The sequence below is a fragment of the Podarcis raffonei genome, chromosome 5 (genome assembly GCF_027172205.1).
Source record: "Podarcis raffonei isolate rPodRaf1 chromosome 5, rPodRaf1.pri, whole genome shotgun sequence".
In the NCBI taxonomy this organism is placed as follows: Eukaryota; Metazoa; Chordata; class Lepidosauria; order Squamata; family Lacertidae; genus Podarcis; species Podarcis raffonei.
Genome location: NC_070606.1, coordinates 74291517 through 74406624, shown reverse-complemented (window position 1 = coordinate 74406624; position 115108 = coordinate 74291517). Strand labels below are relative to the sequence as shown.

The following is a 115108-nucleotide window of genomic DNA, read 5'->3' as shown; positions in this document are numbered from 1 at the left end:
ATTTTCACTTTTTGAAATAGGACAACCCTAGCTCCGTACACACAACACACGCTTATCACCGCAGGTTTCGGCAACGCAAGGGCGGCGGCTGCCGGCCCGCAGTTTCCGCGGCTTCCAGCAGGGTGCGCCATTGCGGGGGGCGGGCCTCTCCCCGCCTGTTTTGTTGACCCTCTGACGCAGTGCCGGTCCGCTCTAGGAACAGCTGCTCCGTGAGCAAACTCCGGCCCTCGCCCGGAAGAGAGAGGTGGTTTGTTTTGGGCCTGTGGCGGCGGCGGCGGCGGCGGTCAGTTGCTTGTTGTGTCGGGCAGGGCTGGCGTTAAGAGCGGGCATCTGAGGGCGAAGAGGAGCAGCAGCACTAGCCGCCATGGGAGTGCCGAAATTTTACCGTTGGATCTCGGAGCGGTACCCTTGCCTCAGCCAGGTGGTGAAGGAGCATCAGGTGAGAGGCGGCTGCCGGTGTTGCTCTTTCCTCTCTCCCGCTCTTGCATGGAGGGAAGGGGCTCTTCTTCTTTCCAGGGAGGCTGTGCTCGGGAAAGATGTCCCGGCAGCTCCGAAGGGCTCCCTGGAAACCCCCCGCTTCGACCCTTTGCCCAGTCGCCGCCTTTGCCCAGGGAAGCCTCCTCTTGGCGACCCGACCTAGAGAAGTTCTCCTTGCATTTTAGGGTTTCTGCCTCTATCCCATCAGCTGGGCTTGTCTTACCTATGTGTTACTGATTATTATTATTATTATTATTACTACTATTATTTTAAACCCCTTATATCTGTTGAGCTCCTTGAAAAAGGGGGACTATACATGTAGTCGTGCTCATCATTATCTTCAAATAACGACGACAATGACATTTATATTTTCTGTACCCTGCCCATCTGACTGGGTTTCCCCAGCCACTCTGGGCAGCTTCCAGCATATCTAGCAAAACAACAGCAACAGCAATAATACTATCATCATCTCCACAGGGAGCCACAGCTTGGAGAGGAGTGCCCTGTAGGGAAAGGGTGTGTGTTGTGTTGTTAAGTTTGTATACCACCCTTCAACCGAAGATCACAGGGGTTCACAACATAAAAAGACAAAATGAGAACACAAAATACATAACAACCCTCCCACCCCACATACAAGCCAATAGCCGCCTTCCCACAAACACATTTAAAAGGCCGTAGAGTGTCCTTTTCTCTTTGCAGCCTTCCGTCGTTCCTGGCTGCAGCCATCTGAGACTGCTTTTCATTTAGAGAAGAGGAGCAGGATGAGGGAACTGTTACAAACAACTCAGGGACACTTTGTACTTTGGTCCTTTACTGTGAAACGCTTCAGCTTTGGGAGCGACGCCCTGAACACACTTGTATAGAAATACCTGCATTTGCCAGCTAACAACAGGCAGCTTTATTCTGCCTGAATTCTGAGGAGCAGGGGAAAACTGTGTGCTTCCACATTAGAAATTGGTCCAATAAAATACATGGTTGAATGTGAGTGAGATTTTACCCAGCAGGAAAGAGAATGAAAGTGATGGAGAATGAGCCAGACTGCTGAATCGGAAGGGCCCTCTGACCTGGAGTGGAGTTGCCAAAATTCTGAATTCACTTTTGCTGCAAAGGTTTATGATGAAGTGATGGATAAGTCTTTCTAAGTAAACAAACTATAAATAAATAGTTCCATTGAACTCTGGAACTTTAAACACACAGCATTGCATTGCCAACCACTGTTGCCTATTGGATAACCTTTGACTACAATTTATCCTGGTGATCTACCAATTACAGCTTTTTTTTGTTAAGGAACTGCTGCTTTGAATCAATGTAAAATAGTGGCTTCTGATTTGAAGGTGGTGTCACCTGAGAGCGCCATTGGTGTCATTGTTAAAGTGTTGGACATGGTGGTGGTAACTTCCAAGTCCCCACTCAGCCCTGAGGATCACTAGATGATGTTACACTCTCAGCCTAACCAACTTTACAAAGTTTGTTGTGAGGATGAAATTGAGGAGTGGAGAAAAGGCAGAATAGGAAAATAGTAAAATTAATTTAAAAAAAAAATGTTTTAGAAAGCTGTAAAACCAGACACTGTAGCTATAGTTACTGTTAAATACAGGGGTGGCTAACCTTTTTTTGGCCAAGCCATCTGAGGTCCATTTGCCAGCAGGTGGATTTAGCCACCTCACAATCTTATTACAGAGTCCTCTTCTCAGCTGCTCTCTACAGATCATCTGAGGAGGGGGCTAGCATCCCCCTTCACCCATCAAATGAGGAGTCTGACAACCAGGGAGGGGGCTGTTTGAATCTCCCATCAGCTAAACAGAGAGGTTTATACAACTTCTCCTATCCCAGTGTTGTCTAGTTCAAATTTATCTCTTTTTGCTATCTCCAAAGTTGTGGGGTGGTTAGGGGGAGAGAAAAGATTGATGGGGTGCCAGATAAGACTCCAAAGCTTGGATTTAGTCACCCTTGATCTAATGCATGGTCAGGAATCTTACACTTTACTTTCAATCTTGTGTATATATACTTGGGAGTAAATCCTATATTTACTCTTACCTAAATAAATATGCCTTGAGATGCATGATAATATACAGACTGTAGCCTTCCATTCAGGGAGCAATATTTGCTTGTAGTTTATGTTAATTTATAGCACCAGTATTAATATACTTGAGGACTTGCTAGGAAAAAATGTATTGACACATGGCCTGATCATGTTCCTAGGTAAGTTGCAGTTTTCATTTCTCTCTGGAAATACTTAGATCGGTTTCACTTTTGTTTCTGTTAATGTGTTCTGTTGTTTCCTATTCTCGCACAGAAGTGCTGCTTGCAGTGGTGTAACGTTTTAGCTGGAGCCATATTTTCTATTTCTTCCAGCAATAATTAAAAATGTCTTTTTACCTCCAGAATTTATATGCTGCCTTTCAAGACAAATGGGGAAGGTTGCTCACATAAACCAAATGTAGAATACAATTTAAAACATTTCTATTACAATTACAGAAACTGAAAAAGACCATCTAAAAAAATATGCAATAAAGTACAATAGCATCACTGTCATGTGATAGTATCATTTTGGTTAGCTGTTTTTAGTAGTACTTTAATCTTGATAAAGGATCTTGACTTTGGAGTGACCTTGACTCGGCAGTTGTAGTTTCAAAGGAAGTACCCAATGCTAAAGTCGGTGTTTTGTGGAATTGTTTTTAATTTACTGGCAAGGTACTGCTGGCTATATGCCTGACAATGTGCCCCTTGACCCCGGTCCTTCCTGGCTTGTTAAATCTAGGGCATTTGACTAGTTGGTTACAGAGCGTGGTTAATACTTCATTGTGTGACAGGGTGGAACAAGACAAACCATGAACTTGAGTTTGGAAATAATTTTAAGTCAAACCATAGATTGGCTGCAGATATGACAGCAGGACTATGAGACAGGCAAAGCAGCTATGCTTTTTACTGTGAGTGCTTGCAAGGCTTGCACATTCATGCTTAGTTTGGCTTAACATTACAATGGCACTGGTAACTGCTGTGTAAGGGAGAATAATATAGCAACTATTGGCTTCCTTGCTGCTAGAAGCAGAACATATTTCTTGATTAAAGGTAAAGGGACCCCTGACTGTTAAGTCCAGTTGCGGACGACTCTGGGGTTGCGGTGCTCATCTCGCTTTACTGGCCGAGGGAGCTGGTGTTTGTCCGCAGACAGCTTCCAGGTCATGTAGCCAGCATGACTAAGCTGCTTCTGGTGAACCAGAGCAGCGCATGGAAACGCCGTTTACTTTCCCGCCGGAGCAGTACCTATTTATCTACTTGTACTTTGATGTGCTTTCAAATTGCTAGGTTGGCAGGATATGTAAACAATCAGACTGCATTGTTTCTTATCAAACCCAAAAATCTATAAACAGCAATTCCAAAATGCACAGTTAAAAATTATGAGCCCTCCTCCAGAGGTGGAAGTAACACATGAAATAAGTATTTCATATACAGGTATGGAATCATATCTACAGAAAGGAGGAAGGTGGAGCATAACATTTTTTGCTGGGTGGATGAATAACTGCTACTTGTATTAATTAATGGCTCTAATATGTTTCCTAGATTCCAGAGTTTGACAACTTGTACCTGGACATGAATGGTATCATTCATCAGTGTTCACACCCTAATGATGATGATGTTCACTTCAGAATCTCTGAAGACAAGATCTTTGCTGATATATTTCACTATTTGGAAGTATTGTTTCGCATTATTAAACCAAGAAAGGTTTTCTTCATGGCAGTAGATGGAGTTGCTCCAAGAGCAAAAATGAACCAGCAGCGTGGCAGACGTTTTAGGTGTGTGAGTTCTTTCTTGTTTGTTTGTTGTTATTGGTTCCCTCATACCTCTTCTGAATGCATGTTATTCTCAAGCAGTGGCAGTTAATACTGTATCTGTTGCTAAAATGTTTTTTCAAGAAATGCTGTGTTCCTTCCAGGTTTTTTGGATGCCTTGCTGGATAAGCAAAAATGAAAGAAAATAAATAGTTGCCAGCATCCCCAACCTGTTAGCCCACCTGCATTAATTTTTTCCCAAGGAAAAGGCCTGCATGCATTGTTGGGTGACATCCTACGTCATTTTTCTATGCACCTTTGGGAAGTGCTATAAAATGCTCTCAGAAGCCAAAGAGGCACTTCATCTACCAGATGGAGGAGAAAGGATGCACTTTTGGGTGCCTCTTCCCAGAGATGTATGGAACACCTCTTGGCAGTGTCATCCAATGCACCTGCCTGATCTTTCCCAAGGGAAAGTCTGGGAGGAGTCTGCACTGTTGAGCATTGCTTCCCAAGGATGCAGCGGGGAGTATGTTGTGTTGTCCACTGCTGCAATAAAGCAGGAACCTTCAGGCAGCAGTGTCCTCTACTTTCCACCAGCTTTCCTTCTCCGAAGCAGGAAAGGTTGACAACCTTTGCCTGTTTGGCCCTTTCTAGCTAAGGTTTTTCAGGCTTCTTTGCCATGCAGCTGCCGAACAGTCCCTGGTCTTCCTCCCACCTTTGGAGCTGTGAAGTGGCAGGAATTGCAATGCAAATGCTTGGACAATCCTACCCAGCTCTACAGCTTCAAAGTAAGGATTAAGAGTGGCTGCTTTTTATGCTTGGCAGTTGACAGCACCGCACTAGTCATGGAGAGCATATTTGTTGAAGTCTGGGTGCTGTGCTGCTTACTTTAAAAATATGTCTGCCCCGCCCCACTTTGGCCTTTATATTTGTATATCTCAATACTGATATGTTTTCTGTGTTACTGTGTTTTGGAAGCTTCTATATGTATGGGAGCTGACATTGTAGCTGAGGGAGAAACCAATACTTGCTTTGTGCTCATGGTAATGCACTTGGGTGTCTTAAGAAGAGGGTCTCTAAAATTATTAGAAAGTTTAGCTCAGCTAAGTTTCATTTCAGCAGGATTTAAAAGAAAGCTTGGGTTCCTTTGCATTATGTTCCACTAAACACAATAATACAAATCTAATTAATGTGGGTTAGCTAAATTAATGATTGTCTTGGTTAAAAAAATCTTTTGGGACTGGGATTGGAGTAGAAGGGCTTAGAATTTTAGTGCATGAGTGTGAACTATAAAGCAGAAAGTCTCTGTTTAAATCTCACATCCTCCTCTAATTCACTGAGTAGCCTTAAGCAAGTCACTGACTCTCAGCTTATTCCCCTCCTGTCTAATAAAAACCCACCCCTTACACACTTTTTGTGCTATTATTGAGATTATGTATATGAAATGATGTGCATACTTTACGGCACTAAAATGCTAAATATTGTTACAGGTCAGCAAAGGAGGCAGAGGACAAAATAAAGAAGGCATTAGAGAAAGGAGAGACTCTTCCGACAGAAGCTAGATTTGATTCCAATTGCATTACGCCAGGTAAAGGAGTCTGCTTAATTTTTAATGTTCTTACATTCGGGTGCTAAGCTACCATCTGGAATTGCATCCTTCTTTCTGCCCCTTACAGCTCATTTGAAATTAAAGGATTTGGTTTTCAAAAGTGCTGTAAGCCAAAGGTTTCTAGCAATTAACTCAGGTGAATGCTTTTTGGAAATTAATGACTTGAAAATGGTGGCAAATTGATAATCAGGCTTATTGTTATGAGACTGCTCTTGTGCATTGCACTATAGAAAAAACTAGCAGTGGTTTGTTTTGAGTTATGGTTACAGTGGCAAATGTTTGTCTTTATCCCAGGGTAACTTTGGAAACCAGAAAATATGTAATGCATAGAAATTACTTGTGGTTATAGTCAACTAAAATTTCCTATCAGATTCTTTTTATGCCCAAGAGCATTTAGCCATCCAAACATAGATTTTTGAGCGGTCTTTGGTTTGATGATCTAAGGCAGTCTCTGTTTTTGAAATTCTGAGATAAGAAGTGTTAAATGAAGCAAATAAAGTTAAAAAAAAGGAAGTAGCAATAAACAAAGCATGGAAAATGAGTGTAACATTGAACACACTAGCTATACTATATTGCATTTTTCTATTTCATTAGTCAACTAGGACATTTTACGTTATGATACAAAAGTAGAAAAAAGATTTCCATGTACAAATGCAAAGAATCCCGCTTCTCCAGCTCATGTTGATTCCAAAGAAAGCTGTGTGACTTTTGAGCAATTTTGGCCCATAAAAGCTGTCAGCAAGACTTTCAAAATGGAAATTAAATTCATTTTTATCTCCATGGGGGTAAAGAGTCACTTAAGCGAAATCCTCTTTTCTCTTATCCCTGTTGCTATTCTTTATCTAGCTACTATAAACTGGAAGTCACAAATTTTCTGGTTCAGGCACAACTCTTGAGACTGGAGAACCAGGTAATGTCTTCCCTCAAAAGTCTAGATCAGCATGGGAATCTCTGACGCTGTCTTTACCAGAAACAGGAAAACATAGTTGAAGCAAAATAAAAATTCTGAAATTCCAAAACACATTTTAGAATTCTGAACAGTTTATACTGTCATAGTGCCATCTTTAATTGTAGTATACCGTCTATTTTTGTGTGAAACATTGTTTTCTAAAAATGTGTCACTCTTTGTAAAGGGTAAAATGATTGTTTGTTTCCCACTTCTGTTGATTGTTAATCTTTTCCAGTGAAACAGGTTTTAATTCTTTTCTGAGATTTCAGTCTGTGAAGATTTAACTTTCATATTTATGTTACTAGGGACTGAATTCATGGCCAGGTTGCATGAACATCTGAAGTATTTTGTAAATATGAAGATTTCAACAGACAAATCCTGGCAAGGCGTAACTGTCTACTTATCAGGCCATGAGGTTACTTTTTACATTAGTAATTTCTTACAACATTAATATTAAACAAAGCAGCATTTATTAATTTTATTTTGTTCTTTTTTTGTTCAGACACCTGGAGAAGGGGAACATAAAATTATGGAATTTATAAGGTCAGAGAAAGCAAAGCCTGACCACGATCCAAACACAAGGCACTGTCTGTACGGTTTGGATGCTGACTTGGTACGTTCAGATTGAAAGTGTATGCGTGGGAATGTGTAGATTTGGGAATAAATTAAATTCTGGATATAAATGTATGTGGCTATTAACCACAGTGTCTCTTCAGACTGCAATAAATGCTTTTACCTGTGCCCAGAGATTTCTCACCTCCCTCTCGCATCATAACCTGATCTTGAATTCCGGCAAGACTGAGCCACTGTGAGTGACTCGTTCCTGTGACAGAAAAATTGGTCAACTGCCTGCCCTGGACAGGATTGCAGTCTAGCTGAAGGCGCAGTTAACGCTGTCTGTGGCTGCTTCTGGAACCAGCTTTGTCTCTGGAGGCCCAGGTAGCCTCAGTAACTAGAAGCATTTTTCACCAGCTATGCCTGGTACAACAGCAACAGCCAGCAGTTCCAGGACCAGGAGAGTTTGACCACAGTAGCGACCACTGGTGATTTCACGATTAAATTACTACACTGCAGTCTGTGTGTGAGTTCTCTTGGGCTTGATCTGGAAACTGCAGCTCATGCACAATGAGTGAGACAGGCAGGAGTGAGATGCTCTGTCCAAAAATTGGGCCAAGTTCAGGGTGTTAATATTAGTATATAAAGCAGCTTGGCACCAGTTGATTTGCAGGATCTCCTTAGCCCATGTATGCTCGCTTGACAGCTTTGATCTGCAGCACTGTTACAGATGCCACACAGTACAGTGGTACCTCGGGTTACATACGCTTCAGGTTACAGACGCTTCAGGTTACAGACTCTGCTAACCCAGAAATATTACCTCGGGTTAAGAACTTTGCTTCAGGATGAGAACAGAAATTGTGCTCCGGTGGCGTGGCGGCAGCAGCAGGAGGCCACATTAGCTAAAGTGGTGCTTCAGGTTAAGAACAGTTTCAGGTTTATTTATTTATTTATTTATTTACGGCTATTAGCCCATAAAATATGTACAAACATAAAAACACAGAGACATAAAAACCGATATATCCGACAACAGAAGGTGAACACCACGATGCAAGGGTGGGTCATTGAGCAGAGCCAAATGACAGCTTGGGGCCAGGAGAGCTCCAAGGGACGGATCACAGAAAAAGGAAAACTGAAGACGAAATCCGACATGCACTCTCATCATAACAGTCCGATTAGTTTTGATGTTGTTGTTGTTTACAGTTTCAGGTTAAGAACGGACCTCCGGAACGAATTAAGTACTTAACCCGAGGTACCACTGTATTGATTTTGCACATGAAAGAAATAGTTTTTTTAGTGTAGCTGAGCCTGCACTTTGGAACTCCCTGCCCATTGACATAAGGCAGGCATCTTCGCTGTGCAGTAGGCCCTTAAGTTGTGCACTTTAAATTTTTTTACACACATGGCAAAAAAGGGAGGACATAGAGTTCTGACTGGCAATACCACCTGCCATTGAACCCAATGAGTTTTTATTTTAGGCACAATTCCTGGAACATAATCTCTATGTAAGTTGCAGGCCTAGTGTGTTCTTTTCACAATATTTTAGTGCTTAAAGCATCTTACGTTGATGATTGTTTGGGGGGGGGAATTAATTCCTTGTTTTTAACTGTTTTTAATTGATAGTCTTAATATTTATCAGAAACTGCTTAGAGCTTTTGTTACAATCAAGTGATATATAAATTTTGTGAAAAAGTTAAGAAAAATAAAACTCTTGACTACAACCTTTTTAATTTGTGTAGGTTTGAAAAGTAGTTTAAGTAGTGTGGTAACTACTAGAAGAATGCTATTGGAAGAAGGGGGCACTCGCCATACATGAGTCTCATTGAGATCAATTTAGACCTGGACCTACTTGCTTTCCCATAAAAGAACTAATAATTCAGAGTTGCAGCAAAATATTTTAAATATACTTACCTCAAAAACAAAGTGTCTTGTGGAATCTTAAATACTGACAAATGTATTATGGCATAAGCCTTTGTCGACTCAAAGCTACTTTGTTAAAGTGACTGGTTTTAGGGGTAAAAACATTTAAAATGCTTCTTTCAACAGATTATGCTTGGACTGACAAGTCATGAGCCACATTTTTCCCTTTTAAGAGAAGAGGTCCGGTTTGGTGGCAAAAAGTCACAAAGGTAACTCCTCTAAAAATATGAATTGCATAAAAAAGGAAAATTGAACAAAACCACTAGATAGCTAAATCGTTTTTTTAAAATGAATATTTGATATTGAATTATTTATAGAATTTCCATCAGCTTACTTAGTTGTGGTCAATAATTTTACAGAGCGTGTGCCCCGGAAGAAACCACTTTTCATTTACTGCACTTGTCATTAATGAGAGAATATATTGACTATGAATTCTCACCAGTTAAAGTAAGTATGGATGGACCACAGGGCAAAAATTGTTTAAAGGTTTGCATAAGGCATTGGTCATGAATTGTTTCTGTCAACCTTTGTTTATCAGGACAAGATATCGTTTACATATGAAGTTGACAGAATAATAGATGACTGGATCTTAATGGGCTTTCTTGTTGGAAATGATTTTATCCCTCATCTACCTCACTTTCATATTAACCATGATGCACTGCCACTGCTGTATAGAACATACATGGATATTTTGCCTAAACTTGGAGGTAAGAGTCTCACAAAGCTAATGCAATATGATCAGTTTCAAGATTGCTTCTTGTTGCAATTGTGACAGTATTACAGAGGAGATTGCAGAATGGAAAAGACAGCAGGGAATCCAGTCTTAATTTTCTGTGTTATATTGCTCATGTTCCTCCTCTTTGATACAGTGTGCCTGCAGGAAAAGCAGCTCATGATTATAAGCATGAATCAGATTTTTCTTCTCTAATAGGTTACATTAATGAAAGTGGGCACCTCAACTTACCTCGCTTTGAGAAATACCTTACAAAATTGTCAGATGTAAGTATATTTTTTCTTCTGAGCAAAACTAAAGTCTTAACTTATGGCCCCATCTATACCTTCAATGTGCAGGTTTGCTCTCTAAATCTGAGAACCTGAGCTTTTCATTAAAAAGAAAAAGAAAAGAATTCTAGCTTTCATCAAGGTGGGAGAGATGCTTGAAAATTTTGAAGGTAGCATGATTGAAAATATTGGGCAGCTTCACCATTTTGGAATTAGCGGACATGCTGCATGTATATGATTCTGGCTTCCCAGCATGCATGTCCAGTAAAGAAAAAAAGCAACTTTCCACCACACAATCTGCTTTTCTTATGCTGGAATTACCTTTCTTTTTATCTCAGTCAAGCCACTAAATCTGTACCTCTCAAATATATTCTGCTTCTGTAAATCAGCATAGCTTCACTTTTTGTGTAGTAGCAATTCCCCCCCCCCCCCCAGTATATGATAAACATCCACTAGTGCTAAACAGGTAAACTGTTCCGACCTGCCAGACCTGCAGTTGAAAATGGTAGTAAGAAAATATGCTGCTTCTTTTTTTGAAAACAGTTTAATTTGGTTTTTGCAATACACGTTTATAGAAAAAAATCAATTGCATATCCATATAAAGAGATTCCTCAGAATCTCAGGACTCCCCCACCCCTTCCCTGGAGTCCCATTTTAATCAGTTAAAAACTGCATCTTCTTCAAACACTAATTATTATATCAATCCATATTTTCCATGATAATTGTTACACTACAAGCGATTCAAAATCCTGCCAATGTTTCCATCTGCTTACAGTGGTCTCTTTTATAACTTATAATTTTCCCCCATTCTTTTATAAAGTTTTTGTCCTCTTGATTCCTGAGTTTTCCAGTCAGCTTTGCCATTTCAGCATAGTCCGTCAGCTTGGTTTGCCATTCTTCTCTGGTTGGGACTGTGTCTTCCTTCCATCTCTGGTCTAGTAGCATTTGGGCGGCTGTTGTTCCATACATCAAAAGTCTTTTCTGGTCTTTTGGAATATCTGTATCAGTAATTCCTAAGAAATTACTGGTTTTTTAGCAAATGTCAACTTTTTTTCCATTTCATTATATATCATCTCCCAGAAAGCTTTTACCACCTTTCAAGTCCACCACATATGATAAAAAGTACCTTCTTTTTCTTTACATTTCCAGTAGGTATTTGTACTTGTTCTATACATTTTTGCCAACTTAGTAGGAGTCAAATACCCAACGGTACATCATTTTCATATAATTCTCTTTCAGGGAACAACAGGCCGTAAATTTCAGGTCTGTTTTCCATAACCTTTCCCAGTCTGCCATCTGAATGTTATGACCCAGAAAATAGGCTTTTGGAGTTCAAATATCTCCTTGAGAAATTTGCCTTGAAATAGATTAGATGTATAATGATAATGCTTTTCTTTCTCCCATTTATTTTAACAGTTTGACCGTGAGCATTTCAGTGAAATCTTTTTAGATCTGAAGTGGTTTGAAAGCAAAGTGGGCAATAAATATCTGAATGAGGCAGCTGGTATTGCTGCAGAAGAATCAAGAATGCAAAAGAAGCGCAAGGTTAGTAGTCTGGTGTCATCTGCAAATTTGATGAGCTTACCTTCAATTCCTTCATCCAAGTCATTTATAAAGACGATGCATTCTTATAGCATTGAAATTTCACTCTTTACCATCACAGCTTCTGTGAATTGATGCTATATGCATATCACTCTGTGTTATTTAAAGTATCAATCACAATTTTAACAGGCTCAGGAAAATGCTATGTGCTTGGCTGCTTTGGAGAAAACTGACAATGGAACTGTAGCATCTTTAAAAAGTGAGTCCAATTGTTGTGTGGTGCCTGTGCTGGCTAAACTTGTGTACATAAATTATCTGTGAGCCCACGGTTCTTGGCATTTTACTTTTTAAGTGAAAGTGAGTAAAAGACAATTTTTTAAAAAACAAAGCTGTTTTTACTTGCCATTTTCATACTATTTGCACACTTCAAAGGTTTTCAGCTAGGTTCATTTTAATTTCAAGCAAGCATATTTGCTGTACTCCTTTCGGTGCCTGATAAAAACAATCTTGTTTAGACAAGCCTACCTGCTTATAAACCTGAGGAAATTTTAATCCATTTTAGTATTTTAACCTTTGTATGTTTCTAAGCATGGTTGTAATGTTTTCTTGATTTTATTGTTTCACACTTTGAGGATTTTTACAATGAAGTGGTGCATACAGCTTATTAAAAAAAAAATAGCAGATGTTAATTGTGGTATACAACAAGTTAATTGCTCAATTTTATTTTTCATTTTAGCTTCGTTAGAAGATGAGCCAGAAGATGATGATTTGTTTGAGACAGAGTTTAGGCAATACAAAAGAACATACTATATGACCAAGATGGGTGTAGAAGTAGTTTCAGAGTAAGTATTAACAACAAAATGGCTTCTTGCATGAGCACTGGAACTCCTCCAAGTGGGTTACAGTTTCTAAAATAAAAAAGGAGAACCTGTGCTCCAGTTAAAGTACCTGTGCTTCATTTATAGTAACTGAAGCGATCACATAATTTCTGTTAGTGAATTTAAAATGTTTTAACGTTTTATCTCAACCCATGCCTCTGAAATAGCTGGAGGTAATAGCTAAAACAGCTTCAGTCTCAATCTTATTTGTAAGTGAAAGGAGAAAATATATGCCAATTTTTGGTATTTTTGTTTTAGTGCCTTTCTAGCTGACCAGGCAGAATGTTACGTCCAGGCAATACAGTGGATATTGCACTACTACTACCATGGGGTTCAGTCATGGAGCTGGTAAGATGAAATTTACAAGTGGAATGCTTATATCAGCTTTGCAATCAAGTGTGTTTTAGACCAGAGCTTTTCAACATTTTTGAGTCCACGACTCCCTTGGCTAACTACATTCTTTCTGTGGCAACCCTGTGGGGCTCAGGAGCCCAGTTATGACACCCCTTGCCTGCAGAGCTGTCAGCCTCTCACCCTTTTCCAAACACCATCCCTTATGGAGTGTTCCCTCAGCCTCTTCTCCTCTCCCCCCACTCCTTGGGAGTCCTCTGGTCTCTGAGCTGCCCCCATGCCCCTAAGAGAGGTGCCTCTTCACACTGCCCCACAGGGGCCTGAGAAGAAGATGCCCCCAGCCTTTGTGGCCCAACGGAGACTGGACAAAGGTGAACTTGAGGCTAGCATCTTAACCTTGGGAGGCAGCAGCAGGTGCTGCCAGGCTTGCATGGCGGAAAGGCTCCCTTTCAGCACTGGGCACTCAACTCCTAGGCATGTCTTGCACACAGCAAGCACAAGAAAGGCCAGCACAGCACCTGCCTGCCCAGCCTCCCACTTATCTGCCCATTCCCAACAGCAAGGGCTGGCTGGCTGGGCTCCCTTGCCCGCTTGCTTGCTTACTTCGAGGCTGCCTGGCAGCTAGCACCCCCTGGCCATCCCCAGAGGCACTATTCACCTGCAAAACTTGTAGCCAGGGCTGTTGCAACAGACAGCTGTTCAGTCATTTGGGAGGCAGAGACACCAGAGGGCATCAGAGCAGAGAGGGAAGGAAAGAGGGACAGATGTCAGGCCAGTGTTGCCCTGACCATCATTCAAGGCACCCTGGTTGAAAACCACTGTTTTAGACTATACATATAGCTGCCACTTGACACCCAGTTCCTTAAACCACTCCTCCTCACCCCATACAATTTAGAGCAGTGCTGTCTGAGTTACATACCTTGTCTAATTATTGGTGATTTTGTTCTTCCTCCAGACCATTAAAATAAATAAGATTACAATATATGTGTTTATGCTTTTCGTACAGCTGCAACCTTTGTTGAACTAAAATAGCATCTTTCCTCCTTGTAGGTTCTACCCCTACCATTATGCACCTTACCTCTCAGATATCTGCAACATCAGTGAACTGAAAATCCACTTGGATTTAGGAAAACCATTCATGCCATTTGAACAGCTTCTTGCAGTACTTCCAGCAGCCAGCAAGGATTTGCTGCCAAAATGCTATCAGGTAGTTAAAAATCTCTAGAGGGATTCATCATTCATCATTATGGCTACTATCCTTCTATTGTACAAATATAATTTCAACCCTACTCTTGTGCGTTATATATATACATTCTCCATACAGGGATTTGCTTAATTAAGTACCACTGGAAAAGGAACATTGTCCAAATTCTAAATTCTTTGACCAAAAGGCTATAGAAATAATTTACTTTCCATCAGTAAGGGCTAATGTTAGTTAGGTCTTATCATAGTCTTCTTTTAAAATGTAGTTTAGTTTGAATTCCCATTGCTTAACTTTGATTACTTACTTCCAAATCTTTAGCATTTGATGACTGGTGAAGAGTCTCCCATTATTGAATATTATCCAACTGAATTTAAAACTGATCTAAATGGAAAGCAACAAGAATGGGAAGCAGTGGTTTTAATACCATTTATTGATGAGGTAAGAACTCTACCATTCTTTGATCATAAAGTGACTAGTAAACTGTTTAAACCAAGGCCTGGTTTGCATGGTTTAGTTTTATTTTTCTTCCAAATTTGAGACCAGATAAGTTGAATCAGCAGTAGCTATCTGTGTGCTCCACAGGTTAGTTTACAAAGACCTTGGGAGGTAGTTCTTTACCTTTCTACCTCTGTCCCCAAGACTATGCCCAAGAAGAGTTAGTAAATGGGCTCCAGGCATTCCAGGCTTCAGCCATTCTATTCCTCTAGTTCCTATAAGTGTAACCATAGGGAGAAATGAATGACCAAACCAAGAAATTATAAACCCAGAGAGTGCTTAATCTTTGGGAACATCATTAGTTCAAATAATTATGAATCACCCTTTCAGAAAAAAAATGCTACAGTACAGTATTCTCCCCTGGAGAAGAGCAGGGGTGGCTCACTTCTAAGTGTTCCTATGGACAACCTTAGGCAAAACAGGGGGAATAATGTTCAAACCATCCTTTGGACATGAATAATTAGAGCTACACTCTTAGCCATATTTAGTCCAGATGCAATGCTACTCATTCTGGGACCTCCCAGTTAAAGGGCAGGTAAGAAATTAATAATAATAATCATAATACTAATTATTTAATCATGGATAAGGGAAATAGTTGCTCCCTTCACATATGCCCTCATTTCTTGCTTAATTATTTACCCCTCTTCCTGCTTTTTCCTTAACAACCTTAATTATAGTCAATATTCACTGGGATTGAACTTGTCCTATTGATTTCATTAGGCACTAAGTTTAACAAATTTAGATTGGATCCAACCTCCTCCCAGTCTCTGCATTTCAATATGCCTAATGCTTACTAAGTGTTATATTCTATTTAGAAACGATTGTTAGAAGCAATGGAATCCTGCAACAAGTTCTTGACAATAGAAGAAAAGCAAAGAAATAGGCACAGTGAATGCCTGATGTACTTCTATGATAAAGACACAGAGTTCCAGTACCTGTCTCCATGGCCGGAGAAGTTCCCTTCCATAGAAAGATGCCATGCAAAGTAAGACTGCAGGTGTAATTCCTTAATTCAAAGTGTGCAATCTACTGAGCGCCGCTGCTGCAGTGCCCCTTTGTGTTAGCTTTGTTTGGAAGTTAGTTTCAAAATCGCGTTTGTTTCAGAAACACTTGTTTGAGTAAGTAGGTTCTTGGCTATAGCCCATAGATAATACTAAGAAGTCATTTGACAGAAATGCATAATGAAATGCTCTTAAGCTGTCCTTGTCCCCTCATACAATCAGAGAAGTTGTCAATTAGTAAAGTTAAATGGCCAAAGATGGATTCTTCTGCATATATTTGATAGTCTTCCTTTAATTCTGGCTGACTGTTGTAAGCATAACAACATTCTTGTTTTCAGCCTTTGTTTACTGTGAAAGGCAGTGTTTCAAAATATACATTTGTAAAAAAAAAAAAGCTTATGTTCTGTGTGCAGAGACAGTTTTTCAGAGTACCGTATTTTTCACCCTATAGGACGCACTTTTTCCCCTCCAAAAATGAAGGGGAAATCTGGGTGCGTCCTATGGGGCGAATGCAGGCTTTCGCTGAAGCTTGGAGAGCGAGAGGGGTCGGTGCGCACCGACCCCTCTCTCACTCCAGGCTTCAGGAAGACATCCGCAGCCTAGGCAGCCCTGCGGGAGTTCCCGCAGGGCTGCCTAGGCTGCGGATAGTAGCCTGCTTCCCGGAGCGCCGGGCGCGCTGAAAGCAGAGCGCCCGGCGCTTCGGGAACACATCCGCAGCCTAGGCAGCCCTGCAGGAGGTCCCGCAGGGATGTCTAGGCTGCGGATAGCAGCCTGCTTCCCGGAGCGTTTGGCGCCCTGAAAGCAGAGCGCCCGGCGCTTCGGGAACACATCCGCAGTGTGGGGAGCCCTGCAGGAGTTCCCTGCAGGGCTCCCCATGCTGCGGATAGCAGCCTGCCACCCAGCGGGCGGGGCGCCCCGAAGCAGAGCGCCCCGCACGCCGGACAGACATCCGCAGCGTGGGGAGCCCTGCAGGAGCGCCCCTCGCGCTGGGCAGACATTGGCCAGCCCCACAAGCTCGGGGGACAGCAGGGAGGCGCAGCGCCGCCATCCCGCTGTTCCTCGACCTGGTTCGGTTTCTCCGACCTGCTTTTTTGGGGGGAAATAAAGGGGGGGAAATTTCCTTTATTTCCCCCCCAAAAAACTAGGTGCGTCCTATGGGACGGAGCGTCCTGTGGGACGAAAAATACGGTAACTGTATGTTGAAAGTTGTGCTCTTGTTTCTTAGGCATAAAGCTATGTCTCTGGACGTCTGGCGTGTAGATATAGCCCAAAATAAAATAACGAAATTGGATATGGAGAGGCTGTATTTCTGTGGCTTTCCTACTCTGAAGCACATTAATCATAAGGTAAATGGTGCTTGATTGATTTAAGAATGGCATGTTTTTGTGAAGTACTTATTCAGTGGAAGGCTTTCATTGTACATCTTGACTTTCTTTCCCTATTCTAGTTCTATCTGAAAAAAAGTGGGGTACAAGTTTTTCAACAGAGCAGCCATGGAGAAAACATGCTACTGGAAATAATGGTTTCCAATGATTCAGAGGAACTAGTGAGTGTCTGGCTTTTTCAACTTTGTTTTTGACAGTCTCTTATTTTAGAGAAGTAATGCTAGGTGCTCTCCAAGTTTTGTTGTCAATAGCTGTGCTTGGATATCACAATAAACAATAGTGAGATATGTGAGTTTAGCCTCCCCCTGGACTTGTGTATCTCTTTACATCCAGGACCCTGCATTGACCCTGTCCTGTAGAGATTTAGTACAAGGTGAGGCACAAGACTATTTGAGAAAGTGACAGGAGCATGGTGACCAAAAGTGCATTTTTGACATCAAGGCCGAAGCAAAAATATGTGTTCCTATGGTCCTTGGTGCTATCTAGGATTTAAAAACATGGAACTGTAGATCCCAGGACACAGCAAGGCTACTGGCTTTGTTATGTGTGGTTCTTACAGATTTGCTATGAAATTGTTTACAGTAGGTTAACCAACTGCTTTTCTTCCTCAGAATGCTGAAAATGTAGCCAGTTTGGTGCTTGGGAAATCAATATTTGTTAACTGGCCTCACTTGGAAGAAGCCAGAGCTGTTGCTGTATCAGATGGTGAAACTAAGTAAGGAAGACCAATGTGCTTTGCAAAGTTTGTCACTTACTTGCATCTTCAGATGTCCATCTTCATAAACAAGTTTTCATATGGCAAGGTCTCGAAGCAATGGCTGTTTTGTTTTTTGAAATAGCTATGTAAACCATACATAGACCAGCCTGGAAAAAAATGTCCCTTTTCTCGCAGGATTTTTGAATTTAGTTTAAGGTATTTTTTACGTGACAGATGCAGAATACTTGTATTAATTTCAGTTTTGTTTCTGTTTGGATGTATTGAGTTGTTTTTATGAATTATGTTTGTTACGATTTCTTATGGTGAAGGGCAGAATATAAACATCCAGAATAAATGGACTATGATAAACTGAACAGTTTTTGGGGAAGAGCAAAACATTTATCGTCCACATTTTTTGCTCTTTGCTGATGGGAAAAGAGCCAAACTGGATGAGACAGGGCTAGTGGTCATCAATACTGGAAGCAAAGCAAGCGTACTTTTCATTTCTTTAATGAAACGTATTTATTGGTACCAAGTGAATTTGCTGTCCTAAGTTCATTTGCTAGTCCTAAATAAATATGCTTAGGACCGAGATTTCCTTTTATTTATATGAAATGTAAATTTATTTTAAGGTTTCAGTTGGAGGAACCTCCTGGAACACAGAAGCTCTATATGGGGAATGCTGCCCCACCAACCAAAGCAACATTTGTTCGAGATAAAGAACAGAATATCTGGATGAAAGAAATCCAAGGAATTTCAGAACAGTAAGAAACGGCCTCCCGCGTTTGTAGTTTGACAGCATATTTTGACACAATGGTTCATTTTAAGGGTGAACAGCTTGCTTCTCGTGGACTGCCACTTTAGAAATGTACAGTGAGTCCGATGGCCACACCTATTTTTCAGTTTTTAGGTATCTCTTGGTAGACTGGTGGTTGCCACACTCATGTCAATGGATGTAATTATCTCATTCAGAAGTTACCTTCAAAAATGAAAAGCTTAAGACAGCCCTTGAGGAATCATGATAGATAGAAAAGTGAATGAACTTTGTTTTCACTTCTGTTTGACTCACTGTTTCCAGTCTTTTCATTCAGGCTACACCTTTCACTGCCTCTGCTTCACATCATTCTGGGGTGCTTTTGCCTTGCTGCGTTGGGTTCATGAGATGTGATAATGCCTCTGGATGGAGGGGTTTGTGTAGATAGAGTTGTGACTTTTGCTTGACTTCAATGTAAACTACTGTACAAATGTAAGAGTCAGATCTCTTGTTCAGCACATTTTTTACTCTGGTCCTGCCCACCATTAGCATGCAGCCGCTTGAAGATTGCCCAAAAGGAAATGCAGCCCTTGGGCTGAGAAGTGTTTCTCACTCTTCACAGATTTGTAGAGTTGGAAGGGTCCATGGGGGTCATCTAGTCCAACCCCCTGCAATGCAGAAAATCTTTCACCCAACGTGGAACTCGAACCCATGACAAGAGTCTCATGCTGTACCGACTAAGCTGTATGCATCCTTAAATTCATTCTCCCATATCCCCTTTCTTCCAGTTACCAGAGAAGAAAAGGAGTAATCATAAATGAAACATCTGCAGTTGTTTATGCTCAATTGCTAACTGGGCGTAGATACCAGTTAAATCAAAGTGGTGAAGTGAATTTGGAGAAGCAGTGGTCCAAGCAAGTTCTGCCTTTTGCATACCAAACAATTGTCAGGGTAAGTTCCTCAGTTGAGTTTTTCATCAGTGAATTGAGATAAGAGGCCACAATGTTTACAGTAAAATTCAAAATACTAAGCTTATAAGTTTACTTCTGATAGGATGCACATGTGCACTTAGATCTACAGGCCTGTTGCCTCATTCTTGCCATAGCCTACAATCCTAATACAGTATAGTTGAGAGATGTGGCTAAAGGCTGCCGTACAAATTTCTCCAACATCGTTTCATTTTTCTTGTTATCTGTGTCTTCGGTAATGACGTAGTGCACAGTTAGGATACAATAATATCTTAGTAATAATAGGATATCTGCTTAGAACTTGGGATTGGGAAGTGGTTCACATGAAGTATAGACATTTTCAAAATGTTTATGGGATTAGTATCTTTCTTGAGGAGTAAGCAAACCAGAGTAGGCTGTTCTGTATTGCCACACATAGTTCATGTAGGTTGCAGTCTTATGCTCACTTACTTGAAAGTAAGCTCCATTGATCTCAGACTTACTTCTGAGTAGACATGTCTGTGATTTTAATGGTAAGTATTTAATTAGAGCATGATTTCCCCCCTCATTTTTCATGCAGGATATAAAAGCCTTTGATTCCCGCTTCTCCAGTCTCAAAACTTTGGATGACCTGTTCCCTCTGGGATGTACAGTCTTCATGCTGGGATCACCTTATTATGGCTGCACAGGAGAAGTTAGTTTTATCTGAAAATGTTTTTCCAAAAGACTTTTCTTAAAAATCAAGTTGGACTCCTTCTGCATTATTTTATTACATAATTTAAAATACTGAGCTCTACATTGGAATAATGGTGTTTTAGGAGCTATTGTACCACTTCCATTTCTTCACCTTCCTGAACCTTTCCGCTCTTTGTAAAGGAACTTTTCTTCTTCTTTGTTTAAATTATTTGGCTCTAGCCCTTCAATGCAAGATCTCAGAGCACAGAACAGTAAGACTTGATTTGAAACAACAAATCCATTAAATAGCATGAGTGTAGATAATTTTATTTTGCTGTTGCTTTCATTTAAGATACTCATCAGATTCTTAGGAGGGAGAAAGACACTGGTTGCTGTTTGTGAAATGAACTTAAATTTAAGAGAGTTTCTTTAATATCTCTTCAAGGTTCAGGATTCATGTGATGTTATCTTGGAAGGCAGAATTCGTGTTGTTTTCAACATTCCATGTGAACCTCAGCTGGATGCCTTAATACAGAATCAGCATGTAAGTGTTATTTCTCTTAGCAGTGGATATGTCTCTGTAGATTTCATCTTAACTATTATAAGTACTATTTGAACAATATGCATATGTATGTATTTGCACAAGCCCAGTGAATTTTTAGAAAAGCACAAACTAGTTTTGAAGCTTCCCTTTTTAGGTGACATGGGAAGCTACTGTTTGAGGGGGAACTAACCTTACTGAGCAAATTTAGTCTTTCCTTGTTTCTTGGCCATAGTTTTTCAGTGCAGGTTTCGTAACACAGGAACAATTAAATATGTATCTCATTCAAGAGTTACATGAAAAATCTGGTTCAGAACCAGAATTTGGACTCTTGCGAATGTAAGCTTTGACTTTATAATGTGTGACACATGTAGCATTGGCAAAAGCCGTGTAAACTATGTGAGTGTGCTCGGCCTCTTTATTACTTCAGTTTTGTGTTAGCAGTAGCATTCAGATGTCGCAAGCAGGGTTGAGACCATGTTCTGATAGGTACTTTACAGACACACACAAACTTGCCTTGAAGACTCATGTAGGGAAAACAGTGTAGCTCAGCAGAGCAATGCAGATGTGTGTTGGGGAAAATAACACCAGTCCTGAAAGATCTACATTGGCTCCCAGTACGTTTCCAACCACAATTAAGTGCTGGTGCTGTCCTTTAAAGCCCTCAGTGGACTCCACCCCCACCTTCAACCCGGACACTGAGGTCCAGCTCCGAGGGCCTTCTGGCGGTTCCTTCACTATGAAAAGGGAGGTTACAGGGAAGCAGGCAGAGGGCCTTCTCGGTAGTAGTGCCTGCTCTGTGGAATGCCCTCCCATCAGATGTCAAGGAAATAAACAACTATCTGACTTTTAGAAGACATTTGAATGCAGCTCTTTTTAGGGAAGTTTTTAATGTTTGATGTTTTATTGTGTTTTTAATATGCTGTTGGGAGCCGCCCAGAGTGACTGAGGAAACCCAGCCAGATGGGCGGGGAATGAATGAATGAATGAATGAATGAATGAATGAATAAATAAATAAATAAATAAATAAATAAATAAATAAATAATTTTATTCCTATTACTATGGATAATACTCTCACAGGTGAAGGAGTGATGCTAACTCATATAAATTTGTGCCAGATTTTTATTTAGCCTCCCTGGCCTTCCAGTTTAGTGCAGATAAATAGAAGTGCAGGAAAGTCCCTGAGCAGGTGAAAACCTTATGAAGATGTCTCCATTCATTTTTCCTACAATACATGGAGGAGTGAGAAGTCATGTTAAAAGAACATATTAGCATGGCAGAAGCTGACTTGCCATTTGTATTTCATTCCTTCCCCTGCCTTCCTCTTAAAAGCTTCAGCGAGACCAACAGAAAAGTTTCCGATTCTAAGGCCAGCAAGCAGTCGTACGCATATTGAAAACTAAGATTTATTATGAGTTGAGTTTTCATGGACTAGAATCCATTTCATTGGATGTATGAAGCAGACTCTAGTCCACGAAAGGTTATGCAATGAGACTGCAAGACTGCTTACTTCTGCTGCTCCTCTGGAAGATTGTAAAGAGAATGATCTTTCTTGTCACTATACAACTGATATTGTTGCAGAAATATTCTGTGAAGTACAATCCTGGATATGTATTGGCCAGTCGTCTTGGAGTGAGTGGCTATCTTGTTTCGAGATTTACAGGAAGCATTTTTATCGGAAGAGGATCCCGGAGAAAGTAAGCTCCGAGTATAAACTTCTTTTGATTGTTTGATTGTTAGTTTGTAGCAAAGGCCACAAAAACCTGTTACCTGGTGAAGTTACTTTGTTTGTATTCCATATACAGTGGTACCTCGGGTTAAGAACTTAATTCGTTCTGGAGGTCTGTTCTTAACCTGAAACTGTTCTTAACCTGAAGCACCAATTTAGCTAATGGGGCCTCCTGCTGCCGCTGCACGATTTCTGTTCTCATCCTGAAGCAAAGTTCTTAACCCGAGGTAATATTTCTGGGTTAGCGGAGTCTGTAACCTGAAGCGCATGTAACCTGAAGCGTATGTAACCCAAGGTACCACTGTACAGTGGAACCTCAGGTTACGTACCGTCCTCCTTACGAACGCTTCGGGTAACGAGCTCTGCTAACCCGGAAGAAGGTCTCCTGGTAGCGAACTTTGCCCCGGGATGCGAGCAGAAGTCACACACCGGCGGCAGCGGGAGGCACCATTAGCGAAAGCGCGCCTCATGTTAAGAACGGTTTCGGGTTAAAAATGGACCTCCGGGACAAATTAAGTTCGTAACCAGAGGTACCACTGTATCCTGAAAAAGTATATATGCAAGAAGAGTTTTCATGTGGGGAAGAAGAAAAATGTGAAGACAGGACTTAATGCAAATCATTGTTCTGCCTGACTGGCCTTCTTGTCTGGCACAGTTGTGCACATTGCATTTCCCCTTCCTATCCCAGATATTAGTTAGATTCAGACATTCATTAATTTCTTGGGGTTCTTATTATTCCAACAGAGAAATAAGGAACTTGAAAAGAGACTGAATTCCTGTTCAATCACAAAATCTTCTCAGAAGGAAATTCACTTTTGAAACAAGTTTATACTTTTACCAGATCCATGTGTGAACTGTAATCACTTGTTTAAATATATTGTAGACGTCTTCTAAAGCTAGGTCATATGCTTGTTATTTTACATTGTAAAATTTTGCTAGGATTCAGTGAGTTAAAACTCCTGTTCTACATTCAGTGGTTAATTAGTAGTATTTTTGTAAGGAATATATTACCCCAGTAATATATTGGTATTTCTTCACAAAATTTAGCTAGCATTCCAACTTTTGATTTTGCAGTCCACATGGAGAGCATAAAGCAAATGTGGGGTTGAACTTAAAATTCAATAAAAAGAATGAGGAGGTCCCTGGCTATACCAAGAAAGTTGGAAACGAGTGGATGTATTCCTCAGCTGTAGAGCAACTCCTTGCTGAATATCAGGAAAGGTAAGCATTAAACTACACTTTAGACTGCATATGCCTTGCATGTAACAGTTCAAATACAGCCGTACCTCGGAAGTCGAACGGAATCCGATCCAGAAGTCCGTTAGACTTCCAAAACATTCAGAAACCAAGGCGTGGCTTCTGATTGGCTGCAGGAAACTCCTGCAGCCAATCGGAAACTGCAGGAGCTGCGCTGGACTTTCGGGTTCCAAAGAACATTTGCAAACTGGAACACTTACTTCCGGGTTTGCGGCGTTCGGGAGCCAAAACATACAAGTGCCAAGGCGTTCAGCTTACAAGGTACGACTATACAACTGACGTGGGCAGCAGTAATTCAGACAATGGGAACAGGGTCGTTTTTGCAGCATTTGCCACAAAGTTCTGGCTTTGCATAGGTATGCCACTCATATTTTCCTTCACTTCCTCACGTTTGAGATGTCTTGCACATGGGCGAAATGCATAAGTGTCTGTTGCCTGGTTTGGATGTAACAGGAAGCATGACTTAATTTAACAAAGGCATCTCAGGAATGAGCCATTCTCAACCAAGAGAAGGAAAGCAGTTCAAAATTCAGGCTTCCTTTTCTTGGCTGGGAGGGGAGGCATAGGTGAGTGAGGTTGATAAAGTGGATAAATCCCCACCACCAGTGGTGACGATGGGGAGCACAAGAAGGCCTGTCTAGTGCCCCCGCTGCTCACTCCCTCGCTCTGCCAGCCTGCTTGCTTGTTCAGCACTTTTCAGGCTCCCCTCACCATGTGTTAACTTGAGTGTGTGCATGCACTTTTGTCTCCAGTGGCACAACAGACAAGTGCAGATATAGTAGAGAGATAAATTATCGCTGCATGCTCAACCAGCAAGGTACTGTTTTGTGGAATTTATATAGAGATGTATACAAAATCTGCTCAGAATGATATCTTTGCATTTTCTTAGGACCCCAGAACTTTTTAGTTACCTAGCCAAAAATGGTCAAGAGGACATATTCTACGAAGATGACATTTGGCCGGGTGAAGAAGAGAATGGGTAAGCAGCTCATACCTTTAAAGCATTATTAGGGTAGTTATAGGGTTGTAAAAATGAGTCTTGTCAAGTTCAGTTCTGCACCTCGAATCAATTCTTCACACTTAGTTGTTGAATTTGTGATAGCTGGTATCAAAGCATGATTCCTAGTGCTCTTCCAACAATTAGCTTTAACCATTTGGACAAGCTCATCCTCTAATAATATAACCAACTAATACTACAGCCAACCAACTTTATAATATACACTGAGTGGCTACATCCTGAAATAGACCTGCTTACTTATGTTTTATTTATTTGTAAGGAGTAATAGCAGTAGTAACAAATGAATATCTCTAGCAAATAAGAGTTATTGTTTAGTTTTTCACAGTTTTTTGTGATTCTGCTGGAAACATACACTAGACCTGACGTTTTTTCATTAAAGTACATACCTTTGTGAAGTAAACTCTTAAATCCCTTACAGCAAAATTCTAACCACATCTACTTAGAAATATGTCCTATTGAATTCAGGATCTTCAAGACCTGTCTTTTATTTGTATAGATATGTTTGTTAAGTTGTTTTGTTTGTTGCAATTGGTTTTTAGTCTTTATATGGGGTTTTTACCGTATTTTTCGCCCCCATAGGACGCACCGGCCCATAGGACGCACCTAGTTTTGGGGGGGGGGATTAAAAAAAATTTTCCCCCCCGCAGGCACGGGGCTGGGGAAGCCCGAGCTTCCCCCGACCCCAGCGCCCAGAACAGGCAGCTCTCCACAAGCCTTGGGAGACCGGCACGACTTCCCGCTGGGCTCCCATGGCTTGCGGAGTTCTGCCTGAAGCCCAAACCAGGTCCGGGAACAGCGGGATGGCAGCGCTCCACCTCCCCGCTGTTCCCTGAGCTTGTGGGGCTGGTGGCGGGGAGAAGCACGCTTCTCCCCGCCACCAGCCTTCAAACCAGGTCGGGGGACCGAAGCCCGGGGCGCGCTGTGCAGCACGCCCCAGGCTTACAGATGCAGGCTGCTATCCGCAAGCCTAGGGAGCCCGACGGGAACTCCCGCGGGCTCCCAAGGCTTGCTGAGAGCTTCCTGGAACCTGGAGAGCGAGAGGTGTCGGTGTGCACCAACGCCTCTTGCTCTCCAGGCTTCAGCGAAAGCCTGTATTCGCCCCATAGGACGCACACACATTTCCCCTTCATTTTTGGAGGGGAAAAAGTGCGTCCTATAGGGCGAAAAATGAGTGGGTGGTTTGCTGAACTTTTATAGCTGATTTAACGTTTGAGTGAAATTATTGGCAGTGTCCCCTCTGCCATACTTGAGGCAGATTCCAACTGAGAAATGACTCTGCCCCTGTGGAGATTGCAATCTGGAAACAGTGGCTCATGTTCTCCTGTCCTGTCCCCTTTATAAAGATCTGAGGAATGAGATCATTACCCCACTCTTACTTACCATTCCTGGCCGCCCATCTGAGGCCACATTGTTCTTTCTTTTATCAGATCAAAATGATCAGACAACAGCAAAGGTGCTAGGTTTATTGAGGTTGCAATGAGATTAAGGATTATCTGAACAATAATCTTGGTCATTTGATTGCCCTTTTTGCCCATTGCTGTCTTTTTTATTTGTATATATTTTATTTGTATATATTGCTTGTTTTATGTTGCTATGGCCGTTGGCTAATGCGAATAAAGTTTATCTATCTACTGGCAATGTTTTTTGATATGGAATAATTTTTTAATGTAGTGCCGAGAAGGTTCAAGAAATCATTGCATGGCTAAAGGCTCATCCTGTCAGTGCACTCTCTCGTTCCTCTTGTGATTTGCAAATTTTGGATATGGCTATTGTCGAAAAGATTGAAGAAGAAGTAGAAAAATGCAAGGTACTGTTTTTATTTTAAGTCTGAGGAACTTAACATATGTCTTGTAATCACAATATATAGGAATGAGATTATAAATTTGGATTAGAACTGATTGACTTCCTATTAGAAAAATTGTATTTAACTGGCATGATAGTTTGAGCTTAACTTTGGATTGCAACCTGCTTTATGAGGTATGGCAACTAATAAGAAAACATTAGCAATTTATCTGCTTACTCTATCACATATTACTAATCATTTGTATGCCACTTAGTTATCCAGCAAAATTTTGTATAAAGATTTCAGTCTAGAAAGTTCAGGTGATACCCAGTGCTAGTCATACTCTGGCTAGACCCATTGAAATCAGTTGAGTTAAGCACACTGATTTCAGTGGGACCTCCTCCGAGTACGACTTGCTTGGATATCTATTACTCAGCTAGTGTGGTTTTGAAGACTTCTGAAACAGCAGTTCTGATTTGCCCCATTACATTATATTCCTTCAAATTCACTTATGTATAAAATCATTATTTGTCAAGCACTGTAAAAAAACCCACACACTCTCCCAAGTTCAGTGTCCCTGATTATGCTGATATAACGTAAGTACATATCGGCATAATAGACTGTTTTGGTAGAGAGCATTGTTCACTAGGCACGAGTAGTTGAAAGAAAGGTGTTACGTAGAAAGAGAGCGATGATCCAGCTGCTTTGAGCAAAAGAAAAATGTTGAAAAGCAAGCATAATCCAAACTTTGTTCTGTGTATTTAGTTTCTTGTTTTCCCCCTTTAGCAAAGGAAAAGCAATAAGAAAGTGCGTGTGACGGTGAAACCTCACTTGTTATTCAGGGTAAGTTTGAGTTATTTTGTGAATGGAAGGTGTAAAGGGAATTGGGGTTGCTTGTGCGTAAAGGGTGCTGCAGCTCTAGACAGCGTTGCCTGGATAAACCTTTCCCTGGCTGGACAGCCCTTTCTCCATGACTGTCTCAGTCACTGGCAGAATCCGTTAGTGGGTGTTTTCTGAACTTCTTCCAACATAAAAATTCCTTCACTCCAAGTCTCCGCCTAGCCTCTCTGCGCGGAAGTCTCCTGCGCAGAGTGGGCGTGCCCAACGGAGGTCCTGGGCTCTCCCTGCTGCTCTCTGTGGAAGAATCTCGGAGCCCTCCCTCCGCAGTCCCCCCTTGCTTCCTGGTGTCACTCCTATTTCCTTCCTCAAAGGAAGTGTTCTCTCTCTCCCTGCTGGTTCCTTCTCCTGCATCGTCAGGGAGCCTTACCTCCACCCTAGGCTCCGATGGCAGTTCCCTGACAGAAGGATACTGTTCTTATAAGGTAGTCTTAACAGAAATTCTTTCTTGTTCATAGGGGAATATGGTGCCCTCCCTGAATTATTTAATTAAAATTTCAACAATGACTTCACCACCAACAGTGTTTTGTGTTCTATCTATGCTAATTTGATATTCATTTAGACATACAGTACATAAACTGCTTTGAGGAGGTTTGTTTTTTTACAGTTAAACAGTGTAAATAAATAAATATGAAAGAAAGAAAGAAAACTTTGCACTAGCTTGCATTATCTTGCTCAGATATTCCTTCACACCAAGTAATAGTCCGGATTCAGGTAGTGCTGACTTTTTAATCTTGCACTGTTACCCATTTATAAACACAACAATATTATACACATAATGCTTCTTATTTCTCCATTTGACATGAACTCATTATCAATGGGTTAACTCCTCCTCCCACCAGGAAAGGTAAGGAATCGTGTGAACAGCATTTGATGTCTATCTCAGTCCTGCTGGTTTTTCCTGTTTCATTCCTTATGTTTGCTCAGGCAGAGCTATTCATTGTTCTTGTCACCTGATTTTCCCCTCCTCTTTCAACCTCTGTTTTGTCTCCTGCAATAGCTTAGCCTTCTCCTCTAAACTTCTTTGCTTCTCCTTTTTCTTATTCAAAATAAAAGCCTTTTTCTTGTGTCTCTATTTACTCCCTTCTCTGGCTCCTTTCCATTTCTGCCCAGCATATACAGGTGAACTTCCTCAGCAGGCATGTAGTGGACTTGGGAGTGTGGAACCTCCTCCAGATCACCATTCATGAAAGCTTTAGCGCCCTTTTCCTCAGAGCTATTCATATCCCAAACAAACCATAAGTCACCTCTGTTCTTAGCCAGTTCTTTTCTCAGGTTTCGTTCCTACTGGGTAGAGGGCATGAATATACTCAACCTTCTATGATCCAACAGCCTGCTCTGTGCCTCCCCCTTCACTTTCTTGATCTCCAGAGTCCTCAATAAAATCCAAAGAGAGGGGACACTTGTTCTGGGAGTCCCTCATTGGTGCAGCATACCATAGTTATCCGATATTCTTTATCTCGCAAGGGAAGTCCCATTGTTTCTTTCTCCTAGCCCACAAAACCCAAAACTTGCCTACTCCACCCAAAACACTCCACCAGGACATCAGCCACTTTCAGCAGCTCTTTTGAGTAATGCTAGCATTTCTGATATGTGCCATGCAGGGTCTACATTCACCGGGCAATATAAGGAGGATCTCCATTGAAGTTTTCACTGGCCTTCAATGTTCTCCATAACATCCTACAGCTGACCTAGACAACCTTTTATATTTTTAGGCGTTTGTCTGGCTCTCTTTCCAATAAGTTATATGCCTGTACATCTACTCCTCAGCTGTCAGTCTCTTGTCCACAGTACAGAACTGGAGGTGTTACCAGATCCAAGCTGGAACACAAAAGTTGCTCATATTTTCTCTTCCTTTCTTTTTCTGGGTGCTAAGAGGAGCTAATCCATCAGTAATTGAGGCCTTGTTCACCTCAGAACAGAGAGGGGATTCACAATAAGTGCCCAACATAAATATATAAACAGAACATTTTAAAAAGGGGTTGCCTTGGACATTTCTGATTCTCCACCGCATTTAAAAAATGCTGTTTCCAATTGTTCCTTGTAGACTAGTCTTCGTGATTGCATGTTCTACAGGCCATGAAGATGGCAACCAAAAATACGTTACACAATTATTTGACTATTTTATCTCTTAATGAAATGTATAAATAACTAATGTTTTTTTGGGGGGGCTAGTGATTTTGTTCTACAGTGTTAACTATTCATATTTGGATTCTTTTATCTTCGATTCATACTAGCCTTTAGAACAACAGCATGGAATTATACCAGATCGAGATGCAGACTATCGACTGTTTGACCGTGTTGTTAATGTGAGAGAGTGTTTTTCCGTTCCCCTTGGACTTCGTGGCACTGTGATAGGAATTAAAGGAGGTAACACAATGCCTTTTTGTGAACAGTCTCTTTTGCTTTTAAAATAATGTGAAGATCATTCATTGAACGCAAAATGAGTTAGTTTCTCAGATAACGCTAAACTACAGCTAACGTTAACCGTAGCGAAAGCTGAGGCATCTATCACAGAATAGTTCAAAGCACCAACGAGAACAACCGGAAGCAGCTAGAATTTTAGGCGTGTTCCATTGCCTTAAGTGACTTTTCCCTCATGCACCTAGAAATCTGAACCATTGTAATAATTTTTTAAAATATCAGATGTGGCAAGTGTTGTTAGTTTATTTATACAGTGTCCTCAGTATGCATAGTATTTTATGGAGTAACTTAAGCACGTGAGGCACATCTGTGCCCTAAAGGCAAAGGAGGGGGTGAAAGTAAGAAGCCTTTTGATCTCACTTTCGCATAGGAGTTAATTTAAGAATGTGAGCACGCTTGCATGCATCACGCCAATCTAGGATGTTGAGCAGAGGCAGTGTGACTGGTTCTGCTGCATTGGGCACTGAGCCAAGGGAGCCAAGGGGCCACTGCAGGGCGTTGCAACTGTGACTTGGTGAATTGAGCAGAGCGGAAGGTCAAAAGTGGGTGGGGTGCTGAATGCTGGAAATGCACAGGAAGTTGCTGACATCTGAAAGACGAAAGTCCACCCCTTAGGAGGAGAGAAGGAATTTTTTTTATTCTTTCTGTCATGACAACAAAGAGTCTTGTAGTTTCTGTTGTCAGAGTTCATTTATAACAAAGCTTGAAGGGCTCATTTAACTGTGTAGGTATTATACCTAATGTGAGGCGCAAAGGTTGAGAGATCTGTACTTAGAATCATAGCACTGTAGAGTTGGAAGGGAGGGGACCACAAGGAGCATCTAGTCCAGTCCTCTGCAATTCAGGAATCCTTGGCTCCAACCCACAACCCTGAGATTTAAGAGTCTTGTGCTCTACCAACTGAGCTAATCTTCCTGTAACTGCACTTGTTTGAGGGCTGTTGAGTTATGTGACACATCTATGGCTACCTTATGTGTTGATTAACCTTTTGGCCTTAATTTGTAAATCACCTGGGTTTTTGCCCCCTTCCTATACCTGGGGGATGCAGATCCTGACCTTTAAGTGCCACAGGACCTTGTTGCAATAGGTTAACATAAATCGGTTAACGTAAATTCTGATCAAGGATTGAAGAGCTTTGTAATATGAGAAAAAAATGTAGTTTCTTTAACTATTCCAGACTGATTTAGGAAAGCTTCAAATAAAAAACAAGTTATGTAGTTGGGTGACTTTGTCTTTAAAACAGTTCCAGCTTTCTAGTACATGTAAGCTAATGCCATAATTTGTTAAGGTTGTCTCCAGCTAAGTCGTACTCAGATTAGACTCTAATAAACATAGCATATTTGGGTCCATTAATTTTAGTGGGTCTACTTGTGAGCATGATTTAATTTGATACAACCCATAGTCTTCAAGATGTCATGAGATTATTTGTTGCACCAGACTCATATGATTACACCTTTGGAAAATGTTAAGTTTTGAAGTCTCTTCACATTTAGTCAGTGATGCTTGCTCATAGTGCATATTTTCTTCAGCCAGCAGAGAATCTGATGTTCTGTATGAAGTACTGTTTGATGAAGAGTTTCATGGAGGCTTAACAATAAGGTTTGTTTCTTTGCATCTTTTTAGGGTGTTGCACAGATCCTAGAGAAACATGTAACAATTGCACAGAAAAGTGCTAATGGATATTTAGTCAAATCACCCTTTGAACCAACATTAGGTTGGATCCAAATGTAGCATTTTGCAACTATTAGTTCTCCTGTTTGTGAATGAGACTTCAGTCCAGCAGAGGCACTCCTGATGGAAGGGGAGAACCAACAGTGTGGTGTAGTGGTTAAGAGCGGTGGACTCGTAATCTGGTGAACCGGGTTCAATTCCCTGCTCCTCCACATGCAGCTGCTGGGTGAATCTTGGGCTAGTCACACTTCTCGGAAGTCTCTCAGCCCCACTCACCTCACAGAGTGTTGTGGGGGAGGAAGGGAAAGGAGAATGTTAGCGGCTTTGAGACTCCTTCGGGTATAGTGATAAAGCGGGATATCAAATCCAAACTCCTCTTCTTCATCATCTGCAGCTCCCAGTGCCTCCATTTGTAGAATTGCTAAGCTTTGAGGTTGTGGTCTACTTTCCCCTACCCATATATTTGGGTGGCAGATTTCTATTAATCATGCACCACTGGCATAACTAAAGCACTCTCTTCATTAGCCTTCCTCTCTTTCCTCTAGGAGCTCGCCTGGCAGAGGGTACCGCATTCCAGCCAGTGCCTTAATCAACCTTTCTTATGGTAATCGGTCTGAAACAGGAAATCAGAAGCTAACTGCCATAGTTAAACCTCAGCCAGCTGTTAGTCCCTACAACTCATATTCACCCGAATCATTTGCTGTATCTACACAAAAAGCACATCAAGGAGGTCTCAACCATTCTCCTCGCTCCCTCTTTGTTCCAACTCGAGTAAGTCCACATTTAGTTCCTACAGTTATGTCCCAGAAAATAAAGTCATTGTTAACGGTAGATCTCCATGGATGCTAACTAAACATTTTTTTTATAGCAGAGTTTAGACAGGCTTTAATGATTACTGTAATCATGGTTAGCTAGCTTAGACTCATCCAGGTTTGCATAAGAAAACACCTGGAAATCTCTTAATCCTCATGATACACTTTGAGGGTAGAGAAAGGAAGTGTGTTTGATAAGGAATGTGTTTCTATTTGGGATAGATTCTGTCAGTATAAGGAGGCTAAGTAGGTAAGGAAATTTCCCAAAACAAATTAATGTTGATGGAAGGGTTTAAGTTGTACAGGTGTTCTTCTTTTACCACATTCACTGGAGATAATCTATTTCCCTTCCCCTCGGGTGGGTGGATGGGAGGAATCATAGCAATAACGAGTATTTTAAAGAGGAAGAAAGAAATTGAATAGCTATTCCATTAAATTTTCTTAATCTTTTATTTAGCAAGTGAATGGAAGACAGCATAACAATCTCAAGGTTGAAACCCAAGGCAATTCCAATTCCCTCCAGAAAGGAGCATATTTAAGCAGCAATCAGAAATACAAAGTAAGTAGCATTATTTTCTTAGTACATGCTAGTAGATGTAGACTGAGTTTGGGAAGGAAGTAGTTTGGGCATGTGTGTGTGTTTGTGTGTGCACGTGTGTGTGTGAAAGCAAATATTAAAAGTGGGAAAAATTCATCCCACACAGTAGAAAGAACATAGCTCCTTAAAAGTGGAAACCCTTCTACCTTTTCAACAAAGGAGTCATTTTCCTTCCTGGAAGCTGGGGCTCTCCTAAGAAGTAAGTAGCAGCAGGAAGAAAGGGTTCAGGGAAAACGGGAGAAGGAAATGCTGTGGAATCGTAAGGAGAGTGTGGTGTGGGTGTGTATGGGTAGTAGCGGGGGGGGGCAGTAACAAAAGAGAATGGATACCACATGGGGGGGTGAGAGGGTTTTGTATGAAGTGGGGAGAGGTTATGGGATATCTTGTGAGACTGGGACATGGGTCAGCCTGCTATCCGAATAAACCTTTTTTAAAAATTATTTTAAACCTCTTTGGAAGCATGAGCTCATTCTGAGCTTTAGACCACCTGATATTTTCCCTGCAACGGTTAGCTACACGTGTATACTCCTCTTTTGTGATTTTCCCCTTCTTCCATTTCTTGTACGTGTCCTTTCCAAATCTCTGCTCATCTGTGAGCCCATTATAGAGTAACACCCATTATGCAGCCACACCCATTATGCAGCTAGCTTCTTTAGATGCCTCCCGCTTTTTATTTCTTGTCTACATTTGGGCCTTCAACATTTCACCTTGAAGAAACTCCCATCCGCCCCTGTTTAAAAAGCAGAGATAAAATTGAGGAAGGTCCCGTAGCGTAGGGTCTAGGTATAGGTGCAAGAAAATATGTGGCAGTGTGACACTGTGAGGCAAAATGCCATGATACTATAAGAACTGCATTGGTAAACAGGCATGCTGATGCAGTAGGTGGCTCCCCCTTTTACCTCTCCACAATGTCGGGAGACCAGAATATGTTTTGCCCATTCACTACTGCTTTGACTTTATGAGTCTAGGCTAAGTGACTTCACTTACTACCTCTCTTCCTCATTTTGCTTCTTAAACTGTTAAGCTATTGAATCTACAGCCATAGCTCTCTTGGGTGTAAGGATTTTATTAGAGCAGATCTTGCATAAATGGGTTGGTTTTATTTTTCCTTCCCACCAGGCTCAAGATAAGCAAGATGATGAATTTTGCAGCATATGGCAATCATTGCAGAGCTCTGGAAAGTCTCAGTCTGCCCAACATGATAGGCATGAGAAGGTTAGTTTCTGTAGTGGAGTGGATGTGATGTGTGTGAGATTTTCTGAACAGGATTTTGCAACTGAACAATGTCATTTTCTAGGGTGGAATTTTACCTCAATACATAAAGCTAAATACGGGTGGCCAGTTCTGCAAACCAGGCTTCAATGAGAGTAGCTTCAAAGGCCAGCAAAGAAAACAGGAATCTTTCAGGAAGTGTAAGTACTTTTCTTTGAATTTTGTATATTCCTTCATCAAGTTAGGGATTCAGTTTTGGAAAGCATTTAGTTTATTCTAGTCCTGTAGAAAGTGATGCTTATGACAGACGGAGTGTTGCCATTATAATCCCAACCCCTGGTATTTTCTCTGAAGAAATGCATGTCATTACCTCCCCCCTCACCAAAAAAGGGTGAAAGTGGATTTAGGGTTGCTAATACTTGGAGATCCACTGAAATCAATAACCTTGAGCTTGATTATTATGAGTATGACATAGTTTGCTGTCACACTTTGAATTTTTGTTTTGTGAAGTATTATTTTTTAACTTAATCTGATTGATGTTCTTGTGGAAAGAAGTTTGGCACCCATCTCTATTTGAAACAGTTCCTGAGAGGGGCAACATTAGCTAGCCCTAGCGCAATACCATTTTTCAACTTGGAATTTCCTATTTGCAACTGCAGAAACCACCATTTGAACGACTGAAGTCTGTTTTTCTATGACTGATGTCACTTAAAGTGCTTTTTCTAGTGGCCATAGCATCAGCAAGAAGGATTTCAGAGCTGGGAGCTTTGTCCGTTGGAAAACATCATTGTGTGCTTAACAAAGACAGAATTGTACTGCAGACTGTTTTTCACTACCAGCAGGAGCTGGTGTTACTTACTTTCTGTCTTTTGCCATGTCATCCTAAAGAACATGCATAGCACTCTGGATGTCCACAGGGCAGATTAGATAGATCGATTGATCAATAGATATGGCAAAGCCATTTGGATAAACACGTTTATTATTGCCTCTCATCCAACATACTTAGGGAGAAAGGTTTCAACATCCACCGTAGCTAGGTGGATTAAAGCTTGTATTTCTTTGGCATATAATTCTCTTCCATTTGATTCACTTAGTGAGAGCATCTGCAGCATTTTCTACAAGTGGTTTGTAGGGCAGGAACTTGGGCTACTTTGAATACATTTACAAGACACTATAAAATACACATTTATGCTTCCGCAGAAACAGCTTTTCAGAGGCGTCAACAGGTCCTTTAGCTGCAGAACAGGAGTGTGGAACACTTGGTCCTCCAGATATTGCTTGAACTAAAACTTCCATCAGCCCTAGCAAGTGTGGGCAATGGCCAGGGATGATGGCAGTTGTAGTTCAGCAACATCTGGAGGTCCAAAGCTTCTCCACAGCTGCTACAAAAAAATCCCATTTGGGTGAGTCTTAGTGCCATTAGATAAGGGTCCATGGGATTCACCTAAGGGAGTACTGGGAGGCCAAGGCCCACCCAAAGCTGCATGACATAATTAAGCGGTGGGTTAAGAGCAGAGTGTCTAGAGAGTGGTCATGCCTTTCTGCTTGTTGACATTTTGGTTGTTAAATATGTGTTGTTTTTAATTGTTGGATGTTTAACTTACAAGCTTATCTAGATGGTGAACTGTTTTTCTAAGGGAGGGGTCACTCAGAAATTCTATTGGAGTCATGACATTTTCCTGCTTCAAGTAACGTAAGGAACTCATTGACTCATCTGGCGGTGTCCTAGTGGCCCTTGAGAAACACCTTTCAGCTAGTCCAGTATACCCATTTCTTTCATCCTGTTCAGGAGTTACATTGTGCTGTTTGAGTTCTCTGTTGCAGCCATCCACCCAGATTTTATCCCTTTTGTTACAGCTTCTGAACAGAGATAGTAAAAAGAAAGTGGGGGGAAATATACTAGATTGACGAAGGGGACTCTCCCTAGCAGTGCTTCTGTACCTATTTACCTGGGAGTAAGCTCCATCAAACTAAGTGGGACTTCCTTCTTAGTAGACACATGTAGGATTGCACACACACTCGTTTTATATATAAACAGTTTTTGAAAAAAAACACGTGTTACTTGTTTAGCTAATATTATAAACTTTTGTATTTGTAGCTAAAGACGACTCTAAAGGTCCAAGAACTGACAGTCAAACACATAAAGGATCAAATAAACCGGTAATTTTCTGATGCTGTTTTATGGTGAACTGTTCAAAGGAAACAAAGGGCAGAAATAGCAACGGTTTGTGCGCAGATGCTTGGGTATGCCTAACACATATTTTTGGACATGGATTAAATTGGCAGCTGCCCATCCGCATTCCTGCCACAGAGTGTAACTATATGTGTGATATATCTGCTTGAGGGAGATGGCCCTTTTATGATCGCATAGGTCTTGACTAGTGAAGTTGAGAGATTTCCAAAATTACTTGTGCAGCTAATCACTGGTTAGGTAGCACGAGTGATGTAAGAAAGTATACCTGCAGGAAAAAGAGTTTGTTAAAAAAAACATTTCCACCTTATTAATTTGCTTTTACATTTGACCTGGTCTGTCTCAGAATTTCGCAGGTGCTAATAAGTATAGTGTGAAGCTATTGAAGAGGAATGAAGCCCCCAGTGAGCCAGTAGAACCAAAGCCTGCAGTTGACAGTTCCAGTATAACTGAGAAGGTAGGAAAATGGCAATCTAAATATTTGCATATACCCGAGTACATTCTGAAGAAGAAGAAAAAGTGACAAGTAGATTTTATTAGATATTAATTTCAATGCACCAGAATTGTCGAATGCTTTATTTTCTTCATGGTCTTTTTCCATATGGGATTGCACCTGTACTAGCCAGACCTTTTAGCAAGCTCTAAGCCATAAGATGATATTGTCCCCCCTCTCCCTCTCAAGCATAAGCCAGAGGAACACTAGATTATCCATGTCAGATCCCTGCCTCTCTGCTCAGTGGCCTGCTGCAGATAATATGTTTCTCAAAATTGTCGGAAGAAATGGGATAAAATAAAGATTTAAAATCCTCTCTATATAAATTATATCTCATGTATGTGTTGTGAATTATCGTTTGTGGCCATCTAGCTAAATCATAGTGGTATTATATATACAGAACAACCAAAAAGACTGAGAGCTGAGCCACTTCTTAGCGAGTTCCTGAAGAATTATGAATCCCTTTTACTTTTTTGCTTTGTTTGAAATACATTTAACATGGCCCACATGTGCTCCTGAGCTTTAGAGCCTTTGTCCTTTGCTGCAGTATTGAAGAGAACTCTAGGCACACAGTGGAGACACGGGCAAAATTCTTCCAGACTTTGTGGTGAATGGGAAGTAATATGTACCTTAAAGGTAAAGGGACCCCTGACCATTAGGTTGACTCTGGGGTTGCGGCGTTCATCTCGCTTTACTGGCCGAGGGAGCTGGCGTACAGCTTCCAGGTCGTGTGGCCAGCATGACTAAGCCGCTTCTGGCGAACCAGAGCAGCGCACGGAAACACCGTTTACATTCCCGCCCGAGCAGTACCTATTTATCTACTTGCACTACATGCTTTCAAACTGGTAGGTTGGTAGGAGCAGGGACCGAGCAACGGGAGCTCACCCCATCGTGGGGATTACCGACCTTCTGATCAGCAAGTCCTAGGCTCTGTGGTTTAACCCACAGAGCCACCTGTGTCCCAATATGTACCTTAAGTTCCTTCTAAATGAATAAATTTTCATATTGATTTCAGTGTAATTTGCACAGAGAAAATACCTTTCTCTGAATTTTGCTCTTCTAATTCTTTCATATATGTACATATCTATATATTCCTTAGAACGGATCTGAACTTGAAGACATTTTGGCGTCTTTGAAAATTTTCAAAGAAAAAGAGGTGCCACGGTCATATCCCAAGGAACCAACTAATGAAGAACACTTGTCTCCACAGTCTTTTGCTATGGTTTGTATGCTGCTGTTGGAATTGACTTCATTGGTTTAACTTTGGATGCATTTAATGTACAGAGTTCTATGATAAAATTCTCAATTTATACAATATATAAATGCTGTTTGCTTTTTTTTTTTAAAGAAAGGAACACAGATGCTCAAAGAAATTTTGAAGATAGATGGTTCTGACACAGCAGAAGCAAAGTCAGTGGCAAATGAAGTGTCTGCTCCAACTTGCAGGCAGGATTCTTGTGCGCCTGCCTCACAACATACCAATGCCAAAAAAATGGGTATGTATAAAAGCTTTGTTCTATAATTGAATAAATGGTTTGTGCTATGCAGATTTAAGTTTAATGTTTATTGATTATATAATACCTTTTGAACATCTAACATTCAATCAAATTAAACAAAGTACTGTACTCTGGTTCATTTATTCAAACATGGTACAGATTACATGTATTTATTCTCATTGATAGCTGCTTTCATGAACAAATCCCCTGGCACTGCAGGACCTCAGAACACTCAGGGCATGGAGGTTGGAAGCCACCCACTTCTTGGACCACCAAACTCATTATCCACTCCAGTATCTGAGCTTTCTCGTATCTGTTCCCTTCTTGGAATGCTGCAGCCAGATTTCTCATTTCTTAGAACACCACAGGTAACTTAGCTTCAAATATCAGATCTGTGTAGTATGCAAAAAAACCCACACCCATAATCTCTTTTATTTCCAGTTCAAGTCTTAAATGTGCTTGCAGAAATATAGCCAAATTGTTCCACCCACATGCAAGGAAGAGGCATCACCAGACTGGGATTTGCAAGGGACAAAATACCTTTATGAACTACCCTAAAAATAAAGGGGAAAACAAAACAGGCTAATGAGCACTTGACAGCTATTGACTGCTGAGCAACATGGGAGTTGGGGCAAACTATAAACCAGGCGGTGGGGCGGAATGGAAAAGGAGATTAAAAGAATGGACACATAGGTATAAAAAGAGTGGAGAGAATTATTTCATTGTCTGAGTAGGTAATTTCTGGGTTCATGCTGAGAAGTTATTTGTCAGTGTCCCCAGGGACAGGGGTGAGAGCTGCTCCCCATTTTTCATCGTTTAGACCAGGGTAGCCAGCATGGGGCCCACCAGATGCTGCTAGACTCCCCAGCCAGCATGGCCAATGGTCAGGGATGATGGACGTTGTAGACTGGTGACATTAGACAGAAGGATACTTGGCCAATCTTCAATAGGAAACTCTGTTAGAAGGCAAATAAATTGCCCACCCTTTGTATAAATCTGTCCATTTAGCAGTCTGTTTGCAGTATGTTATGTAGAAAATAAAGTTGCTTTGTCTTCTTTTCTTCCATAGACAATGACAGTTTGTCAGGTAAAGCTATCCAATGGCTTATTGGTACACGGACCTCAATGTCACTCTGAAAATGAAGCTAAGGAGAAAGCAGCACTTTTTGCTTTGCAGCAATTGGTGAGACCAGCAGTCAAAATGCTTTATAAAACCTTAAAATGCTCATCTCCATTTATTAGCTAGTCATGCTTCCTGTATGACAAACTTTAAGTACCCTTTTTCATACAGAGCTCTATTGGGATGAACTTTCCTCTGCCACCACCGCCTGTATTTCCAAATTATCAACCCATGGGAGCTCTTGTGCCTCCTGGATCCATTCCTCCAGTCTTCACGCAGCACACTGGTATGTGTGTGTAAATGCATGTTTTTCATACCGTATAGTTGGAAGCAAATTAACCTTTTGTAGAAGTTGCATAGTAGCAAACTCCTAGTCCTTATCAGCAACAGTGCTTTCTTTAATAATTGTATGTAATTTGATTATTCTATATAGATTAATTTTATAAACAACGCCCTAAGTTTTTATAAACAAAGTCCTAAAGTTTTTAGGACTTTAAAAAAAAATCAAATGTTCTTTGTGAGACAAGTTGCATTATTTTTTTCTCACAGTGAGAGGGGAAAGTATTGAATGCACTGATCTCGTGTCTCATAAATTTGTCTTTTGGGTTCCATAAAGAATGCACCTTTTTCTCCAATTCAGTTATTATGAAATATGTGAGCTAAATTTAGCAGCTAAATTTCCTTTCTGAATTCCGTTCGGAAGTGGAGGGAGGGAGGCTTTGAAAGAGTAGCTACCCATTTTTCTAAGTTAATACTGGAATCTAAAATGAGCTTATTGTTTTCGCAGCTAATTTGTTTCCTTCACCACCTCATGCGTTTGGCCCAGTGCCATGGGGAGCACCAGTTCCAGTCCATGGGAAACCTTACTTTCCTGGTTCCTGTCCTGGGAATATGCCTTTTGCAGGCACTGTACCAGCTGGTGCACACAATCAGTTTATACCCTTGCAGGTAAGATCTGACAGCAGCTACACACACACACAGAGAGAGAGAGAGAGAGAGAGAGAGAGAGAGAGAGAGAGCGCCAGTGTGGTGTAGTGGTTAAGAGCGATAGACTCATAATCTGGGGAACCGGGTTCGCTTCCCCGCTCCTCCACATGCAGCTGCTGGGTGACCTTGGGCCAGTCACACTTCTTTGAAGTCTCTCAGCCCCACTCACCTCACAGAGTGTTTGTTGTGGGGGAGGAAGGGAAAGGAGAATGTTAGCCGCTTTGAGACTCCTTCGGGTAGTGATAAAGCAGGATATCAAATCCAAACTCCTCTTCTTCTTCTTCTACATATGCTTCTCACATGTTAGAAAACTAAACCTCTTTTTTTTTTAAGGTAACTAAGAAAAGGGTTGCCAGCAAGACTAATGTTGAGCCAAAGGAGTTCCCAGGTTCTCTTCAAAATGTGCAGTTAAAGAATGAACAGTCAAGCATCGACACTACAAAAATGAACCCACAGGATGCTTCTTCAGAACATTTAAGGTCTCATCAAGCTGCTCCATCTTTCCAAGAGAAAATGGCTCCTTCAGGCTCGGTTGCATCTCGTAAGAAATCAATACCAAATGTGTCTACCAAGCGAAAGCCCAGAAAACTGGCTGTCAATTTTGGTGCACCCAAATCTTCAGAATAAGTATGGGTCATGGATTACTTTACATTTCTTTAGTGTTATAAAACCAATAAACATTATTTTAAAAATGTAAGCATAATAATTTGAAAGGTGTTTTGGACTGTAAATATTTTCTGTCAGTCACAATGAAAACAATTATGTTCACTGAAGAGCTTGATTTAATGTGATGTAAAACACAAGAAACTCTTGAGTTAAAGTAACAACCCTGTCCATCATGCCTCAGCCTGAAAAGTGGGGTTTGTGTACTGTCCCAGAAGTGGAGCAATAATACTGACTTGGCCGTCTTAATTGAGAATAGCTTTGTTTAAACCAACATATAAAAGTCCTCAACGAATGCAAAGCATAATTCTTGATGTCTTGTTTTTAACGATATAATAACTTCTAAAAGCAATTTATTTATATGTAACTGGTATACTTTATTTTTAGATTTTTCAGGTTTTTTGATCTGATACAGTGTGCATAGATTTTAACTATTGTGGCATTGCCAGTTGACTTTATGTAAGGTTCATTTCCAGGAGTTATGCCAAAGCAGCTTAATAACTTGGACTATTGTAATAAACTATCTTTAACTAAATGCCACCACAAATGAGCCACTGACAGAGGAAGCCAGAGCAAACAAATGCTTCAGGGATTTGCAGGAGGAGTAGACAAAATGTTGTGCTTTCCAGATGTTGCTGGACTCCAGCTTCTATTAGCCCCAGCCAGCATGGCCAGTGGTGAGAGATGATGGGAGCTGCAGTCTAACAACATCTGAAGAACACCATGTTGGTTTCCCCCTTTTTAAAGAATAAGCAGTACCTCATCACTGTAGCAAGTTGTAGTTTTGGGAATGACTCCTGTACGCTTCTCTACTAATGTGCAGCCTCCACAACAGATCTGGCTCTGCTTTTTTTAAAGCACTTTCATTGTTCTGAAATAGTATATACTCCTTGGATCTGGTATCACCAAAGCATGATTCCTTAAATAGTACAGTTTCAGAAATAATGGTGAATCTTCCCAAATATTCCAAATTAGTATATGTGTAAGCTAGAAAACAACCCAGTCTAATTCGTATTCAGACTCAAATTGTCTTCATTCTGCTGTGCTGTTTTAGTTCTACTGTGCTGCCTTCCTGTGATCCACTTGTTCTTCAGCACAAATTCATGTTTCATAATCTGAGATATGTAAAATACTAGCCTGAAGGATACTGTTGATCACTTATTTTTTAAATCCCACAATTTCTTAAAAGAGAAACTAGCTAAGCTGTTGTGGGTCACATGTTACTCCCCCACCCCCTGCCCTAAATAACATAGATTAACCTCTATATAGGAAAATAATGTTGCAACAGTGCCCTAGGTGCAATCTTAGCTCCACTTCTATGTATCATGGAGCTATTTAAATCTAAAATTTCACTGTATCCAAGGCACACAAAAAACCCAACTTGGTAACACTCTTCAAACTATATAGTATGGAATTGTTATTTTTTTTTGTCATGCAGATTAATTTTCATGTTCTAGTAGTACTGTGCAGCAGTGGGGAACCTTTTGGCTCCACAGGCCAAATCCTAGTCCAGGAAGCAAAACTTGACAGGTGTCAGTCATCTGACATCAGGAGACTGGATGTTCAGCGCACCACACAGAGCTTGCAAAGAGCCTTGTATAATGCTTTAAAGTGCCTGTGGCTTCAACTTCATGCCCATCAGCTGTTTTCTGTAAGTATTGGGGAACTTACTCATGCAGCTGATAAGCAGGCTTCAGCTCTTATCATCTATCAGCTAATGGCACCAGCGAGTTCTACAGAACTCGGCTGCAACAGATGATCCACCAGGCTTTGACTTTACTACTGATGGTTTGTAGAAGTGAAACCTGATTTTCCTTGCTTGCTTTAAGGCTTCTGGTTGTACATTGGAGCCACAGGTTCCTCTCCGCTGGGGTTGCATTCCTTTGTTTTAGGGCATCATCGCTTTGCTGCATGTGAAGTGGTCCTGTTAAAGTGAAAAGTGCTTTCCTCACTGCTTTCCATTTAAGAGTGAGAATACATGCTTAATGGGACTTAAAGCACTTAAACTCGGGACAGTCCGGCCATATTTCCCTTGACAAGGTCTGTCATACTGTTCTCACTGGTATAGTTTAAATTATTTTCTCAGATCATATTGCCTGGTAACTTGACTTCAGTCTCTAGAGAATGAATAAGGTGGACTCCCATGGAAGAGAGAACTGATTTCTTTTACTATCGAGTCTCTTAAACAACATAAAATTTTCATTTGTTTACATCTTTGGGGTATATATATATATATATATGGTTACCTGACCCTTAATCCAGGCACTGGAATTGCTTCTAACATGCTAAATTCTGTAAGACTTTTTATGGACCCTGCTGCCAGCATAATAGAAATAGACACCCTGAAGATTTATGTGTATCTTAGAACCAGCAAAATTCTGTGTTTGTTGTTACCTATTGAACAGGGCTTCTTTGTTTTCCATTCTAATAAAAATGCCCATCAAATTTTCATCAGCCTGGTTCCCATCTATACTTGTCATTGTACCTGTTTCACTGTTTTCTATTCTCTCTGTTAATCTGCAGGATTAGTATCAGTTTCTTTATATCCACTGCCCAGTTTTTAGATACATAATCTCTAAAACATAAATAATTGGCTTATAGAATTTTTGCTTGTTTTTTTTTAAAATAAAGTTATATGGCTTATTTCTCTCAAATGTATTTTGTAAATGCTGGAAGTTTTCATTAAGATCTTGTACAGAGCAGTATTTTATTAAAATCTGAAAGGGAAGACTTTTTGTGCACATTTTTATAGTTTCTTTTTTAAAAAGAACTTTTGTCTATCTGCCAAAGTGAAATGTTTAAAACTGGCATGATTAATATGGAGTGTATTTTTGTGTATAGTGTTGTGCATTTCAGAATTCTAGCATGTAGCTGTGCAAAAGTATTTTTAAATATAAATGTACAATATACCCTGAAGGAATAAACCATATGGATTAAATACTCTGGAGAACTTTAATACAATAATTTTATAAAAGACTTGGCCTTGTCTGCTTGGAATAAAAATGTAAACTAAATTTTTGAGTTTTGGTATGTTTATTTCTCATTGGAAGAATTATGTCAGACATGGCTTAAACTGCATGTTCTATTTGGTTGTGGGGGTTTGTGGTAATTTGTTCTTAAGATAAGTCATGAAACTTAAGTTTGCATAGTCATGATGCAATCTTGGATTAAGGTTAAGATTGGCCATTTGTTTTCTAGAGAGTGGCAGGAGAGGTACAATTCAGTTCATTCACACTAAAACTGCTTCCTTGTAGGAGAAATGTAAGAGAGTGGGGATAATATGCCTTGAATTACCACTCAAAATGTGACCAATGTTAGGGCAAACAAATGGACGTGGTCTGAGCATGCAGGGCTTGTATGCATAAGAGCAGTTTATGAACGCAGCCCCAGGAGGGGGGAGAGAGAGAGAAGGGCTGGATCCAGGCTATGCTATTTGCAATTTGACTAATCCAGTATTTAATGCCCCAAATCAGATATATCAGGTGGAAGCTGGAATGCACATGATCACCATTCTGTCCAAATGCTTAGTAAATGTTTAAAATACTATAAGTGCTCTGTAAAAACACCTCTGAAATATTGTAAACATCTTTGTAGCCTGAATCAAAGAGTAACATCTCCTGACCAACACCAAAAAGTGCAGATAGCACTCTCAAAAACTGCAGATTTTACACTGTGTGTGTGCGCTTGCGCGCGCGCAATGTATATTGTAAGGCAGAAGATAAAGTAACAACACCCTATTGCAGATAATAAAACTTTGAATTGCCAAACACATTTTTACTATGATGTTGATTGCTTCAGAGGGAATCCAGAGTACACAATATCTCAGCTTTGAGTTTGCCCAAGAGAAAAAACTGAATGTGTTTGGAAGGCAGTATGTTTGTAACAAAGTTTCTTTTACCTGCAATAGGCAATTGAGTTCTGTCTTTCATGATACACTAATTTGTCACTGTGTTCAGAAGCTGTTTTAGTATATTGTTTTGCAACTGAAAGAATCATAGAATTGTAGAGTTGGCGGGGACCCCAAGGGTCATCCAGTCCAACCCCCCGCAAAGCAGGAATGTTCTCAACTGTCTAGTGAGGCATTCACAAAGTAAAGGAAGGATTGAACTCTGATTAATAAGAATACACACAGAGGCTTGTACCAGCAAGACTCTGGGAAAGGTGCATATAATAATCTCTCTCTCTGTCTCTCCAGCCCCTGGCCCAGGTCGTTTTATTCACAAAAGAGGTTTTTACAATCAGATTTCTTCTGAGCAACAAACCCCACGTGGGAACAAAGTTAAACTACAAACTAATTAAGTTAAACTACAAACTAATTAAGCATGGTAAACAAAGAACAGAACTACAAAGGAGAGCATTTGGCAACCCCTGAGGTCATAAACAAGCAATATACCGTATTTTTTGCTCTATAAGACACACCAGACCATAAGACGCACCTAGTTTTTGGAGGAGGAAAACAAGAAAAAAAATATTCCGAATCCCAGAAGCCAGAACAGCAAGAGTGATCGCTGTGCAGCCTGCATTTGCTCCATAAGACGCACACACATTTCCCCTTACTATTTAGGAGGGAAAAAGTGAGTCTTATAGAACAAAAAATACAGTACATGATAAGGATGGCCAGGAGGACAGCAATGTTTATCACCTTCATGTGAGATCTGTTTCCTGGCCCTAAGATTAACACCCTGGGATTAACATATCAGAAAAGCTACATCAAAGAAACTGTGCACTGTCTTTGATGACCCAGGATGCCTGCCTGGTGAAGCAACTGGCAGTGTTCGTGACTGGTCAAGAATGCGAAATGGAACAGGGATGCAGAGGTGTGGATTGATCAAGAATCATATCAAAATAGTTTAAACCCAGTCAACACAATGCTTTCATTGCTGACACAGATGGCTTACTCTATATTTGTTATAATTCCTCATAGCAATCCCACCTGATCACTACAGTCTAGCACATTCTACAATTTTCGGATATCAGTTTTGTTTGCAAAGGGCCCTGCTGTTTTCCGGCTTTACACTGGAAACTGCACTGCAAGTTTAGAGAAAAGGTGAGTAGGGGGGTGGCATGATTAAAATTTTGTATGGCATGGAGGAAGGGGCTAGAGTGAAGTTTTTTTCTCCCCCTCTCATAACACTCCTGGACATCTAATGAAGATTGGAAGATTGAGGACAGAATAAAAACAAGAACAGCTTCACGCAGTGCATGGAACCCACTTGCATAAGGAGGTCAGTGATGGCCATCAACTTGGACAGCTCTGAGAGAGGATGAGGCAAACTCGGGGAGGGCAAGGCTGCAAATGACTACATACTAGTCATACTACATACTAGTCATACTAGTCATGCTGTATTTTATCTCCCTGCTTATTTAATTTATATGCAGAATACATCATGCGAAAGGCTGGGCTGGATGAATCCCAAGCTGGAATTAAGATTGCCGGAAGAAATATCAACAACCTCAGATATGCAGATGACACAACCTTGATGGCAGAAAGTGAGGAGGAATTAAAGAACCTTTTAATGAGGGTGAAAGAGGAGAGCACAAAATATGGTCTGAAGCTCAACATCAAAAAAACGAAGATCATGGCCACTGGGCCCATCACCTCCTGGCAAATAGAAGGGGAAGAAATGGAGGCAGTGAGAGATTTTACTTTCTTGGGCTCCATGATCACTGCAGATGGTGACAGCAGCCACGAAATTAAAAGACGCCTGCTTCTTGGGAGAAGGGCAATGACAGGCCTAGACAGCATCTTGAGAAGTAGAGACGTCACCTTGCCAACAAAGGTCCGTATAGTTAAAGCCATGGTTTTCCCAGTAGTGATGTATGGAAGTGAGAGCTGGACCATAAAGAAGGCTGACCGCCGAAGAATTGATGCTTTTGAATTATGGTGCTGGAGACGACTCTTGAGAGTCCCATGGACTGCAAGAAGATCAAACGCATCCATTCTTAATGAAATCAGCCCTGAGTGCTCACTGGAAGGACAGATCGTGAAGCTGAGGCTCCAGTACTTTGGCCACCTCATGAGAAGAGAAGACTCCCTGGAGAAGACACTGATGCTGGGAAAGATGGAGGGCACAAGGAGAAGGGGGCGACAGAGGACGAGATGGTTGGATAGTGTTTTCGAGGTTACCAGCATGAGTTTGACCAAACTGCGGGCGGGAGGTAGTGGAGGACAGAGGTGCCTGGCGTGCTCTGGCCCATGGGGTCACGAAGAGTCGGACACGACTAAACGACTAAACAACAACAACAACAGTCATGCAAAGCCGGAGGCAGTAGGAGGGGAGAATGCGCTCCTCCGCAGGTCCTGCTCACGGGTTTCCCAGAGGCAACTGGGTGGCCACTGCCAGACCAAGACGCTGGACATAGGAGCCAAATGCTAGGGGCTGAGGTCTCTGCCAAGCCCCCTCCAAAGTTGTTAGGCATTGCCCTTCATATAGTGTGCCACATTCTGTGATTATGTGGGGTGGGGCTTCCCTGTTCAGGGAAGTTTTTGATGTGTGACATTTTAATGTATTCTTAATCTTTGCTGGAAGTGTGGCTGGGGAAACCCAGCCAGATGGGCGAGGTACAAATAATAAATTATTATTATACCTGCCCCCCAAGTTGGCACCTGATCCTCTGAGATTTAACTGCTTGCCCTGGAAACCACGAGAAAGTGGGGCCGGGAAACTGCAACCCTTGGCCCTTCAACCCCTTGGTGTGTGGGGGCCTGGCGTTTCAAAACAGGCCGGGCCGCCTCTGCAAAGGCGCCTTCGCGCCCTCCGGAGCACCAGGAAGGCGGCGCTCCGCTTCGCTTTCGCCACGCCGCCCCCTCCTACACCTACCCGCCTTCCTCTCCTTCGCAATCACTGCTGGCATTCAAAGCCGGCCGCCGCTGCCGCCTCCACCTTGGCCGCTTTCTCCTCCCCGGAGTCCCGCCCTGCATGGAGAGGCGTTGCTCTCTCGCCCGCCGTCGGCGCGGCGGCTGCGTCCCTCTCCTCCCTCCTCCCAGGGAGCTTTTAAAAGCGCCTGGGTGCCTTTGCGGAGCTCGGGCGCCCGGTTCTTGAGGGGCGACGGCAGCGAGACTCGGAAGAGCAGGACGCCGCCGCCGCCGCCGCCATGGCCTCGCCTGCAACCGCGGAGAAGTATATCTTGGGTGTGGACGTGGGCAGCACGGTGATACGGTGCCATGTTTACGACAAGGCGGCGGTGCTCAAGGGAGCCAAAGCCATGCAGGTGGGAGCTGTGGTGGGGAGGAAGGGCGGGAGGGGGGATACAAGCCGCGTCAGAAGGTACAGCTCGATTTTAACGCGTGTCTACCTAGAAATAAGTCCTATTTGCTTCTGTGGACAAACACAGACGTAAGAGTGCAGCCTCTTTAACCACTTACCTGGGAGTAATATGCCTAGGATTGTACCCAGGGGCACAGAATCCTAGAGCTGGAAGGGACCACTGGGGGCCATCTAGTCTAGCCCCCCGCAATGCAGGAATCCTTTTGCATGAAGGATGAGTCTCCTGCTCTATCAGCTGAGCTATCCTTTGTGTGTTTCTCCTTCCTGTTCCTTTCTTTTCTCTCTTCTCCCCTCCATCCCAAAGACAAAACAAAGCCTGGCCCCTGTTCTGTTAGTTCCCTGATGCTTCCACCACTGGCTCATGTACCACAACATTTTGTTGCAGGCTCTGATTGCTGTGTAGTATGAATGCGCCAGCCTTCTGCTGCGCATAGGCACATGGGAGCATCATGTACAGAGGTGTTAAATGCTGGTAACATAGCAGCCTTCTTGATCAACGGGATCATAGCAGATCAACGGGAAGGGAAGAATGGGGGAGACCCTGTGGGTATTGGAGCTTACTGTAGGACTTGCGCAAAAAAATAATAATTGTTTACTACAAAGAACCTAATGAAGCGTAGCACTGTGTTGCTGAGCCAATGTGTTGGAGAGCAGGAAGCTCTTCCTTGGAAAAAAACATTTGTTACTGTGTTTGAATGAACTGGTTTGCGCAATCCGCAGTATAAGGATTATTGTTCTTTGCTGTTAGTTCCTGCCCCCCCCCATGCCTGTAAAATAAATCACACAAGCTGAATTTGGAAGGCAGAAGCAGACTTGGGTTTGGAAAGTTTGGGATGTTTCAGAGGACTAAGTGACAAAGCTCAGAGATTCCTATTGCAGATTAATTGGTTATAGAACAGGCTGTGCACATTTTGTCTGTACATGCACCTTGGTGCTTGATGATGCAACTGTTTCCAAGTACCAGTAAGCTGACATGTTGCAATGCATGTTTACCTTCTGTCAGCATGGTCCTAGTTTACATTTATCAGTTCAAGGAACTATAGTATAGTGCTAGGATAATGACACTTTGAGTGATCTGATTGGGTCAAACTGCATGTTGCATTAAATGTGTGCTTCCAGTTACCCCTTCTCTTTTACCAAAAGCAGCTGTGGGTAGTCAAGCTGGGTTAATGGGGAGAGGGTTTCCCTGCTGAAATTTATCACTTGATGCTGATATTTAAGGGCAAACATCAGTTGTGGGAGGGGACTTTTGATAGGAAAGTGGCACAAGGAAGAAAGTTTCTCTGCAGCGTGACCCAACTCAGATACAACTGTCTCTGAGCTGCTTTTTGTTAAATAGAGACAATTGTTAGCATGCCCTTTAAAGTATATACTTCACATAACTTGTGGTGTAGTTTGGGCTTCAGCCTTGTGTTATTTGCAAACTAGTTTAATTGCAACACATGTTATCACGATTACACTTAAGTGTTTAATAACAGAAGGAAGAAACTAATTAACTGAGTGCATTTGTTTACCTCCATGAAGGATTACTTATGTCTCTGTTTATTCAAAATACCTTTAAATAGTGTGGTCCTGTACATGCTTACTCAGAAATAATTATTGCTGAGTTCATTGTTGCTTAGGATTGCAGCCATGTGTGTCTATGACAAGAAGACAAAGTCTGAATGAATCTGTCTTCCTCCGTTGCTAACACAAAGTACTTCGTTCTTTTGTGTATCTGCCTCTTTCATTTCAGCAGGGACCAGCCATGAAGCACTAACCACACTCTGGACCCAACCAGTCAGCCCCCCTCAGCCAGAAGGGACAGGGTCAAGGGGGCATGTGGTCAGATGCATTGCCATCAGCACCTTGTCCACATCAACTGATTCACCTTATGTAAGCTGCTCCCACTAAGCATCCTCGATAGCAGCACTGGGTACTTCGAGCTGCAACAAGTGCAGAGTCAAGACCTGCTTCAGAGTGAGACTCAGGCCACTTGTGCCAGCGGCAGAGGGAATGCCTGTGCTGCCTGGGGCGGGCACACATGGCGCACCCACAGAGGGCACCCTCCGCGTGTTACAGTTCAGGGTAGGAGAGGGGTGGGGAAGCTGCTTCCAACTCTCCTCCTGCTCTCTGTGAGATGCTCACCTCCGTGAGATGCTCTCCGCTGCCGGGTCAGACCTGACCCAGTGACAGAGCCACTGTGGCCGGGCACGCCTTGCCATGGCTGAGGAGGGTGGGCAACAGAGCTGCCACCCACTCGCCTGCTCTCCTGCCCCAGATAAGGCCTGGCTCAGAGGTGAAGCTGCTCCAGGCACAAGCGCCGCAGCCAAGGCACAGCTCCTTCTGCCACGGAGCCAGGCTCCGATGAAGTAACCTGCTGTGGGGGTGTCTGTTTGCGCCCCCTCTCAAAATTGTGCCCGGGCCACACCTCCCTCCCTATGCCTCTGACTTGCGCTCCAGTCTTTTGCATACCATTGGGGGGGGGGAATAAGTGGCTTACAAATAATATAAATTATGCATAAAATTGTCAGTAAAAGTCACCTCTAAAATCAATAAAAAAAATGTCCAGTAGCACCTGAGAGACCAACTAAGTTTGTTTTGGGTATTTCTTCTGGGTTTTATTATTGTAGTGTTTTTCTCTCACTGCATATAGATACGCAGAGAGAAAGATATTTGCAACTATTTTATTGTAATAAGCGATTCCGTACTGTATTTTTATACATTTCCCCCTTATCTCAGATTTTTGGTTGGTTGGTTTTTGTTCAGGATCATTTAAGCCTTGGTTGTTTGGAGATGCCCTATTTCTCTCACAGTTTATTTCAACAGTACAAGTTAGTTGCATTTGGCTTTCAACATCCTACCTGATATTATTGGCTGTTCTCAGCCGGTCTGTAGGGCAAGACACCGGGAGAACTGTGTGGATTAGTGTCGTAACCAGCCATTGTGTACCAGTTGAATTTCTTGTTTGCTCTGTACATTCCTCACTTCTATATAGGTCAGAAACATTTCCCCAGATGCAATCAAAAGCAGAACTCCCTAACTTTGTACTTGGCAGTGGTGTATGACACCTTAATCTCACTTGTGACCCAAACCTAATTTGAGCTACGGCTTTCTGACTAGAAACCTGTTTCCATACATTATTATTGAGGCCCTTTTGCTTACAAACCCAACTAAACTAACCTGTTCAGGTTGATACAGAGAGCAGTTTTACTTGCGCTGTATTGTCTCTGTGGGCCAGCTGTCCTAAAGACATAGTGTGGTATTTACTCAGAGTATACCCTTTGAAATGAATGAACATGACTAAGTTAGGCCCATTAATTTCAGTGGATCTACTCTAAGCAAAACTTAGTCAAACATGACTATTGCTTGCCAGAATTTAACTCTCGAAACAAGGGAATTCAGACTTTTAAAGGTAAAAACCTTAGTATATACAATTAAAAAAAATATTCTATATTGGTCTTTAAGGGTTTGCCATTGAGTGGCTTCACATGGGCTCACTTTCTTAACTCCTGGGATTGTGTGGAAATGCCAATAATAATAATAATAATAATAATTTATTTATACCCCACCCATCTGGCTGAGTTTCCCCAGCTACTCTGGGCGGCTCCCAATCAAGTATTAAAAACAATACAGCGTTAAATGTTAAAAACTTCCCTGAACAGGGCTGCCTAGTGTATGAATAATCAAGCTGGCACAGTTGTATAGCATGCAACAGCTGGATATCGACATCTCCTAAATGGAAGTGTTAGTTCACATTGTTATAAGTTGGTGGATGCAAGACTCCCTAAATTCCAGATCAAGCTATAGTTAGAATGCTTCGGGGAAAGGCGGGGGAGAATTTAATTATGGCTTAGAGTGCTAGAGTTGTGCTACTTCCATGTGTGTATTGGAGCTGTGTACTAGAGCTGTGCTCTAATCCTCTGGAATTAACATATGTGAAGAACTAATTAAGCCACTGGATGTGTCCACTGGATGTGTCCACAGCTACTTAAGTCAGCACTAGCCTCCTGCATCAGCTGATAGCCCTGGGGGGGGGGATAAGGATTGATTAGGACACTGAAAAATCAAGGGCAAATCTCATTTGCAAATGAGTGGGCTCCTTACTTCAACTGAGAGTTAGTTTAAAAGACAATGCCAGTGTTTATATCAGAGTTTAATTATGTTAAAGTTTAATTGCAGAAGAGTTTAATTGTAGAGTTGCAGTTAGGAGTTATGCAACAGATATCGTAAGCAGCAGGCTGGAGAGAGTCAGAGATCAGTGGTTGAGAGCAGTGGTTGTGGTCTGCTTAAGTTCAAGGCTGCTGTGGCTATGGGAGAAGCCTCCTGCTGTGTTAATGCTGTGAACGCCTTTGTTGTAGGCTCAGGTTGTAGATATGTGTAAATAAACCATATATCATAGAGACACTACAGTCTCCGCTGTGCCTCATTTCCCAAATGGAAATGCCTGGATAAAGATGCCTGGAACCCCTGAAATCTCACACAGCTCCGAGATTGGAGTGGCATGTAACAATATAGTTTGCATCTCCATGCCATGTGGATTAGGTTACCTATCCACTGGCGGACCCAGATGCTCCTGGAGGGCAATTGCAGATTTGTGGATTTGTCTATTAATGATGGGACAAATGGACTGAGTTCATTCGTCATCTCATTCATCCTTACAATAATTGTATGAAACAAGTCCTTTTTATTCCTATAGCCAAGAACACTGGGAAATCTGTAAATTTTCTATTTCTGATCCTTAGTTTTTTCACCAACTGGACAATGACTGCTCAGCTGGAACACAAACAGTTGTCACATTATTGAATTCAGTAAGGGAAGCTACAGTAGGGCAAAGCTGTATCTTTAAAATGCTTTGTGTGCAAGAGGTTCAGGTTCAGTCTCCAGGCAGGACTGGAAAAGCCCTTTGTCTACAACCCTGGAGACTGTTTTGCTGACAATACTGACCAATGTTCTGACTCTGTATAAGGCAGCTTCTTATGTAGCAAGAAGTGAGCATAATCTTGCATTGCTTATTGAGTTTGGCCATTGTTGACCCTCTGGCAGTGTAACCACCTTTGTACAAGTTGCATCCTACTGCCACCACCCTTCACCTCCCGGGCAATTCCAAAGGTTCCCCCAACACTCTGGAGCAGATTTTGGTCAGGGGCATAAGGACCTACAGAGCAGAGGGGGAACTGGCAAAAATTGCCTCTCTCCCTGTCCTATTGACAGAAAACTCCACAGGATTCAATAGCCCTCTGTCAGCACAAAGGATACCATTAGATACACTGCTGTAACTTTAATCTTTTCTGGAATTTTTCAAGGCTCTAGCAAAAGCTGGATCTCATAAACTGTTACAGCAGATAAAGCTACACTGGAACTAATTTAATATATAGCAGTGGTCTAATAGGGTATAAAAGCTTTCATAATAATTAATAGGACAGTCTGACTTTTTGTTGTTTGTAATGATTGTTAGTTTGTTGGCACTTTCATATATTCTTTGTATTTAATTTGATATGAAGTTATGGAATTCAGATAGAGAAAATGCCTGTAGATTTAACGGGAGTTTTTATGCTATATTTTTATGTTGTGAACTGCCCTTCATCTATGGGCAGTTCATCAATGTTCATCAACATTTCCTTGACATTGCTGCAATTATGACTTGATTCTCTCCTGCCTAGTCAAAAGCTTATCCAAACATCTTAATAAAGCTTTCTAACACTTTGGTGCTTTATCCTCTGTTCTGAGCCAAGATAATGAAGCATTGTAAATTTGAGGGAATTGAGCCTGATCCAGATTTCTTTGCATCACCCATTGATATGCAAAAAGGATGAACGTTGGATCTTCATTCCCTACAGAAACAAATAATAATAATAATAATAATAATTTTTATTTATACCCCGCCCTCCCCAGCCAAGGCCGGGCTCAGAGCGGCTTACAAGCAATAATAAAAACAAGTTAAATGATTACAACTTAAAAACAAATACAATTTAAATACAACGCTAAAATACAGTCATTTGTATTTTACTGACATATACCGTATTTTTCGCTCTATAAGACGCACTTTTCCCCTCCTAAAAAGTAAGGGGAAATGTGTGTGCATCTTATGGAGCGAATGCAGGCTGAGCAGCTATCCCAGAAGCCAGGACAGCAAGAGGAATTGCTGCATCTCTCTTGCTGTTCTGGCTTCTGGGATTCAGATTTTTTTTTCTTCTTGTTTTCCTCCTCCAAAAACTAGGTGCGTTTTATGGTCTGGTGCGTCTTATAGAGCGAAAAATACGGTTAAGTTGCATTGAGGATAGGAAAGTTGGGGTAAGCATAATTAAAATAATCAAGATTCACTCCATGTAGAAGTTAACCAATAATCTGCATGTATAAGAATTGCATAACTTATTTTTTTCATTGTGGAGTGTGAACATAAAGTTTGTGTGAAAACTCTGCCCAGTACATGGACTGCAAAACCCCACATCTTATGTATATACCTGTTCCACATTGATTCCCAATCGCTACAATTATCTTCTTGTAACACTGCTTTGAGTATTTTTAAACGATGCAAATTATGTAAAAGAAGCACACAGGCAGCATTTATTGTCAGAATTTCTTGGTCTTGCTGGACCTCCCAGTGGCTTTTGTTAGTATTGTGATCACATTATCCTTCTGTCTCAACTGGGCTTTGAATTCTGGTCCTTCTTGGAGAGCCATTCACAAAAAGTAGTGCTAGGAGAGTTCAGTTCCACCCCACAGTCTCTGGCTAGTGGGGTGCCTCGGAGTTCCATCTTATTCTCAATGCTCTTCCAACAGTCTACATGAAACTGCTGAGAGAAGTCTAGCTGAATATTTGGGCTGTACTGCCAATCAGCATACTGATGAGACACTGCTCCATCTTTCTTTTCCACCTACAAATTCCAGTGATACTATAGAACTCATGAACAGATGCCTGGATACAGTTTTAGGGTGGATGAAGGAGAACAAGCTGAAACTTATTGCAGATAAAACAGAGGCCCTGTGCTGTGGGAGATCTATCAATGAGGACAGAAGAGGTAAACTCAGTATACCTGAAGGAGCGTCTCCACCTCCCATCGTTCAGCCCAGACACTGAGGTCCAGCGCCGAGAGCCTTCTGGTGGTTCCCTTGCTGCGAGAAGCCAAGTTACAGGGAACCAGGCAGAGGGCCCTCTCGGTAGTGGCACCCGCCCTGTGGAACACCCTCCCACCAGATGTCAAGGAAATAAACAACTATCTGACTTTTAGAAGACATCTGTTTAGGAAAGTTTTTAATGTTTGATGTTTTCTTCTGTTTTTAATGTTCTGTTGAAAGCCGCCCCGAGTGGCTGGGGAAACCCAGCCAGATGGGTGGGGTAGAAATAATAAATTATCAAATTATTATTATTATTAAACTGGTCTTAGGTAGGGTTACACTTCAATCGAACGACAAGGTATGGAGCTTGGGAGTGCTCTTGAATCCACTGCTGTCCAGCAAGGCACTGATAGCTGCAGTGGCCCATAATTCATTCTACCACCTCAGGCTGGTAGGGTAGCTGCAGCCCTGTCCAGATTGGCATGGCCTCGGCTTGGTCATTCATGGTCTGGTTACCTCCAAAGTGAACTACAACACTGTGCTTTCTGTGTTGTTGTCTCGGAAGACAACTCGGAAACACCAGCTAGTGCAAAATACAGCCATCAGGGTACTAATGAGCTCCAGAAGGTCTAAACGCGTTGTATCATTTTTGTGCCATTTTCAATGGCAATCAATACATTTTGGAGCCTCATTCAAAGTGCTATTAACTTTTTAGGCCATAAATGGTTTGGGGCCAGATTGTCTAAATGAACCCCTGCAGCTATATGGCCTTTCCCATAGTGTAAATTCCTCAAGACCACTAACATTCGTGGCTTTGGGTCTGATTGCTTGGTAATTATGTTTTTTGTTAACAGGTGGAAGTTGTTCAGCCTCGGCCAGGTTGGGTTGAACTGGATCCTGAAAGACTGTGGATACAATTTGTTGGTGTAATTAAAGAGGCAGTTCAAGGTAACCATGAAACTCAACATTAGCTGCTCTTCCAAAACCTGTGACCTTATGTGGATGGAGATAGCTTGGCTTCAATTACCCTTGCTCTGGTAACCTCCTGCTTAGACTATTGCAGTGTGTCATATGTGACTCTTGTCAATGGCCTGGAAGTTGCCATGGGTCCAGAATTGGGCCGCAACAGTATTTACTTGGAAGTTTGCTGATGCTTGTGCTTTGTCTGCATTCCAGACCCAAAGTACAGGGTTTAACCTTTTAAAACCCAAAATGGCTCATGATCAGGTTTACCGAAAGAACACTCATCCTATATTAACATTAAGATGGGGTATAACATTGAAACTCATTTAATGTGCTTGTATTCCCCACATTGTTACCTTGTGAGGCATGCCAGTTAATTTCGCCCACATATTAGAGTATCTCAACAAAAATTCTGGGATCACCACCTGGAGGAACTACTAGAAATTATTATTATTATTATTATTATTATTGCATATCCCACTCATCTGGGGAGCTTCCAGTACATGTAAAAACATAATAAAAGTCAAACATTAAAAACTACCTGATACAGATGTATTCTAAAAGTTGCGTAGTTCTTTATCTCCTTGACATCTGATGGGAGGGCATTCCACACAGAGGGCGCCACTGCTGAGAAGGCCCTAATTGACTCCCACCACTTGGTGATTGCACAACTCACCATCTCCATTTTAGGAGCACATGAAGAGGGACTCTGCATGTAAGGGGAGAATCTTGGCCCAATCAGAGTCGCCCCTCTTGGGAAGTATCTCTGCACATCTACATTGGTGCATGTGTAGAGCCTCTTTGCATGTATTCTGAATGTGTGGGTGGTGAGATTGTGGTCACCAGCCACATGGGGAAGTTGTCTGAGCCCTATAAATTGAGTTCAGAGAGAGACATATTCATCGCTTTTAGTAAAGGAACACGCTCTCCCTTGAGACTTGCCAAAACTAAGCAACTTTTACTGCTCAAGGCTGAAGAACATTTAATGTGATGAAATCTTATTTTGCTTTGCTGGAAGCTATGGTTTTGCACAGCCTTCCTGATCCCTTACTTACAAATATAAATATCTGTGTCCTCTAATGCTCATATAACTTTGTTAGTACATTCTGTTACAGGTTCATGCTTCTAAAATTCAAAGCTGTGTGTGCACAGTATCTCTTCCTACTGCCAAAGAAGCAAGCATTTTTATTTATTTTTTGAAGTTTTGTACATGACTCTCCCCAACACTCTGTATGTTCTTTGAATCACATGTCCAAGACTGTTTCAGTAGCCATATTGTTCAGCTGAATGAACAGCTGGCTTTTGTTTAGTTGCTGAATAAAGTGGAATGAAATTCTTTATGAATGAGTATGGGTGAATAGCTTCTGATACTAAGGGTACGTTACAGCAGTTGTTTCATAAAGTTCACTTCTCAGTGTTCGAATTTTTCTTTTAGCTGCTGGAGTGAAAATGAATCAAATTTCTGCCCTTGGACTCTCGACACAGCGAGGAACTTTCATTACGTGGAACAAGTATGTAGAGTGCATGCTGGTTATAATAGATGTTTGTAACCCTCAAAGACAAGCTTGTAAATGTGTTTGTTTTTAGATGTGGCTGTAGTTGTGCTGTGAAGCAGAAGTAGCTGCTCCTAAGTGTGTGTATGTATGTGTCTATCTGTCTTTGCATCAAATGTTCCTGCAGGGTTGAGAAGCAAGGAGTCCTTACCCGCCCTTTCATTTTCGGATGACATTTATTTCAAAAGGCAATTTTAAAAGGTTGACCATCACCTACAGTGATGGTCTGACATTATTCTGTCAGTCAATCTCTTAAAGACATGAACTGTTTCTAAATATGCTGTCTAATTTGCCACTTAATATGCAGATACAGAAGGTGGCAAATTGTAGGTTCCTCCCCCTCAAAAAAAACAAGAGCAGGTAGCCTTGGAATGTTGTGGTTGAGAGAAAGCACCTCAGCCAACCTAAAGGTGACCATTAGGACATCTTTGCTGTATTCTACACAGTCTCCCATTTGCTGGGCTCTGTGGAACTTCTGCCTGATGAGAACTGATGGGAGCAAAGTACAGTGCTGCTTCCTCACTGCTCTTAAAATATCACATCAACCGCCTCAAGATGTTTTCACCAGATAGGCTTTTTTGCTTGGAATACAAAAATAAGGAGGAAAAACGGGCAGGGACTTCTGTTCTGTGTGCCCAACTTCTTCTTACTACCCATACAGTTTGAGTATGGTAACACTGCTCAGTCCAACTGTATGTGTGGGTTATAACTGTCAGAAGGGGTATAGCAATAGGTGTATTCAGTCTTTTAAACTGTAAAGTGAGTAAATCTTGCAGAAGTCTGATTATGTTCCAGGAACATAGTGTGCATTGCTTCAGAGACTTTAAAAATTAAGCTGACTTGGATGGTTTTGAAAAGAGGTTAAATTTCTTTAGAGCAAATAAAGCTTCTGATTCTCTGTGATCAAATAAGTAGCTTAAACTTCTTATTCTCTATGCATGTAACCACAGCACAGCATACAGCATTAAAGCTCATTTTTTAAAAAAAGAGATTTGGGGGGGAGAGGGGTTTGTGCTTTTTCGTTCTTGTTTTTATTAGGTATTTTATTACGTGTTTTGTGTTTAAACCTGTGTTTTTATGTTGTGAACTGTCCTGAGATCTACGTCTGAAGGGCAGTGTACAAATATAATGAATTTAAAAATATAATAATAAATGAATGTATAGAAAATATTGAATTTAGGATTGTGCTACTAAAACCAGGTGGGGTTAAATAATGATACCTCTTAGGGCATAGAGCCATTTTGATTTCAGGTGAATTAGCGGTGTTGCACACATACCCCTCTCCCTCCTCTCCCAAAATGTGCACCCTCAAAATGTACACCAGAGGTTCCTTCAGCTCTCTGGAGTGGATTTTGATGGTGCACAATGGGCTGCAGGGGAAAGTTCCATTGCACAAGTGAACTTTGTTGCACTAGTGGAACAGTAGCCCTGGTCATGAACTGAAGAGTTTCTGCATTCAAGCATGCCATCTCCCACTTGCAGTGTGAAGTTATTTATTGCTGGTTGGCAACATGAGTCAGTTGCTTATGTGTCTCCTTCTGGAAATGAGCCAAGAGTGAGCAAAATTTAGTAAGTGTCATTCACCACCATGCCTAGCCATTGCCCAGCCATGAACTACCTGTCTGGCCTTCAGGCAAACTGTTATATCTGCATCAGCTCCTTTGCCACCATCACATTGGCCCAATCCGGAATCAGTAGTATGGGGATAATTGGACTGGCCTAGCTTGCACTTTGTGCATTGAGTAATTTTCATAAAGTTGGTGATCTCTTCTGCCTTTTTCAGGAAGACAGGAAAACCTTTTCATAACTTCATAAGCTGGCAAGATTTGAGAGCTGCTGAACTTGTAAAGTCCTGGAACAGATCTCTTACAATGAAGGTGAGGTAGCATTGATATCTTTACTAAAATACAGAGAAGTAGGTATGACTTCAAAGCACCAAAACTCGGCCCTCCAGATGTTTTGGGACTACAGCTCCCATGATCCCTAGCTAACAGGACCAGTGGTCAGGGTTGATGGGAATTGTAGTCCCAAAACATCTGGAGGGCCGAGTTTGCCTATGCCTGACCAAGAGGAATGTTATGATTTGTTGTGGTGTTCCCAAGAAGCATGTTAGTATATTGCCAAGTCCATATCAGGAGATCAGTGATAAATCTCTTAACATTTTTCTACAGCTAAATGCTTCTTTGAGGTGAGGCGCTACTTTGACCAGGGAAGAAGTGGGACGGGGATCTCTCCTAATTGAAACTGAAAGCCCCTCTATTGCCCTAACCCCTACATATGGAGCAAATAACAGCTTGAAGGAGCTAATCATCTCTTCTCTCCCACCCATCAAGGAGTTGCATTCAGTGATTATTCACCAGTTTGCCTTCTGTGCCATGTATTTTGGCTTTGGGGGCCAGGTTTCAAACTATACAGATTCTATAAAGCAAGACTTGGTTACTTTTGCCCGCATGACGATGTTGATAGTCTGGTCTTCATGAGGTGCACAGATACATTCTCAGCTCTGAAAAGAAGGGGATTAAATTGAAGATGACCAAAGTGGTGCCCTCCAGTAGTTCCTGACTGCATCCTCCCCAATTATTGGCTGTGTTAGCCAGGACTAGTGGAAATTGGGACTCGCATGGTACAGAATATTGGACTAGTTCCAATAACCTCCCAGCAGTTTCTTTGAAAGTTGTCCCCTCACTCTTTCATATATAAAAGTCCAGCAACATCAGGACAGCACCACGTTTTCTACCTCTGGGTTAAATTACTCAGCTGTTCCATTCAGACTCGGGCTTGGTTGCATGTGTAGTGATATGAAATTGTAGAGTGCCGAGGTGGAAGAATGATTTGTGACACTTCAAAATTCAGGTTGCTGCCCTATCTTTTTTTAAAAAGAAAATCTTAATGCAAAGGAAAAACCAGCAAAGCTGGTATTAGATTTTTGTTTACATGAAGATTTTAAAAAACAACAACACCAAGGGTACTTTGAAACATGCAATTCCCCACCTGTAGTGGAGCAGGTAGTTCTACCCCATGATTTCTTCTCATTCTCCAACATGTATAGACCACCTCTCAAAATGGCTGCCAGAGGTCCTACCCCTCACCTGGGAACTGGCCAACCAAGTTGGCTTCTCATTGAGCAGTATGGGATTGCTAGTCCAACCAGTTACTGAACAGGCTAACTTCATTGGGACTCGCATGGTACAGAATATTGGACTAGTTCCAATAACCTCCCCACAGTTTCTTTGAAAGTTGTCCCCTCACTCTTTCATATATAAAAATCTTATCAGTGCTGTTTTTCTAGAAAAAGACATGCCAGAACTCACCGTGAATGCTTCTCTTTTTCTCTTATAATGGCAATGGTGTCCACCTGAGAGGTGCCTGAGTTCCGGCTGGAAAAAAGGCCCTGCTTCTATATATACATTATCATCACTTGAATTGCTCTGTTCATAGATTGTGTGTATGGGTAATTGCACCCAAACCGTCCCAAATGAAGTTTTGATAGAAGCCCTATAGGAGAGAATACCAAGTATTTATCCAATCTTTTTCTTTCTTTCTTTCTTTCTTTCTTTCTTTCTTTCTTTCTTTCTTTCTTTGGAACAGGCAGTGCATGCTGTTTGTTCCTTCTTTCACTTTTTCACTCGGAGTGATCGCTTTCTGTTAGCGAGTTGCCAAACGTTCACAACACAGCATGTCTCTTTAAGATTGGCTTGGATTTTACAACATCTACAGGAGGTAAGCCTTGTCTTACTATTCTCTGTATTGAGCTTTGTACGGGCTGGCTCTTTATTCTGACAGAGGAACCTCTTTCAGGATGGTAATCATAATAGTGTAATGTTTATTATATGCTAAATTTCATTAGAAAATGTCAACTGCTTGTTTTTATTTATTTATTTAACTCCCATTTATATACCACCTTTCCACCAAAGCACCTCAGGCGGTTTATTATTAGTGTAGCAATTAGAGTGTTGGACCTAGGACCTGGGAGGCAATTGCACCTGCTTGTTGTTTTTTAAGAAAGAAAGAAAAAGAAAGAAAGAAAGAAAGAAAGAAAGAAAGAAAGAAAGAAAGATACCCAGAAAAGACTTTTAAGCAGTAAACTGGTTTGATAGATAATCCACAACCTTCTAAAGGGGATAGTTGGGAAACTTGTTCCTTTGGTTTGCCTAACACTAAATAACATAATGTTACTTAGCTCAATTTTGATTTTATTATATTTTATTTTAACTTAACGCTGAAGTGTGTTATACTTGCCATCTTGAGTGTTTGCTTTCAGGTAGAACAAGCAAGTAAAGATGACAATTGCTGTTTTGGAACCATTGACACGTGGCTACTATATAAACTGACCAAAGGTGAGAAGGATGATTAAACAGATAGAAAGCACATGGCTTCTTGCAGAGAAGTAGTTGGATCCAAAGGTTGTGCGAATGGACTCTGCTCATACACGATTTCTCTGCCAGATACTGAATGAATTCCCCCTCCCATTGCAACCCATCTGTGACATAACCCATGCTGTTTAAGAGGGTCCTCCATCCCTTTGGAGAAGCTTTTCAGGAGGTGTCTAGGATGAGGGGACAAGAAATATATTTTACACAAGCAGCAGCCTTCCACTCATGCAACATTTGGATCGAAACCAATATATGTACACTCTGGAAAGGAACAATGTAAAGATTCCTCTGCTGAGGCAGCTCTAATTCTGCCCTGTGTAAAGCTTAAATTCTGTAATCTCACATTATCTTTGCTGCCTCATCCCTCAGTTTTCCTGAATTTTCCTTTTCTGAAAGTTTGCCTTACTGAATCTTGTTTCTTCCACTGTCCTGGGCCTCTGTGGAAACATAATTACTTCCTCCAGACCTATATTGTGCTTCTAAATAAGGTCCGAACTGGAAATGATGGCAGCAGATATGTTTCATAGAATCATAGAATCATAGAGTTGGAAGAGACCACAAGGGCCATCGAGTCCAACCCCCTGCCAAGCAGGAAACACCATCAGAGCACTCCTGACATATGGTTGTCAAGCCTTTGTTTGTTTAATCCCATCTGCTGTGCTTGTTTAATCCCATCTGCTGTGCTTACATGTAAAAGGGGGGGATCACATCAAAGGGATATTGGGGTGAGGGGAGCTGAACGCTCTTGTTCTTGACCTCCATAATCCATATCCCTAACATGTTTCTCTCAGCCTTGTCACCTTCGTTACTGGAACTAGGCAGTGGAGAAATGTTCAGGTGAGGTACTCCTCTCCTTCTAATTTCTTTCAACATGTCCCTGCCCCAATTCATTGATCTCCCAGTCTCCTTTACTCAAATAACTTGTCTCTTCTCTCTGCGTGGACGTGCATCCCCTAAGCTCTCCCAATTACAGTCCTGCTGTTTGTTATTGTGAGATGGAGGAGGCAGCTGTTCCCTTAGCCAGGAGTGGTTTCCTGGTTTAGCAGGTGGGAAGAAGAGAGGACAGGTTTTTGTGTGTGTAGGGCAGGGGTCTGAAGGTGCAGCATCACCCCTGGATACCCTCAGTCCAACCACCACTTTTGTCTCTCTCTCTCTCCTTCCCATTCTTTGTTCTCCTTCTCACACATTTACGTTAGCTGCTTTCTCCATCCATTTCCTCTCCTGTGCCTTTCCTCCCCTCCAACTTCCAAATGCTGCAGCCTCACTTTCTCCTCAGCTGTGTTGTGCATGTGGGGAGCTGCTACTGCTGCTACGGCCGGAGGTGGGGTAACCAAATTGTTATGTACTGAAGTTCTCACCCTGGGCCAGCAGGGGGATACTGTAGATAGTGATGCAAATAAGGGATCGAAAGTGACGTTCAGTGATTGGATAGTTTTAGAAAATTGTTACAGTTACATTGTACTGGAGCTTTATATAAGCAGGCTGACTGAACCCTTCAGTTCAGTTCTGTCCTGGCCTGTGAATAAACAAGAGCTGTTTGAAGAATCGCTGTGTCGTCTGATATGTTCACCCACAACTTAACACAAATGGTGGTAGTACTAGTAGTGCGTTACTTTGAATGAACTGTCCAGTTTTGTATCGGAGAGAAATTGAAAAGGATATCCTCTTAGAAGAAGACGACCGTAAACAAATGCTTGTCTGCAATAATGTGTTTGTGCTTTTCAAGTGACGTGCTGAGCAGGACTCAGACCTCCAACATTAAGTTCCCACGTCTTCACTGTAATCTTCTTTTTGTGTTTTTGAGCATTCACTAGTATTGGTTCCTTTTAATCCCCAGGTGCGGTGTATGCTACAGACTACTCAAATGCCAGTACAACAGCAATGTTTGATCCCTTCAAGGTATGACTAATTCTCTCTGCAAAGCTGCTTTAATGTTTTCTCTGTATTGCTTTTAACTCCCCCTTTTTCATATGCATGTGATTTCAGCTGCAGTGGAGTGCGTTCATTAGCAAGTTTCTTTCCATTCCAATATCAATTTTCCCCCCAGTGGAGGACACAAGGTTAGTCCTAAGGTCTAATAAATAAGTCTCTCTCTCTCTGATTTAGTATAGAAGTGGCACACTTTTCACACTTCTAGAATATTTATTTTTTGTTCACTATAGTTTTGATATGAGGGCAATAACCTTTAATGTCTTATTTTTATTTTAAGTCATAAATTTGGAACAGTTGATGCTGAGATATTTGGAGTGCCTATTGCAGTAGCAGCTTTGGTAAGTAAAAAAACATTTTCTTTCCTGTCCCCTTAGAAATATGTTTAGATCCAGTTGGGTACTATGTCAAGTATATTAGTCCTAGTCGAAGTCTCCAGAGAGAACTTTCAAAGTGCAGGCCAGTCTGTGCTGTTTCTGCTACGTCTGGCTGAAATTGCCTATTTTAAAGTTCTTAAAATGGGTGCCAGTGCCTTGGAGTGTGTCATGCCAGTTCTGTGCAGTACTTTGTTATCTGATAAACAAATTCAGTTCAAGAAATAGTTCAGTATTGTATGTGACGAATCTTAAAATCAGCAACTTCCTTCTATGTCAATTATTGTCTTCTGTGTTTACCTTCTCTTTCTCCTACAAAACATGCTTTTTCAGTAGCCATGCACTTGCCTTTTGAAGCTTTCTCTTTGTTAGAGTGAACTAAATTCTAATATAACACGGTTGAGGGAACCTTCATATCCCTTCAACCTAATGGGTTCTATTCAACACTGTTAGGGGCATTCTGGGAAATTGAAAAGCTGGCTAGATCCTGCCACCTGGCTTAGAGTGCCAGGCAAGAAAGCAAATGTAAAGGGATCCAGGGCAAAGATTTGTAGTAAGGTCCAGGCAGTTTTCCTAGTATGCTGGTTGCTGACACTGACTCTGGTCTTACTGAAGTATTGGACATAAATGTGGCAACATTTCACCTGTTTAAAATTTTAGCTGGACAATGAACCCAAAATAGTATGCAAATCCAATGCCACATGAGGTTTGAGCCACTGTCAGTCAGTGTAGACAATATTGAACTAGATGAAGCAAGGCTTTGCCTTGACATTAGGCAGTTTCCTATGTTTCTGTCCAATTTCTATTCCTAGTCCTACTCTTATTCCTGTTACTTTTCCCCCCCTTCCTTCCAAAAAAGGAAAGTGCATACACTAACACAGAAACATAATTACCTTGACAACCTGGTTTGTTTGTTTGTTTTGTTTTTTTGTACTGAAGGTGGCAGACCAGCAGGCAGCCATGTTTGGAGAGTGTTGTTTTGAAAGAGGTGATTGTAAGGTCACCATGGGGACTGGTACGTTTTGGGATGTTAACACTGGAAGCAAAATTCACGTATCTACGAAAGGTAAGGCCTATATGTTTGCGTTCTGAAAATGGCTGACAACAAACACTTTCCTTAAATATTTATATACTGCTATATCATTAAAAAAAATCAAACTGGTTTACAATAACAACTATATATAAAAAGATAATTAAAACAAAAACAGAAAACTAGAGATGAGCCACCAACCAAAATGGAAAGATATTGCCTGCATAAGCCTGGAAAAACAATAATTTTAGACACAGTCATTTTCAGCATGGAATGTTACTTTTATTTTGTAATGAGGTTCTAAGGCAACTAAGGCTTGAATCCTGAGCTAGGTTAACTTGAGGCTGTTCATGGAAGAAAGGATTCCTGTCCCCTCCTATCCATGTCAATCACCTGCCACCCTGCAAAAAACCTCACTGGAGGGTCGGTGAGCCCTTCTGAATAACGGGGGAGGAGGGGGAAGCTACTTTGTGAATGGAAGCCATAGATATTAATAAGAAAATATATAGTTTTTCAAGATACTCCCTTAGTGTGGCCAACATCTGTCACATGTTCAAATCGTTATCCCTTTGTGAGAGAATCTACAAGGAGCAGCTGCTACTAATAATGCTTACCAGCATTTGGAATAGAGCTTCACAGATTTATTCATTCATTCCTACCCAGCCTTCTAGGGCAAACCCTCCCCAGGTGGCTTACAATAAAAATGTTAAAACAATTGAAAAATAACAACAAAAACAGCATAAGGTAAAATCATAGAGATTGATCAGTCAGGCAAACTTCCACCATCCATAATATTTTTTGTGCTGGGTGCTAGGCTGTGTTAGTCAGCAGTAGGAAGGTGAACGGGCCAAGTGCAGCCCTCTTCTGGCTCCAAAAATAACATACTATGTCCCACTTTCAGTCTTTTTTACAAAGCAGTTCTCAAATCAGTAAATATGCTTCGACTTTAGTAACTAGCTCTAAGACCTGATGGCTTCTAATAGTAGTTCTAGGGATTGTAGACAATGTTCCTTGATACAGTCATGATGATGGCTTTTGGCATGCCTCTTTTTTTTTTTTTTTTTTTAAAGAGAGAAATATATATATAAGTGGGCAGTTGAGAAAAATGAAAAAAACGGAAGTGGGCAGTTCCACCAGGAACAAATTGTTAGTCATACCTGGAATAGCATTTTGGATGCCAGATACTATTTGTGTATGTTATTGGGTTCTTTCAAGAGTTCCAAAGTCAACAAGGGCCTGTGACTGATTGATATTATGCATTGTATACATGTACTGGAAGGACAGATCGTGAAGCTGAGGCTCCAATACTTTGGCCACCTCATGAGAAGAGAAGACTCCCTGGAAAAGACCCTGATGTTGGGAAAGATGGAGGGCACAAGGAGAAGGGGACGACAGAGGATGAGATGGTTGGATGGTGTTCTTGAAGCTACCAGCATGAATTTGATCAAACTGCGGGAGGCAGTGGAGTACAGAAGTGCCTGGCGTGCTCTGGTCCATGGGGTCACGAAGAGTCGGACACGACTAAACGACTAAACAACAACAACAAATAAAATACTGTTTATGTTAGAAAAGTGAATGTGGTATAGTGGTTAGGATGCGTAATAAACTCATGTCTTTCAACTTTAAGGCTTGTATCCAGTGGTTGGTTGGAAGATTGGGAAAGAGGTGATCTTCTTAACTGAAGGAAATGCTTCCGATACTGGGATTTCTATTAAATGGGCCCAAAGCTTAGGTGAGTAGCATGAATTAACTCTTTGAGCCTGAAATAATGTAGGATCCAAAGCACAATCTTAGGACTATGTTTCTAGTTTTCAAATGTAGGGGTGAGATTTATTGTGTATTTCTTTAAGTGAGCTGAAGAATTTTCAGGTTTTCACTTACTGACCTTTTCTCAGTGCTCTGTACAGGCATCACTATAGTTCAATGGGACACTCCTGCCAGACAGAAGAAACACTCAAGGAGGCTGCAAAGCAGAGCCAGAAAGGGGTGTGGGCTCCAGAGGGGGCATGACTTGGAGAGAATCTTGCAGGCCAGATTGAGAGACCTAGTGGACTGCTTTTGGAACCCAGGCCCGAGGTTCTCCACCCCGTCCTAAATATGTTTACTAGAGAGTGAGCATCATGTGCACAATAAGACTTGCATCTGAATAAGCACACATAGTATTGTGCTGGAAGTGAGCAAAAGATACAGGGTCAGTCTCAGTGTGGCTGAAGATCTGCCATAGCCCAGCCACTCCCCACCTCCCAGTAGGACGTCCCTCGAGATCCTCATGATGCTGATGCACTGCTACTTCTCCTTGTTGTTGTCACTGCTCTCTCTCTCTCTGCATGCAAGCAGTGATAACGGTGTGAACAGCATCTTCTGCTTGACTTCCATTATCTCTCCAGAGGCTCTATGGCAGACATAGGCAAACTCGGCCTTCCAGATGTTTTGAGACTGCAACTCCCATCATCCCTGGCTAACAGGACCAGTGGTCAGGGATGATGGGAGTTGTAGTCCCAAAACATCTGGAGGGCCGAGTTTGCCTATGCATGATCTATGGAATGGGCACAGAGGGAGAAGACAAGCAAGCTAGTAGGGGTGAGAGTGGCAAGAAGGAGGTGGGCTCAAGGATCACACAAAATCTGGAGCCAGCAGTGGCAGGATACCAAGAGACAATATTAACTGAGCTGCCAGTTGCAGGGACTACTACCCGTTGTGGTAAAGAGTGCTCAAGAAATATTGTTCTTTTTTTAATGCAAAGAGTGTAAACCTTTGATTGTAGTCGAAAGGGGAAAACTTCAAAAGTTTGGGAAATATTAACCTTCCTATTGTGTGTATTTTTACAGGTCTTTTTACCAATCCTGAAGAGACATCAAAAATAGCCCAGAGTCTAGTAAATTCAGGAGGCGTTTGTTTTGTTCCATCTTTTAGTGGATTGCAGGTAAAATGACTTGATTGATTTGCTGAAGTGACGTTGGCTTCCAAAATATATGTGATCATAAAAAAGAACTGCATTTCATTCAGCCTTCATAGTTTCCACTTTTCATTGGTTGTAAAATTATCTTGTAAACAATCGTGCACTGCTTATTGCTCTTAATTTCCTTCTTCTTCCTATGCTGCCTCTTTATTGTCATTTGTAAGTTTTTTTCCCCTTATAATTTCAGTCCATTCTTATTCATCTGCCATCAGAACAAATTCCTGCATATCTTATTTTCATATCTTTTTATTTTAGATCCCAATGAATGACCCTTTTGCATGTACTTCTTTTATGGGGATCACATCTTCCACCACCAAAAAACATCTTGTTCGAGCTGTGTTGGAATCTATAGCTTTCAGGTACTAAGCCAGCATATCCAATTAAATCTCCAACACATGCTTTTGCGCTATTATTTGATTATACACATTCCATCACTCTGTGCTGCTCTGAGTTCTGACATGCCTGGTTCCTACAGAGTTCACAGGGTTACAGAAAAATTATACCAGGGTCTGTGGGCCACACTCAAGTTTCCACAGAATGTTGTGGATCTCTACTTATATGCTTTAGTTCAAAGCAGCCCACTCTCTTGCAAACCAAGGCAGGGAAAAACCCCTCTCAACCATATAAAGCAGACAGTTATTCTTCGTGCAGTATTTCCCCTTCCAGTGTCATATAACTGACAGAACCTGTCTGAAAACAGTGTCCCTTCCCCTGTGCTGCCTCATCTTTAAATCCAAACCGAGCAGGGAGAATGTCAATTCTAGGCTGCCTTCACTATGGAAAACAAAATTAAAGGCTGGCAAATACCAAAAGTTACCACTGTTATTGCTAACATTTTAACATTGATGTAAAAGTAAATGATTCAATATTTTGGTTGCTCAGAAGTTTAAAATAGGTATTTGCTCTCTGCTCCTACGATAACTGGTGTGCCTTGTCAAATATTATTATTCTCAACTGTGACCTTCTTCTGTTCTGCTGCTGTAGTGGATAGAGGTCATACACCAGTAGTAACTGGGGAATCATACCCTGCTCTGTGTAGACTAGACTGATGCTGGGCAGTGTTAGGGACATTACTGCTGTACGAGGGGTTGTTGGTGTGGCACTCACTGGTGCCATTCCGCCTGCTGCTATCTCCTACGACAGAACATCTCAGCAAATATCCTTTCAGTGGGTGCTAGGAGTGAGTACCCACCCTCCCTTCTGTTCTGAACAGCAGAGAGATGCAGAGCATATCTCCACAAGCGAGTGCAGCATTTGGCTGATGTAGGTGCCTCGTCCCCACTTTTTGGGAGGAGGTGGGGGGGATGCCACATTCCAGATGTGGCAGACATGAAGCCACACACCCCACAGCAACCATATTGTGCTACATCACGCCCTGCAACAGCCCTTATGTGACCACCACCCACATCACTTTCTCAAAATTCCAGATGTGCTCACTGACTCTAAAAGGTTGGTGCCTCCTTGCCCAGAGGCTTTGAAATGCTTTCCTCATTGAGGTTAGGAGCTCCTCATCGCAGTTTCCACAAGCGATGCAAAACTTTTAAACTGATTTGGTGGCTTGCCCAGTGATTCTTAGTAAGCCTATAATGTTCTGCTCTTTGTGGGTTTGTTGAATATGCCATTTTACTGTCTAATTTACACCACTTTAGCCTTTGAGAAAGGTAGCCTAAAATGTTCTCATGTAATAAAGATGGGAAACATGAAGAGCTGTACAGCTCCAGGTTATTTTAAAATAGCTCACTTGAAGCCCATTATGAAAACTTATGAATTACAGTATCTCACTAGTTTTGAACTGTGGTTTCTTGTAACTGAATACTGAGCTTCTGAAGTTCATGTTACTTTTGTGTAAATGCTTTAATTTCTTTTGAATCTCTTTTGCAAGAAACAAACAGCTTTATGATACCATCACAAGAGAGATGGACATCCCACTTACGTCCATTCGGTATGTTCATGTTATCTCTAAAAATGTCTATGTGAATTTTTCTTTTATGTGGAACCATCCATTGATTTAAGATGCCAGATAGATAGCAAAACTTCCCAGCTGCCTTTATGTTGTCGAAAACACTACAGTGAGCAGCCTTGTGACCTTTTGCATAACATTTTGGCAAATCGTAGATTTCCGATTTACATTACAGAAGTGTAGGATGATGTTAGTCTGATGGTCCTTTTCATGGGCAAAAGATCTAAAATTGTATGGGGAATCTTTTTCAGTCTGAGGGCCACATTTCTTCATGAGAAACCTCCCAGAGCTGATGTTCCTTCCATAACAGGCCGGGCCTCTTCCAAATATGTGCAGGGACAGAGCCATCCCATGTTCTTCCTCACAATACACACTTGCCATCTGTTCATTCATTTCCCTCTCCCATTTTTCTCTCCCCAGCTGCCTCCATTCCTCATCCAGCACAGCACTTAGGCTTACAAAAATCTCCCATTGTTGTCCATGAAAACTTTTTTTTAAAAAAAAAAACTAATTACAACCTTTAAAATATAAACAGCATATAATCTAAATCAGACAGAATTTCCAGAATCCAAGCATTAAAAGAATATGCCTTTTTCCTTCTCCCCGCCCCCTCTCTCTCACAGAGCTGATGGAGGTGTCAGTAAAAATAATTTTATAATGCAGATGACGTCTGATCTGATTAACAAAACAATAAACAAGTCTGTTTGTACAGATATATCTTGCCTTGGAGCAGCTTTTCTAGCTGGCCTTGCTGTCGGTATGTAGTATTCTGAAATGTTGTTTTTCTCTTGCTCTTTCTCCATGTTTTCCATATCATAACTGATTTCTGGGTTGCAAACATCAGCAACATTTTGCCTCTAAATATTCCCAGAAGTTCATGTTCCTTATTTTTTCACCTGAATACAAACTATCTCATTGTGCTGCTACCTGCATAAATATACTCTAATTTGGATAGCAACTAAACACTGCAGATTCCACTGTGCAGAACACCTTTTCTTACCAGATACTCCGGAATGGGAGGTTATCAAAGAAATTACATGCAGGCATGTGAGATTTAAGTATGGGGATACACACATGTACCTGATGTATTGTTTTGTAAAGAAATTAAGTTAGTTTAAAGCAATATCATTCATAGCATAAGGCAATAATAATAATAATAATAAATTATTTATATCCCGCCCTCCCCAGCCGAAGCCGGGCTCAGGGCAGCTAACAACAGTAAAGTAATGCAGCATTCGAAAATCAATTCATTCTAAAATCAGTTCAAAATCAAATTAATGGCAACCATTGGGCCAGAGTTCTGTGAGGATTACCAAAGGAGGAGGTCAGACTGTGCCTTGGCCAAAGGCCTGGTGGAACAGCTCTGTCTTGAAGACCCTGTGGAAAGATGTCAAGTGCTACAGGGTCCTAGTCTCTTGTGACAGAGCGTTCCACCAGATCGGAACCACAGCCGAAAAGCCCCGGCTCTGGTTGAGGCCAGCCTAACCTCCCTGTGGCCCGGGACCTCCAAGATGTTTTTGTTTGAAGACCATAAGGTCCTCCGTGGGACATACCAGGAGAGGCGGTCCTGTCGGTACAAGGGTCCTAGGCCTTATGGGGCTTTAAAGGTTAAAACCAGCACCTTAAACCTGATCCTGTACTCCACCGGGAGCCAGTGCAGCTGGTATAGCACTGGGTGAATGTGATCCCACAGTGAGAACCCCATAAGGAGTCTCGCTGCAGCATTCTGCACCTGCTGGAGGTTCTGGGTCAGTCTCAAGGGCAGCCCCATGTTGTTATGTCTTATGTTATGTCTTGGTTTGGACATCTTGAGAGATAAGTGCTGCGGGAGGGCAGTATATTTTATGGTTTCACGAAAAGCTGGACATTGTGGAGGGGAGAATCTAAAAACAGAAGCCTACGATTCAGTTAAGCAGGACACAATGACTACTGGCCATGACAGCTATTTTCCACAATAATGCTTTCTCAATGCCAACTGCTGGAAAGCACAGGAGGGAGAGTGCTCTTGGGCTCGGATCCTGCTTGCAGGTTTCCCCACAGGCATCACAGGACTAGATGGGTCACTGGCCTGATTCAGCAGGTTCTTTCTTAGGTTCTTTCAAGACCTTTAGGTGTGAAACACCATGACACCAATAAAATGCTTTGGCTCCAGTCCTATCTCCAAGGTTGGTTCCAGAGGACAGTATGACTTCTACTCAGCCCTGGGGGAATTATCTGGCAGGAGCCTGCAAGGTTCAATCTTGTCACCCATCTTGTCATCTATTTGAAGCCAGGATCTAGTGGGACCCAGCTTTATCTTTCTGTTCTGTCAGTACCGGAAGGGGTTGTGCTGGTCCTAAAGCAATGTCTGGAAGTGATAATGGGCTGGAAGTGTGCCAATAAATGAAAGAGAGGTGAATATGTGGTTCCTGAGTACGGGGGTTGCCAGAACAGCCCTGTCCTTGATGGAGTTGCATTCCCCTTGAAGGAGCAACTGCATAGTTTGGGGGTGCTCCTTGAACCATTATTGTCACTTCAGGTCCAAGCGGCCTTGGTGGCTAGGCATGCCTAGATTCATATTTGGCTGCCGTGTCAACCAAGGCCTTCCATAAATAGGTATAGCCTGGCTATAGCCACCGATGCCCTGGTAACCTGCATGCTAGACAACTGTAACATGCTCCACCTGGAGCTGTCCTTGAAGATCATTTGAAAATTGCAACAAGTATAAAATGTGATGGGCAGAGTGCTTATGGCAGGCTCCGTACATGGAACTCCCATTGAAAAAAGTAACTGATTACCAGCTATTTTTCTGGGCCGAATTCAAGGTGCTTATACTTAACAGTTAAAGCCCTGAATGGACTGGGACCCTGATAAGGAAAAATGCTTCTCCCATGCTAACTTGTCCATACCTTAAATCAATAATAAGGCCCACCTGGTGGTCCTTGTGCAGGATGAAATACCCGAGTACAACAGCAGGGCACTGAGTGCAACAGCACTCTCCGCACTTGTGATTCCAAGCACTTAATATCCAGAGGCATACTGCTCATAGCCATTGTGGCTAGTAGCCAAAGATCTCCTTCTCCTCTATAAATTTGTCTAATCCTCTTTTAAAGCCATCCAAGTTGGTGGCCATCACTACATACCATGGGAGTTAATTCCAGTTAATTCCACATGTAAAAGAAGCATGTGATTTTGTCCGTTTGAAATCTTCCAGCATTCAGCTTCCTTGGGTGGGCCCATGATATGGTATGACGAATTCCAGATGCAACATTTATGTTTTTCAGCTTGGAAATGATTATTATTTTTTTGTTTTGTTTTGTTTTGCTACGTTTGTTTCCAGGATTCTGGAAGGACAAAGAGCAACTGAAACAGCTGAGGCAAACTGACATAGTTTTTAAGCCTCAAAAGGAGTCAGAGGAATACGAACCAGCCATGAGCAACTGGGTGAAAGCTGTTCAACGTTCTCTCAGTTGGTACAGCCAAACATCATAGAAATGGGGTTATTGCAAAATGTTAAATTAATATTTTAGATTATATTTATAGGACAATGCAAACACAACTGCAATTCTGTTTTAGAGTTCATTTCTGCTTCTTCCGTGAGGTTAATTAAAACATACCAGCTGCCCCTCTGGAAGTAACCACCTTCAAGAGACTGAATGCCAAAGTTCCCAAGGGGCGACTTCCTGTAATAGGCAACTAAATGTGATGACAAAGATACCTGAATGCAAAAGTCCTAGCTGATTTTTTTGTTCTTACATTACTGTTGATGTTTTACCTTAACGCAAGAAGCTTCTATGATAAGTGGAAAGTAGCAAAAAGCACCTTGTTCTTCCAGACTTGTGATTTCATCCATGTATCCTGATCTGCAACCTAGCACAGAACGTGGCTGCTTGCCCACTGAGAGTTGCCTCGCAGTAAGAGGCACTGAGACAACTAAGCTGATTGACCTCTGCTTTCAGTGATGCTCTTCACTTCTTTATCTGTCTGAAATTAAAGCCTGGCCACCTGGGAGAGATCAGCTGAATTGCCAGATGATGTTGGAAATCAGTTAGCAATCCCCATGGTATATAGGTGAGGGAAGGTTTAGGAATCCCTGTGGCCAAAGGTAGTGATGCATTGCTGCTAATGCAGATTCTTGGGAATCCAGAGAGCCCCAGCCTTTAATTTTTTTTAAATCCTATTTAGCTGCTACACTTAACCAATTACAGTTGATGCTTCCAAATCCAGAGTAGGTCAGGATTGTCTTCTGCTCTTTTTGGAAGGAATATGTCACCACATCTAGATCTCCCCTCAGCCAGTTTAATTTTCCCTTGTGTTCATCTGTTTTACTTGCATTGTTTCAAACTCTACCTCAATGATTGATTTCTATCTGCAAATACAACCTGAATATAAAATAGATAAGGTAGAGCGTATGTGAAATTATGCTTGTGCATCTAATGTTTTTGTCAGCAGCATTTAAGCGCAAACCCACCAAGGGGGTTTTAAATAGAGTACAAGGAGTTATTCAAAGGGGAAATTGCAGTCTACTTCCAGGTACAATAAACTCATGCAATAATTGTATAGTTGTTGTGTGTAATGCAGAAGTCTTTGCACAGGCTACCGCTTCTTGTTACCAGGAAATTGCACCCACACTTCATCATTATGTCACTGGGAAAGCATTTTTCTTCCAGCTAGAATATGTATATATTTTTTGCAGATCAACCCTGTATAAAATTGTGGCCAAAGAGTTATAGATATGTATTGGCTAGTGACAAGTCTCATGCAATTTTATGTGCTCTCTAAAAACATAGGAAGTTGTCTTTCATTGAGTCAGACCATTCACCCATCTAGCTCAGCACTGCAATGCCTTTGTGGGGTTTTAGATAGCATCCTTTCCAAGTTCCAACTGGGAATGTTGAGGATTGAACCTGGGACATTTTGCAGTGAAAGCAGATGTCCCTGCCATTGAGTGATGGCCCTTCTAAAGTGCTTCGGTTTGGTTTTTATTTTGGGGTGGTGGTAAAATAGGCTTTATAGCAAAGTGAAACAGATCTCTGGCAGAATTCTCTCTAGGGCCAGGAAAATGAGTTGGAAGGCCACCCCCAAGGGTCATCTAGTCCAATCCCCTACAATGCAGGAATCTCAATGACAGCATCATCCATGACAGATTTTGGCACCTGAGCCAAACAACAGAATGGCATCCCCCACCTCCCCACCAGGGAAGAAAGGGTGAGTGAAGATCTACATCAGGAACAAAGGCGGGGGGGGGGGAATAAAGCTACACATCAGGATCTGCTGCCCCTAGGGATCCTGCTGCCTGAGGCAGTCACCTCACCTTGCCCATGGGTGGGCTGGCACTGGCTTTCAGGTGTGCAAAGGGGATCTCCAAGCTCAGTATACTCTCTATAAAGCAGTACTTACACATATTCCATCCAGGTAGGTTGGGCTGCCTGACTGATGCCACTTTGATTCTGAAAGTCAACTAACCTTTTCATCACTCTCAAGAACTTTTCCTTTCTTTCACCTCCTACCCAAGCCTTCCCATCCCTTAGGTCATGCACAACATAAGTTTGAATGCGAGGAGAGCACTTTGATCTTCAAAGGCATTCAGACAAATAAACACTCTTATGTCCTTCCACACCTACCATACAAATTAAAAGCACATGATCCATGCTAGTTCTGCACAATAGTGACCGACTTTTCATTCTAGTTAGAATTGTTAGGGAAGAATTCTGGTTTATCCTGCCATTTGTCACCATGCAATGGTCTTAAGTGCCTGAATAAGAATGGGGTTCAAACTGAAAATTTTCTGTGACAATCTGTACTAATTATTTTTATCTGTCCAGAGCCAGGGCATCTTGTGAACTGTGTTGTGTATTTGTAAAAGGTTTTATTTTTATATTGGTCAGTTACAGGTGTGCACTTGTTCCTTATTATGGACTATTGTACATGGGTTAACATGACTTTGTGTATGTGTCTATACACATCTGAGAAACCCAGACTATGCAATATGTGTGCACAAGAACTGAAGGTTTATGGAATATTTCTTCATATTGTAGGCCAGTTCTATGGCAGAATGTTTACTTATAAACTGTTACTCAGCTGACTGTCTCTACCTTGCAGAGATACTAATAAGATTTCTAATTCATTAATAAAATCTTATTGCACTGCTCTGAAAAAGTGGAGATTGTCTTTTTTTTAATTATATCTTATTAAGTTTCAACATTTTTAGCCTATATAATCAAATCAGATCTTTTTTCTTATTTTTGTCAACTTCCCACCACATTTTCCTTCTTGTTGTTTCTCCCCTTCTGCTGCACCTTATCAAAAAATGGAGATTGTCAATATTTGTCCCCACTCTCTGTGTTTGAAACCTCTGTAATAGTTTCAAAGTTATGAATAACTTATGAACCATATGAAGAATTAAAATTTAGATACATAACTACATATATAATGTACTAGTTAACCAATCTTTTAGTGTATTTGTTCCGAAAAGTGTTCCCCCCGTCATGAAAATGACAACCCCCAATGGGAGTTGGTTCAGGCTGAGAAGGGGGAACTTGCTGCTTAATTGCTTAGAGCCATTGTTGGACTCCCCAAGTATCCAGTTCCATAAGCAAAATACAATTTATTTATTTTTAATTCAAGGGTGGTTATTTGGTCTAAAAACACCTTCCTTTCCCCTTCATAATATTTTGTTTCTCTCATACATTAACCTTTTCTGCCTGGAGACATATACTACACAGTACAGTATTTCCTTTTCCACTGGTTTTATTTCACACTGAAGATGCCCTAGGCTGCAGCTTAGAAGACTTAAACAAGGAGAGGCCATAATTCGTCAGTGTTGCAGCACTTATGGTAACTACACTCGCAAGCAAATAACTATAGGGGTATCAATCACAACTTGGAATATATTTTCACCTTTGGGAAGCAAAGAGTTCCTCTCCTAGGTCAAGTATCTAAACCTGCAGTGAGGAACAAAGTCCAATATCATCTGGTGGACCATAACTCCCACCAGCCAGAGCCACAAGGAGGGAGTTGTAGCCTAGCAGCAACCTCTGGAAGGTCAGAGGTTCTCCAGGAAGTCTAGAGGGCTGGAAGTCTAAGTCTAGAGGGCTGGAGGGCTATGTTTGGCACCTGGGCTTGTGGTTCCCCACTCTTAGTAGTGCACGAGCCAATTTTTGACAGGGTAACTATGCAATCCTACACAAAATAGGGTGGTTTGAACCTTAAATGCAGAGACTTAGTATTTTTTTCCTATTATCAGTAGCCTGAATAACAATAGCCCAATACTGGAAACAACCTATAGAAATCTCCACTGAAATCTAGGTAAATAATATTTGGAATGTGGCTCTATCTTTGCCATAGATGGCAATGTGGCTCTATTACTTGGCAAAGAAGGGTAATTAAAGGCACTTCAAAGATAGGCACTTTTGGCGAGACATGGCTTGCATTCTTTTCCTTTATAAACAACCCCATTGAATGATACAGTGGTTACCCAGACCTCTTTGCTGGTTGCGAAGGGGCCGACCATATCTGTTCAAGCTTCAGGTCCCCCAAAATATAGGTCCGCGGCTGCTCGAGAGGCACCTGAATTTAGAGAGAGCAAACGGACGAAGCACTTTTCAAAATATATATTCGATTCCTGCCGATGTGAATTCAAAGGAACTTAACCTCCCTGAAACAGGTAAATGAGAATTACTTCTGGGGAAACGCCAGTAGGGATTTTAGCGATAAATATCTGCTCCCAGTTTTCAGATTCAAGAATAATTTGTGGGCAGTACAATTTGAAAGGGTGATTATCGCGTGGTGGGCTGCGATTCAAATGGCCTGCTTCGCAGCGTCCGTAACTTTCTCTTTGGATGCCAATGCCAATGAAGCCACAGCCTTATCAACCTAGACTGATGGGCGAAATTAGCAGCTGCCAAACATTTCCCAGTGGCGGGGGGCGGGGCTTCCGACGACACGCCCCTTCTCCCTCCCCCTCCCCACAAGTTTCCTTAAGGCCCGTTCCAGAACTTGAGCCCCGCCCCTTCCCTCTTGCCCGTCCGCTTCCGAGTGGCGGCGCCGATTGTGTACACACAGCCACGGGGACCAATGAGAGCCCGGAGACGCCAGGCTCCGCGCGGACGCGTCGACCAATGGGCGAGCCGGGTCGCCAGACGCCGCCAAGCTTGTGCGGGGGAGAGAGAGCGATAGCGAAGCTGACAGAGGCGACTGTTGGGGCTGCTGAGGGAGAGGCGAGGCGGGCCGGCCGGCTGGGCTGTAGAGCGACCGGAGGCGGCGGCTGAGGCCGGTAAGAGCCATTAGGGTCTGACGGCGAGACTTACCGGGTCTTTTCTTTTTTAATGGAAGTGTGGTGCTAAGGCTGCCCTGCCCTGCCCCCCCGGTCCCCGCACTCCTTTCTCCTCAGAAACCGGCGTCGGTGTTTTGCAGACGGCCGTTAGGCCCCGACGCTTCTCTCGTGGTCTTGAGGCCGGGAGGGTGAGGAGAGGCGGGTCGTGCTCTTGGCTGTCGCCGCCGAGGGCGCTCTCCCTTATTATTGAGAGAGAGCTCCGTTGGTGGAACATGAGGCTCCTTGAGGTTGTGGGTTCGAAGCCTACCCAGTGCAGAAGGTGCCTGCATTGCAGGGGGGTTGGGCTAGATGACCCTCGTGCTCCCTTCCCAACTCTGCAATTCTGTGATTAATTCTGTTGCCGGGGAGCTTTATCTCTCCCCCCCCCACTTCCGCGTCTCCTCCTCTTCCTCCAGCCTTGCGAATGTGCTTCCCCAGGCCGGTGGTGGGGAAGGGGGCGCTCTCTCTCCTCGGACCCCTGCAGCCCTTCCACGCACAGCCTGTCCTCGCCTTCCCTCGGATGCCCGTTTGGATCCACGAGGCCTCCAGAGCGGTGCTGCCCAACCCTGGCGGTCGCGGGAGCCTTGGGCACTACTGCTGTGACTTGGGAAGTGCGCACTCGGCGCTCTGGGCACCCCCTCCCCCCATCCACCCCACCGGCGGTAAACAGATGGCCAGAGCCTGATTATTGTTTCCTGCGAGGCTTGTAATCCTGAAGGGCTGGGATCGGAGGTGCAACTGCCCTGGTGTAGGTAACTTGGTGAAATGTAGAACGTTGCATGAATCCATGAATAAAATGGCTGTGGCTATAGGCTGCTGAGCTTTCCTCCGCCACCCCATGGGGTGCAGAGGCTTGTTGCACACACGCACACACCCCGCCCCCCAATTTGGGACTTGATTTTATTTTTTTTAATTACGCTTCACACCAGCTTCCTTTATTTTGCCTTGTGCCAACTTGTGACGGAAGTTGGTGCAATAAGGGCTACTTAACTGCTTTAACTGTTTAGAGCCCCGATTCTAAATATGCCTGCTTCAGGAATGTGTTTCTGTGTTCACTGTGGCTTAACTTTGTTTAGGGTGGAAGTGTCCTTACACATGTTTTACTCAGAAGTAAATCCCACTGATTTCAATGAAGTTTAACCCCCAGGTAAGCATATGCTAGATTATTTATTTATTTATATTTTTAAAATATTTTTTTTTGGGGGGGGGAGGTTATTTGCCACCTTTCATCTCAAGATCTCGGGGCTTGGCCAAAATGTTTATGCAAACCACGTACCATTCAAAAAAAATATGGTAGTGTGCAAATATTAAATAAATGTATATTAAATCTGTGCAAAATACACTAATAGAGGAGTAAAATACTTGCCATTATTTCAAACTGACCTTACCAAGCCAAAACACTCTTATCTATGTTTTGAATAAAAATCCAGAAGCAGCTGAAATGAGATAGTGAAGTAATGTCTGTAGCTAGACATTCTTTTGTGTCTGTGTTGAAAGGAGGGTGGTAAGGGTACTGAGCAACATGATTATGTCCCAGATTTGCCATGAGTTACAACCTCAGGCAGACAGAACTGTTTGTTACTAACCTGGGGTACGGTATGCATGGTGTTGAAATTCCAGGACTGACATTTCTAGTGTTTGTCTTATCAACTGCCACATTTTAACTTCTCACATACAGAAAAACACAATTATGTCCCCACCTTAAGGTAAAGCTGGCCCATAAATGCTGTAATAAGTATTAACTTGTCAGTGTTTATACACCAGTTTATTAGTTGTTACTGAAAACTGTTTAATCTACAACAGACATATTTAGGGTCTATAGAAAATATTAAGCTGAAAATATGCAAACTCACACTACAGGCTAGCTACATGTTTTATTTCAGTTCAGCAGAAATAGGATAGACAAAAACCTTGCACTTCCATTTTATGCTCCATTGGAAGCTGTGTGATAGCAGTTAAATGGAGGGGTAAAACTGCACTTTGAAATCAACTTCAAAAGTTATTTTGTACAAAACAAGAAAAGGTCACTTTGGGTGACTTCTTGAACTGTTAAATTCTGTAAAGTTGGAAGGGTGCCGTTATTGTTATTGAAACAATTTATTCTCTGGTAAATTTCCAACAGTTCTTCAGCAAATATATTCTAATGACCTGTTTTGCATGTAATGCTAAGTTATGATTTGTTTAACTAACCCTGGGTTAACCACAGGTTGTCCCACAGATGACCAAACAAAGTATGCCTTGCGTCATGAAAGCTTGGCTGGTTTTCATAGTACTGTAGAGTCAATTACTAGAGGCTTGCTGTCACCACTGATTAAGCAAGCCTCCCTTTTCACTGAAAAAATGGTATCACTTTAAGCCTTCCGACAGTTGCTTGTCAGACATACTTCAACCTGCCCCAGACCTGAGCCACATATGGTATGAGGTGCAAGGCTGGTGGCTGAGGTCTTTCAGGCTAAATTGGCACCTGGGCCAATGTAAGCCTAAAGTCTGATGGTTCTCCATCCCTGGCCTTTGATTATCAGCCGAGTTGTTCAATGGAAGGCTGATTTTGCTCTGCAATTCAAGTCTTCTGTCTCTCTCACACACTCTTAAATTTCACTGTTCCTTTTTTCTTTCTTCTCAGCTGAAGAGAGATTGTTATGATCGCTGCGTTCACTTATGAAGGTAAGCTGTGTGTCTAAGAGATGTGCATCAACCACAAGATTTGGTTTTGGACCCTGATTTGAAAGACTGGCAACTTCAGTTCAAAACCCTTCAGGTTCTGTCTGATTTGACTTGGGATCCAGATATGAATTGAAGTTCGGAAAATGAAGCTTCCTACCTCCAGTTCTGGAAGTTGTCAGAATCTCTGTTTTCGTGCTGGAGGACCTTTACAAGTAAAACAGGGAGTCCGTTTATTATTTATTTAAGAATTTTTCATACCACTTGACATGAATAAAATTCTTCCAATCCTGTTTCATTGAAAATATTACCGCTAACAATTTTTTTAAAAAAAATCTCACCCCAGTATGTGTTTGTCCTTTTGCAGATGATACTAGCCTGTATCTCATATTTCAAATTAGAGAAATACATGGACCATGATTGTAGAATTATGGTCTGATCAGACAGTTTGGAAATCTTATTTCAGATCGTTACCAGAGCTTTCAGACTGCTTTAGTGGGCAGAGGTCAAGTTTCCCTTTCATCAGTCTTATCTTCTCAGTGTGCTTTACAGCAGAGTCTTTTTGCACATTAAAGGCTAACCAATATATTATACTATAAGCTGCAGCTCACATAATCAGATGCATAAATGTTATCATGAGTCACAGTTATATATGCACATGGCTTGTGGGGGAACTGCTTCCCCTTGGAAATTAGATATGCATGGACCTTACTAAGGTTTTGGCATATGTTAGAAACATAACTCTTCATCCAGGTTTTCCCTGACCACTAGTATTGGTCTGGCACATTCCATCATTTATCTACTGTGGCTACTGCAGTTTTAAAAGTTTTGAGTTCTATTATTTTATTGATAAATTGCTTTGGATGACTTTTAATATAAAATGGTAGATAAATATTTTTATTAAAAAATCTAAACAGTGAAGTCAGAGGTAGATGGAATGTAAGAAGTACAGAGTCAGTGATTAACAGTGGTCATTTATAAAAGAGTTGCTCATAACATATCCTGGCATTGGAAAGCCAATTAATGCATGCAATGTGGTCAGAATTCATTGTCTCAATTTAGTCCAATTAGTGATAACAGTGAAGCTCTTGATGAGTTGTAATTCAGCAGTTTCCTGTTGTATTCTTCCTTTCAAGTAACTTTGTTCAAGGTGGCTTAAGGTATCTTTCCTGCGTTCTTTTCTTTATAAATTAAATGTTCTTTTATCTGAGTAAATGGAACACAATATTTATACTGCTGGCATACAGTAAGAATTCAAATAGTGGTTTTTTTTTTGTTTAATTGAGAATGAGAGAGGAGAGCACCATCTTGATATTTCTGCACCATCATGTGCAACTTAGAAACAGCTTGCCTCTTTGAAAGTGAGAGTTGCTGTAGTAGTCATAACAAAGTAAGCTCTTGCTGCACATGCAGTTCTTTCTCACATGCTAGCGTCACTGCTTTGAATTTTAGCCAAAGTATAGTGTTTAAAGGAAAGTTATTAAAAAACTTTGTGCAGTTGGAAAGTTTATTGGGGAAATTAATATATATTATACAGGAGACCATCTTATCAGAGCATCCTTTTGCTATTCTAGATATCCACTTGTAAATGGAGTGCTTCTGCATTTGACTGCTCATGTCTGGCACCATCTCAAGTTTCCTCTGAATAGTAACAAAGACTGGAGACTTGGTACTGCAGTAAAAGGCATGCTTCCTTAGTCCAGGGAATATATTGTTTTGGTTTCTGTCTTCCTGGGTAAGTATTTTTTACCTAATGCATTGGATACTTTTTACCTTCAGTAGCAGTTTTAAGAGTTGAACATAATGTGCTCAATAAATCATTCCTGAAAGTTTACACAGGAAAAAAGCTGTATGCTGGGGGAGGGGTGAAGTTACTATAGTTTGTCACTTAGAGATTCAGAATTGGAATATGTCATCTGCATCTTAATAATGTGGGCAAAATCAGTTATTGTAAATAAAAAGTGCTGGGTATGGCACTATGTAAAAACCTCTCAAAATAGTTAGGCCTTAATTTTTTTTTATTTTAAATTGAATAAAACATTTGACAACTTTTCATTGAGGGGAAAGTGAGCATAGTAAAAACACTGCCAGCACACAGTGTGTGTTTAAAAGGAGGTTTGGAAGAAGCAATTTAGTGGATGTGTTGAGTATCTTAATTTTAACTGGTTTGGTGGACTTGGCTAATTTGTGCTTTGAAAATATTAGCACTGACCTAGGTTGAATATTGTTAGCTCATGAACACACCAGTTGCCTTATAGTTTATTCCAAGACTGTGTGGGTGGCACTATTAGACTGGAACTGATATTGTGCTGTTTTACGTTATTGACAAGAAATGAGCATTAATAGGAGATGGGTTTAGTGTGCCAGTCACTGAAAATAATCCTTGATACATGTAAAATTTGAGTAAATCTTCAGTGCATTCTGTTTAGAAGAGCATGCCTTTTCTTATACAAAACTTGCATATGCAACTAGGCCTTCTTAAATTTAAGCATGATTGAATGATTAAAACATTTTGAATTAAAACAACTTTGCAGTTAATTGTAATTTTGTATCAATTTCAGTTTGATAAATTAGTTTGGACATTTGATCAGTTTAAAAAGAATTGAGTCAAACATTGAGAAGTAGTCTTTAAGTATTTTAAAAGTATTAACTTCATTAGAGCAGCAAAAGCCATATCAACAACTTTAGTATTTATGATTATAAAAACAAATAAGACTGCTTACAAAACAATTAGCTTTTTAAAAGTGTGTTTATTTAACAAAAACTATATATCACTTGCTAGAGCAAAGGACCTCTAAGCAGCTTGCATTAGGCAATCTGAAATAATCATTAAAATACCAATTAAAAATGAACATTAAAAGCAAGTTACATATAAAAATTAAAAAATGAAATATAGGACTGAATTCAACTACCCTATTAATGTTAGTGGAAGCCAGTTCAGAGGCTTCAGCTAGCACAGTGAGACTACCTCTCCTGTATTCTTCTCCCAAATACACTCTGGAGGGCTGGAATATCTCCCAGAATAGTGTGTGGTGGGAGGAGAAGGGAGATTGTTGCAGCAGGTAACAGAAATGCGCTATGTTGACTTCATCCCAAATTTAGTCATTTTAAAACTTACTTAAATCAGATGCCTTGGTAGACTTGTTATAACAAAACAATTTGTGGCAGGCACCAAAAGCAGTATAGAGAAGGCGTTTTTAGTGGCATCCCCCCCGGGCCCCACATATGGGCTCACCTGGCATACACACTGCAATCTTTTTACCACCAGTTGAATACTTTAACTCCCCCTCCATTTTTATTGATTCTAACAGTAGTAATGGCTTTTAGTGTTTTCAGCGTTAACATATTCTCTCACCTGGTTATTTTGTTATTTATTATGTGAATTGTGACTTTCCTTTCTTTATTAATAGTTTTTTTAATTGAAATACAGTACAAACTAAACCATAATATATCAATATGTGGTCTGTGCAAACTAGTAAGAGGGAGGGAGGGATGGCTGGCTGTGTTCAGATGTTTAATTAGATCTGTGTAAGGAGTCCAAATATCAAGAGAACTTCCCACCTTTCTTGTTACAGAAGGTCACATGCTCATGTTCTGCCAATTGAGTCATGTTCACTGTCCACTATGATTAGCAGTTAAGGCAGACTTCTTCCTCTGTTAAAGTGTTAGACATTTGCCCTGGGGGCTTTTCCTTTATTCCAATTGTTTATAAAGGAAAGGGGTTTGCAGTGGTTTTTATAACTGAATTCTTTATATTTCAAAATATATCTACCTATTGTTTGCTATAAGTCACTTAGTGGCTGCTGTGTAGTTGGTGCATAAATCTTAATTTATTGACTTAAAATTAATATTGTTAAAATCACTAAAGTTTAGGATTACTGCTTTTGTTCATTAGAAATGCATTGACTTTCAGGATATATTTTTGATCTGCATTTCTAATCAAAATATCAGATAATTTATAAATCACATAATTTATAACAGATTAATACTCCTTTTAAAGTTTTGTATCTGGACTTCAAAACTTAAAACACAGATGAATTGTGTTGCTTCTCAAATAAAATGTTGACTGTCTAATTTTAGGGACTTGAGTAAAATCAATAATGGTGGACATTCCTATGAAAGGTAGTAACTGAGGTGGTGGTTGTCTTTAAGAAAATAATAGAGGAACAGTTAAATGAGGTACGGTAGAGTGTGTGAATAAGATAATTTATCAGAGGTTTGTGCCAGTAGTCAAGAGCCCTTAAACTTGAATAGTTTCTTATTTTAATTTTGGTATATGCTGTAACTTCTGTTGCTAGAAAGTATTCTATCCTTCCAGGGCTGTTCCTAGGAGGTACGGTGCTCAGGGCATATCACATAGTATGTTATCACCATTGCCTTCCTCTCCTTCTGCCTCTGCCACTTCATCTCTCCTTCATGGTGATGGTGGCATGCCCCAGTTTAGCTGTGTCAGCTTTTCTCCTTTTTTGCTTTTGCTGCTACTTGAGCAGTAGCAAGGTCCTCCTCCCTCGCAGCCTTACTCTAGGAAGGGAAGAGGTGGAGAGCCTCATCATTCATTCATTCATTCATTCATTCATTCATTCTATTTCATTGCCACTTTCCAGTCACAAAGCGGCTTACATACAATAAATAACAACATAGTAGAACATCACAATTACAACATAAATCATATTAAATAAAAATAAAATTAACAAATCATCAGTAAAACAGCCACCTTCTATAAAACACTATTAACAAAACAACTTATATTATAAAATTCACCAGGTGCATGAGAGGTGAAAGGATCAGCTGCGCAGCACAGCTGCTGCCTGTCTCCCCAGGCACAAGTCCTGGGTATGGTCACCCCAATTCTCATACAGACAGATCAGGTAGCCCTGCATTCTCTCCTCCATTCTGATGCTACAACCTCTAGGCATAGATTGTAATTGTGCTATGTGTCTTTATTATTATTTTTACACACAAATTATTTCTGATGAAGAAGTGTTTTTGTTTACCCTGCAGGTCATTATCATTTACTAACATAATAGAATTTAAATATATATATTAAATTATGCTTTTTGTGTTCTTGCTCTGTGAACTAGTTTCTCAGACAGCTGAAAACTGAAAAAAATATTAGGCTCTCATCTTTTTAAAGATATAGTGGGTGATTCCTTTGAGCTACTCTGGTCTGTATGCATGCCTTAAACAGTTGCATTTAATCAGATTCCTCCCCCCTCCCCTTCTGCGTCCTTCATCAAACTATTCATCCCATGCTCATTTCTCTCTCTTTTTTGGTACACTTTCAGGAGTTCTCACGTAGGCTTTAAGACACAAGATTGATTTTTCTCCCTTTAGTTTTTTCACTTTTTGCTTTTATTCATTCTTTCAGTGCTTGTTGTTTTTCATGCCTGCTTCTTGTCTATACTTCATGAGGATTTCTGGAGATAGCTCTGGGAGGTGATAGTGTTTCCATGACTTTCTGTTTCACTATGGTCTGATGTTACAGGTTAACTGCTGCCTGGCTAGGGAGTAACGCTTCCTCTTCATAGCTCACAAGGAACATCTAGATACTAAGGAACTGTTAGATCTAAATTTTGGGTGAGATTTTATATCAGAATAATGTCTGAATACAATTACTTTCCTCTTACAAATCCTGTTACAGAAGGTTTGTAGTGAGGCCTGTACCAACTGATTAAATAAATCTTAGATTCAAAGGCAAAGTGGCCGGCGAGTGTGTGTCCTTCGTTAGGGTAAAATGGAAAATCTATTCATAATAATACCATGTGTGGTGTTGGTTTAACATTCTATAGAAAACATGGCTTTCAGTATTTATTGAAGACATTTGTGTTCACTAATAAAACTTCTCTTAAACCAGGTGCTTCTGCTTGACATACTGGGATCATGTTACATTGAATTTATGACCTTCTGGTAATTTCATATCAAAAGACTGGTAACCTAAATAAAGAATTGACCTCATATCAGAATAGCGAACAGAGAATCAACAACTAAAGAACTGTCTCCTACAATGGATTACATACCCTTTCTAAATAGTGAAGTAACAAGGACAAGCATAGAAAGCCTGTGAAAGGTAAACAGATCCAATTTTTAACTACTGCTGCAACTGTCTTCAAGAGAGATACTGTTTAATATGATATGTACGCTACACACGCTTAGTCAACAGACTGGTTTGCAGAGTTCCAAGTATGATACATTAGTTATGTTTTGCTAAGACTAAAGAACATTGAATATTCTATTGCAATCAGAGCAGAATTGCTGTAAAACTTGAAGTGAGATCTATTATTGTTATTATATTTATATCCTGCCTTTTCCCCATACTGGAACTAAGAAGGGTCTGTTAAAATAAGGTCAGGAGAAATATATTGTGGTCAGATAGCAATCAATAGAATTAAAATTAGAACGTCTCACCAAATTGCTCTTTGCATTTCATTATGACTTCATGATATTTTCTTATTTTTATCAGAGGAATAATTTCACAGTATGTTAGCCAAATAACTCATATTTTTAAATCACTTATCCCCTCCCAATCCAACTAGGAAATATATATGCAGTATACATTGACTCCTAATTGGATGACAAATCATAAGTTCATATGGGCATTGGTGTGCTTCATTTCTTCAGTCTACTTTTTGAAATTGCACATACACAGCCCTGATCAGATAATTGGTGATTGTGCCAAGATAAGTTGGGTTTTGGGGAAGGTATGGTTTGTACTGAAATTGTTTATGTTGCAGGGTAACTCCTTGTATAAGCTTGCCTCTTGCTGAAACAACATTGTTTTGCTCCCATAAGTGTGAAAGTAACTGTGCCCTGATTATGGGTAACACTTTGGTACTGGGCACCCTTAATGCTCTCCTTTGAAAGGGAAGTCTACCTTTACTTTTCATTAGGGTATTTGCTTTGAATGGGTAAGATATGAAATGCAGTGATTATTGTTCTGTGCGAGATCTTCAAAAATAATAAGAATCTTTAAGTTTTCAAATGCAGAGGTTTCCTAAAGTTGTGCCTGTTCCTCTATGCCTTTATGTCTTGAATGGGAGGAAAAGAAATTGTGTTCAGATAATGTGAATCTCCTTGCCCTTGTCTTCTCAAACAATAGGGACTGAACCAAAGGTCTGCCAGAACAGATGGAGCTGGCATGAGTGGAATCTCCCAATAATTATGAATGCATGAGTATACTCCTGCCTCGGGTGGTCTGCAACAAATGAAGAATATAAGCACCACCTATCACTGCCAGAAAGAGCCCTTTTCTTATGTTTGTTTTCCTCTTCCCTCACGATTCATTTCAGTTAGATTGTGAGCCTGCAGACAGGGGTTGTTTAATCTTTTAGTCTTTGTTCATTGCTTAGAAAATGGTAGTCATGTTAGGAACATGCTACTTAACATTTCTAGAGCCACTGAGTTCCAAGAGGCAGTGCTCATTGTCTTTGGGTTTTTTTGAACCAGTGTTATGAATCAATAGCTAACGTTGAGTTTGAATGTGTGAAAACAATTGCCCCTCTGCTCAGCTGCAAAGCTCACTAGGTGGTCTAGGGCAAGTCCCTATATCTTCCTCACCTGCCTCACAGAGTTGTGAGAGTAAACTTACTTTCTGTACTCCTTGAGGGAAAACTGGGATTTAAATTAAAAATACACAATGCCTTTCTCATTTTTTGCAATGTGTCTGTTTCCTTAACAGCATTGTTACTGGCATGCTTACATGGCAAAATTGTTTCCATAGCCATACTGTTTTCTCTGTAGAAATAATACTGATTGTTTTCCTTTTTTAGAAAATATTTCCATAATTGCACTACCAGTGTATACCATCAACTCACCATCTAAGAGTTTGCCAAAAACATTTGCACCAATAAATGTGAATGTTGGACCCCAAATGGTAAGTACTGTTTTTCTTTCACAGCATTCCACTGTAGAAACTCATGCCAGATTTCCTTTCCAACTGACAGCGTACCAGTACTCTTTCTTATGAATAATGTTTGGTTTATTTAAAAAACAACAACAACTAGTTGTAAGCATTAGTTGCTAGTAAAAGTTTAGGATTCTGAATAGAGAACATCATAATTGGTGCTTAATGAAACATTGATTTCTAGGCATGCCATGTTGAAACACTATTTTGAAAGCACTGGTATGACTGCTATTAATAAATGCAGTTCTGCTGATGTTCTGGAATGATACTGAGCTTGTTGTGCAGTCACACTTAGTGGTTAAACTGAGAAACAGTTACACAATATTTCCTGCTACTCCCTTGCAATAGTTTCCTTGCTTAGTGTAAACAAATGTCCATTGTATGCTTGATTCTTGGCAAAAATCTGGCTTTTAACAAATAAAGTTAATTGGTTTAGTTCCACTTGTAGAAACAAGAGCAAAGAAATAATACACATGACTTTTTTTATTCCACTGAACACTTCTTTCTGTATAGCACAAAATATTGATCCATGTCTCCCCTGCAATTTCCAGTCTATTACTAGATTATTTTATCTTTTGGTAGTAGAACCAGCATGTCACTAGCAGAATTTTTAGCACCTGTCTCTATAAAACTGCATTGCGTGGTAGAACTTGCTAATATTTGAAGTTTATTATGCAATAATATGCTAAATGCATCTTATGCTGTCACTTCCACTCTGATATTGTTGGGCAACTTACAGGCTACTTTTCTGCAGTTTGATTGTCATACTCCTAAGTTCATAGTCCTTTGTCATTTAACCTAAATCACGTTAATGACTAAATATGCTACTATGCTTAAGCATTTATTTTAAAGAAAAAATGTGGTGATCATGCATGCTGTCCATAAGTCTTAAAGATCTGATTGGGCATCAAATCAAGATTTCCTTTTGTTATCCAAGAATGCACAACACCCTCAATCAGTGAATCATCCTAGCAGATTTTTTAGACCAGACATTTTTTAGCAACTAAAGCCCATAAAAGTGCAAGTTGCTAGCTTTTACAACGGTTGGATTTGACATGGAGAAAAGATATAAGTTAATATGTACTATGGTTGGCTGTTCAGGTGTGTGCTTCTCTGACTGAGGCTCAAAACAGTTTGATGGATTTGGTTAAGAACTTCACTTAACCCAGATCCTGTCTTTGTAGTGAACTGCAAGAGTTGTCCAGCTGCAACTGGCAGCTAATTTGGAGTTTATAGCTCCTGAATGTGCAATATGGTGCAGAAAATAATTATATCCTGCTTTTTTAATACTTGTCACCTTAGCCCTGAGTTTACAGTGATATTTACCATATTTTTCGCCCTATAGGACGCACTTTTTCCCCTCCAAAAATGAAGGGGAAATGTGTGTGCGTCCTATGGGGTGAATGCAGGCTTTCACTGAAGCCTGGAGAGCGAAAGGGATCGGTGCGCACCAACTCCTCTCACTCTCCAGGCTTCAGGAAGCTATCTGCAAGCCTTGGGAGCCTGCGGGAGTTCCCGCCGGGCTCCCAAGGCTTGTGGACAGCAGCCTGCGGCCTGAAACCTGGGGAGCGCAGCGGAGCTCACCCTGGGCTTCGGGCAGCTCTCCGCAAGCCTTGGGAGCCCGGCGCGACTTCCTGCCGGGCTCCCAAGGCTTGCGGACAGCAGCCTGCAGCCCAGGGAGCGAAGCGGAGCGTGCCCCAGGCTTCGGGCAGCTCTCCACAAGCCTTGGGAGCCCGGCGCGACTTCCCGCCGGGCTCCCTAGGCTTGCAGATAGCAGCCTGTTCTGGGGGCTGGGGTCGGGGGAAGCTCGGGCTTCCCCCGCCCCAGCCCCGCGCCTGGGGGGGGAAAAATAATTTTTCCCCTTTATTTCCCCCCCCAAAAAAAACTAGGTGCGCCTTATGGGCCGGTGCGCCCTATAGGGCGAAAAATACAGTAGGTTGCCAAAACAAATAAAGGCATTCCTGTGTAGTAAATTGCAGAAAAGTTGAAATTATTTTTAATTTATATACAGATCAATGCCAAAATAGGCTTCTAAGTTGTTTACATGTAATCACACAGCATTAAAATAAAAACATCCATAATTAAAATACATAATAAAATAATCCCATTAAAACAGAAGGCCTGGGTCAAAATAGCAAGGAAATGCTGCTGTAAACAGGTGCAATTTCAAAATATACAGGATGCCAATACAGATGGGGTGTCTTGGTGTTTAGCAAGGTGTGTGTTCTGTAACACTAATACCACCATTGTAAAAGACCACCACCTCAAGCCAATAATCATGAGGCCATGTCAGAACTGAGTAAGTTTGGTTTGTTAATTGTTGTTCCCTTACTGGGCAGCAGAGGGGAAATAAGTCTTTCATGTTACATATTCAAAGTTTCTAGTTCTGCTGAAAGATACATCTTGCTTTCTTCATCATATAATTTTATACTAGTGACCTTGAATGCAAGTTTTAAAACCTAAAATGTTACATGATAACAGGAAACTTTGAAGGTAGCTGCAGCTATTTTGACTTTGAATAATACATATTCAACTGAAAATTTATTGGCATTGAACTATGAACTCTGGTACAGTATCAAAAGACTGCTATTTCTGGAGAGGAGGGAGAGGGTCTCATCCCTCCAGATATGCTGGGCTGAAGCACCTTGCATTAGTCAGCTTCATTGGAAGACCCTGTGTTCTAGTCTTATGTGATAAGGAGAAAAACTTCCCCATCCACTTTTTGCACACCATGCATAATCTTACATAATATGTCACCCCTGATATGTCAAAAATGGCACTCCTATATGCCATTTTTTTAACTAAAAAGGCCCAGACATTATTTATAGCAGTTCTTGATAGGGGTCTAGCTTCAGCCCTTGATCATCTTAGTTGCCCATTTCTAGTTCTACAATATTCTTTTTGAGGCATGCCACCCAGAACTGTACACAGTATTTCAAGTAGTTTGACAGCATAGATTAATATGAAATCATATGACATTGATAGACTTATTTTCAGTCATTTTCCTAGAGATCTGTAACATTGAATTTGCCTTTTCACAGATGTCACACGCTGGGCTGCCACATTAACTGATCTATCTACCACTAACACAACATGAGACACTCAGTACCATTTAATGGATAGCCCCAACACCCACTGGCGCTGTGGGTAAAACCTCAGCGCCTAGGGCTTGCCAATCGCATGGTCGGCGGTTCGAATCCCCGCGGTGGGGTGAGCTCCCGTCTTTCAGTCCCAGCTCCTGCCCACCTAGCAGTTGGAAAGCACCCTTAAGTGCAAGTAGATAAATAGGTACCGCTTTATAGCGGGAAGGTAAATGGCGTTTCTGTGCGCTGCGCTGGTGCCAGTTCGCCAGAGCAGCTTTGTCACGCTGACCACATGACCCGGAAGTGTCTCCAGACAGCGCTGGCCCCCGGCCTCTTAAGTGAGATGGGCGCACAACCCTAGAGCCGGACACGACTGGCCCGTACAGGCAGGGGTACCTTTACCTTTACTTTTACCCAACACCACTGCTGGATTTCCATCTTCATAACTCTTTTTTGTTTGCCTGGGAAACTGAAAGCCAAGACTACATTTTTTGTTGATGAGATACTCCACCCCCCCCCCCACTAGCTAGGTCTGCCCTATCTGGTGCGTCAATGTAGGACTGTAGGTTAGTTTCTATCTACTTTCCTAACTTGGAATTATTCTAAGACTCGGACTTCCATCCTCTGCTTCTGTTACCCTCTCCCCATTTTGTAAGCATAAAAACTCAAGATGTCCTTGTTGGGCTGTTTTGGTATATATTTTGCATCTGGAGAATCCTATTAGTACAAAAAAGCTGCTGCTTTATTGATGACTGTTCTGTTCGAGGAAACTAGTGCAGGGATAGGGGAGAGACCTGCAACATAATGTGTACAACTTTGTGACTCCTTTGCTTCTCTTTTATCTCAGTCCCTCACCAGTAGTTGTGGAGTCCTCCTCTTCTCCCTAGTGCAGTCATTTTTGAGGCCTGCAGCAAAATGTAAGGGGTGTTTCTACCCTTTTTGGGCACCAATAGTATGTTTCATTGAGTTACAGAGGACTTGTATACTTCTCCTCATGTGCCAGTTTCTCTCTTATTTTCATTTAAAATTATCATAGGCCAGCATGGGAGAAAGAGAGCTTGTAAGTGGCATGCTCCCAATCTTCTGAGCACAGTTAGAAGATTGGGGTGTTACATCTGCACTGGTTTTATAGTAAGCTGGCATTCCCTGGCTCAAAATGTTCAAAATGGTTTTGTCTACTTTTGTTCTGGTTTTTGGGTGAGCCCTTTCAAGCAATGACCCCTATAGTCTGCATTTTAAATTTTTTTACAGTAGATGGCAGTAGAGTAGAATTAAAAGATACCGCAACTAGAAACTAACCACTATTCTTGTATTCAAATAAAATACAAAATGTAGCGTTCTTAGTCTGTAGTCTATTGCTTGACACAGACTGTAGTGATGGTATAGTTAGTACTGTGATACCAAATATTTAATATTTCAATCAATAATTTTTGTCTTGAAATGGGAAAGCTTTGTGTGCTGTTTGCAGGCATGAACACTAGAATTTTTTATTAAAATATTATTAGCACTTCTGAGCCATGGTTTAAAGGGGCATGATTTGTGACAACAGCTGTATAGTATACCAGTGTAAGAGTGTGTTAATATGTTCATTTCTGAACTATTCATAGATGTGTGTCTGTAAGACCAGGGTGTGTACATTTGCAACTCTGCATGGTATTGTAGAGCTGCAGAAGTGGCTTCATAGTTGAAGCATGTTGTGTTTCAGCTTGAAAAGTTTAGCCATCTTAAAATCAAATGGACGTACTCCCTATTAGAATGACATTTGGCATGGAGGATCTGCCAAACTAACAATACTTAAGTGTAATCTTTGAAGGCTTGAGTTTTGCTGCTTAAAAAATTTGCTTTGAGTTATGATTACAACATTAGACCAGAATATATCTACTACTTTCATGGCATGGAAGTTAAGATGGGCACCATCTAAGTTTCATACTGTTTTGTGCATTAGTGAATTTGTTAAGCCTTGACTGTCTCAAACTGAAGCGCTTTTAGATCCTAGAATTCCAGTTTGTACAGGCCTATGTCAAGGTTAATAACTAAGTGGATGATACTCAGATGAGACCTAATGGCATATCGCTGAATATTGTTTATTTTTCATCTTTCAAGATTGCTGCTGAACTCTGGCCCCACAAAAACCTTTATGCTGCCAGTCCCCTGAATATGCTTCATATGGTTACTTGTAGTTTAGTTTATATGCATACCTAATTCTGTTACGTTTGAGGTTTTATATTCTTTGTTTTTCTCAGTTGAAAATATGTTGCCATACAGAATGATCTAATCTCCTTATCTTAAACCATCAGTATACATATTTCCCCCCCATAAATGCTGTGAATGCCACTCATGTGAAGGAACTCTACATTCTCAAATTTGGCTTGTTTAGACAATACTTTGCCTCCAGGAGGCAACCATTGTTTGAACAGGCTCACAAAGAAAAATCAGGTTATTACACAATTTTGTGTTTTCATCGTTAAGAAAAATTGCAAGGAAGTGAATTGTTATCTTTCCTGTCTTACCTAACCCTGCTTAGCTATTTCAGGCCAGGTGTGGAGGACCTGAACTCTGTACAGATTTTGAATTGAACATGTGTTGGGGTTAGGGCCTCATGGTAGGATTCTGCTCCACCACCTCCACATTCGATCTTGCTAAATTATTCCTTCTACTCAAGTAAAGCACTCTTCTACTAACAAATTTTTAAAATATATTTTTAATTCACTGTAAAGTGAATAAGAACTGCATTCTTAATATTTTTATTATAATCTTGGCAACATTTATTGTAACATTTACTCTTGGGAAGTAGAAAGATATTGTTACAACCCATATTATGGTTAAGAAGAATTCAGTTTCCCTAGTCAATAGGACAGAGCATCTTCTACTATCAGGGATTTGTGTGTGTTTTGATTGGCAGTTCAACAAAGAGAAGGTGGCCTCTCAATAGGACAGCATCTGGCTGACATCATGCTGACCTTGTTGCAAAAGTTTCTTAAGGGTGTAGCCAACACTGAAAAGTCATGCTGTGTTTATAGACCATTTGATATGGAATAGAAATGCATGGAAAATGTAGACTTCCTGTTTAAACTATGAAATGTCAGCAGTGCAGTGCAGCAGCTAACAGGACTAATGCAATTCTAGGTTGCATCAACAGACATATAGCATCCAGGTCATTGGAAGTAATGGTACCACTCTATATTCTTGAAATGTCAGTTTAGGAAGGATAATGACAAACTGGAACATGTCCAGGCGAGAGTGACAAAAGTGAAAGAGTTGGAGACCGTGTCCTGTGAGGAAACACTGAAAGGCGATACAATGACCATCTTCAAATATTTGAATGACTCACACATGCATGATATTGTAATTTGTTTTACAGAGGGCAGTACCCAAATCAATTGTATCAAAAGGATTTAAGCTAAAAATTAGGAGTAACTTCTTGCTGGTATGTTCTGTTTGACAGTGGAATATATTGCCTTGGAGAGGCTTTATTCCTGCAGCATGATTTTTCCAACTCTGATTCTAAATATTAGGAGTTTATCCCAACATCATTAATCCCTTAGCACAGTCCCAATTCTGAAAATTGTACACTTCCACACTTTCATTGTGTATTTTTGAGGATAGATACTGATACAGTGGGTACCTCAGGTTAAGAATATAATTCGTTCTGGAGGTCCGTTCTTAACCTGAAACTGTTCTTAACCTGAGGTACCACTTTAGCTAATGGGCCTTCTGCTGCCGCTGTGGCGCCAGAGCACGATTTCTGTTCTCATCCTGAAGCAAAGTTCTTAACCCAAGGTACTATTTCTGGGTTAGCAGAGTCTGTAACCTGAAGCGCCTGTAACCTGAGGTACCACTGTATTCGGTTTAAGCTCCATATAAGATGTATTTTACTGTTTCTGTGTTCAGGTTTACTTTGCAGAGTTTAATTTGTTCTTTCTCTAATTTCTATAGATTATAAGCACACCACAAAGACTGACCAATTCGGGAAGTGTTCTCATTGGGTGTCCCTACACCACAGCATCAGCCATGGTCACACAGATGCATATAGCTGAAGCCACTGGCTGGGTTCCAGGGTAAATAATCTGTTCTTGCATGTTCATTCTGAGTTCCATGTTTTCTTCATAAGTTAGGAATTCTACTTAATGCACTTTTTGACTTTTGTATGCAAACATGTAGCCGCTTGACTTTGGTCAAGGTTCATTAAATTACATAATTTATATATGGGATGATAGAAATAATGGAGACTATTTGCGCAATTAAAACAAGTCCTTACTCCTTCCTTAAATTTCTGTTGTATGTATAGCATCACACTTGCATATTAGAGAAGTATGCCAATCTGGAAGTAGGGCTAAGAAAAGGCTATTCTTTTAAAATCTAGTTTGCCAGTGTAAGTTCCATTGGTGAGCAACAAAATGGGCTGCTGTTGCATAGAGCTTTGCTCTTCATCAAGAAGTTAAGAGGTACTTTGGCCTTACTGTGCAGCTATTCTGAACAGTTTTGAAGCTGTGCTATTTTAAACATTTTAAATATTCAGTGTTCACTAGAATGGCAAAGATTTTGATTTCATGCTGATAATATATATAAAGAAATTGGAAGGGGTTAACACTTTGAATTTAGCAGCTGGGCTTGGTTTATTGTGAATTTTGCTGAGTTGCTTTATATCTATTTTCACTCTTTCTAGAAGCTTGTAAGATCTATATGGTGCTAGAGATAGTCTAAATTTTTGGTAACTAGAGATATGGTTGCTGTAACATCATCTGCTTTTGTTTGCCTAAGTTATCCAAGATCTCTTTAACTTGCAGGTATGGAATACAGGAATATTTTTTTTTAAAAAAACTATCCTTTAGGGCACTCATTATCTTTCACTTTCACTTCTCCCAGCTAGCTAAGAAGCAGAGTAAACAACTTCAGAAAGCTATCCACTACAACCCAAAGGTCTCACTCCTGGTCAGTCACTGCCACTTCAGACCCTATGAGCATATATGTGAAATTGATATTCTTTTTGCCCCTACATGCATCACTTTACACTTTCATACATTGAATTGCATTTGCCATTTTACTGCCCATTCAACTCAGTTTGAAGAGATCCTTCACAGCTCCTTTTTGTTATTGCCACCCGGAACAATTTCATATCATGAGCAAACTTGGCTGCCTCACTGCATACCCCCAACTAAATGATTTATGAACAAGTTAAAAAGGACAGGTCCCAATATTGATGCTTGAGGGACTCCACTTTCTACATCCCTTCATTGTGAGAACTGTCCATTTATTCCAACTTTGTTTCCTGTTTCTTAACCAGAGGACTTCTCTATTCCATGACTGGTGTGATCTTGCATCAAAAGCTTTTTAAAAGTCAAAATACATGTCAGCTGGATCACCTCTATCATATGCCTGTTGACACTCTTAAAAAAAATTACAGGTTAGAGAGACAGGACTTACCCTTATAGAAGCCCCACTGGTTCCACTATGCTTGGCAATTTTGTCTTTGACAATGCTTTTCTCTGGCTTTTTGTTAGCGGATCAGCAATTTCACATTTGAGTTCTTTAAGAACTCTTGGGTGGCAGCCATCCAGACCTGGCAACCTGTCATTTTTTAAAATTTTGTCAATAATACCTCAAACTTTGTCTTTTGTCTCCACTATTTGCCGCAGTTCCTCACACTGTGAAAGTTAATTTCAGCACAGGGATTTGCCCTATATCTTCCACTGTGAAGATAGATGCATATAATTCATTTATTCTCTCCACAATCTCCTTATCCTACTTCAATATACCTTTAACTCTATTGTCATCCAAAGGTCCAACTGCCTTCCTAGCTGGTCTCTTGATACTAATGTATTTAAATATTTCTTGGTTGGTGGTCTTCATGTTTTTAGCAATGTGCTCCTTAATTATCCTTTGGCATCCCTTACTGTCTGCTTGTATTTATTTTGCCAAAATGTGTGTTCCCGGTCATTTCCACATTTCAACAAGACTTGCATTTTCTAAAGGAAGTTTTCTTGTCTCTAATGGCTGCTTTTATGCTGCTTGTTAATGGCACAGGCACCCTATTAGCCCTGGTCATATCTTTTCTTGATCTGTGGTATCGATTTTGTGGTTTTAAACAACTTATAAGGATTTTGGAGAAATCCAACCCTTTTGACTTTCATTTTCAACTTAATAATCACGATAACAACAAATTTTCTATGCCACCTTTCATCCGAGGATCACAGAGTGGTATGCAATATGTATTTTTCTTTTTCTTTTTACCAATCCCCTCATTATCAAATGTGGCCATGTTGGATTTTCTTAGCAATTGTCCATTTACATATATATATTGAATAGGATAGCACTGTAATCACTGTTCCCAATTGCTTCAACAATATTTGCATTTATACTATCTTCACCCACAATGATTCGGTAGAGAAGCCTTCCTCTTTTGTGATTCCTAGCTTATCAAATTGTATGTCCTCTTCCACAGACAAACACCACCTCCCCCGGTGTGCCCTTTCCTTCCTCCTTATAGTGATTGTATCCAAATGTTTCTGTGAAATAATAATAATAATAATAATATATTTTTACCCCATCCATCTCTGGGCAGCTCCCAACAGAATATTTAAAACACGATAAAACATCAAACATTAAAGACTTCTCTAAACATAGTAAAATAGTAATCATGAGAAGGCCCATTTCTTTGTTGCCACACAGTTGAGTTCTCTAGCTTATGGCACAGCTAGCAGGGCCTCTTCTAAAGGTCTTAGTAATCGGATAGGTCTCTATATAAGAGGAAACGTTCTCTCAGGTAAATGGTTCCCAAGTTGCTTAAAGCTCCATACATTAATGACAGGTGCTTTAACCTGGCTTGGTAGCAAACTAGAGGCAGTGCAACCCCATCCAGAACAGGCTACCTAACTACCTAACGCCCATTTACCCACAGCGCCTTCCAGTCAAAGATGTGGGATGGTTTCTGATAGTTGGAGCCAGTCTCCTGCTACTGCTGCTCTATATATGAACTTCTTCCTTTGGGCTGGTTGTGGAGGATAAGCAAGCAGAGTGCATGTGTCTGCTTGTTTGAATAACTCCCTTGCTCTAGGGGCAGGACAAGGAAAGCATGTTGGGAGGAGAAGCACTGCCAAGACCCACCTTAGCTATATAGGCACTGCAAAGATGAAAACAGGAAAAGCAGCAGGAGAAACAGCTGCTAATGTGGTGCAGTCTGCCCAGGTCTTGAGCAGGCAACCAGCAGAGGAAAATGGTGCAATCTTCACCGCTCAGGCTTTTCTTGAGTTTTGTTTGAGGATCAACCACTTTCACAGTTCATTGCATGGACTGAGGACCTGGTTGTTTCATCTCATTATTTTTTTTAAATTGAGGCACTACTACATATAATCGGAATGCAACAAACACAATAAGAAACAGAAACGTTTATACAGTGGTACCTCTGGTTACGTACTTAATTCGTTCCGGAGGTCCGTTCTTAACCTCAAACTGTTCTTAACCTGAAGCACCACTTTAGCTAATGGGGCCCCCTCGCTGCTGCCACCGCGCGATTTCTATTCTCATCCTGAAGCAAAGTTCTTAACCCGAAGTACTATTTCTGGGTTAGCGGAGTCTGTAACCTGAAGCGTATGTAACCCGAGGTACCACTGTACGAGCATATAACAATGTGAATGAAATCACATATCCTCTTAAAAATTGGCTTTAAGAGAGAACTAGGGCAGAGAGTGTTATGACCAGTTTGAGAACTGATGTGGCCAGTTTGTTGCTGTCCAGGTCCCTACAAGATTCTGCAAAAGTCAGAGAAGGGCAAGAGCTGTTCTAGAGCTACTCCAGGCACCAGCACCACAAAAGGGAGCAGAAATAATTCTCCAGCTGTTTTATCATCCAGTTCTTCTACCAGGGTTCCTTTCTTAGGAACTCTTGGGACTATCAAAATTTCTCTTCCATTGGCCTTCTTCCCAAGGGAGATGTTATTGCCCATTTTTCTAATGAGATGCTCATTTAGTATGTCCAGGAAGGCCTGCTGATCAGCCCCCGTTCCCCAGCAAGGTTTCAGGTTCCTCAGCTAGAGCTCAGGAAGGTGATCAGGGAATGAAGTTGAACAGAAACAATATTTCTCATCCCAGCAAAACTCTTACAACTGAATCTCACCCATTGGTTTTATTTCTAGAAATTCATCTAAATAAAATAACTGTTTAACCAAGGAATCACTTAGTGGTGTACACTGAATAATTTAAAACAAACAATGTACAAATAAATTCCAATTTATTTAAGTTTTAATTGGATTTAGGTTTAGTCAAGTTGCATTCCCCTAGGGGCAATTACAACTATTACAAATTATGCTCAATATATTTGACTAGCTTTAAAAATGAATAAAACAAGTACTTAAAATATTTAGAATAGGTATAACTTGTGCTATGAAACATTAGTACAGCCTAAAATCCATATTTTGATATGTGCTGTTTTTTAATGTTTACAGGGATAGAAAACGAACTCGAGACTTTATGGAATCAGATTTTTTGGAAAGGTTTGTATCACTGCTGCATCCTGAATATACTGACTTTTTTTTAAAATAATATTTATTACTTTTAAAGATTACAGAAAAGGAAAAGAAAAAGAAAAGAGACAAGAGAGGAAAAACAAAAAAAGAAGAAACAATACAATACAATATATAAGCAATACAAAACACAACCTAAACACATTAAACTAAACTAAACAAAACCCTAACCCTAAACAAAACAATAACCATTTAAAAACATACATCACACCTTTTCCATACTCTATCTTTCATTCCCTTGTTTCCTCGACTTCCTCTCACCTCCCTTTTTGTATTCCACTTCTATTAATTGTTTCAGCAAATCCTTTCCATCTTTCTCTATTTTCTGTCATATTATAAATATCTTAACATATTTTTTATCATTAAAACTAAGATACTTATATATGCTTAACTCCTTATAACATTTCTGCTAAGGCCATAAAATTTCTTTCCACCATTTTTCTATCATTCATTAATTTTACAGTATTTCTATATATAAACTTTAAATTCTCTAATCTTCTTCCACCATCTCCTCTCCCTGGTTTTGGATTCTGCCAGTCCTTTCCGTCAATTCCATATAGTCCATCAACCTGGAGATCTTATGTCCGAGGCTCTTAACTCTTTTCCAGGTCCCTTCTGCAGGTCGTCTTCATATTCTTTAATGCCAAAGAGCAAATCTCAAGAAGACTCCAACCTAACAATGCTTTTATTCCTTCCGGACAGGTCAGCCAAATTTCCATAGTTGAAGCTGAGGTCTGTAAGATGTTTCATGACATGTTTCAAAATTCCTCCAAATCCAAAGGCCCTCAGAACTCCAATCTCCTCTAGACCCAAGTCCATGTCCCAAAAGTCAGTTAATCCCTGCATAGAAGGATCTTTCCAACTTGCCTTCTTCCGTCCAAGCCAGGATCCAATCTTCAAAATCTGGCTTTTTCTAGATTCAGTCATAGAAGGCCTCAATTTGTAATCCTCAATTTGCTTCTGTAAGACTGAGGATCCCACTTGTATTACTTTAGGCTCAACAACCACAGCTTTCTCTTTCTCCTCCACAATCTGTCCTGCCAAAGTAGATTCTTGTACCAAGTCCTGAATTATTTCTGTGTTGGTGCTCACTTTTTGACTCCAATTAGTCACTTTTTGGTCCAAATTGTCAATTTTAAAAGACATGTCATCTGTCTTCTTATGAAGCTGTTCCAGCGAGTAGCTTATCTTACATAATACCATCACAATGGCTTCTCCTGTCAACATTTTGAATGGTCCAAGGTAAATCTCTGGTTCTCACAATTGCTTATCTTGCAGCTGGCGATTCCCCAGTTGCACTCCTGTGACAGTTTCAAAGACTCCCTCTAGAGGGAAACAGTCTCCACTTGTATCAATCCTTTCGAGCACAATTCAAGCCATAAAAATAGTTTCAATTTCCAGTTACTTTTCCTCCTTTTCAAACGCAGAAGAGGACAATGGAAACAGTATCTTTCTCTTATATAACTAGCTGTCAAAAATGTTCTGTTCGCAGTCAATGAACTCTCCCAAAACTTCACTTTTTCTGGCAGCCCTTTTCCAGGTTCGGAGCAGTGATAATTTGATTTTTCACTCTCTCCTGCAGGCTCGCTAAGTCCAAAATTTCCCCCCTCTTCTCCTGCTTCCAAGGGGGGTTTTGTAGTTTTAACCGATGAAAATTTAATCCTTTGCCAAAAGCTTTCAAAGACTTTAGCTTATAACGTCTTTGCTTCACTCTATTTACAAAAGGGGAAGGTGGACTTCCTGTTTAAGACCTTCCCCGTTTCGGTGCCAAATTAAGGTATTTAAAGATCCAATTTTCCGTTCTACTCACGGGTAGTTGTTTAAAATCCAATTGTCCACAGGAAAAAGTCAGCGCTTTCCGGCAACAGCAATCTGGCTTCACTCCGTGAAAGATGCAGTCAATTCGAAGCACCGCGCCACTCACCCCACATCGCTCCGGATCCCCAAAACAGGGTTTCCCCGCGAGTAGGGGAGGCGCAGAAGGTGCCAGCCGAATCCCAAGTTCACAAGCTTCTCCCGCTTGTGATTTCAGAGGGTCTCCGCCTTCGCCGTGGTGATCAGACCCTGCCTTCCACGGAGCAAGTTCCTCCCGATCGGAGGAGCTCCGCCATTGCTGGAGGCGCCAACCCGGAAGTCTGAATATGCTGACTTTTGAACTTGTTAGCAAGATTTCGTTTTTAATTGTTGGTGTCTTTCCATCTTCCTGAAATAGTTCAGTTTACTGTAATAGAACAAATAATATTGTCCTTTGTTGTGCTTGCACACCTATTCTAACAGATTGTCTGGCTCAAACTAATAACTGTCCGGTTGTTTATGTAACTTGCAAAATATTTGGAAATGCAGCTTTGTAGAGGTGATAAGATCTATCATTGACTTCTGGTGAGAAAAATCTAGTTAAATCGCCATGTGCTTTTCTGCAGGCACAATTCTGGGAAACTTACTTCAGCGCTTTATCAATCACTACAGGGCTACACTTGTAAGATTTTATAGCAACTGAATTTTACTACTTGTATATAGAAAGCGAAAGTGAAGTTAGTGACGGTAAAAAAAATATGTTAGAGTCATAGTAGAGCATATGCTTTTCATGTCAAAAGGTCTCAGGTTCAGTTCCCACCATCTCTACCAGCAAGTCTACCAAACTTCTGCCTGAGCCCATGTGACTATATGGAAACTTCATATGCAGGGGCAGTATTCCACTGAATACTGGCTACTGGGGGGGGGCTGGACAGTAGTGGTAGGCTACTGAGCTCATGCTCTGCTTGTGGGCTTCACAGTCTAGCTAGTTACTAACAGGAGCAAAGTACTGAACTATATGTACTTTTGATCAGACCCCACAAGGTTTTCTTTGCCACTGCAAGTAAAAAAATGGCAAATACACCATTTGATTCTATTATATGTGAGTTGTAAGCAAGTATACCATTTTAGAATTTCCAGAAAACATAGAATCATATCCCCAGAAGAAAAACATTATGAGCTTGAAATGCATTGGAGCAAATTATTTCATTTGCTACTGGTTTTTTGGTTTGAAAATGATTACATTTTAGAGTAGGTTCTTCTGCACTTCCAAAATTCTAGTAAACTAGCTAGATGGTTTAATGTACTGTATAATCTTTGCAAAGAACACATTCATAATGTAAGCACAAAGCAGTATCTTGCAAGAAGGAGAATGAAATTAAAATTTCATGGCATTTTTATTCTAACATTATAAATTATTTATCATATTCTCCCAAATAAACATTTTTTTTTTCAGATACTGCACCTTCCAGCAAACAGGTAGTGCTTAGCATGAAAAATCTGTGATTGGTCTTTGTTGTCAAACTTAAGATTTGAATTTTTCTTCATCACAGTAAAAGAAGCAGAAAGGGAGATAAAAACGGAAAGGGTTTGAGACATTTTTCAATGAAAGTATGTGAAAAGGTCCAGCATAAAGGAACAACATCTTATAATGAAGTTGCAGATGAGCTGGTATCGGATTTTACAAACTCTAATGGCCACTTAGCTACAGATTCAGTAAGTAGAAAGTAACATTCATACACATCTAATATTTTTCAACCCACATGTTCCTCTAAAATCAAATTAAAATATTATGTGTAAACTATTAAGGGCTTGAGACCAATGCTCTTTCCACCCCACCCTCAATTTTCTTCCCTACCCCACTTTTGCTGAAACACTTACCAATCTATGCCTCAGCTATTTTCAGTCATAGATTGACATAATAAACTTGTACAGTCTGTCCGGCTTCAGTTTCCTTTAGAGCTGTCTCTCTGTCTCTCTCTGACTCAATTGCTGTCAACATTCTGTAAGCCCTGGGACCTCACATGTGCTTGTTAGCCCATTTTCAGCTTTTAAATCCCTGCTCTCTCTCCTACACCTGCCCCATGAATTTACAAACTTGTATACTTTTGCAGATCTTGTTACTCTTCGAAGTAGATGGGAACCATTCCCTTATTTTGGAGCAGTCCTATTTTAGCTTTAGACTTATAGGCACTCAGCTGCCTCAGTTTGCTATAAGAGTGATGTTTTTGCTAAGATGCAGACATCACCTTCAATGAAGGACTGAAATGGGTAGATCACTTTTCAGCACTATAAAACATTTTTTGCAGGCTGCTGTTGTGAAATCTTACCATTAGGAAATTGCAATTGTGAAATCTCATGGTCCAAGGGGCGAGTAGAGGAGCGCTCCCCTCGCCATCCATGATTGCCCTGCCAGGTTCAAGCAGCAGAGTGGCTGCAGCTCTGCAACACCTGTGAGCCGGAGGAGACATGATTGTACGGGGAGTGATGATGCAGGTGGCAGTGAGGTGGCAGGAGATGTAGCCACCCTTTGGAATCTTCTGCTGCCAGCAGCGCTTACTCTGAGCCCAAATTAGAAAAGTATGAGCAGGAGGCAGATATAGAAAGGGGAAGAATGCAGCAGTCACAGAGCTTGGACGTATTTAAACTGCTTTAATATTCAGCATCAGTTGACATGTGTTAGCTTTCTCAATTTTTCATGGTGTAGTCTAGCAATCTATAGATTAAAACATATGTTGTATTGCCCTTTCAGTCTGTTCAAATGTTGCCATATGTTTTTAATAAAAAATACATGCTTATAACATGTGGCATTTTCAAAGATTCAGTACTCTAATGATTCTGTAATCAAACTTGCAAATGTTGTTCTCACGGCTAATTAGGTAATAAATTGGACCTCTCTTGGCCCCTGTTCAAGCTTTGGATATCATCAAGGCAACTTTTTGCATGATATTTTTCCTACGTAGTTGTAGGGAGAAATATACAAATTTTGTATACTTTGTCAATTATGCAGTTACTTCTGAGCATGTAAATACTTAGAGACAATGTTCACATTAATTTATATATGCCTTTTCCACATTCCTGTGGAAGAATATGAGATGTGTATGTGATTGGGAAGGAGAACCACCACTGGTTTGATATTGTATATGTCTTGGTTTTCTACAATCTTGGTCCGTAAATATTAGTTATAGTGTTCACATTAATGTCCTGCCTGCAGTGAAACCTTTATATGCATTTTAAAATGATTTAATACTGTTTTTCATACCTGTAGTGAGCTGATGATATATTTAACAGTAGTGCATTTTAAACAGGTTTATGATCAGAAGAATATTAGGCGGAGAGTTTATGATGCCCTCAATGTATTGATGGCGATGAACATTATTTCAAAGGAGAAAAAAGAAATCAAATGGATAGGTCTTCCTACAAACTCAGCTCAAGAATGTCAAAACCTTGAGGTGAGTGAGGGGTGGAAAATTTATATTGGCTAACATTGTATTTTCTGTGTATAAAATGGAGACGCATGAATTCTACTTTAAGTAGAGTGGTTCTATATAAATTATGAGTGTGAGTGCTATCTGTGTGGGCCCCACACCAACAAAAAAAAAATAGAAGTTTTATTAATCTTTACATACTGTTTTTATAGATGTATAATAAAATCTTAGTCTTAAGAAATAGACTGTAAACTGTTCTGGAGTATTAATTTTAGGGCAGCTTTAAAAGGAAACTAAACAATAAACAGTAACTTCAAAATATAATAGTTTTTATACCTAAGTCCCAATCAGAATTGCAGTGTTCTGGTTAGCTGCCCCATGTTAAAGCATTGTCTCATTTTTAACTTAAACTTTGCTGACTTCCCTACTTGACTGATGCAGCACAAAAGGTTCTGATGGCATCTGAAGTGGATCTGACGATTTTACAATATATGTCCTATATGCTGCGATTCAGGTTCCCTAAAACAATCACGAAGCAGTTTCACCTTGGCCCAGAGGAAAAGACACTTCTGTGTATTTATCTACTGTTTTGTATCTTTCTTTTCATATTCGTATTTAAGATAGAGAAACAACGGCGTATAGAACGTATAAAACAGAAGAGAGCTCAGCTGCAAGAACTTATACTTCAGGTATATTTTTCAAATGTATGATATCACTTAAATCCATTGGGGGGATGTTCAGCTAACTCACAGTAGGCTTGTTGAAATTAATGGACCTAACTTAGTCATGTTCATTAAATTCAGTCAGTCTACTCTGAGTAAAACTTTGTTGAATGCACTGCATGTTGTTTACTAATGTTAAGTGGTGTGGTTTTAAAATATACATATATATATAAATAAGCATTCTTAAAGTAGCAGAGTGCATACTTCAATGTTTCCTTCAGCTGTAAACTAAAATAAGTTTGCCTTTTGAAAAGCAGCCTGTCTCCTAATACAGCAAATAAATGTTCAAAGGAATCTGTGACAAACCAGTATGAACACAGAAGTCATTCCCTGTCTAGCATCACAGAAAATCAGTGACATTTTCTGATTTAACCTACATTTGTTTATCAAAATCTGCAGTAATACTAAAATTTAAGCTTCTCAATGCTTCATCTAATACTAAAACAGTTCTCATTTTCTGACACAATAATCTAGGACAGGTTTTGTTATGTGTTTTAAAATTTGATAATTTTCATCTCCTTCTACAGCAAATTGCTTTCAAAAATTTGGTACAAAGAAATCAACAAAACGAACAACAGACTCAGGGTGCTCCAGCTTTAAATTCTACAATACAACTGCCTTTTCTAGTAATAAACACAAGCAAAAGTACCGTCATAGATTGCAGCATCTCTCCTGACAAGTGAGTGTGATATGAAAGTACATGCTGTAGTGTTGAGTGCTTTGTAGTAAGCCTAAGAAACGTTTTTTCTAAATAAATAAAAAAATCAATTTGCCATCAGATTTTACCCATTTCTCTCCCAATTCATGTTGAATTTTTTACGTTTGGTCCGCCTGATGAGGAAGACCTCTGTGTTGAAACGCTTTTGATATTGAATAGGATTTGACCTGCTAAGATGTTATCAGTATATTGGTATTTGTGATTATTTTTGAAATAAAGATTTTTAATTTTTTAAAAATAGTACATTTTCCCCTTTCACTTTGTTTTTGGCTGTTGGTCATTCTGGCCAGAAGGCACCACCACACTTACTGTGGTAAGCAGAATTGTTGACGCCTGGTTTTATATTCAAATTTGTGTTATAAAAACTTTCATAATAAAGCTGGCTAACAACAAAATATCTTGTTTCTGGAACAGCTTCTCTAATAGCAATTATAAGCTATCCTATAAGTTATTTTTACCAATTTTAGACGGCTAAAGGACCTAAGTAGGGATGAAATAAACTTAAAATGCATTTGGTGGGCAGGAAGGGGGGCACTGAATTTGAGTGAGGAGTCTGTAGATGACCTTTAAAATCCATTTGGTTTAGTACAATAAAAGATTTTGGCTTAAGCAAGATTTCCCCTCAACTTTGAATCTGTTTAATGAGGGGGAAAAGTTTATGGACTCCTATTGCCTCACATGGAAAAAGTGTTTTTAATTGGGGAAATATAATAATTTGTACCCTGCTGAGATGGCAGTTGACCAGATGCAATCAGAAGCACTTTCTGTACCTAGTTATGTTTTAAATATAGCTTTGACTCATGAAGTAATCCTGCAAGTGTAATTGTATTTGGGCACTTATTAACATATAATTTAGAAAATGCATCTAAGCTGTACTAGGAAATCTCACTCATTTTTCCCCTCTTACAGATTTGAATACCTTTTTAATTTTGATAGCACTTTTGAGATCCATGATGACACTGAAGTATTAAAGCGAATGGGAATGTCACTTGGCCTAGAGACAGGCAAATGCTCATCGGCAGACCTAAGAGCTGCTAAATCACTAGTGCCTAAAGCTTTAGAAAGCTATGTCACAGGTAAGGCTGTGGTTTTTGCATGTTGCTGATTAAATGCAAATCCTCACCATCGTGAAGAATTTCTAATGATGTCAGACTGCATGAGGATGGCAATACTGAGTGATTTATGAAAGTTGGCAGTATTGTACAAACTAAATCACAGGTTTAAAGGTAGTCATCTGCAACTAGAGATTCCAGAACTTGTAAATAAACCAAAGTGCTTGAATGGTGTACTATTCAAAGTAGTGCCATTAATAATTCCTGCTGTCACCCTGCTATTTAAAACTAAGGGAGTGTCTACATATTTTTAAAGTCCGGTGAAAATGTATGCTGCACAGTTTCAGTAAAGGTATCTAGCAAATGTATTGACTATCAAGGGGCTGATTCTGGCTACAGAATCTCTCTTAGTGGAACAATATTTGAAGTGGCTTGCTACACACAGTCACAAAATAGATAAGCTAAAAAACCACTTCAAACCATTTGTGACATAGGTAGAGCAGATTATGTTATACTTTAAACCAGCCTTCTCCAATCTGATGCCCTCAAGATACTGTTGAACTACAATTTTCACTGCCCCAGACTATTTGCTTTGCTAAGGGGCAGCAGGCACACCAAATAAGGAATATTATTGTGGTCACCAAGCCTTCTTTAAACACAAAATAGGTTGTTGCCAAAAAGGTGCCTGGTGCTCATCACCCTGAAAGTGACAGACTTTCCTTCTTTGAAAGGAGGACTGTAGAGCACAGAGGGAGTAATGTGAGTATATGTGAGCTACTCTTGGAAGCTGCTCTCCTCCCCCTGCATGCTGTTCTGGGGTTTTCCTCGAAACCCCCCTAAGCCGAATTTTGCTGCTTGTTGAGAGGAGAGTGGAAGAAAACCCCATTGTGCAAGTGGCTTCCACTGATGAGATTGGCTAGGTGAATCCCAACCCATTGTGTCCCCAGAGAAATTTTCCTTGTTTAGTGAATATAACCACCTTTTTTTAAACTAACACATGCATAATTTTTTAGAGTAACACAAAACATATTTTAAAGCCGCAAATCTTGTGTTTTGTCTTTGTATTCAATGATAGTTTCAATATTTCTTAGGCCTTCTGATTGTCCTTATGAACCAGGAGCAATATGGGGATTTTTTTATCGTTCCCTATGCAAACTTCTATTTCAAAGGATTCCTATCTGTTCTCTTAATCATAACATAATTACGCAATGTAAAGTTGTGGCTAGATCTGTCTAATCTGCATAGTTACAGAAATCAGAGGCCTGTACAAACAAAGTAGCTGATTTAAATATGTGTTGTACAAATTTTCAGGGAGAGGATTGCAAAACAGCCTCTACTTGTTTCGTTAAACATAATCCTTTTTTTTAAGGACTGCAAGGTAGTAAAATGTTTAAAATAAGCATTTGCGTTCATATTCTTATGGCTCATTAATAACAAAAAATGGTGTTGTGTGCATTCCTCTTTAAAAGTTATTCGCTAATGATATCCTGTTCTTGATGTTCTGAGCCTCTAGGTCTTGCATCTTTGAACATAGATAGAGAAGCAAGCTTCCAACTTTGATCACACCTAAACAGGATTTCCAGTATCCCAAATGGCAACTTTATTCTGACAGTCAATGAGCTATTGTATTGTTTAAACTAAAGCACCAAATTGAACATGGAAAAATTGGATGTTGTAGAGTTTGCTTATACCAAAATCCCATAAGTAGAGCAGTAATATTGCAATGATTTCATTATCTAGATCTCTATATTCAAGGGTATAAATACTTCAATTGAGCACTTTTATTTCCTCAGGATGCTGAATAAACTTGAGATGTTGAATGTTGGATAGTTGAACTTGCCTCTATTGTATTTCTCCTATCTTCACTGTACTATCTAGAAAGGGTTAATGAGTGAACAAGCTAAGATAATCTCTTAGTTCCATCTGTCTGAATGTATAGAGGGCCTTGTCTTGCTTTAAAATTTCCTGAGCTAAAAATAATGCCAGCTTTAATTTACCACTGGTACCATTTTACCAGTGTACCTGAAAGATTAACTTGCCCTCTTGTTGGAACAGCCAAAGTACACTAGACCCATGCAAATAGTCCATTGTGCTGGCACTTCAAAGACTCTCCAGATAATTTGCTACACTAGATCTATGATGTCATTTTGCATTTAAAGGGATTTTCCTTAGATAATTAGGGGAGGCATTAACTCAAATAGTCACCCAGCTTATTGTATTTTTAAGTTGATCAGTCAACATTTTGTTCTCTAAAATGCTCTGAATGATTCAGCCTTTTCAGGTTGAAGTTTGTTTTACCATGCAAGAACTATAAATCTAGAAAGCTAACTTGCATATATTTTTGATAGGCTTAAAGATACATCCCCCAAAAAAATGCCTAGCATGTGGGACACACCACTAATATGATAACATGGGAAACAGAACAGAAAGCCAGGGGGAAATAGGGGTGCAATAAACTCAGATCATCAAACTCCTGTTTGCAAGATTCAGGCATTCCTACTTGGCCATAACAGAGAGAAGCTGGTGCCAATTCTTAATAGAAATAGACCACAAAATAACAACTAGCTTTTTATATAACGTATAGCTAATTACTTACTTTACCCCCTCAAATACTGTTTTTCTGAGACATTTTAATACATATTGCCCTTGTGTTTATATATGTGTTTCGTACTGGTAACATACCAAGTACTTTACAGAAAATAGACATGTATGTCTCTGCTCCCATTGCCAGTCCCTAAACTCTCTCACACAACATGAGAAAGGGATTAGATGGTGCTAGGGAAGAGACTGAGCCACATGTATCCCTTCAACTTCAAAAGGCTTGGTGGAATCAGTTCAATGACTGCAGAATAGACTAAAAGGTGAAATTTTCAGGATTCCAGACATGTAGCTTGGTGCATGGGCATGCCTCAAGAGAATAAAAAAGTATGTTCCTGTACAGGAAAAGTATTGGCCATTTGTTGTTGCATGTTTACTCCACATACATGTTATGTGTTGAGTTGTAATTGACTAAATGCTTTCTTTTAGATATGTCTACAGGAATTTACTGCTTGAACCAGGGGCTAGTTTTAAATTCAGCTCAAGCAGGTTCTGCTTTGGCCACAGCTGGGAATACTGCTCTTTTTAAGTCAAGGTAAGTAAGCGGGATGCATGTGGCGCTGTGGTCTGAACCACAGAGCCTAGGGCTTGCCGATCAGAAAGTCGGCGGTTCAAATCCCTGTGACGGGGTGAGCTCCCATTGCTCGGTCCCTGCTCCTGCCAACCTAGCACTTCGAAAGCACGTCAAAGTGCAAGTAGATAAATAGGTACCACTCTGGCAGGAAGGTAAACGTCGTTTCCGTGCACTGCTCTGGTTCGCCAGAAGTGGCTTAGTCATGCTGGCCACATGACCCGGAAGCTGTACGCCGGCTCCCTTGGCCAGTAAAGCAAGATGAGCGCCGCAACCCCAGAGTCGTCTGCAACTGGACATAACTGTCAGGGGTCCTTTTACCTTTTACCTAAGTAAATGTTGAATGGACGGCTTCTTTTTATGTTATTAAGAAACTACAATTGCCTTCTGGGAAAAGTGAGCCCTGAGCCTTTATTTCTTGTTAAATTCTCCCAAGCAGACACCCTGATTTTTGTTACATCTCTGTTGATCACCTTTTGCTATATACATTTCTGAAGTAATCGCTGAACTGTGATTGGGGTTTAAGATTAATGTGTTCATGGGTTTAAGATTAAGTAGGGTTCTAGATTAGGATGACTGGAGAAAGTGAAATTACTTATTTAAAGCCACAGATCCTATTTTATGAAGGATTTGCTCACATATGCATGGACATCACTTTCTCTTTGGTTGATTTACTCATGATTTGATAGCTTTTATTAGACCAATCAAAATACCACAAAACAGTGCACAAGCTTTCTAATTCTCTAGAACTCTTTATCAGGCTGCATGGTAAACAGACCTGAAGGAGTGGGAGGGATCTTGGCCAATGCAACACTGAGTATGCATCTGGTGAGGAGAGTATTATGCCAGAATTTGGAAGGAGGTAGCCTGTGTTCATATGAGGCCCTTTATATGCTGTTGACTTCAGATTGCAGCAAGGCCTGCTGGCAACAAGAATTAACAATGGCACAACATTAGATTAAGTTTAGCATACTAGTATTCTGTTTGAAAGTTCTGTCTGTAGAAACTAAAAAAATCCATAATGTCTTAATCACACATGCAACACTGAGATTGATTCTAATGTTGAGATGCATACCTGCATGTGTTAACCAAACCTGCAACAGTACAGCTTAGTAGAATGCAGTTTTAAGTATCAAGTTGTTAAATAGGAGGCAGTTCTCTCAAGCAGATTTTTTTGCTTCTTTAATAGTGGAAATCCAGGGTTGTGTCTAGATTCTGAAGTGGCCTTAGCAACAGGCCAGCTGCTGGCTCCCAGCAGCCAACAGTCCAGCAGTGCAACATCACACTACTCAGAGTCACGTGGTGAAACCCCCTGTTCCTTCAATGACGAGGATGAGGATGAAGATGACTCTTCTTCACCAGAATAAAGGCACACTAGTCATTTGAAATACCCCTCTTGTGCGCTTAACTCTCTTTACATAGTTTTCTTCCACGTTTTGCCTCTTTACCCTGTGCAATTTTGTTGAAATTTTGGGAAAGTGTCATCGAGACAGGAAGCTGCTTATAACAAGGCACAGTACATTGTACTACTACGGAACAAGAAGAGAGGATGACTCAGTGCTCATACCTATGCACATCGGAGAGAATGTGGAGCCCTTCAAACAAGCAAATGACCTCTGGTGTGACAGTGCTCTCTTTCATTGGTACCCAAATCTCATCCACAGAGGCAGAATGGATTTCTTCTCCCTGCAACATGTTAATTCCATACTTAAGCAGCACTACAGTGACAGACTGCCTGCACTTCCTTTTGGGACACATTTACCCTAGGCCACTTCTCATGCATGGGTTGTTCCTCTTCTGTATGCGTGGAGGGTCAGCTCCTGTGTTTTATGTATTTGTGTTTGTAGTCCTCACTGCCAGAAAGAAGTTGGAAGTGGTCCTAGTAGCTTGGTTGCATAGGGGCCTCCTGGATCCATGGTGGACTCCTCTGTAAACTGCCAGGCAACTTGAGGACCCTCATTAAAGTTTGTGACGGGTAAGAGTGGGATGCCCTTTCCCAATAAGCTTTGAAAGGCACATGGTTAGTGTGCAACTCCACATCTCCCCTTCTGTGCCCATATACCGAATAATTGAATTGGCCCACATTAATTTCCCCTTCACTATTAGGGGAAAGAACACCTTTCAGAAAGGTGAGAGTGGACAATGCACAATTTTTCTTTTTATATCATCATCTGTTGCCTGCTTCTTTTCCCTTACATCACATAAGATGCTAATTAACTCCTCTGCCCAATTATCATTTTTTTTTCTACAGAAGAACACAGATATTTAAAGCCACCGTGCCTCATAAGACTATGTGATAGGGAAGCTATTGATGTTTTATTCCGGTTGGATAGCTGTGTGAAGAAGTGGTATACGTTCACAAAGAGACATGTGTTTTCAGCTTGAAATCCTCTGTTTTAACTATTCCAGATTTAGTATTTCATTAGATTATCATTTTCCCCTTCTACTGTCCATTAAGCAGTGAGACAATGCTCACAGCACATCCTGTGCAGCTGCTGTTTTAATTTAGAAATGAAGAAACTGTATTGAAGGAATTTTTAAATTTTTAAAAGATGACAGTACAAAATACTAAGATTTTAACTGATATGTGACGTTCCCTCACACTTTTTAATGGATAAAGGAAGGTTAAATTATAGCAAAGCTTTCCCCCATAGAATCTTAAATTACAGTCCTATGGAATCCAAGCAATTTAGCTGACAAATGTGTTATGAAATCATAATAAACTTGCTTTCTAAATGTCTACTAGACCAATGAAATATTATAAATTATTTAAATAAAATACAGCTCTCTTTAGAGAACTAAAAAATGAATTTTTTTGAAGAAACTATTTTGATCTCAGGTTTTAAAATAATCTATGAAGCCATAATCTTTGCTGCAGATCATACAGTGCTGATAGGGAAATAAGAAACTGGTATCTTCAAGTGTAACAATGGATGTGAATATATGAATACAGTAATCTAAATAGGCTTTTTACTTGGATTTTGTGTGTGTGTTAAATGAGGCAGCTTCAGCTGAAAGTACTATGATCTAATTTTGGGGAAATTATAAAGAATGTTTTAGAGAAGGTATATACTAGGTTTTTTCACCCCAGACTGTTTTTTTTTGCATATGAGTATTAACATCCAAAAGAAAAGCTCCATTTTTAGTCTTTAGGGGTACATTGCCATCTGGGAGGTAGCAGAAGCATGTTCCAATTTTTAAAATTTGGCAAAC

General features: G+C 40.8%; 3 protein-coding genes across 10 annotated transcripts; all 3 read left to right on the top strand.

The window, feature by feature from the left end:
* The first annotated feature begins 200 nt into the window (after window positions 1-200).
* XRN1 (5'-3' exoribonuclease 1) lies at window positions 201-44124 on the top strand. Its single transcript, XM_053390172.1, has 43 exons — window positions 201-439; window positions 4042-4274; window positions 5744-5841; window positions 7117-7226; window positions 7314-7424; window positions 9413-9495; window positions 9646-9733; window positions 9825-9993; window positions 10218-10285; window positions 11705-11833; window positions 12020-12089; window positions 12567-12672; window positions 12967-13056; window positions 14110-14266; window positions 14582-14701; window positions 15574-15743; window positions 16985-17105; window positions 17207-17305; window positions 17756-17859; window positions 18474-18605; window positions 19384-19546; window positions 20123-20236; window positions 20663-20761; window positions 22341-22456; window positions 23563-23709; window positions 24635-24724; window positions 26435-26570; window positions 27333-27389; window positions 29681-29813; window positions 31397-31466; window positions 32084-32309; window positions 32808-32909; window positions 34068-34163; window positions 34246-34360; window positions 36259-36320; window positions 36698-36808; window positions 37944-38066; window positions 38193-38340; window positions 38527-38708; window positions 39410-39523; window positions 39632-39746; window positions 40248-40408; window positions 40781-44124. Exons 1-43 carry the CDS (start codon window positions 365-367, stop codon window positions 41072-41074), a joined length of 5307 nt encoding a protein of 1768 aa, XP_053246147.1. The 5' UTR covers window positions 201-364; the 3' UTR covers window positions 41075-44124.
* Window positions 44125-47863: 3739 nt separating this feature from the next.
* Window positions 47864-75266, top strand: GK5 (glycerol kinase 5). The gene is made up of 16 exons (XM_053390170.1): window positions 47864-48322; window positions 56271-56364; window positions 57815-57890; window positions 59716-59809; window positions 61521-61652; window positions 62194-62269; window positions 64143-64204; window positions 64292-64365; window positions 64515-64575; window positions 65548-65674; window positions 67266-67370; window positions 68467-68561; window positions 68853-68956; window positions 70480-70539; window positions 71181-71314; window positions 73877-75266. The coding sequence occupies exons 1-16, from the start codon at window positions 48206-48208 to the stop codon at window positions 74026-74028; spliced, it is 1563 nt and encodes a 520-aa protein (XP_053246145.1). The 5' UTR covers window positions 47864-48205; the 3' UTR covers window positions 74029-75266.
* A 3402-nt stretch (window positions 75267-78668) lies between these two features.
* Window positions 78669-114861, top strand: TFDP2 (transcription factor Dp-2). 8 transcript variants are annotated; one of them, XM_053390166.1, is made up of 16 exons: window positions 78671-78811; window positions 79927-79997; window positions 81474-81514; window positions 83086-83246; window positions 86276-86379; window positions 87366-87578; window positions 89278-89381; window positions 96431-96552; window positions 100935-100982; window positions 104360-104522; window positions 106115-106258; window positions 106855-106923; window positions 107484-107635; window positions 108584-108750; window positions 111754-111859; window positions 113085-114861. In XM_053390166.1, exons 7-16 carry the CDS (start codon window positions 89379-89381, stop codon window positions 113260-113262), a joined length of 1152 nt encoding a protein of 383 aa, XP_053246141.1. In that variant the 5' UTR covers window positions 78671-78811; window positions 79927-79997; window positions 81474-81514; window positions 83086-83246; window positions 86276-86379; window positions 87366-87578; window positions 89278-89378; the 3' UTR covers window positions 113263-114861. The 8 variants fall into 8 exon arrangements, with proteins under 8 accessions (XP_053246136.1, XP_053246141.1, XP_053246140.1 ...); XM_053390165.1 differs by lacking the exon at window positions 86276-86379; XM_053390168.1 differs by lacking the exons at window positions 83086-83246; window positions 86276-86379.
* The last annotated feature ends 247 nt before the right edge of the window (window positions 114862-115108 follow it).

What these genes read in the sequence shown, in the direction of transcription:
- XRN1 (XM_053390172.1), top strand. Translation starts at nt 365, where the DNA reads ATGGGAGTGCCGAAATTTTACCGTTGGATCTCGGAGCGGTACCCTTGC. An exon ending in ATCCAAGGAATTTCAGAACA is followed by an intron (nt 18,606 to 19,383) that starts GTAAGAAACGGC and finishes CCTTTCTTCCAG; the next exon opens with TTACCAGAGAAGAAAAGGAG. An exon ending in GCAGCAATCAGAAATACAAA is followed by an intron (nt 32,910 to 34,067) that starts GTAAGTAGCATT and finishes CCTTCCCACCAG; the next exon opens with GCTCAAGATAAGCAAGATGA.
- GK5 (XM_053390170.1), top strand. Translation starts at nt 48,206, where the DNA reads ATGGCCTCGCCTGCAACCGCGGAGAAGTATATCTTGGGTGTGGACGTG. An exon ending in ACAGATCTCTTACAATGAAG is followed by an intron (nt 59,810 to 61,520) that starts GTGAGGTAGCAT and finishes TCTTTGGAACAG; the next exon opens with GCAGTGCATGCTGTTTGTTC. An exon ending in TCTAGCTGGCCTTGCTGTCG is followed by an intron (nt 71,315 to 73,876) that starts GTATGTAGTATT and finishes GTTTGTTTCCAG; the next exon opens with GATTCTGGAAGGACAAAGAG.
- TFDP2 (XM_053390161.1), top strand. Translation starts at nt 81,490, where the DNA reads ATGATCGCTGCGTTCACTTATGAAG. An exon ending in TGAATGTTGGACCCCAAATG is followed by an intron (nt 89,382 to 96,430) that starts GTAAGTACTGTT and finishes TAATTTCTATAG; the next exon opens with ATTATAAGCACACCACAAAG. An exon ending in TTTAGAAAGCTATGTCACAG is followed by an intron (nt 108,751 to 111,753) that starts GTAAGGCTGTGG and finishes GCTTTCTTTTAG; the next exon opens with ATATGTCTACAGGAATTTAC.